Below are 144179 nucleotides of genomic sequence, written 5' to 3' on the forward strand. Positions count from 1 at the left end.
TCCATAGCCTCTTTGCAATCGAATTTCACCATGAACCAGCCGTTCACCAGCGTAGCAGTCGAGAAATTGTTCGCGGGAGTATGCGACCACTGGCTCTCGGCCCACTGCTTTAGGAAATTACCAGAAATATATCTACCTCTCACTCTGCCCACGAGAGTGCTCTCCGCCACATCCAGCGCCTCCTCAGCCTGAACGTCCATGCCAAGGACCAAATTTGAGACCTTTTTTTATTTCCACGATTTTGTCTTCTTCCTTTTTTCCCCTACCTTCGCTGCCTCTCTAGATGATACTCGTTCCTCTGAGGTAGGGTTTGGAATTCTTGTATCCCCGGTTTTTCCGCTTCCATCTTTCTCAGCTCTCTGATCCTGATGATCGATTAGGGTTTCGACCAAACCTTCCACCGGGCTCCCTACTTCTCTCGAAACTGGATGGAATCCTTCGATTACCTTCCCTATATCGGAAGGGTTGTTAGAAGCCCTCGGAGGGTTAAAATCCCCGGTACCAGCTAAACCCTCTACCTCCTTTGAAAATCTCTGCAAGGGTTCATTTGGAAACAGGGTTTTGAGAAACGCCGGCTGATTGCTTCCTTCCCCCAAATCTTTCCCTGCACTCTGAACTCCTCCAACAGTCCTCCATACCCCTTTTAAATTTGGAAAGTTTATAATGTCCTCCAAGCCTCCCGACGAAGTGAAAATTTTTGACGGGGAGATAGGCTTATAGCTTTGCACTTCGTCATTCTTGATTTTGGACAGACCTGGCCATGCATGAGGGTTTGTCGCTTCCAAGCCCCTTCCTCCGACACTGTTTGCTTCTAGCGTGCCTCTGCCTCCGCGATCACTAGTTGTGTATACCTTTTGACACGAATTTTTTCCCCTTTTTTAATGTTTTTTTTTTTGTGAAGCAAATTTCTATTATCTAAAAAAGCTAGAGTGTACAACCAAGATCACATCTTTTCAGTTAGTCTCTCACATGGGAGAATTGAACATCGCCAAAAAAATATTCTCCTTAACGAGGACATAAACAAATGAGAGAACATAGTTGCAAAATTTTACAAGTTGAAGTTGAGACACGATCCTAACTGGTCATATACATAGGGAACAAAACAAAGGATAACAACAAGCATTTTCATTTCACAATCTTACCATGGGGTCCGAATCCGAGCCTGCCACTAGGATGGGATCTAGTGGGCCACATGGTCTGAATCCGAGCCTGCCACTGGGATGGGATCTAGTGGGCCACATGGGGGTCTCCTTGTTGATGGGGGAATGCCTAAGTGGTGCTTAATCCATTCCATCCTCTGGTCAAGATTTTGAAGGTATTTGTGCAGATGCTCCAGTGATTGAAGAATGTTCAGATGTAATTCACGGCAGTAAAAAATAATCCTTAACATAAATTTCATTTTCTAGTTCAAATCCACCATTTGCATGTATTGATTGAACCAACCCCTCATATGACCAGTGTCCAGTATCCATACTGGCCATTCAATCAAAACCTTGGTGTCTGAGAGGGAGGTCCTATGAGATGAGCCCTCCCCTTTCGCCTAGGTGATTTCTTTTTTAATATGGTTTGGGGCTAATTCCTGATATCGAGAAGCAAACCCCTGTATGCAGTGGTGCATCCAAGTGCTTTCTCAGTGTGGTATCTCCTAGTAGTAAGTAGTTCCAAACCCAACATAAGACTTTTGTCTCCCCATGACTAACCAACCTACAAATTTTTCGAAAGTGAACAATAAATTCACCCAATTAGTTATACTACAAAGATGAATAGAACTTCCCCATCGATGCGGGATCATGGGCGTGCAAAGGCTACAACAAGAAACACCAAAACTAGAGATGTCTATTATCTAAAATAGGTGATTAATCTCCCCAATTCACCTCCTTCTCCATGAATTAACCCTATACTTGCACACAATCTTATAGGGGAACCTTAACAAGTACTAGGTAGATATCCGATTTAGTTATGAAGAAAGATTAAAAAAAACTCCCTTCTTGTAAACCATAACAAAGACAACACCACAGTCTCCCCACCTCCTTTGAAAGAAACAACCAGTCAATCAGAGATTTAACAGACCTAAGGTAGAGTCATAATTATCATAACACAACAACACAAGGACAAAGAAAATACAAGGTCTCTAATTGAGATTGATGTGTACCACTAGAATTAACAATTAAAGCCACTCGTCCCCAACAATGAACCCAACTCCAGAATAAATAATTACAAGCATAAGCGCTTAGGCACCTTGTAACTGTTGAAAATTGGGTAGATCAGAATGTATTTCCAAGATGAGAACGTGAAAAATGGATTGTGTGATTCCTACTACAACAATTGATGTTAATTCGATTAAACAATTTAATTGATGTGTGCGACGACAAAATATCAAATTAAATACACTGCAACCTACACAAATAAAAACCGCGGAAACTAAATACAACTCAAGAGAGAAATAAACATCACACACATCTACACATATATTTTTTGACAAATGTCCCTGGAAAAACCTAGTATGGGAAAACCGGTGCAACAACTGAGGGTCTGTATTATTAAGGAATAATAATCTAAGTACAAACATAACTTGACATGTGGCAACTCATATCTATCGCAAGAGCATAAAACAAATTTAGGCTATCTAAAATCACTAAACTTTTTCCTAAATCTGATTTGGATGCATCATTTTTATTATTATTATTATTATTATTTTGGAGTAAATAAGATAAGGGTAGGCAATGGCCAACCCATCTATTGGATGGAAGAACAATATAACGATAATGATCATTTTATTGAAAAATTTAAATTTCAATCACTTTATTTCTTGTTTGTTAGTTTGTGCGAGCCTTGAGATGATTGCATGACTAACTTGTGACTTGTTTAACTAAAACCCAAGGGCATCTAAGCTGTCAAAATCCCTTGGGGATTGCAATTGGCGTAGGCTGCACCAACACTTAACATGGATGGATTTTCACCCATAGAGTTTTGAACTGATGACCTTTACACCATTGAGTGCCTTAACATAACACCCTGTCACCGTCTGCTCTATGTCTTATGGGAAAAACAATAAAATTAAAGAATACATTCGTTTAATATTATTTCTATATATAAAAAATTAATTTCACATCAATGATTGATCACTAGTTGTGTATACCTTTTGACGCGAATTTTTTTCCCCTTTTTTAATGTTTTTTTTTTGTGATGCAAATTTCTATTATCTGAAAAGGCTAGAGTGTACAACCAAGATCACATCTTTTCAGTTAGTCTCTCACATGGGAGAACTGAACATAGCCAAAAAATATTCTCCTTAATGAGGACATAGACAAATGAGAGAACATAGTTACAAAATTTTACAAGTTGAAGTTGAGACACGACCCTAACTGATCATATACATCGGGAACAAAACAAAGGATAACAACAGGCATTGTCATTTCACCGTCCTGCCATGGGGTCTGAATCTGAGCCTACCACTAGGATGGGATCTAGTGGGCCACATGGGGTCCGAATCCGAGCCTGCCACTGGGATGGGATCTAGTGGGCCACATGGGGGTCTCCTTGTTGATGAGGGAATGCCTAAGTGGCGCTCAATCCATTCCATCCTCTGGTCAAGATTTTGAAGGTATTTATTTAGATGCTTCAATGATTGAAGAATGTTCAAACGTAATTCATGGCAGTAAAAAATATTCCTTAACATAAATTTCATTTCTAGTGCAAATCCACCATTTGCATGTATTGATAGAACCAACCCCTCGTATGACCAGTGTCTAGTATCCATACTGCCCATTCAATCAGAACCTCGGTGTCTAAGAGGGAGGTCTTATGAGATGAGCCCTCCCCTTTTGTCTAGGTGATTTCATTTTTAATATGGTATGGGGTTAATTCCTGATATCGAGAACCAAACCCCTCTATGCAGTGTTGCATCCAAGTGTTTTGTCAGTGTGGTATCTCCTAGTAGTAAGCAGTCCAAACCCAACACGAACCTTTTGTCTCGCCATGCCTAACCAACCTACAAATTTTCCGAATGTGAACCATAACTTCACACAATTAGTTACACTACAAAGATGAATAGAACTTCCCCATTGATGCAGGATCATGGGCGCGCAAAGGCTACAACAAGAAACACCAAAACTAGAGATGTCTATTGTCTGAAATAGGGGATTAATCTCCCCAATTCACCTCCTTTTCCATGAATTAACCCTATACTTGCAAACATTTTTATATGGAACCTTAACAACTACCAGGTAGATATCTAATTCAGTCTCGAAGAAAGATTAAAAAAAACTCCCCTCTTGTAATACCACAACAAAGACAACACCACAGTCTCCCCACCTCCTTTGAAAGAAACAACCTGTCAACCAGAGATTTAACGGACCCAAGGTAGAGTCATAATTATCATAACACAACATGACAAGGACAAAGAAAATACAAGGTCTCTAATTGAGATTGGCGTGTACCTCTAGAATTAACAATTAAAGCCACTTGTCCCCAACAATGATCTGAACTCCATAACAAATAATTACAAGCATAAGCCCTTAGGCACCTTGTAATTGTTGAAAGTTGGGTAGATCAAAATGTATTTCCTAGACGAGAATGTGAAAAATCGATTGTCTGATTCCTACTATAATAATTGATGTTAATTCTTCTAATTGTTAATTCGATTAAACAATTTACTTGTTGTGTGCTACGACAAAATATCGAATTAGATACACTACAACCTACACAAATAAAAACCGCAGAAACTAAATACAACACAGGAGAGAAATAAACATCACACACATCTACACATTGAGCCACATAGGTGACTGCCATTGGGATTGGATCTAGTGGGCCACATAGGAAACTGAGATTGGGATGGGATCTAGTGGGCCACATGGGGTCTAAATGATCCGAACTTAAATAGGAACGCAACAAATTACAGAGATAACCATAAACATAGATATGCAATGGAAATAATACTTCATTTCATTAATGTAAAATACTGAAATATGCTTACAAACAGTAATGGAAATAAACCAGCTAGGGCGATGGCAGCTTATCTCAAAGCAGAGATGTGGTGGCTACATGCCTCTGAACTGTCTTACAATGAGGCTCAAGGGCCTTTTTATTATTGAACAATAAGAGAAAACCCTAAACAACCAAAACCCTAACCCGAGGAGATGTAACACCAAGAGTTTGTGGGCCCCGTTGGGGTGAGTTGGACAGCCAACTTCCCGGGGTCGCGAATCGGTCATATTATCTCCGTTTGACGCGCATGATAGCCCATTGGAAAGATCTCTTCGAGGACTATGACGGAAAAGACAATTTTTTGAAAGAAAATTCGTTGGAGGTAGATTTCCCAAAAACATCATTTAGGGCCTCAAAACGGCTCTGGACGTTTAGGACTCGAAAAACTACTAAAAATAGTAAACTATGCTATAATTAAGGAAACTGAAAAACTGAAAGAAGCGCGGGTAGGGCTCCAAGTGGAATTAGTGGGTGGCCACCAATATCCACCTGGATCACTAAATCCAAGCCTGCCACTGTGATGGGATGTAGTGGGCCACATGGGGATCTCCTTGTTGATGGGGGAATGCCTAAGTGGCGCTCAATCCATTCCATCCTCTGGTCAAGATTTTGAAGGTATCTGTGTAGATGCTCCAATGATTGAAGAATGTTCATACGTAATTCATGGCAGTAAAAAATAAACGTTAAAATAAATTTCATTTTCTAGTGCAAATCCGCCATTTGCATGTATTTATTGAACCAACCCCTCATATGACCAGTGTCCAGTATCCATACTACCCATTCAATCAAAACCTTGGTGTCTGAGATGGAGGTCCTATGAGATGAGCCCTCCCCTTTCGCTTAGGTGATTTCCTTTTTAATATGGTATGGGGTTAATTCCTGATATCGAGAAGCAAACCCCTCTATGCAGTGGTGCATCCAAGTGTTTTCTCAATGTGGTATCTCCTAGTAGTAAGCAGGCCCAAACCCAACACAGGGCTTTTGTCTCGCCATGCCTAACCAAAATACAAATCTTTCGAAAGTGAACCATAACTTCACCCAATTAGTTATACTACAAAGATGAATAGAACTTCCCCATCGATGCGGGATCATGGGCGTGCAACGGCTACAACAAGAAACACCAAAACTAGAGATGTCTATTGTCTGAAACAGGGGATTAATCTCCCCAATTCAGCGCCTTCTCCATGAATTAGCCCTATACTTGCACACAATCTTATAGGGGAACCTTAGCAACTACCACGTAGATATCTAATTCAGTCTCAAAGAAAGATTAAAAAAAAACTCCCCTCTTGTAATACCACAACAAAGACAACACCATAGTCTCCCCAGCGGCTTTGAAAGAAACAACCTCTCAACCAGAGATTTAACGGACCCAAGGTAGAGTCATAATTATCATAACATAACACCACAAGGACAAAGAAAATACAAGGTCTCTAATTGAGATTGACATGTACCACTAGAATTAACAATTAAAGCCACTCGTCCCCAACAATGATCCCAACTCTAGAACAAATAATTACAAGCATAAGCCCTTAGGCACCTTGTAACTGTTGAAAATTTGGTAGATCGGAATGTATTTCAAGACGAGAGTGTGAAAAATCGGTTGTCTGATTCCTACTACAAAAATTGGTGTTAATTCTTCTAATTGTTAATTCAATTAAACAATTTACTTGCTGTGTGCTATGACAAAATATCGAATTAGTTACACTGCAACCTACACAAATAAAAACCGTAAAAACTAAATATAACACATGAGAGAAATAAGCATCACACACATCTACACTGTTATTTTTTGACAAATGTCCCCGGAAAAACCAAGTGTGGGAAAGCCGATGCAACAATTGAGGGTTTGTATTATTAAGCAATAGCAATATCAATACAAACATAACTTGACATGTGACAACTCATATCTATTGCAAGAGCATAAAACAAATTTAGGCTATCTGAAATCACTAAACTTTTCCCTAAATCTGATTTGGATGCATCATTTTGTTGTTGTTATTATTATTATTATTTTGGAGTAAGTAAGATAAGGGTAGGCAATGGCCAACCCATCCATTGGATGGAAGAACAATCTAACCATAATGATCATTTTATTGAAAAATTTAAATTTCAATCACTTTATTTCTTGTTTGTTAGTTTGTGTGAGCCTTGAGATGATTGCACGACTAACTTGTGACTTGGGTAACTGCAACCCAAGGGCATCTAAGCTGTCAAAATCCCTTGGAGAGTGCACTTGGCCTGGGCTGCACCAACCCTTAACATGGATGGATTTTCACCCGTAGAGTTTTGAACTAATGACCTTTACACCATGGAGTGCCTTAACATAACACCCTGTCGCCGTATGCTCTACATCGTGTGGGAAAAACAATAAAATTAAAGAATACATTCGTTTAATATTATTTTTATATATAAAAAATTAATTTCATATCAATGATTGATCACTAGTTGTGTATACCTTTGACGCAATTTTTCCACTTTTTTAATGTTTTCTTTTTTTGTGAAGCAAATTTCTATTATCTGAAAAAGCTAGGGTGTACAACCAAGATCACATCTTTTCAGTTAGTCTCTCACATGGGAGAATTGAACATAGCCAAAGAAATATTCTCCTTGATGAGGACATAGACAAATGAGAGAACATAGTTACAAAATTTTACAATTTGAAGTTGAGACACAAGCCTAGCTGATCATATACATAGGGAACTAAAGCAAAGGATAACAACAAGCATTTTCATTTCAACATCCTGCTATGGGGTCTGAATTCGAGCCTGCCACTAGGATGGGATCTAGTGGGTCACATGGGGTCCGAATCCGAGCCTGCCACTGGGATGGGATCTATTGGGCCACATGGGGATCTCCTTATTGATGAGGGAATGCCTAAGTGGTGCTCAATCCATTCCATCCTCTAGTCAAGATTTTGAAGGTATCTGTGCAGATGCTCCAATGATTGAAGAATGTTAAGACGTAGTTCATGGCAGTAAAAAATAAACCTTAACATAAATTTCATTTTCTAGTGCAAATCGACCATTTGCATGTATTGATTGAACCAACCCCTCGTATGACCAGTGTCCAATATCCATACTGGCCATTCAATCAAAACCTTGGTGTCTCTGAGGGAGGTCCTATGAGATGAGCCCTCCCCTTTCGCCTGGGTGATTTCTTTTTTAATATGGTCTCGGGTTATTTCCTGATATCGAGAAGCAAACCCCTCTATGCAGTGGTGCATCCAAGTGTTTTCTCAATGTGGTATCTCCTAGTAGTAAGCAATCCCAAACCCAACACGAACCTTTTGTCTCGCCATGCCTAACCAACCTACAAATCTTCCGAAAGTGAACCATAACCTCACCCAATTAGTTATACTACAAAGATGAATAAAACTTCCCCATCGATGCGGGATCATGGGCGTGCAAAGGCTACAACAAGAAACACCAAAACTAGAGATGTCTATTGTCTGAAATAGGGGATTAATCTCCCCAATTCACCTCCTTCTCCATGAATTAACCCTATACTCGCACACAGTCTTACAGGGGAACCTTAACAACTACCAGGTAGATATCCAATTCAGTCTCAAAGAAAGATTAAAAAAAAACTCCCCTCTTGTAATACCACAGCAAAGACAACACCACAGTCTCCCCGCCTCCTTTGAAAGAAACAACCTGTCAATCAGAGATTTAACAAACCCTATGTAGAGTCATAATTATCATAACACAACACCACAAGGACAAAGAAAATACAGGGTCTCTAATTGAGATTGGCGTGTACCACTAGAATTAACAATTAAAGCCACTCGTCCCCAACAATGAACCCAACTCCAAAACAAATAATTACAACCATAAGCCCTTAGGCACCTTGTAACTGTTGAAAATTGGGTAGATCATAATGTATTTCCAAGACGAGAATGTGAAAAATCAGTTGCCTGATTCCTACTACAACAATTGATGTTAATTCGATTAAACAATTTACTTGATGTGTGCTACGACAAAATATCGAATTAAACACATTGCAACCTACACAAATAAAAACCGGAAACTAAATACAACACAAGAGAGAAATAAACATCACACACATCTACACAGTGATTTTTGGACGAATGTCCCCGAAAAACCCAGTGTGGGAATACTAGTGCAACAGATGAGGGTTTGTATTATTAAGCAATAGTAATATGAGTACAAATCTATGGATGTTTGAGAACTAGCAATCCATGCAAAGAAAATAACTAACAAACGTCTAGTGAGAAAATTCTCATTTCCACCAGCGATCTGACACTCACCATAGCTCGAGATGAGCTGCCCCTTGTTGCCTTTGCGTCAACTTGTTGGGACCAATGTCTCTCTCTTCTATTGCTGATAAGCTGTTGCTCTTGGAAATCGATCTTCTGGCTCTCTGAGCTCCCATTCCGACTCTTTCCTCTGAAACTCAACTTCTCCTTAGCAAATACGAATCTCCCTCTGAAGCTCTGCGCTGCGTCTCTACACTGCATTAACCTCTCTGTGGAGTACATTGTCTCTCTGTTATGCACTCCCCGGATCAGGATAACTTCCTCTCCTCTACTATGCCTACCCCTCTCTCACTGCAAGAAATCTCCTCGATCGATTCTCTAGTAACTGTTGCATTGCCCTCTCTGAGAAATTCAATCTCTTGATCTCTCTCTGATGTGTTTTCCAAATGCCCATCGAGCATCCTCTTATAATCCCCCAATTAAGAACCAATGAGCCAGATTAGATTCTAATCAATGGCTCAGATCATTTTGGCTTGATCCTCGTCTTCTTATAGAAGTTTCACCCGCAGTTTGATTAATGCCCTTTAATTATTTTAATTTCCTAAGTTTAGACTTAGTCACCCATTAAAAATAATTCAATATTTTTATAAAATTGTCTAGGGGTGGAATTTCCCAAAACAATTTTTGGGTATTGTGGGATGCATGTGTCCTAGCCTCCCTGCAAATTTTGAGGCTAAGAGCACATCTGATGCTACTAGAAATCGACACTCCCTCTTAGCGAGGAATGTGCTCTAGTAATGCAACCTACTAAAGCATCACCGAGACTATGTAAAATCTCCCTCTATGCTGTTGATGTCTGACATCGCTACCCACCAACTACTGCGCAAACGCTGCATTTGTACTGCTATTGACACTCCCACTGCTAACACTGCATCTGTATTGCAACCCTCGCAACTTCTGCATCTATGTTGTTGCTGCATCAATAACGGAAAAGCATAAAAAATACTGAACAAGTTTCAACATGATGCATCTGTTGTTGGAGTTTTGGCTGTTGCTAGTCTCTGCGCTGATCCTCTTAAGCTCCTGCATTGCTGCCAACTTTGCTCTGCGTTGCTAAGTCTCTGGCGCTCCTAGCCACTGCAACTGTCACTCCGATAGACACTGGTGCATCCTGCTGCTTCTGATCTGGGCTCCCGTAGCAAGGTATTGATCTAAGAGGTGGACTCCCCAAGGATCATGCCTATCTACAGTTCTTTCGAACTACAGTTCTAGATCACCCCACCTCTCCCTTGGAGGTATCTTGGTAATCATGACAAACTCCTCCTCAGGGATCCAATTCTAACTTCCAGGGAACGAACTTATAGTTCTAACAGCTGGTAACGGGTCGAGTGACTAGTAACGGGTTAAGCTTCTTCTTGAGATGACACTATGTAGTGTAGTGATCAAGTTCACCAAACCAGAAGCACTTGATCTTCAAAACATCTTTCTTCTTCTTCCGTTGCTCCTTCTGCCCCTTAAATGCAAGGATTGCATTCTCTTCCATCTCCTTTGGCTTCGTCCCACTTCCGCTGCTGCTACTATCAAGTTTTCACTTGACTAAGTCTCTCCTCATCTCTTCCTGCTAAAGAGCGGCCCACATCCCTTCCCAATCCGACAATCTCTCTTTGCCCCAGATACTCTAGACAAACACTTGCCATTCTTCTGAGATTGAGTTCAGGGCCAGCCTCACCATCTTGGTAGGTTGAGGCATTGACCCCACAACTGCCAATAAGTCTCGGATCTCTTGAAGCTTCGTTAGGAATAGATCAATGTGTTCCTCCTTCTGCATATGTGTGGATCTCATCTTCTACTCCAAGTACATCTTCTGCTGCTCGAAAGATCCTTTGTATAGCATGGCAATGCTTCCCACATCTGTCGGGCAGTATCCTTGCCGACAATGTGACATACTATGTGATCTCTCACTCCATCGTGGATCGATCATTTGGCCTTGTACTTCTTGAGCGGAGCTAGATCTGCGGGTGCAAATACCACACTATCGACATAGGTTTTGAGATCATGCTCATCTAGAAGGCATGAGATCCTTGCCTTCCAGATCACATAGTTGGATGCACCCTCCAACTGATCCTGCTCTCACAACCCATGAGCTGCCATTTCTGCCAGTAAAATGTCGAACAACCTCCTCTCTCCTCTACGTTGATGCTAGGCTGGCCTACGCACTCCGTGCTGGAGTTGGTATATCCGATCCTCTATACAGTTGCTCAGCAATTAAAAATCAAATTCCTTGAGGAAGAAATTCCCTTAAGTGTGTCTTCTTCTCCCCCACTAACGCTATTCTGCCAGCAACTGGTGCAAAATATCTACATCTGAGCTGAAGATCTGCTCTGCAAGAAAAAATACGCTGCTCACTTTTGCCTCTGGAAAGCTTCGATCTAGAGATCGAATTTCTCTATTGACTCACTTAAAGAAATCAAATTCTCCTCAAAACTTCGACCTCCTTGGTCCACGATCTGTGCTGCCTCTGGGGTTTTGAATTACTGCCTCTATAGTAATGTTGAACTCCTCTTCCTTTTTGCTTCCGAGCTCTTCTGCCCATAATCTGTGCTTTGATACAATGCGAAAAATTGGTTACTCGATTCCCACTGCAAAAACTGATGTTAATTCTTCTAATTGTTAATTTGATTAAACAATTTACTCGCTATGTGCTATGACAAATATCGAATTAAATACACTACAACCTACACAAATAAAAACTGCGGAAACTAAATACAACACAAGAGAGAAACAATCATCACATACATATACACAGTTATTTTTGGACAAACGTCCCTGGAAAAACCCAATTGGGAAAACCAGTGCAACAACTGAGGGTTTGTATTATTAAGCAGTAGTAATCTGAGTACAAATCTATGGATGTTCCAGAACTAGCAATCCATGCAGAGAAAATAATTGACAAACATCTAGTGAAAAAATGCTCACTTCCACCGGTGATTCGACACTGACCTTAGCTCAAGATGAGTTGCCCCTTGTTGCCTTTGCGTTAACCTAGGCAGTTATGCGTTAGCCTGCTGGGACCAACATCTCTCTCTCCTGCTACTGATCAGCTACTACTTTGGGAAATCGATCTTCTGGCTCTTTGACTCCTGCCTCAGAAACTCGACCTCTCCTCAGCAAATACAGATCTCCCTCTGAAGCTCTGCGCTTCCTCTCTGCACTGCATTAGCCTCTCTGTGGAGTATGCTGTCTCTCTGCTATGCACTTCCCGGATCAAGAAAACTTCCTCCGGTCTACTATCCCTGCCCCTCTCTCACTGCAAGAAATCTCCTCGATCGATTCTCTAGCAACTGCGGCGCTGCCCTCTCTGAGAAATTCGATCTCTTGATCTCTCTTTGATGTGTTTTCCAAATGCCCATCAAGCCTCCTCTTATAATCCTCTAGTTGAGAATTAATGACCCAGATTAGATTAATTAATGGCTCAAATCATTTTGGCTTGATCCTCATCTTCTTCTAGAAGTTTCACCCACAATTTGATTAATACCCTTTAATTATTTTAATTTCCTAAGTTTAGACTTAAGCTCCCATTAAAAATAATTAATTATTTTAATAAAACTGTCTTCGAGTGGAATTTCCCAAAACTATTTATGGGTTTTGTGGAATGCATGTGCCCTAGCCTCCTTGCAAATTTTGAGGTAAGAGCACATCCGATGCTACCAAAAATCAACAGAGAAAACCACCAAAAGGGAGTTGGTTATGCAAGTTACTTAAGTGGTTGGGATTTTAACCCAAAGTAGTGGGCTTGAGATCCAAGTTAATTAATTGTTTAATCTAATTTTTTGTTGAGTGGTAAAATAAGGGTTTATTGAGGGACAAGGAAAACACCCAAGATCACTCACAAAAAAGTAGAAATAGAGACCAATGGAGAGGCCCAAAGGCACATTGTGCAAGTGATCATTCATGATAGTTATTCATGAGTGAGGGGATACCTGTTCGAGATAGCTAATGCAAGCAAGGTAGTGGAAGGTTAGTGCATGTATGGTAGACCTAGGGTCAAAGTCCTAAGAAGAAGCCAAGTTTGTTCTAGGTGATCATGACTCAAGAAAAGACCCATCGAGGACTGTTAGGGGTGGTTACTTGAAACAAGAAGTTCTATTTGCAAGAAGAAAGTCAAATCTCAGTGTTGGAGGGTCAAATTTGCAAAAAGAAATTATGATCTGTGATATGAAAAAGCAGATCTAGCAGATCGAGAGGAGCTGAAGCAATGATTGCAAAGGGATTGGTTGCAAAGGATTACAAATAATCCAAGGGCCGTGAGCTAAAGGATAGCTCAAGTATGCATTTGTCTCACTAGGTAGATTGAATATCTAAAGGATCATATCTCAAGCCTTGTATTTTCAATTAAAGGATAGATTGTACATTGTTTGTTGCATTAGAGATCTGAAGGGCCATGATCCTTGGGAGCTGTATTGTTTTATTGTTAATGGATCAATAAGGGGACTGATTTGGGCCAATCTTATTCTATATTGTTATTGATTTCTGTTGTTTGATTCCACTGTGATAAATTGCTAGTGAAGGGTCCAAGTGTGTTTATGTACTAGATTAGTCATAAACGAGATCTAGGGCCCATGAAAAATTAACAGGAACCTCGGTAATATGCTTATGAGCAGAGTATATCCTATGAGAATTTAAAAGGAAATAACAAACATAATCACTGTTAGAAAATAGAAACTGAGGTTAAAACCACTTTACTTTAGCTACAAGACGAGTCCAATTCCACCAAAGATACGAGTAAGGGAGAGAGGAAACTACCAAATGCTGGAATTGAAGCTATTAGTTCCTATCCCGCCCAAATTCCTCTCAAGTGCACCTACATATTACCTAATTGGATTAAATAAAAGCAATACTGATACACCTTTATAATTTACCTTGCGTTCGTTGAGACCTTTAAGACTTGAAGTTAACTGCTACCACTATAATGAGTGTAGAGTGGAACTCCACAATTATCCTTTGAGCTCTACCAGTTTGTAGAGCCCACAATTTCACCACCCCTGCTACTAGGAACACTCTTAGCTGGACAACGTTGTCCCCTTCTCTGCCTAGTCTTACCACTCTACCGACGACCTGAAGCTGCTCAGAAACAGAGGCCACCTCGACTTGACATCCCTTCGCTCGCCTCCGGTGCTCTTGTCCCTGCGCATCAATCTCTCTGAATACCCTAGAGTAAATCCATATGCTTGAAATCAAAATCTTCATGTGCTCCACACGTTTGGTCATCTTGGCCAACTCGCTTACCACTTCTTGATGACATTTCCTTTGCATTGACGAGTGCATATTAATTGCCCCCCCCGTATGCCATTTATTCTCACCGAGGACGGGATGCCATGTCCCTTAGCCCATTTTCCAAGTGGGGTGGTGGCATCCCACCCCCCTTTCATCCTCGAACATCACCCCATATGGGAAACTTTTGTCGTGAATTAATAAGTAACTATAACTATATTTTCTAAGGAGTCTCACATTAGTAGTTTAAGTGGTTGGGAGTACCTCAACTAGCTTGGTTCAATTCAAAGGACATGTTTAATCCATTGTGATAAGACTTGAAGAGTAAGCACTCCTTGCTATATACTCCACTTCAATAGAGTTGTCCACCACCCCCCTTTCATCCTCGAACATCACCCCATATGGGAAACTTTTGTCATGAATTAATAAGTAACTATAACTATATTTTCTAAGTAGTCTCACATTAGTAGTTTAAGTGGTTGGGAGTACCTCAACTAGCTTGGTTCAATTCAAAGGACATGTTTAATCCATTGTGATAAGACTTAAGAGTAAGCACTCCTTGCTATATACTCCACTTCAATAGAGTTGGGACTTCTAGATTTTTACTTAAAAGTAAGTTATTAATATATTTGATTTGCGAAGGGTTAGATATACTCTTTGATGTTATAGTAGTAACCAAAGACTAAAACTCACCCAAATTAATCTAACAAATTACCACTTACCATAATAAAAATATATATTATTATCAATATAATATATATAATTAAATTTAGGCATATACTCATTCACTATATCCTCTGTCGAATACATTTCTATGCATTTACCACGGTTGAGGTTTAGTGCTAACAGAGTAGGGTTTGTTGCCATTTTACACGAGTTTTTGGATTATATTTCGGTATGGACTTCCTTGTATGTCCTAGTCTCGAGACCGCGCAAGTGCAAGATTGAATTAGAACCATGTCCCAAGTTCGGGGCAAGAGTGCATCTTCCAAGCTCCCTCGAAAGCGTTTTTACAGAGCCCGAGCTCACAGCAACCCATTGAGCGATTCGCACTTTCCAGTCCCAGTGAGTCCAGCGGAGTTCGACTACTCAGAGCATTTCCCTGCATATTTCGACAGAACCCCGGCCCCAAACTCTAATGACAAAGATAACGAGGAAATCGAAGGTCCTCCATCAAAAACAGGAAAATCAAACGATTCAACGAAGGATGCAGAGGATGCCAGTTCGAAATCTGCGGAGCGCTCGGAGATTTCTATTGCTTTTGAAGATTCAACGGAGGCGACAGAGGCTAACGGTTTAAAACACGACATTTCTACGAAAATGCGCTTTGCAGACATCGGCTGCGGTTTCGGCGGGCTCCTAGTTAAGCTTTCAACGATGTTTCCCTCGAAATTAATGATAGGCATGGAGCTCCGTGACAAGGTAAGCGAATACGTTAAAGAACGGATTTTAGCCCTAAGAAAAGCTCACCCTGGGCAATATCAGAACATATCTGTGGTCAGAACAAATTCTATGAAATTTCTTCCGAATTATTTTGAGAAAGGAGAACTGGAGAAAATGTTCTTTCTGTTCCCTGATCCGCACTTTAAAGAAAAGAATCACCGCCGCAGGGTTATCAGCGTCCCGTTGCTCGCAGAGTACGCGTATGCGATGGCGGTGGGAGGGATTCTTTACACTGTAACTGATGTTGAAGAACTCGGCGATTGGATGAAAGGTTGCTTGGATGCGCATCCTCTATTTGAGAAAGTTCCAGAAGAAGAGGTGAAGAATGATCCTGTCGTGAATCTCTTGACGACCGCGACGGAGGAAGGGCAGAAGGTTGCTAGAAACGAAGGCCAGACGTTTATGGCTATATACAGGCGCATCGCTTGTAATGAAGGTGCTTAAATTTCCCCTTAAATTAATCTAGTTTCGGTCATTACCGGACATTAATATAATTTATTTAATGCAATTTCATTTTCTTTCAGAGCAGCAGGGTTTAGGTTCAAGTTTTTATGTTGCGCAAGCATATTAGTTCAGTTGTACGTTCTTTGACATGGCAGAATTTGTAGATTGAATATGGACGTCATTTAGACTTATAGTGCAATCAAATCATGGTTTCTACAGTTTTATTTGATTTTGTTTGATCCTCTCTCTCGTAAATGCAAATGGCCGCATATGCATTGTAGATGTATGGCTTCAGGTTCAAGGATTTTTTTGGGCAAGCGTACTAGTTCAATTTTATGTTATTTGAACAGCGTCAGCTGTGGGATTTCTGAATTTATACATTGTATAATGGACTCTGTTTGGATTTATTGTTCACGCTAATTTGGGTTTCTACGGTTTTGTTTTGTTTTATTTTATGCAATGTTCTTCAGGTGGCTGCAGCACCGCAATGGGTGGATTTTCTCTGACTAAATTCTAACGCAGTGTTACCAGACTCTTCGAGCCAGAGTCATTTACCAAATTTGAATTTTCTCTGAACCGATTTATTCTGGCAATGTTCTAAAGCAGTGTTATCAGACTCTTCGGAGCTGGAGTTAACTTCCAAGTTTAACTCGGCACTACGTCGTACTTGAACGCACAGAAAAACAATATATAACCATTCTTTTTGCCTTTTCTTTTCTGACATGATTTCACAGTAGACGACGAGCACAATTGTCTAGAATCCATGCGTGTTTTGAAATGAGTTTTAATTGAAAATTTTGCATCATGTGGGCATATTAATTGAAAATTTTAACCTTAATGGGGACGATAACAATTTCCTTGTAACTACTAGAGCTAGACACAATTGACAAATTATAAACTTTTATACCAGTGGAAAACATTTATTTCCACTGAAATTTAGTGTTTATTTATTTATGAATCCCCCAAGGTCAAGTCAACTCTCATGCTATGGCCTTATAGAGTCACTTTTTGATTTCCTTGTAACTACTAGAGCTAGACACAATTGACAAATTATAAACTTTTATACCAGTGGAAAACATTTATTTCCACTGAAATTTAGTGTTTATTTATTTATGAATCCCCCAAGGTCAAGTCAACTCTCATGCTATGGCCTTATAGAGTCACTTTTTGACTTTAGTCTGATAACTTTGGTCCAAGGGGTATCTATTCCACTAAGCTTGCTTGGAACTTGCTTCCAGCCTTTTCCCTGTCAACATTCATGAGTCACCCGTATGAGTGGGGTAGTATACAGTGATAATGGAATCCTGCTGGAGAACTACCTTTACCAATAGCCAGTTGGCATATATAATTAACTCTAGAATTTCCATACTTAACTGCGATGATCGCTTAACCGCTTAACCACTTATCAACTTACGAGAGCATGCTGGCCACTCTTTCGAGGAATTGAACCCTGTTGGGGGCTATAACACTACCCCTCTTTCACCAACCTGGTTGTCTTCAGGGCCATGGTTTGAAAATCATTCATGTGTTTCTTCTTCAAGTTGAATTTTCACTTTAATCTCTATGTTTATGCATTGTGTTGATAATTGATTATGTGATGAGATTTTATTTAAAGTGAAAAGAATTTAATCTTAAGAAATACTGATTCATCCTCCTCTCTCAATGTTTTCAATATTAGTATCAAAGCAGGCTTCTTTGAGAACAGTGGAACAGCTGGAAGAAGATTTTACAGGGGCCATGGATATTCGAGAAGGCTCAATCAAAATTCCTTTGTTTGATGGAACAAGTTTTGCTTTTTGGAAGATAAGAATGAAAGCCCACTTGATGTCTATTGGTGTTGAAGTTTGGTAGTCTGTTTTTTGTGTTGATGATTGATTATGTGATAAGATTTTATTTAAAGTGAAAATAGTTTAATCTAAGAAATACTCATTCACCACCCGCCCCCCCTCCTTTTTGCAACAATTGGTATCAGAGCAGGCTTTTTCAAGAACAATCTAACAGCTGGAAGAAGATTTTACAGGGGCTATGGCCAGTCGAGAAGGCTCAATCAAAATTCTTTTGTTTAATGGAACAAATTTTGCTTTTTGGAAGATAAGAATGAAAACCCACTTGATGTTTCTTGGTGCCGAAGTTTGGCAGTTTGTTTTAGATGGATATAAGGTTCCATCTTCTCCTCTAGCTAATCAAGACAGAAAAAAGGCTTATGTATCCAATGCAAAAGCTATGAACTCCATTTTTGTCAAATTCATAATTTGTTAAAGTTATGTAGTGTGAATTAGCTAAAGAGATGTGGGACAAGCTTCTAAGCAACTATGAAGGAGATGGCAAAGTAAAGAAGGCAAAGCTTTAGACCTTCTGGAGACCATTTGAAAGCCTGAAAATGAATGATGAAGATGATGTTGCTGCTTATTTTTTTTTGAGTAGATGAAGTAGTTAATTCTCTCAAAGGACTCGGTGAAACAATTGAAGAAAGAACAATTGTTCAAATTTTTTGGAGGTCCCTCCCTTTGCGTTTTGATGCCAAAGTCTTTGCCATAGAAGAATCAAAGAATTTGGAGAATCTGAAAGTGGACAAGCTTCAGGGAATTTTCATTGCATATGTAATGAGGACGAGAAATTCATCACATAGGGAAGCAACATTTAAAGCATCTAAGAAGTCTAGAACATGCAAGTCCGGTGATTGCTCTAGTGGTGAATCTGATACAGAAATGGCACAACTAGTAACAAAAACGAAAGAAAAGATCTAGATTGAAAGGTGAGTTGCCTCTAATATGTTTTAATTGTGGAAAGATGGGACATTTTGTTGCTAAGTGCCATTTCAGGGAAGATAGTGATGACGAGGAAGAACCCATAAAAGGGTCTTCAAAAGAGAATCTTTGAAAAAGAAGAATCTATAGTCCAAAGAGGATAATGATATTTTTTCAAAGAAGAATATGACTTCGATGATGTCAAATGTAAGATCCTATTTTTAGCCACAAATGAAGAATCCAACATAGACAAATCAGAGGAGCAAAAAGAAAAAGTAAAAGAAGAAGGTGTTGAAGGCATAGTGGATCTTGAAGTAGAACTCATCAATGCATTAGAAGAGATTGATAACCTCAGGAAGAAGAACAAAAGACTATCCAAGGAAATCAGCTTCATCAAGATTGAAAAAGAAGAAGCAAAAAGAGTGGAAGAAGTGTTGAATAATCAGCTAAAAGAAAAGAAAGAAAATTTTGACAAGCTTGAATTAAGGAAAGAGCTAGATCAACTCAGCAAAAACATGAAAAGCTCTCAAACCTTGAATGCTATTCTTAGCAGTCAAAGATCATCGCATGACAAGAACAGTCTTCGTTATATGGGTGAGGCTTCATATAAATAACATGCAAATCCCAAGTCACTAGGAAAGAAAGTTGAAGAAAAGCCTGAAAGCTCCAATCTCAGTAAGAGCAAGGATAGAATTAGGGATGAGTTTGGAAACATTGCTACACCAAAAAGTTATGCTGATGCTCTCAAGAAGTCCATTCACAATGTAGGTAGCAATATGATAAGGGACAAGGACCAACAATCTTCTCCAAAGCAAATCAACTCTAGAAGAATTGTTCCATTAAGGCAATCATACACAACTGGGTATCAAACTATTTTACTTGGTCATTGCTTTTTATGTAAAAAATTTGGACGTCAATCAAGAGAGTGTAAAGCTTATAATGATTGTTAGGGAGGTTCTCAATAAACCTATAGTAATAAGTTTGTAGACAACAAAATCAAAGATATTGATGGCTTTAATAACATAAATCATAATTCATTTGCTCCATTATCCAAGTATAGTATAGAGTGTTACAGATGCAACAATTTTGGGCATATGACATGAGATTGTCCTACAAAATCAAGAGAAGGGTTGTGGAGGAAAAATGCAGGAAGAACCACCAATAGAAAAATGCAGACATGTTATGTATGCTCGAAACAATCAAAGTTAGTTGTATGTTGATAGCGGATGCTCTAGACACATGATCGAAGATCGAAAGAAATTTATTACTCTAAAAAAGGAAAAAGGAGGAAATGTGTCTTTTGGAGACAATGAATCTACAAGAATCGTTGGAATATGTACCACAAGCCTTGACAATGGTAGGGCTAAAGCATAAAATGGTTGTACGTTGAAGGACTCAAACATAACCTTTTAAGTGACAGCCAGATGTGCGATCAAGGTTATGTCTCATTTTTTGTGCTAAAGAATGTGAAATAAGGAAGACTAATTCAGGAATAATAGTGGGAAAATCTATAAGGACTCTAGGCAATGTATATATTCTTTATGAAATTCAAGGAAGAAACGCTGCATTGGATAGGCATATGAGAGTTGATTATGGCATAAAAGACCAGGATGCTTGAGCTTTGACAGTTTGGTAAAAATCAACAGAACACAAGCAATGTGAGATATGCCTAGAATATCCAAACCAACAAGCGTCATCTACAAATATTGCCAACATGGGAAACAAACAAGGGTGAGCTTCAGATCAAGCGAGAGCTCGACATCAAGACCACTAGAGCTTGTTCACACAGATCTATGTGGACCAACAAGAACACCAACTCTGCAAGGTGAAAGGTACTTTATGTTGTATATTGATGACTATACTAGAATGATATGCATTACATTTCTTAAACAAAAATCAGAAGCACTAGATATCTTCAAGTCGGTCAAGGCCTTAGTAAGAAATGAAAGCGATCTTAGAATCAAATGTTTAAGAGGAGGTGAAATTACCTCAAATCACTTTAATGAATTCTATGAGAAATGTGGAAACAAGAGACAACTTTTAGTCACAAGAACTGCACAACACAACGGAATCATAGAAAGAAAGAACAAATCGGTGCAAGAAACAACGAGAACAATGTTCCTAGAAGCCAAATTACAAGATAAGTTTTGGAAAGAAGTAGTTGTCGCAACAATTTACATTGTGAACAGAGCACAACTCGAAGTTAACAACAACAAGACACTGTATGAGCTAAGGAAAGGCGGGCCCACTTCAGTTAAGTATTTCAGAATTTTTGGAAGCAAATGTTACATGAAGATAAATGATGATAAGTTGGGCAAGTTTGATTCTAGAGTAGATGAGGGAATATTCCTTGGATACTCAACAAGAGGCAAAGCTAACAACGCTACAATAAAAGACGACATAAAGTTGTGGAATGTATTAATTTAAGAATAGACGAAGCTGAGCTAGAGAAGAAGTAGAACAAACAAATGAGAATTCAGAAGATATCATCTACGTGGACCAAGAAGAGTTACTAGAAGGGAAGGACAATAAAAGGAAGAACTGTCTCCATCCAAGATAGCTTTTAAATTTGTACAAAAACATCACCCAGAGAACCAAATTATTGGAGATGTTGATGTAGGTATACAAACCAGAGAAGAATGACCATTTCACCAGGAAAAGTCAATTTTGCGTTGCTATCCAAAAGAGAGCCAAAGGACTTTGCACAAGCTAGTAAGAACCAACATTAGGTGTGTGCCACGATCGAAAGATAAAAACTTAATTGGGACTAAATGGGTGTTGAAAAACAAAATGAACGAAGATGGACATATTATCATAAGTAAGACAAGACTTGTGTGTAAGGGCTATGCACAAATTGAAGGAATTGACTTCGAAGAAACTTTTGCTCCAGTTGTCAGATTAGAAGCAATAAGAATGTTTTTGGCATTTGTGTGTTTTAAAGGCTTCAAAGTTTATCAGATGGATGTTAAATCAACCTTTCTAAATGGAGATTTAAAGGAAGAAGTATACATTGAACAACTATAAGGTTTTGATTTGTTCGAAAATAAAGATTATGTGTGCAGATTGAAGAAAACTCTCTATAGGTTAAAACAAGCAACAAGAGCTTGATTTGTTCGAAAATAAAGACTATGTGTGCAAATTGAACATAGCTCTCTATGGGTTAAAACAAGCAACAAGAGCTTGGTAGGCCAGGCTGGATCACTATCTTCAACAACAAGGTTTTGAAAGAGGGGTTGTTGACAACAATCTCTACATCAAGATGAAAGAGGACAACTTATTATTTACACTTGTATATGTTGGAAGCAATAAATGATGATATGAGTCATGGATTTGCTTAGGAAATGTCAAAGGAATTTGAAATGTCAATGGTTGGGGAATTTGAAGGAATATTCATTGCTCAAACCAAATACCTCAAGGAGATGCTCAAGCCGTTTATAATGAAAGAATGTGCACGAGTTAGTACCCTTGTGATTACTGGATGCAAGTTAAGTAAGGATGATGAATATCCCGAAGTCAATTCAACTCTTTATAGGCCTTTGATTGGGAGTCTACTATACTTGACAACTTCAAGACCAAATAATATGTATGTAGTAGGAATGGTTGCAAGATTTTTGCAGCACTAAAGGAATCACATATGCTAGTAGTAAAGAGAATATTTGGATTCTTAAAAGGGCACATTCAATTTTTGGCTTTGGTATCCTAAGAGTAGTGCGTACACGAATGTTGATTAGGTAGGTAGCATTGTTGACAGAAAAAGCACCAACGAGATTACATATTTTCCTAGGAGATTGCCTTGTCTTGGTCAAGCAAAAGAGTAATCATCAATTTCTCTTTCTACAAATGAAGCTGATACATAGCAACAACAAATTGTTGTACCCAAGTTCTTTGGATGAAACAAACTCCGTAGGACATCAAAGTGGAATATGATCAAGTAATTGTCATTTTTTGCAATAACACTAGTGTAGTCAATTTCTTAAGAAATATTGTTATGCATTGAAAAATGAAGCACATTCTAATCAAGTATCATTTCCTTAGAGAACGCCAAGTAGAATGTCAAGATGGAATATACTGGCACCAAAGATTAGGTTGTTGGCGTCTTTACACAACCTTTGCCCAGAGAAACCTTTGGATATCTCAGGTAGAAGTTGGGAGTGATCTCTCCTTTATTTCAGCAAAGAAAGCACAAACTTAGGGGGAGCACCCTTTGTTATTGGTGTCAAAGTGGGAGAGAATGCTGAGAGGGAGAGCAAGTAATAAGAAGTATGGAGAGAATACACACAAGGGGAGCAACTATTGAAAGAAACAAATATCAAAGTATTGCCTTCAATAACAAAGGTGGAAATTGTTGAAAATGGTTGTTATTGATGTCAAAGCCTATCTAAATGAAAGAGAAAGATACATAGTCAAATAACGTATTTCGATACCTTTCCAACGATATATGGCACACCTTCTAACTCATCACGGTTGAGGAGAAATGATTTTTTGAATATTCATTATACATTCTGCTAGTTGCACAAGTTGGTCTAGCTAGTGGGCAAGTTAGCCCTACCATAAACCCCAAAAGCTTTATAAATAGGCATGAGAAGGAGAATTTTTAGCCACCCTTGAAGTGAATTCGATCCTGTTTTAGTGAGAAGGAGGAGTAGATTTGAGGTTCGTACCTCATGAACTAGCCTAGCTGAGTTGGAGAAGTCTTTTGTGAAGTATTTGCTGTGCTGTAGGAGGGTTTTTGGCACATTTTTTGAAGGTTTTTTTCTTTTGTATACTCTTTGGTTTTGGTTTTGGTTTGAAGGAGGTCGTGTTCTGGCGTGGAGGAGGCAGATTTCTGATTTAGTGGGGGTCGAGTTTTGTTTTGTTGGAGGCCAAGCTCGGTTTGAGGCCATTTTTTGTTGAGGCCGAGTTATGTTGAAGAGGTTGAGTCCTGTTGAAGGCCAAGTTCTGATTTGTTGGACAATGTTTTGTTGGAGGCCGAACTCAGTGTCGATGCCAAGATCTAGACTAGTTTGGGTGCCAGTTGCCAAGAGGGTAGACCTTCTTTTGAACAATTTCTAAGCCTAAATATTTCCGTAAGTTGGTGTTTACTGAGGATTGGTGTCCTCATCTTTTTGATAGGTTGGAACCTGCAATCTTTTGTAAGTGGGTGCTTGCAAAGGATTGGCGTTCTCACAAGTGGTTGTAATAAATTGAAGACTGTTTGAAAAGCATTCAAGTGTTTCTTCTTCAAGTTTGGATTTTCACTTTAATCTCTATGTTTATGTATTGTGTTGATGATTGATTATGTGATGAGATTTTATTTAAAGTGAACAGAATTTAACTTAAGAAATATTGATTCACCCCCCTCTCAGTATTTCCATAAAAAATAAAAAATTATAATTCATAATGAATTCGAAAATTAAATTTGAAAATTTTTAACCTGTTGTGCTTCTTGGTGTGTATTTTTTAAATACACTCTAGTTGCACTTGCATTTGGAGGAGCTACATGTTTGGATGAGCATTTGAATGACAAGCTTTTGGAGATTGGGTACTTTGGCACCATAGCTTGTCCACCAAGCATTTGTAACAAATAAGAGAAATATAAGAAAAACATTGAATTTTGAAAGTTGAAGCAAAGTATAAAGAAACAATGAAATTTGAAATGAACTAAGCTTACCTGGGATTTTGGTCTTCCTATCTTGGATAGCCATGTCAAAGCTAAATGTGCCACTTGACATCCTATATATCTCCATTTCTTTAGGAATCTCCGTACGTTCTTGCCAAGATGGTACCATCTTCTGAACACAAGTGAAAAATCCATCCATAACCTTAGCATGTTCTATATATCTCCATTTCTTTAGGAATCTCCGCACGTTCTTGCCAAGATGGTACCATCTTCTGAACACAAGTGAGGAATCCATCCATCACCTTAGCATCAAATCTAAAACCATAAGAGTAAGAAAATGCAGGGTTGAGGTAAATCCCTATAGCATGAATGGGGCATTGGAGTGTATTGTTCCATTGCTCATCAATTACTCTCTATATCAATTGTTGTTTCTAAAACTCCTCATCCCATGTTCCCTCATAATAAGTATGGGTGGCTTCTTTGGCCTTATCCATGGTCTCATACAAGTATCCCATTGTGGGTTTGTCTCCATCGACCAATCGAAGAACCTTTACGAAAAGTATGGTAATTACTAATGGCACAAACCTCCTTCACTCCTGCCCAAAAGTTCTCATGATATGAAACTAGCTTGCATATGGCCTCTCCCTTCAATTTGCGGCTAAAAGATAAAGTACATCACTCCTTTGAAAGAAACATTCTTTTCACATCCCACATAAAAGTCAAGAGAGGTTGAAGAGATATGAAGTTAGTGGCAAACTGTGTAATTGTGGGATGCACCAAATCTTTGTTATTGGTGAATCTTCTCTATTGGAAATACTGCCCGGGGGGGGGGGGGTGAAAGAGTATTTCTTTTCAATTGTTACTTTTATTAGTTAGATCACTTATGTTTAGAACACAAAATGAACAATAGAAGTAAATGCTTTTATTAATATTATCTTTATAATGAATCAAGTACAATATGGGTAGGGCTCCAACCCTAGATGAAGACATCGATCTTCAATCTCCCATGCTCCAACCTGTATTTGCCAAGCACCGACTTGGGCTCCAACCTTGTCAATTTTGAGGCACCAACCTCAAGGGCTCCAACCCCGGTTCAGGCTCTGACTTGGTTTCTTGAGGACTCCTATCCTTTAGGGCTCAAACCCTATCCTCCAAGGCACCAACCTTGTCTTTTTCGAGGCTCCAACCTCTTGGGCTCCAACCCTTGCTTTACTTCGTCAAGTTATATTTAGTTGTACTTCACGGCTCCCAATGTCTTCTTCACCGAGCCCTGACAATCTTCAACAATGCCTTCACTTAGTCTCCACGTCACTTCATCAATGATAACCTTGTCTTATCATGAAAGTGTTACCTCTACTTTTCATGATACCCAAACAAGATCTCCAAGATCACCTCATCATAGCTTCAGTGCATCATGATCTCCAAGGGTGTCTCCAAGACTTCAATTAATGCTTGGTGATGCCTCAAGATGTCTTCAATCAGTTGTCCCAAGAAATGTCTTCAATAGTTTTCTCAAGTTTGCATCTATCAACAAGTCTTCCCAAAATCTACACACTGGATTTCAAGAGACCTCCAACAATACTATAGATGCTCCAAGATTCTTAAGTCATTAATGCTCTTAAGAAGTTGTTTCAACAAGACTTCAAGGATCCTTCAATAAAATATTTTCAATAAACCTTCAAGATACTTCATTAGAGCTACTCCATGGACCTCATCAAACAATGCTGCAATTCTGTTACAACAGTTATAATAAGGTTTATTCAATACTTCACCAAGACTTCTCTCTACTGTAACTCTGCTCCAAAGGTGTCACAAGCTATCTTAATAATCTTCCTTTAATGGATCATAAAACACTATCCTCAAAACTCCCAAAACATTGTCACTAGGCTGCTCCAAAGGATGCCTAATAGAGTGCTCACAAGAGATGCCAAATTCCCAACCAAGTGCCACAGGTTTGAATTATTAAGTGCCACAGCTCACAGGTCCAAGCTGGTAGGAGTCTACCCACAAGAAAAGCACAAGTCCGATCCAAAGTTTCCACAAGTCTAAGCACAACAGATGTCACAGGTCCTAGTACTTAAGCCACAGGTCCTGAAGTCTTGAGCACAGGTTCGAACTTTAATGTTTCTATCACAGATCCGAGCTCTCCACTTGTCAATAAACGAGTTCACACAGGTCTGAGGAGTAAGGAACTGTTTTGAGGTCTTGTAACCCTTATCCAAGCTGCTGGAGACAGTCTACACGCCTTCTTTAAGTCTGAGGCACTGTAATCTGTGCTTGCCACAACAGGTCCGAGACTGTAATTAATAAGTCTTAGCTGCAATTCTCCACAGATCCTAAGGTGTTTACTTCTCTTCACACAGTCAAGTATCGAACTGCTATCTGATCACTGTTCAGCCTTCAAAAAAAATCTGAGTTAGGTCTGTGTGAGGTCTTTCACATCTACAAGTGACTATACATTTAGCTAGAATGATAACCCAACAGCCCAAACAGAAATGACTATGCCCTCCTCGGCCTTTTTGTCTTGCTGTTCTGTATTTCTGAAGTAATTTTCACCAAGATGTTCACCAAATTTTCTTGGTTAAATGAATAGTCTGAACCTCCTTTTTATATGATTTTGACGTTAGGATGAATGGATGTGCCTTTCTCGAGATAGGCCAACATGAATGTCTAAGTGTAAGTTGGCTCAATATCTGAAATATACATATATTTTTTTTTTAATTTGAAAATTCGATATCTCACTAACTACTAGGAGTTTCGGGACAAACATTAGAAAGGGAAAAATATACTCTATAAGATGGTATAGGTCTCATTGTGGAAAGATGCCTCCAAGGTGTCAAAAAATATTTTTCTTTGTGACTGCGCTTGAATTTTTAGTGCAAAAGGTGATTAAGACAGCAAGGGCTTCTTCTTTGTCATTAACCATATGCAGCATTCATCAATTTGTTAGAGCAAGGGCTAGATTATCACAAGGAGAGCTTCTTCATCAGAGTCACTATGAGCATTAATAAGGACTTCTTCATCAAGAGTAAGGACATGATCATGACTTCTAGGGCTTCTTCATCAAGAGCAAGGGTACAAGAGGTGTCTTCATGGTTAGTTCAAGGACATCTAGGACATTATGAAAAATAAGCATCTAGGACAAGACTTCTACACATCATAATGGCATCAATAAGAGCTTGACATCTTCATTAATGGCATCTTTATAAAACAAGAAGGACTTGTCATCATGAGCAAGGGCATCATCATAATATGCATGAGGTTATGATATCACAAGAATATTTGCCATCCCAATAGTACCATATTGACATCAATGACAACCTTGATTAACATTCTCATCAAACTAAGCATAGATGCATGACTATATATAAATTTTGTTATGCTCTTGGATGATTCAATAATATCCTTGACATATGGAATTTTCCTTATATCCTTTAACATCAAATGAATACAATGTGCAACACAAGGTGTCAATAACAAGTTAGGATACCTCTCCAAAGCAACTTACCAACAACAACATAATTTGTAATGTTGTCCCTTATGACTTGGACAACATTTTGTGGACCTACCTCTTGAATGAATAGGTCTAACAACTCACATAATAATTGTGCATCTTTAATATGTGCAGATGCATCAAAAGATTTCGTAAACATTGTTCCCTTGGGACAATTAACCAAGAAGCTAAGAAGGGTCCTACCCTTTGTAGAAATCCATGAAAATTCTACTCTGCTTGAATGAACAAATTTGAGCTTAACTTGTAGCCTTAGACACCGAATTTTCTCTACTTATTTTGCAGCGGAATAAGAACAAAAATAAATTAATCACACAATAATCAAGACGCACAAAATTTCTATGGAACCCAACTGGGAAAACCCTTTGCTTGTTTGAGAACTTAATTGATAGAAAAAAATTGAGCAACAAATCTCTTACAATACAACTTGTTTCAATAGAAACCAATTTGGTTTTCTCTGCTTGAACTAAGCTGAAACACTCCTTGCAAGACCCTTGATCTGCTTCCCTTATTCTTTGCGCACTTCTAGAGCCCTATTTCCTAGCGCATTCCACCTCAATCTATGCGCACAGGCTGCTCCTATTAACTAGGAATTACCTCCTAATTCCTAGAACAATTCCCAAGGGAAAATAGCCTCTACCAATTTGTGCACAAGCTTCTCTTGCACACTCTTCCTCTCACAAGCTCACACACACACAAACCTGTGCTCTCTATTGCCTTGTCTCACCAACTCGTGCTCACAAAACAATGATCAATTCTGTGCCTTTGTCCTCCTTGTAAGCTTTTCGAATAGGCTAAATTTGGGGAGTTTTATTGCTGGAAATCAAACTAGTGATTGATGAGTTAACCGAGTCTAATTGACTCATGTAACTTGTGCTGCCTCAAATTAGAACTCGAGACTCACGCATATCAATTTCCAAAACTAACACGCACTAGGAGACAACAACTGAGCCTCCCATTCCAGTGCATCAGTCGAGACTCAAACTACTTCATGGATTGTCCTAACTTATAGGTACTCATCCTAAATTTTAGGTACTCGTCCTAACTTTTAGGAACTCGTGCATGCTAAGGAAAATTGATTCTTGGTTCTTTGACTAAGGCACAAGTCAAAGAAGGACCTTTCTTATTACATTTTCAACACTCCCTCTTAGCGAGGAAGGTGCTTCTGGAAGAACCTCGTCCACTTGGATCTATCTCCAGTACTACCACGTTCTCTGTTGCTGTAGTTGTTCCCTATGAACTAGAAGACTTCCCTACTTTCCTCTGCGGACCCTGGTCTGAAGACCTGTTCTTTCCCACCATGTTTTGTGAGTCCATCACTTCAATCATAAGTGTCATGTACCCTGTGTACCTCTGTGATTGCTTCCTTTGGCTGGAAGTGACACTGGAAGATTCAACTCTCTTCTGATTTCTCTTAACCAAATCCTTTGCCCACTTGGCTCAAACTCTCCCTATGTTTTGTGAGTCCATCACTTCAATCATAAGTGTCATGTACCCTGTGTACCTCTGTGATTGCTTCCTTTGGCTGGAAGTGACACTGGAAGATTCAACTCTCTTCTGATTTCTCTTAACCAAATCCTTTGCCCACTTGGCTCAAACTCTCCCTATGTTGGGAGCCTTTGATTGAGTCGCTACCTCCACTCGCCTTAGGCAGTGCTCCTCATGATCCTGCTGGTCAACCCAACTGCCAACTAACTTAGACTGACACTGAGATATTGGCTGAGACTCCATCTTGAGAGTTCTATCCTGCTGTCACTCAACCATCACTTCTTTATTATAAGAACTCCTTGCCTTGTTGCTCAATGTCGTGCCTATCTCTACCTGCAACTTGTAGAGATTCTTCACCCTCACACCTATTTGCTTCTTACATCCAGAAGCTAAGTGTTGGAGGTACTCCTTACTCTACTGAAGATGATATCATATCCCTTGTCCTCAAGGGTAGCTACCGAAACAAGATTCTGCCTCAATCTTGGAACATAGAGAACATCTCTGAGATGAAGAGGATTACTTGACTCCCTCTGAAAACTGACAACACCAACTCTTCTATCTGCACACTGACCATCATTTCCTAGCTCAATCTGAAACTGCATGCCCTTCTCCTTCAGGTGGCTGAAACTCTTCTTGTTCCTGTTCATGTGGAAGGATGCTCCTGAATTAATATACAATAAATTGCTATCTGCTAAGCTTGCCATGCAAGCAATCAATGAGAAATTTTTCTCGAACTGGCCAGAAAATGCATCTACCTCGGCTGATGCAGCTACATGATCCTTGATGGACTCCTCCTTCTGCTTAGGACACTTGGTGGCATAGTGTCCAAACTCATAGCAATGGAAGGACTTGATCTTGCTTAGATCCTTCTTCTTGTCCTTCTGACTGGGCTCGACCTCTCCTTGGCCCTTCTTGCCCTTGGCCTTGCCTGCCAGGACAAGGTTCTCCTCATCCACTGTTGTAACTGATCTACAATCTCTAGTTCCTCTCCGGATCTCTTCCTGAACGCAGTCAGTTCAAAACCTCTCCCAATTGGGAAAATTCTCTCTCCCACTAACATCTTGTAATCCCTGCCAAGACTTATGAAGTCCAAGTAAGGAAAAACTCACAAGGTCATGATTAGATACAATCATGCCCACACTACCCAGTTCATCTCGTACTTGAGTGAACCTTGACAAATATGTGACGATGGGCTCATCCTTGTTGATCCATATACTCAACTTCTCCTTAAGAGCAAGCTTCCTGGTATCACTTGTTCTCAGATATAGTTTTAAGATGGCATTGAACATCTCATATGCTATCTTCTTCTCTTGGATATGAGGTACTATATGATCTCTGAACCCTTCTAGAATAATCCTCCTTGCCTTGATATCATTCTTATTATGCTGGGCCAATTGCTGGGGATCTTGAGGTGGCGCTATCGCCTGATAAACTCTCCCACCCCATTATCTTCTAGCACTATCATGATTCTTCCTTTCCATGAAACGAAGTTAGATGTTCCCTCTAAACAATGATTTGATCTCAATCCTTGGTACACCATTCTGCCTACTTAGAGAGCTCTCTGACACTTGCCCATCAACAGTCTTGTAGTCCTTCACTAGATGTTGTACTTTAGGGCTCAATAAGGCAACTACTACAATCCTCAAATCTGTTCTTAAGCTGCCAAAAATTTTGTCCCAAACCACCTAGCAATAATCATCAAACATGGAAGAACAACAACATACCTTTCGACGTTACTTTTTGTCCTCATACTACCCATGACTTGTGCACACCTGCTGAAGTTTTGGCCCTCTGGTTAGGGCTTATTGGTAGTCCATGTCAGAGTCCTTGTCTGTGGTCAAAACCTCCCTAAAACCTTGTGGCCATCCTCCCTTTACAAGCCTCCTTCATCCACTGACCTAAAGGATTGTTCCAATCACTTGTTAGGCCTTTCGACCCTTCAAGATTGAAACTACAGGGATTTAACCCTCCTTCTAAGGCACACAGAAAATCTTGGTCTGTGTAAACAGATAAATCCTCCGACAATAATTGCACAAATCTGCCCTCAAGCTCAACCATCCACTGCCCATACTCTGCTTATAACAAATCACAAAAAGACACAGTAAACTCGGCTCCTCCTAACTTGATAAGTGATAAGGCTCCTAGAGGCCGCAACTGCTTCATAAGTTCTTCTCCTATGATGCTTGCACTCAACTTGTGCTGGTCTTTGTTCTGTTCCCATGCTTTGATACCATGTAGAAAATCCATGAAAATTCTGCTTGTGAGTGAACAAATCTGAACCTAACTTTATAACCCAAGACACATAATTTTCTCTACTTATTTTGTAGTGGAATATGAATAGAAATAAATACAGTCACACAATAATCAAGATAAAAAATTTCTAGGGAACCCAACTGGGAAAACCCTCTGCTTGTTTGAGAACTTTATTGGTAGAAAAAAATGAGCAATAGATCTCTTACAATACAACTTGTTTTTTTTTTTATAAAGGAAATAGGTATATTATATTGATGCAACTGGAAAACAAGCCAACACCTTTACATTCTGATATACACCCATGTCTTCATTGTGCCAGAAAACTACACAAAAAGTCCTTCTACCTGGCCAATTTCTTACTATACTCTTAACAATGTTTATTTTAAGGAGTCTCTAGAAGACTCCATTATACAAAACATACTTGCAATTCATGTGTAACCATTACTAATATCCACTACTATCTTGCCTATTTTTAGAAGGTCTTGCTTGTCTTGGTTGAGTTGACTCCTTTTGAGGGGGCGAGTCCTCGTGCATTGGATGGTCCATAGTCTTCACCTGATGGTGAAGCCCTTCTCGTTCTTCCTCAGCCGACTTGTCCACGACGCCAAAGACCTCTTTTAGAATGCCCAGGGTTGCTTTCTTTGCAGTAAGCTCTATATTGTCAAATTTGAAGGCCAAACTGTCCACTGACAATTGCAGTTGGTCAGCAACGATTGTTAACAATTCCAATTGATCACAAATCTGGGCAAATTGGGAGCAAGAGTCCATGGGAGCCTTATCCCTCGACTCGGCAATGAAAGCCAAACCCCGCAGATGATCCTCCATAGCTGCCCCACACTAGGACTGGCCTGAACGATCCATCCTATGAATATTACCAAAATCACACTTGAACGTGAAATCCAGGATCATCACTAGCCATTTATAAACCACCTCTCCCATACCACTTCTATCTCCTTTCCTCTGCGCCATTCAATTCCAACTGCTTTGTTCTGCACTCCCCTAACGAGAATTGCCATCTTTGGATTGCCTTGGTTATACTCGAGCTCATACAAATTTAAGTCTTCCCGGACTTGTTGCATGCTACCCTTCTCGGCTGTAGCACTATATGGAATTTTGGACAGCCATATCCTCCACCTAACATGGAGCATGGGGCTTGCATTCTTGGAATCACAGCGGGAGGGAAGTCGAATTAAACAGGTCAGTCGCCAGTTCCAACCTTCCATTAAGCTATTCCATATGGGTTAAAATTGTCAACTAGGGCCAAACTCCACCTTGGACAACTCATATGATGGAGATGATCTTTTTATTGGATTCCTCTTTCCGAGAGGTCTAAGCTTGATCTAAAGATCATCTCATTCTGACAAGCAGAAATGGAATTGTGAATTTATTTCTTCTTTGGACGAATTTTCAAGGTCGGCTCCAGTCAAATGTAGGCTCATGAAGCCCAACAAATGTGTCTATTCACCCTCAACGTTGTGTATAAAAATGAGAGACCTTTTCCTCATTTGGACACCATCACTTAACACATCTTTCTCTCTCCTCTCCTCATTGGTTCGTACATCAAAGGAGCGATGCTTCTTCTTCTCACGTTGACTTGGGTTGACCGAAAATTACAGGTAGAAAATCGCTGCATTGTTTTGGGCTATTTGCAGGGACGTTGACCGAGGGTCAAATCACCTCCTTTGACTGTGATTTTCAAGCAGATAATCTGATCTTCTGACGTTGCATCTTCTGGCATGAAAACCGAGGAATTTGGAGTAGGTTGACCTGCGTTGACCGCATTGTTGACTCTATGTTGACCAAGTTTGACCCAAAATTTAAGGATTCTTTTGGTTTTGACCGAGCTCATTTGGAGGGGATTTTCTGCTGGTTTGACCAGCGTTGACTTTGTGGTTAGGGCATCTTGTTGACTGTTGTTTGGCTGGACTGAATTGACAATGATTGGGCAAGTAAATTTTGTATGATGTACTCTTTCTCTGTGTTGAACTTTTGAAGAATAATTAGAAGATTTGATCAAAGGGTTTTCCCCACATTGGGGGTTTTTCCTCACATTTGCCAAATATTGTGTCCTCTTGTCTGGGCTTGTCTTCTGCTTATTGTTTATGTTCTATCTGCATTTACTATTAATGTTTATGTGATTGCTAATTTGGAAATAGATATTGGGCTAATAAGAAAAAATTGAAGTAAATTGCTCTAAAGCAGAGAACATGCCACTATTATCTAAAATTAACATGGTATCAGAGCTAAGGTGAAGACAAAGCCCAAGCAAGAGTGAGAAAAGCAATCACTGAGATTTGTTGGACAAGGACAAGATTCAATGGCCTCCTCATCTTACTTCAAATCTGATGACAAGCTCAATGATAAGTCTGATTATCATGCATGGAAGATCTCTCTTGACTTGACTTTGGAAGAGCATGATGCTATGGACTATGTGTAGGGAAAGATTGTTGAACCTCCTTCAAATGCACCGGCTGCCACTAAGACAAAGTACAAGAAAGGTGAGGTCAAGGCCAAGAAGGGATTCTATTCACAAACATTTAGTTGCTTACATCTCCGATCTGGGCACATCTAAAGAGATGTATGACAAGTTGGTTAGCATGTTTAAAGCTAGCAATGCAAACCAAGTCTTCTTTCTCAAGAACAAGTTGAAGGACATAAAGAAGGGAAGAGGAGAAGATATCCAATCCTACTTCACTAGTATTACCGAAATAAAAAATGATCTTCTGTCTATTGGAGAAGTTATAGTTAACATGGAGCTCACTCTCATTGCCCTTGGAGGTCTCCCTCGTGAATGGGATGTGTTCAACACTACTATCCTCAACAATGACAAGATTCCAGGTTTTGATGAATTATTGACTAGATGTACTCAAGAAGAGACAAGGATGATGGAGAGAGACATGCCTTCAAATAGGAATGATCCTACTGCATTCTCCGCTCATGCTAAAAAGAAGAACAATGCAGGTTCAAAGAAGCAAGGTCAAGGAAGACAGGGATTCAAAGATGGAAGAAAGGGAAGATGCTTCAATTGTAACAGGTTTGGCCACTATGCTAGGGAGTGTCCTAATAAAAGGGATACACCTTGGGATGATGATAACAACAACAACTGCAACAATTTCAGGGGCAACAACAATCAAAGGAATGGCAGGTTCAACAACAAAGGAAAAAGGAATGCTCCTGCTACTCAATATGGAAATGGTCGGCCTCCCAAAAGATCAAGAAACTCCAGGTATGATGAATCTAATGTTGTAGATAACAAGCAAAAATAATTTTATCTTATATCTACCCTCTCTACTGCCTCTCCTCTGGATACCTTGGATAATTGGTTGATTGATAGTGGTGCCTCAAGGCACTTCACTGGGTATAAGGAAGCTCTTTCAAATTTGATAGAAAATGATACAAATTTGGAAATCATTCTTGGAGACAATGCCACTTATCCCGTGAAAGGGACTAGGAATGTTACTCTTCAATTGAATCAAGGTAACATCATTCATCTACAAGATGTACTATATGTACCCGATCTAAAGAAGAACCTGGTATCTATCTCGGCGATGGAGGACAAAGGATTCAAGGTGGCATTCATTGATGGAAAGGTACGTGTTTGGAAAAGAAATTTCAAAGAAGCATTCACTCTTGGATTCAGGGTTGACAACCTATATCAAGTTGGAGGAAGTCCACTAGGAGCTATGTCTTGCGACACATCTCTTCAATCCGAATTATGGCATCGAAGGTTTGCTCATCTTCATTATAAGGCTCTACTCGATGCAAGGAAGATGGTGACAGGTATGCCTGAATTTAAAGTAGAACATGAAGGTGTTTGTCAGGGTTGTGCTGAAGGAAAACATACAAGGGGACCATTCCCCTCAAGTGATAGCAAGATTACTGACATTTTGCAATTGGTTCATTTTGATCTATCTGGTATGTTGCCCGTGACATCCTTAGGAGGATATTTGTATTATGCTATTTTTGTGGATGACTTCTCTCACAAAGATTGGATTTATTTCTTGAAGAAGAAGGATGAAGTGTTCAAATGGTTTCGCTCTTTCAAAGCCTTGGTTGAAAATCAAACAGGGAAGAAGATCAAAATATTGAGGACAGATAATGGAATCTAATATGAATCAAATGAGTTCAATGACTATTGTAGAGAAGCTGGCATTAAGAGGAAGAATACTACCGCATATACTCCCGAGAAAAATGGTGTTGCTGAAAGGATGAATTGTTCCATTATAGAAGCCACTCATGCCATGTTTCATGATCAAGGCCTTTTGAAGTTCCTATGGGGAGAAGCTGCCAACACTGCCATGTATGTTCAAAATAGATGCCCTCATCAAGCATTGGACTCCAAAACTCCCGAAGAAGTTTTCACCGGTAAGAAACCTGTTGATTCTCATTTTAAAATTTTTGGTAGCCTCGTGTATTTTCATGTGCCGAAAGAAAAGAGTAGCAAATTTGATGCATCTGGGAAGAGTGGAACATTTGTGGGCTATAGTGAAACTTCAAAGGCATATAAAATCTATGTGCTTGGTCAAAGAGAAGTGGAAATAAGTCATGATGTCACCTTCGATGAAGATGCCGCCCTTGGGAAGGTTAGAGACCTTATTCCAAGGAAGGACAAAGAAGAAGATATAGGAAATCATGAAGAACCGAAGGATGAGTTGATGCCCGATGTTGAAGGACTGATGGATCCCATTGATCCACCTCCTCATGAGCCCTCCTCAAAAAGGAAACCCTCATGGCTCAGGGACACTCTTGAAGATGTCGAGTGACATATTGCACCAAAGGGGACATTTCGTGAAAGTAAGAAGCCGAGTAGGTACCAAGGGTACTTAGTTGCCATGAGCACCATTGTTCAAACTGAGCCTTGCACATTCGAAGAAGCTGTGAGGCACCAAGTTTGGAAGGATGCTATGAACGAAGAGTATGAGTTGATTATGAAGAATGATGTTTGGGATGTGGTCCCTAGACCCAAGGACAAATATGTTGTCACCTCGAAATGGCTCTACAAGATCAAGCATGGAGCTGATGGAAGTACTGGAAAGTTCAAGGCTAGGTTTGTTGCTCGATGCTTCTCTTAAAAGGAAGGTGTGGACTATGATGAGATATTTGCACCAATTGCTTGATATACCACCATTCGTTTGATCATTGCCCTTGCTGCTTCTCAAGGATGGAATTTACATCAGATGGATGTCAAGACCGCCTTCTTGCATGGTTCACTTAAGGAGGAAGTCTATGTAGAACAACTCGAGGGGTTCGAAGTTCAAGATCGAAAGGCACATGTATGTAGGTTGAAGAAAGCCCTCTATGGGTTGAAGCAAGCTCCCCGGGCTTGGTATGAGAGGATCGACAACTATTTGATGATGCTCGGTTTTACAAGAAGTGAAGCTGATCCAAACCTTTACTTCAAGGTTGAAAATGATAGACCTCTCATCTTGGTACTTTATGTGGACGATCTCTTTCTAACAGGTGCAGACCCTCTTATTTATCAATGTAAGAGGGAGTTGGCTTCGAAATTTGAGATGGACCTAGGATTGATGCACTACTTCCTAGGCTTGGAGGTCTGGCAAAAGCCAAGTGAGATTTTTCTTTCTCAAGGAAAATACATTGTGAAACTACTTGAAAGATTTGGGATGGTGGATTGTATGTCCGAGACTAATTCGATGGAACTCAACTTCAAGAAGCTATGCAAAAGTGCTGTTGGGCCTGATTTGGGAAATCTTTCTGAGTATTGTCAACTCGTGGGTGCCCTGATGTTCTTGGTGAAATCCTGTCCGGACACATGCTTTGCAGTGAATACATTAAGTCAATTTATTTTCGAGCCTCATCACATACATTGGATTGCTGCCAAGAATCTCTTGAGATATCTCCGGGGCACAATCACCTAAGGGTTGAGATCCATTGCCGGGAATTTGAGGCTCCATGGTTATTCTAATGCTGACTAGGCTGGCAGTGTGGTGGATCGTAAGAGCACATCAGGATGTTGCTTCTCACTAGGTTCTACTTCGATATCCTGGATGAGTAGGAAGTAGAAATCAGTTGCTTTGAGCACTGTCGAGGCCAAATAAATTGCTGCTAGTATGGCCTCTTGTGAAGTTGTTTGGTTGAGGAAGCTCTTTAGTGAGCTGTTTGGGCATGTGCTGGATACCACCGCGATCTACTGCAACAACCAAAGTGGTATTCGTCTTTCTAAGAATCCTGTCTTTCATGACCGCTCCAAGCATATTGATATTAGGTAACACTTTATTCAGGATATGGTACAACGGGGAGCAATGAGGCTCCATCACATTGGGACTGATGAACAGGTCACATATATTCTTACAAAGCCCTCGGGGAAGGTCAAATTCTTAACCTTCCGTGAATGATTTGGAGTCGTGGAAAGACCCTCTTATGAGGGTCCCGTTTGAGTTGGATATTGAGCTTTAGGAGCTCGAGGGGGCTGGGGTACTTTTTGGAGCTATGAGCGACCATAGGGTGAGTTGTTCACCTTCCCCTAATGGTGTGCTGTGTGCAGGGTGAGTGGTTCACCTTCCCCTAGTGGTGCGTTGTGTACAAGGTGAGTGGTGATACCCCATGATGGTTGATATATGCATATGATGAGTGGTTCACCTTCCTTTGTGATACCCCATGATGGTTGATATATGCATAGGATGAGTGTTTCACCCTCTCCTATGGCATATGAGCAGGATGAGTGGTTCACCTTCTCCTGCCAATACATCCTACCCATGCACTTCGGGGCTCATGGGAAGTACCTCTCATTTGACTAATGAGTTGGGAAATGAGGATAGGGACCATATCACTACTGATGGACACATTGTGTACTGCCGTACTCCCATGCTAGGATGTTTGATATTGATCTAGGATCAATTGAGATTGACTTTAGATCAGTGGAGAGTGGCAAGGTCTTGTGACTCACTCTCGATCATTTCTTCTTCATTATTTCTTCATGGTTTAGCAGAGTAGAGCAGAGTAGGGATGACAAAGATGGTACAGATTGACAGATGGTTTGGTAGGTGGATTTCTCCCTAGTTGAGAGGGAGTGTTAAAATTGGCAACTAGGGCCAAACTCCACCTTGGATAGCTCATATGATGGAGATGATATTTTTATTGGATTCCTCTTTCTGAGAGGTGCAAGATTGATCTAAAGATCATCTCATTCTAACAAGCAGAAATGGAACTATGAATTTATTTCTTCTATGGACAAATTGTCAAGGTCGGCTCTAGTCAAATGTAGGCTTATGAAGCCTAGCATATGTGTCTCTTTACCCTCAACGTTGTGTATAAATAGGAGAGAGATTTTCCTCATTTGGACACCATCACTCAACACATATTTCTCTCTCCTCTCCTTATTGGTTTGTACAACAAAGGAGCAACTCTTCTTATTCTCACGTTGACTTGGGTTGACCGAAAATTACAGGTAGAAAATCGCAGAATTGTTTTGGGCTATTTCTAGGGACGTTGACCAGTGTTGACCGAGGGTCAAATCACCTCCTTTGACTATGATTTTCAGGCAGATAATCCGATCTTTTGAGGTCACATCTTTTGGCATGAAAACGGAGGAATTTGGAGCAAGTTGACCTGCGTTGACCGCATTGTCGACTCTACTGTTTCTCGAGTCAAGGCTTATTCCTGTCAAAAGTAGAAAGGTTTGGTGGGCTTAGGCTTCTGTCTTATGGCTCTCGCCCTTGGCGTAAGACTGGCTCTGGATTGACTCATGCATCTAGTTCCTCAACTTCACTCGATTTGCCTGTGCTCCTCACATGATGAATCGACGTATGTAAGCTTTGTCATTGCATCCAGTGTTATAGGAACCAACCCTCCCTGTGTTCTGTCTAGGTAAGCCCTGTCCTGGTAACATTGAAGTCAGCGTTGACCAAGTTTGACCGAGAATTTCAGGACTGTTTTGGGTTGATTTTCGCTGTCTTTGGAGGCGGAGTTGATTGGGTTTGACTGAGCTCATTTGGAGGAGATTTTCTGTTGGTTTGACCAGCGTTGAATTTCTGGTTAGGGCATCTCGTTGGCTGCTACTTGGCTGGACTATTTTGATAGTGATTAGGCAAGTAAATTTTGTATGATGTACTCTCTCTGCTGAACTTTGGAAGAATAATAAGAAGATTTGATCAAAGGTTTCCCCAGCATCCGCCAAATATTGTGTCCTCTTGTCTTGGCTTGTCTTCTGCTTATTGTTTATGTTCTATTTGCATTTAGTATCAATGTTTATGTGATTGCTAATTTGGAAATTGATATTGGGCTAATACAAAAAATTGAAGTAAATTGCTGTAAAGCATAGAACATACCATTATTATCTAAAATTAACAATATGCGAACCATCATCTCCCTGCCAAGCCTTACTTTGAGGACGCTTGTTCTCCAATTGCTGATGGGAGGGCGGTATTAAATCCCCATTTAAATTTTTTCCTTGTTTCATGGAATATCTACTATAGATGGGGAACCATAATCCATTATTTATGCACCTTGATTGAGGGTTGCACCCTTGTTAGCCAATGAATCTGCCTCTTTTTGTGTTGCTTCTTTATGTAATAAAACTCAATTTTCAAACTTTTGGGATTGCCTCTGGAGTTTGATAATCATTGGAGAAAGATCATTTTCTGAAGAGTCGTTTGCTTTGATAATTTGTTGGATTACCAACATGGAATCCTCGTAAACTGCCAAATGCGAGATCTTTTTAGCAATTGCCACCTCTAAACCTTGCTAAAGAGCGAGAGTCTCTGCTTGGTTATTGGTAGCTCTGCCTAATCCCCAAGTAATTTGTGTCTCAATTTCTTCCTTTGGGCTAAATATTACCCCTCCCGCTCCAGCCTCCCCTTCTTATAATACAACTTGTTTCAATAGAAACCAATCTAGTTTTCTTTGCTTGAACTAAGTTGAAACACTCCTTGCAAGACCCCTCATCTGCTTCTCTTATTCTTTGCGCACTTTTGGAGCCCTATTTCCTAGCACATTCGACCTCAATCTATGCGCATAGGCTGCTCTTATTAATTAGGAATTACCTCCTAATTCCTAGCGCAATTCCCAAGAGAAAATAACCTCTACCAATTTGTGTAGAAAGTTCTCTTACACACTCTTCCTCTCACAAGCTCACACACACACAAACTTGTGCTCTCTATTGCCTTGCCTTCCCAACTCATGCTCACAAAACAATGATCAATTTTGTGTCTTCGTCCTCCTTATAACCTTTTTGTATAGGCTAAATTTGGCAAGTTTTATTTCTGGAAATTGAACTAGTGTTTGATGAGTTAACTGAGTCTAACTGACTCATGTAATTCATGTTGCCTCAATTTAGAACTTGAGACTCACACATGTCAATTTCCAAAACTAACTCGTACTAGGAGACAACAATTGAGTCTTCCACTCTAGCGCATCAGTCGAACTGCTTCATGAACTGTCATAACTTATAGGAATTTGTCCTAAATATTAAGAACTTGTGCATGCTAACGAAAACCGCTTCTTGGTCTCTTTGACTGAGGCACAAGTAAAAGGACCTTTCTCGCTACTATTTTCAACACCCTTTTGATCAATATAATGATCTGGCTTATTGTGTATCCTTTGTGACCCCATGATGCTTCAGACTCCTCCAATCTAGTGGTGTGATCGACCTTCTCATTTTGAATAATAGATCCTCTCAAGTTTCAACTCATGATAGAAAGGGGCTTTGTACCTTGGGCCAACAATAGCAACAACATCAAACATAGGCTGGTAGAATGGATTGTTCTTGGCAATGCTAAGAGAAATGTCATTCCATAGAAAACACCTACCCACTAGCTTGTTAGCTTCTTCCTTCTCCCTTCTTTTATGCACTAGGTGTGGTTCTAGGAACAAAAAGTGATGAGGTAGATTAGGGGCTGGCCATTGTGAAAGGTGATGCTGAAGAATCACTCTCACTTCTCCCCACTCCTCCCCTTGCAACTTGACTTGTCACAATTGCCTTGTTCTGTTTGGTTGCCTCCTTATCTTGCAGTGCTTTGATGGCAATACAAATGATTACTTGCATTTGGGCAAACTCATATATCATGTCCCAAAATTTGTGCAAGGTGGAATTCCATTTGGGAGATTCCCCCTGTCATATGCTTCCCACGTAACTTGCAATTCAAATTTTGTCTATTGAACCCCCGTTTGGGTGCCATATTTTCACTCAGGGTCCAAATTTCTTAGCATTTTTAGTCTTCAATGTAATGATTGAACCTAGGGCACAAAAAAAATTGAACAAGTAAAAGTAAACATTTTAAAAATCAAAACACAAAAAAATTGCATTAAAAAGCAAATCTAAAATTTACACGAGTGGTAGAACTACTACAGTCCAAAAAAAATCAAGGAAAAGGAAGGAAAATTGATAGGCATGCAAACCCTATAAAAAATTTGTAAAAATAAAGAATAACCGTGTATATATCTGCAAATTGCCAAATACACCAGTGGCTGTGGGAAGTTGGCAACTGGTTGGGAAATTGTCTCCACTCAATAAATCAATAATGGCAAAAAAACACTATCGTCCTAGCATAATGATGAAAAACAAACGGGTAAATGAAACCCCAAGAAAAATATGAAAATAACAAAAGAAAAGGGCAGAAATTGATGCCCATACCTGTAAGTGTGCCCACGATTGCAGGAAATTGATCCCCACTCAAAAAAATCACGGTGATGGCCAAAAGAAATGGTGTTCTCCTCCTCCTTGGCTCAAGGACCCCTCTTCTCCTCCTCCTCTGTTCTCCAAATGCCGCTTGCTCTTTGTAAAATGAGGAAAAAAAAAGTGAAAAATTGACCTAAATGATATAGTTTTAAAAACTGGAACTGGGTTTCAAACCGACTGTTTACCTAATAGTGATTCGAACCGGATCAAACCGGATTCAGTAAACCATAATTGGAAAAAATACATAAAAGAATTAATTTTAATGAAAAAATATTATACTTTTTATTTTTATTTTTATTTATTTATTATTTTTTTTCCTCGGTACTAATCACATCAAGAAATATTTGCTAATGCGTTTCGAACCAACCACTGTGGTTCATCATCGGGACAAGATGAAGAATTAGATCACGGCAACGGGTTAAATAGAGAGACAAACCATTCCAACGACTATAAGGAAACGATTACTTTTAACTGGGTCAAAAAATAGGTGAAGAATTAATTTTTCATAATTTAAATTAAGTCAAACATATATATCTATTAATACTATTTTCTTTTGACTAAACTAAGAAAAATTAATCTTCAAATTGTAATATATATATATATATATATATATATATATATAGATTCAAAATTAACTTTTGACTAGACTAAGAATTAGGAGAAAATTAATTTTCTTTTATGATTTAATATATATATATATATATTTTGAATCTATGATTATAATTTATATATTTATATATATATATTTATTCATTTATATTACAGTTTGAAGATTATTTTTTCTTAGTTTAGTCAAAAGAAAAATAATATTAATATTTAGTTATATATGTCTGACTTAATTTAAATTATGAAAAATTAATTCTTTACCTATTTTTTGACCCAGTCAAAAGTAGCCATTTCCTTATAGCTGTTTCTTTATAGCCGTTGGAATGGTCTGTCTATCTATTTAACCCACTGCCACGATCTAATTCTTCATCTTGTCCTGATGATGAACCACACTGGTTGGTTCGAAACGCGTCGGCAAATATTTTTTGATGTGATTAGTACCAATTCTTTATTTTTATTTTTATAATCTAGATATTGATCACAAAAGCCTAAACTCGGAAAAAAACATTTTTAAGATTACAAACCGTGATTCCAAACCATTAGAGATAAAATATGGAAAGTCTTCTCATCTGTATACCATGCAAGGTTGCACATATCAAAATGGCACTGAGTGCAATACATATCAATGATATCATTGACAAAATACATAACCAATGAGGCTTTAAATGGCCTCTAGAGTCCCAAAACAATGCTACAACGAGGCTCTAAATGGCCTCCTGAGTCCAAAAACAATGCTACAACTCAAGCTACTAGGCCACTAGCCTACTACAAATCACTGATCAACATGATCACTCATCAAACTCATCACCACTACTACACATGGGATCATCACCAGGAGCTACATAAACATCATCTAGCTCAGAGTTTGAGGACTCCTCAAACTCCTCTCCAGCCTCAATAGTAGTACTAGTAGTAGCATGAGCAACATCACTAGGCCTAGCAGAACTAGAAGCATGAGTTCGCCGAGCTGCACGACTATTGCTTCCCTCACAAGTCACCATGTGCCATGCTTGGTCTTGTTGGTTCACTTCCTTCAGCTCTTGGTTCAACTACCAGATCTGCATTGGGATCAACACCCCCAACTCTACTAGACAACTCCAAACTAGCTCCAAGATGACAAAGAACCTCCAAACTTGTTGTTGTTGCTCCAAAACTCAATGTTGTTGTAGAACTGTCCAAGCTCTCATATGCACACAAACACTAGAAATCAAATGTGTGAGGCAAATAGGAGCTTAGGCATCCTTTTTATAAGCTTAGGGGGCCAGATTTAGAATGGAATCTACCATGGTTTGCTAAAAACCACCTCCAAAAACCACCTGGGAGTTCCATCAACATGCCGAACCATGTGGCTTTCTAGCCGACCAGTTTTTTACAAAAATCGGCTGGTCAGGTACAAAACCGGCCGATTTGGTATCCATTTGGTTCTGACTAACCAACCAATCAGATTTGTTGGGCCGGTTTGATATCTAGAGAGCTAACCAACTGGTTTGACCGATTTTCGGTTTGACTGGACCGGTTTTTAAAACTAGGCCTAAATCGCCCCTTGTGCAAATTTTTCACGATGTTTCTGAAAAATTGTGATTTTTTTGGGTGTCAAAATTCAGTGATTTTTTCCTGCTGAAAAAGTTATCATGATGAAAACATTGCGATTCTTCACGATTCAGTGTGCTAAGCTGTGCCTTCGGCTGTACACTTCTGGTATTACAAATGAAACTTCTATTCTAAATGCAGATACATGACCAGGGTATTTTAGCAAACTCAAGGGATCACCTACTGATGTGAATGTGTTAAGAATCTGTAGTTTTAACAAATGAAGTCAGCTGAATGCTGGCAAAACTCCCATCATATGCCCTTCTGCATCTATAGATACTAGATAGTGTCAACAAATGAACTCAGCTGAATGCTGGCAGTGCCTTCTGTTGTACACTTGTGATATTTTATATGAAACTTCTATTCTAAATGCAGATACATGACCAGGTTATTTTAGCAAACTCAAGGGATCACCTACTGATGTGAATGTGTTAAGAATCTGTAGTTTTAACAAATGAAGTCAGCTGAATGCTGGCAAAACTCCCATCATATGCCCTTCTGCATCTATAGATAGTCAAGTTACCATAATGGACTTGCCGATACAAAAGTTCAGGTCACTTGTTCATTTTGCCTCTGGAGTGTATGCAGTTATTGACATGGAGTTCTGTTTCAAGTGAAACTTGCTGACTTAAACACCATACAACACTAAGAAGTGCCACTGTTCCCAGATTAGGTAAAAATGTAGACAGGTTTGGATATCCGGGTTATTGCATAGTACCTTAGCCGTTTTCCAATTAATGTAATTATGTAAGTTAACAGAATGAGCAAGTTTATCCATGCAGATCATTGCCAAATAAATTGAACAAGGTATAACATTTTTTTGGCCAAAAGAAGAAATGGCATCTAAAAGAAATAAAAAAATTGAATTGAAGGCAATTTTATGTATACTGTCTATAGGAATATAGCAAATATGTTGTGTTGGGTGGATGGCTCAACTTATTGTTCAACTGGACAGTAAGTTTTTCAATGCCGATACTAGAACCAGAAAACAAAACAACCAGAAGGTAAAGACATGACTATAGGCATATATCTTGGCATTGGCTTACACTATTTGCTAGACTGGGATTTTGTTTTGCTATTGAAACTTGATGAATAAACAAAATTTGTATCAACTACCTACCATTTTAGTATCTTTTATACTTATTTTTTTGTAATTAGAGGAATCTGCAACGGGGCCAGTCTCGTTCTTGTGTGACATGGGGTCGATTCCAACTGCTACCATTATAACCTCTAGGTGAACCACACCACCCCCAGCATGTGGCCCACAGATAAACTCGGGGGATTTGAACTTGGAACCTCTTGGAAGATAATACTTCATTTTCACGGCCATTACCAATTGAGCTGCTCGGGGCTAGTATCTTTTATACTTATTATTTTTTTTTAACAAAAACTAGAAAAATTTATTATAAGATAACAACTCTGACCAAAGTGATCAGGGACAAGTGCAGTGAAAGAGACAACCAGTGTCCTGCCTCTGAGGGGAGATTAAGCAAAGTATTCTTCTTCCTACTAGACCATAAAAGTCCCAATGTGACCAAAACCAATGTTTTAAAAACCGGAACGGGTGACCGGACCGGTCCACCTCATGAACCGGTTGAACCGGGGCTGGTCAGGTCTAAACGAACTGGTTTAAAAAAAAATACATTAAATAATTATTTTTAAATGAAAAAAACTATTTTTAAGATTTGAAACCATGATTCCAAGCCAATAGAAACAAATATGCAAGGTTTTCTCATCTATATACCATGTAAAGGTGAATATATCAAAATGGCATCGAGTGCAATACATATTCGCAACAAAATACATAATCAATGAGGCTCTAAATGACCTCTAGAGTCCGAAAACAATGCTCTAAGCTATGGGGTCACTGAACTACTACAAGTCTACATATCAGTGATCAACACCATGATCACTCCTCATCATGATCAAACTCATCACCACTACTAGACAAGAGATCATCAACATGAGCTACACAAATAATATGGCTCTGAGTTTGAGGACTCCTAAACTCCTCTACAACTTTAGTAGTAGTAGCAAAAATAGACATCAAAACTACAAATCACTGATCAACATGGTCACTCATGAAACTCTTCGTTGATTCAACGCTATTAGAAATACATAAACATCATCAACAAGAGATACATAAACATCATCTAGCTCAAAGTTTTCAGACTTGGATTGCTCAAACTTATAACATGATAGAAATTGAAAAGGTTTAACATGCCTAACCAATGATTCTGTTTTGAGTGAAGAGTTCATGTCCTCAACCTTATAATGTGGTAGAGAAAGATTAGCATGCCTAACCAGTGGTTTTCCTTTGAGTGAAGGGTGCATTCTTGTTAAGGGCATGGTAGAGGAGTTCAACAACCAATACCACTAACATCAACAAAGTTCAACAATCAATGCCACCACGATCAAGGTTTTTAAAGGGCTTCATGCTCTTGATCAAATGCCAATCTCATACCCTCACGCATGATAGAATCAAATGGAAACATTGCAAACCCAAAAACCATGAAATCCTGAAAACTGTTAACTCTGCTGAATTTTGAGTGAAATCTAAAATTCTAGTCTCTCCATATGAAATCCAATGAGGTCGAAACCACTCTCAAACATCCTGAGTCATTTTCATCCTTTTACTTTAAGAATTTAACATTACCATTAATTGCCAACATTGTTAGGGTTGAGATATGTCAGGAAAATGAGAGGGTAGGCATGTTTTTCTTGGAGGGACTATTTTTGGGGGAAAACAACCCCAAAATTCCCTCAAAACAGCTTCAAAACTCACAAAAATGCATTCTGTGGGGTTTATAGTTGCCTTGGAAAAATACCGGCCAGTTACATCCTAAACCGGCCAGTTAGGACCGGTTTGTCCACTTTTTTCGCGAAATGGAGGGTCAAACCGGGTTTTTCTGCCGGTTTGACCCGGTGAGCTAGCTAACCGGCCGGTTTGACCGGTTATTGGTTCAGAGTGGCCGATTTTTAAAACACTGATCAAAACACGTGTCTATGGAATGTCTTGATAATGCTCATGTCCATAAATTATTAATTGCCCCAATTTTTTATATGTGCCAAGATTGGCTTGTGTCTCCATCTTTTTGTTGTTGGCACGTAGGACATTGAATCATGCAGCGATTCAAAATGTCCTTTGAGGGTCCTAATTCGAAAGAGAACGTGAACCATCTTATTGTTCTTTGGAGTTTTACCATGAATCATATGCCTGATGATAATTATGGAATCCCCAAATACCAACAACTTTGATGTGCCAATGACAAACCTTGGAGCAGGGCGTATGCTTTTGCCTGGAAGTTTTCATGTGGCCAAGGCTGCATGCAAAACTATGTTCTAGGCTTTCTCTGGGCAAGAAATAAGGCCCCTCGCACCTGCCATCCTTTTTGTATCTTTTATTTTTTAACATGCTATGCTTTATATTTCAGTGGTTCTATATGCTGTTTCATACAAGCTGATTTTTATATGTATGTTTTGTTACTTCATTTCACCCAATAGTGGTATTTTTCCTTCCATGAAACAGTGGATGTTGAAATGGTGTGGGATTTGCCATATGTGACATGGTATACCACCTCTTGAAAGGTGATGGGTGCTCAATACCTCCATTTAAGGAAGCATCTTTGAGAGTTTCCAGTGTCCATTTATGATCTGTTATCCAAGGCACCAGTTTCTGAAAGTAAACCCACAGCATCCTCACACATTACCCTTTGGAAGTTATCAGTTGCTGCCTCAAAATAAATTGATCATTCCAAGCGCTTCACCCATCCAAGTCATCCTCATTTTGATATATATATATATATATATATATATAGACCGATGAAGGGAATATGGTGGCTGTGAGCTGCATCTTTTTCACCTTTAGATTGTCCTATATTATGTAATATTTCAACAAGGCCATTTTTCACCTCTTAAATTTTTGTGAGAAAAACTGATTGGTAGACCTACAAGCACTTTCTAGAGCTAATTATTAGAAGTGGAAATGCTTGAAGGCACTATAAATTGCGTAGTTACAAAACTTGGCTTCGTGGAAAATTTATCTGTTAATTTTCTAGTGTTCTATGCTTTGTAAAATCACTTATTCCAATTCTTCTTAAATTAGCAATCACTTTTCAAATAAATTCAATCTTCCAATTAAAGTAAGCACTTGTAGAGAAAACAGTAATTCAAATACAATAGAAGACAACCAAGAACATTTTTTTTTTTCAGGAAAAAAGCTGTATATATTGAATTATATAAGTCAAAAAATTTCGGTACATACTGAGATTTGAGTATATAGACAGACCAGCTGAGACATTTCAGCGAGATAGCAACATAGAGAGATACAAAAAAATACTGGACAAAACTGTTTTTGGAATCCCATAAATATTCTAAGACAGTAGAAAAAGTAGAGAGATAGTTCCTTTTGACAGGAAATTCAGATTGGAGGCAAAAACAAAAAAGAACATACCAGATGTATCGACACTATATGCCGGGCATTTTGAAGGGATGTGGGCAGTATGTAATGAAATCCACAGAAATGCTCAGGTGCCACATACCTGGAGAGGATTGCAAACCTTTTTTAGAAAGTTCATCTGCCTCCAAATTTTGCAGGCGCTTGATGTGTGTTATAGGGAAGCGAGATGGATTCCAGAGAACAGCAATTCTGTTCATCTATCCCATAAGAGAGTCACTATTTATAGAAAGTTTTCCAGTAACATGCTCTATAATGACTTTAGAGTCCTCATAAATCTGTATTGAGCTAATTCCCAAAAAGGTGCAGAAGATGAGAAGTCCATGGAGGGCCATTGCCTCAGCTCGGTTGTTCGTTCCCAGTGCACCATTCCAGTAGATATAGTAATGCAGATCCTTTGCTATGTGTATATATACTCCGCAGCCACATACGCCGTTCTTTGATGCACCATCGAAGTGTGCCCGAGGAATGGAGAGATTGTTTGATGCTGTAATATGCTGATATTTTGGATGGGGATGAGAAACCGGAAGGATAGTTGAATAAAAAGGAATAATTTTATCATATATGAGTCCAAAGTCCTCCCTTCCATTTTCAATTTTTTTTTTGTTTCTCCATTTCCAGACAAACCAGAAAACTAAAAGTGGAATAAATCTCCATTCGATTTTCTGGGAGCTCCACCATTTAAAGGCATCCGTTATGGAGGGGGGAGAGAAGACAGCAAAGCCGAAATGAGACGCCAGCCGGTTCCAAAGATTCCAGGTGATATGACATTTTAGAAACATATGATAATTGTCTTCTGTATCAGCAAAACAAATAGAACAAATCGCTGGCCCTTGCCAGTTTCTTTTTTGCGAATTAGTCCAAGTGAGGTTTCTATCATGAAAAACTAGGCATGCAAATAATGTGATCTTGAGAGGAACACCAGTTTTCCAGAAGGTCACGGGGAAAATTCCACGGGAGGCATCCATGTGATTTTCTATCATGGAGAGATAAATATCTTTTACCAGAACATTTGACTTTCCATCCTTTATCTGTAGGACAATGCTATCATTCTCTTCTGATTTGAAAAAACCCGCAAGTTTCATGTCCCAAATTATCTTATTCCATATATCAGTTAGAGAAGCATCCAGCCCCAACTCAATTGCTGATTTCCAAGTAGGAATGGATCCCTGCCATCCATGTATTAACTGTGCCCAATAGAACAAGCCTTTCTGATGAAGGAACGTGAGGAGTTGTTGAGGGAAAGGGGAGTCTGTCTGTACTCTCGAAGATAGGATCGAAACCAATTAATATGCTATTGCCAGATTGTAATTTCCATATCAGTCTCTTCAAGAAGAATTGAGATTCCTTTTTAAAACTTCTCCATATGGCCGATCCTTGGTTTCTTCCAAAACATCTGATCCTGTACCAATATGAAATGTCTTTGTTCCCGAGATACTTTGCTATCATTGCAGTGCTCCAAAGATTGTTCCCAAAGACAGCTCTCCACAAAGATTTGACAAGAAGGGCCATACCGAAACATCGAAGGTGCATGATGCCCCACCCCCCCCCCCCCCCATTTTCTTTGGGAGGGTTAAGTTTTTTAGATTTGTGAGATGATATTTTCTCTTTTCTTTATTCCCTCCTCAGATAAAACTGGCCATCAAACTGTTTAATCTGTTTATGATTGCTGAAGGTAAATAATATAATTGAGCCCAATAGACTGATAATTGAGTAAGCACAGCTTGGGAAAGGATCAATCTGCCCGCCAAAGATAGGCATCTATATTCCCATCCCGAAATCAGCTTATAAAATTTATTGGTGATCCATGTCTAGTCGGATATGGAATATGCCAAGGGCTTAAGATTGAAACCAAGATATTTCATACCCTCCTTTATAGGAACAGCCTGAATCCTGAACAACTGAGAAATGTATTCCATATCATTCAAATCGACATTTCCATAATGAAAAAAAGATTTTCCTTCATTTATGCATAAACCTGTTGCTTTTTGGAAGGAGCCTAAAAGCTCGTGCAGAATGTTCCAATATTGTCGACAGAGCATAGCAAAGAGAAGGATATCGTCTACGAAAAGGTTATGAGAAATAAGGCATCCCCTGGAAACATCAAGCGGGCCAATGCTCCCCATGTCCATAGCTTTTTTTAGGTGAAGACTTAGAGTATCCATAACCAATATGAATAACAAGGGAGACAGGGAGCAGCCTTGTCGAAGCCCTCTTTCAGCCGAGAAGAAAGTAGTTGGGCTTCCATTAATGAGAATGGCAAAGTTCACACCTTCCACGCATGCCATTATCCATCTAGTACATAGTTCGTTTAGTTCGATCTTTATGAGAAGACATCTCAAGTAGCTCCAATCTATGCAATTGTAGGCTTTCCTGAGATCTATTTTAAGGATGGCTGCTGCTAGCTTTTTTGTGTGCATGGAGTGTAGGGCTTCTTGAGCTATAGCAACCACGTCTATAATATCCCTGCCATTCAGAAAACCATGTTGTTCTTTTGAGATATATCTAGAAAGCTTTCCACGGATTCTTTCAGCAATTAATTTTGAGATGATTTTGTATAAAGTGTTGCATAAAGATATAGGTCTGTAATCAGCAAAATATTGGGAGTCCCTTTTTTTTGGGATCAAAGCTATGTAGGTAGAAGTAAAGATATGATTAATCTTGCCCTTTTTCCTTGTTTCTTCCACCATTCCTAAAATTTCATCTTTCATCATGTCAAAGAAATAGATGAAAATATCAATGGTCCAACTGTCAGGACCAGGGCACTTGTCTTTTTTGAAGGACTTCAAGACAGTTAATAATTCATCCTCCGTTACAGCTGCAAAAATTCTTTCGTTATCTTCTTCATCAAACATCACAGGAAAAAGTTCAATACCCCACTTGATGTCGGATATCTCTCTGGTGTCCTCCTTTTTATATGCCGATTTAAAATGCTTTACTGCTTCTTTGGATATGTCCTGTGAGTGCATAGTACTGCCATCCTCGCATTTGATGTTCCATATAGCATTAGTAGCTCTCCTTTTGTTTGCGAAACGGTGGAAAAACTTCGTGTTTTTGTCACCTTCCATAAGCCAAGTTGCACGACTGTTTAAGCGCCAAGTCCTTTCTTCAATGCATAGCAGCTGCTGTTTTTTTTTTCTCTAGTTCCCACAATCGAGCCCGCATGCTTCATGATAGGGGGAGGGATGACATACTTTTTGCTATGCATTCTTGTTCATTTTTGGTTTCTTGTAATTCCCGACGATTGGATTGTTTTTTTTGATACTGCCATTCTTTGACTTTTGTCCTGAGATGATTCATCTTATCAATCAATTTTTCCGACAGGGAGCTCCTAGAATTTACGTCGATGGCATGCCACAATTCGCGGATCATGTTATTGAAGGCTTCATCCTCAAGCCATGTTCTATTGAATTTGAAGGGATAGCTCGTCCCCGGTTGCTGTTCATTTAATTTAAGAGAAATCGGATGGTGATCCGAAATAAAAACAGGGAGTATGAAGGAGCTCGGGGTCCCATATTTTTCAATCAGATTTTCATGCATAATAAACCTGTCCAATCTTTTTGCTATGTAAGCTTCTCCCGACCTTCCGTTGTCCCAAGTTGGAGATATAGATTTTGGGCACACATCAACAAGGTTATATTGTAACATTGCCTCTCGAATATTCTCACCAATCAAGTCAACCTTTTTCCCCCTGCCCCAAACCTCATCAGGTCCCATGGTACAGTTAACATCACTTGCTATGATAAGCGACTCGATCTCCATAATGCCTGATGAAAGGAAACCATTCCAGTATGTTGCTCTCTCTTTATAGGGAGCATATACATTCAAAATGTGGAAACATTCTGCACAACCCCTCTGTTTTGCAATAACCAGAATTCCTCCTAGGCATCGGAAAGTGGATGCAGAAATCCATTTCGGGTCCCATAATACTGCCAAGCCTCCCGAGAGGCCAGTCGCTTCAGTAGCTGCCATATACCAGGTTGGCAGCATGCGCCTAAAAAAAGAGATAGAGTCCTGTCTATCGTGCATGGTCTCCTGAATTAAGATCATCCTGTAAGAGGAAGACATAAATAAATCTTTTAGAGCAAGAAATTTCGGGTCAGCTCCAAGACCCCTTATATTGAAAGAAAGAATGTTCATCATCTTGCATTCTTTTCGGGCAAGCATGCTCTAAGAGGCCCGAGTTTAGGAAGATTCACAATAGGGATGTCAACCAAGGAGGAATCCATGAAGTTTAAGTTTGAAATGCCCTTTCTCCCCCTGAAATGCCTACTTCCCCTGTTGTTTTTTCGGCGGACAGTGATATTATTCGCCGAATTGGGGCTTATGGTGGGGGAGGTTGGCATTCGAGGTTTATCAATGGTAAGAGGCATCAGATGAAGAGACTCCCTCTGTAAGAGCAAATCCAGATCATTGTCCAGTGAGTTTGTCGGGGATGGGATAGGAGATGGCGGGGGAGAAGTCGAGATCAAGGGGGCCTTCCCTTTAGAGGATTTCTGGGAAATGATCGAGGAATGGTGAGCGATGAAAGGTGGGGATAGAATATGAGGAGCGTGGCCCGAGCGGGAGGGAGAAGAAGAGGACGACGGGATATTGATAAAATTTAAATTTTCCTTCGGGATGGGGGGAGGCGATAAGATGGGGATATCCGAAGTCGGTTCAGGGGGCGGCGGATGAGAGTAGATGACGTTTACATCTGAGGAGGATAAAAGCCCCATCGAATTCGATCTCTGTATGTGAAAGGAGGAAGATTTATGAGTCCTGGGGGATAAGAAAGGCCGAAAGAAGGACTCCCCCGGCTGGAACGGGGAGGAGGAAACATGGCGAGGAAGGGTCGGGGAAATCTTTGCAATAGGGGAATGCATGTTAAAAGAAAGCATTTCTTCATCATCGGATCCAATCTGTGAAACCTTTTCCCGGTATTCCTGGACCACCCTGTGGTTCTTTTGTCTCATCTTTTCCTTTGTCTGCCGCGGACAATTATGCTTGAGGTGTCCCGTTTTATGACAGAGGGAGCACCTGAAGGGGACTCCCCAGTAGTCGAGTCTTTGGCAGGTCGATAAAGTTCCCCAGGACAAATCAAGGTGCTCCGGAAAGCCCCCCCTATAATCTTTCTCTACCAGGATCCAGGCGACCCTTTTATCTTTTGCACCCAGGCACCCAGGGTCGACGAAGACGAACTTCTCGATAGCATTTCCAATACTTGTTAAAGATTCTCTATTCCACAGTTCAATCGGGAGAGCTGGTAACTTCACCCAGATGTAATTGTTTTGGGGGGTATTCCTAAGCGGATCAAAGCCTATATACCATCTATGGAGAGCGAGAAAGCTCCGTCCATATACCCACGGAAGTTTCCAAACAGTATAGAGGTCCTTCACTTTCAAAAAATGAAAGCTGTACCAGTCTTTCATTAAACGGACAATGGTAGGGGTATACCCAATGAGAGACCGCCATTTTGTACCCAGCCATTTTCTAACCTGGGCGTTGTTCATTTCGGGAAAATGCCATTTCCCGATAAGGGCACGGGACTGCAAACTTTCTATACGGTCCTTCAGCTTGATCCCGTCTAAACAGACTGCGGCCGGGGATGGAGTGATCTTGGCAGGACGCTGGTTTGTTTTCCGGCGGGAGACAGAGGGGGAAGCAGTATCCTGATCGGGAACCTGTAGAGAACTCTGGAGGTGGTCTGCCAGCTTGGAATGCCAGCAGGACGACTTGATCGTTCCAAAATGAATAGCTTCTGCCTCCATGGCAGCTTTAACCAAATCAGTTGAGTCAGACTCCGCGTGGAGCAAGTCCATCACATCAGCTAGTGGGAAACCTCCAATTCACCAGGAAAACCGGATAAGGAGTAAATGAAACATCAGGGAAAAGGACAGATATTTCAAAAAGTCTAGATTTTCAAGCCGCCTCGGGATACAGTCGACATCCCAAAGTACAACTCATCCAAAACGAGGGGATAAAAAGTCTGACAACAAATCCAGGAGAATATAGAAAGTAGAAAGGATATGAGAAACAGGCCAAAAATAGTCAAAAGGAAGGAGTTGCTGGCAGTACTATAGTGTACGAGAGGTTCTAGAGACATAAAAACCCAATTAAGGAAAACACCTAACTAGGCCGAGAGTAGGAAGGAAGGACGAGGAAGGAGTTAAGACAGGAACAGGAGTTGCCCCAAAACCGTCAAGCCGGAAAAAGGCCGGAAAAACCAGTTCGGCGACACAAAGAAAACAGTCGACAATGAAGGAGATGATGTAAAAACTACGAGGTTCCCTCTGGGCAAATGAAACAACAACAGTAGACCTCAAAAATGCACCACCAAGGTCCAATGTTTAATCGACAATCAGAACAAGGCTTAGAAATAGAAACAAAATTCCAGAAATAGCTCATAGGACTGCATGTCCATTTAGAAAAGAACGACCAGTTCATGGAAGATAATAGAAATCTGTAACTAATATAAACATGGAGAGTCATTCCAAAAACTATATTATATCGTCAGAGCTTATGAAGGTTGAAATCCCGCTTATCCCTTATGCCAAGACATGATAACTCCATATAAAGGAAACGAAAAACAAGAAATAAACGATCATTTAACTTCCTGTAAGCTCCGAAAGTTCTGAGAATTTTTCATCTACATATCTAGCATCCATCTGTCAATAATCTAGGAGTTCAAAACAGGAAAAAAACTGACCTTTATCGAGCCGAAACCGAGGGAAGTGAGCTGTGGAAGAGCCAGCGAAAGCCAAACCAAAAGGCTTTGAAACAGATGAGATATCACCAGAGAGAAAACAGAAGCTAAAGGGTTCCAGTATAGAGTATAGTATCGGAGGAAAAGAGAAACGGGAAAAAAAACCTTGCCACAGGGCATAGGTATGTTAAAGCTGGGCAAAAGAAACTGTCTTAGGCGATGAAAAACATGCTTTATTGGAAATTACAAGTGAGATGGGCCAGTCGCAGGTTCGTCATGCATGGCACCACGTTCAGAAATGGAGTAAGGAGAAAGGTGAAAAACGTGGCGAAGAAAAAAGAATGGAAGCCTATAGATATAACAAGTTATCGTATCACACTTGAAATAGGATTAAAACGTCTTATAGGCGTGGCACCTGGCATCTTGAGGGGAGAGATCATCTTTGGTTGGTCGCCAAACTCGCGTTCTTCCACTCGACTCGACTCGGCCTCAAAGAGAGACACAAGATTTGGTCAAAGACGAGGGAAAAACCCCACAAGGGAGAAAACCTTTTCATAATTCTTCTGTTAGATTGTCATCAAATGTTTAGCAGAGAGATGCAATGTTCCAAATCAACGAGTCAAAGGTCAACAACTTTGACTATTCAATTCAACTAACCAGTATCTAATAAAAGATGGTCCCAAAAGTCAAATCTGATCCAAAGTCAATGTCTGTAATTTTTGGTCAAAGTCAACAGCCCTAACTAGTCCAAAAGTCAACAGTCCTCCAAACAATTTGTTCAAAGCAGCATCAAATTTGGCAATGCAAAATTGGTCAACCCCAATCAAAACAGTCAACAAAATCTTCATAGAAATTGGTCAAAGTCAACCTTTGACCAGTGGAAACCTGAGCTGCAGAACTTCAGTCAATGCTGGTCAAACTTGCTCAGAGAAATTCAGTCAACCTTCCAGTCAACTTAGCCTCTCAAGTAGATCAACATTTTGGTCAAATAGAGTCAAAATCTCTATGATCAATGCTGGTCAACCTGTCCCCAACTAGAAGTCAATGCACCAAAACAGAGTTTCCTCTCTCCTCCTCGCATGTGTGAACTCAGACCCTACAATTTCAGACTTGTACAAACCAATCAGATCAAGAGAGAAGATGTGATGTGAGGTGATGTCCTCCAAGTGATGTGACATGACGTGCATTTATATGAGACCCAGGCTGACTTGTACTTTTGTGCACATGTGGGTTTCTCCTTAAAAATTATATTTTTCCTTGACTAAATTAAATTCTTCCAAGGGCTAGTAGGGCTCTTTCGTGATGAGGAAGACTGTCCAAGGGAGGAATTTGTCCCTGAGCTGCCAAATTAACATTATCTAAGTCACAGAGTAAAGTTTGAAAACTTGGTCAATAAATATTTTTCTTTCATGTCATTTGAGAAAATTTTGAACTCAGGAAAAACACTTGGTTGACTTGCAAGTAATCATGGGTCAAACTCACTGCTGGCAAATTAGACCTGCTGGCAGCAAGCTTGACTTGCTGGTGGATGAAAATTGACCTGGTAGTCTAGGTCAAACCTTATAAGTTTTGTTATACTGATAAAGTGCATATGAAGATCTTTTGCATGATATACTGTAGACTCCTTGTGAGAATTGAACCCTTGTTGATTTGTTGAAAGGAATTGCACTCAGTTTCTAGTCAAAATTTATTGATTCATACAGTTTTTCACATGCTTCAACTTACTTTCCGTTTTAAACGGGGTTCATTGGCTATTCTTTCAACCAACCCTTTTTTGGTCTGGCTGTTAGTTTTCTCTCCATGGCTTGAATTTTGTTCAGCAGGCTGTTGAAGTTTAGATTGGTCTCCTGTTGTATATAGCAAGGTTGATATGATGTGATGTTAAGCTTTCTAGCTTGAATTCTTGCACAATCACGTTGTGAGCTCAATGGGAATGTTTTCCTACTCTGGTATTTAAAATAAATGATTGTCATAAAGGTTTTGATGTTCTCTGCCCTTTGGACAACTTCGATCTCATTTGTTTGGCCTTCCCTTAATGAAGTGAAATGAAATTTGAGATTAGCTTGGTGTGTGTTTTCAGTTCTTGGTTTTCCACAATAATTGTGGACTCAATGCTCTTCTGTATGCTTCTTATTCTTTGGAGGATGGTACTTTGATTTTGATTTCAAGCTCACAAAGGCTAAGGCTCAAATGTATCTCAATGCTTATTAGGGACTGGTTGTCCCATCATGACTTGGGAGGTCCACAACAAGCCACCTTTTAGAAGTGCATAGTAAAAGCACCATGAAAATGATAAGCGATTCTTGTTGAGAGGGAAATGTTTATGAACTTGCATGCAATAGTTTCCTTCTACCTCTTATGTGAAATAATAGGAGCCATTTGGAAAAACTCGTGTATGGTGTGTTTTTGATTGACTAGTGGGGAGGTATTAACCCCAATCTGCATTAGCATGAGACACATGCCATGACTAGTGGAAAATTATTAACCCCAATTTTTCATGAACATGAGACACATTCCTTGACTAGTGGAGAGTTATTAACCCCAATTTTTCATGAACATGAGACAAATACCATTATTGACGTAGGGAGAGATTTGAACTTTACATCTTTCCATGTAAGAACAAGGCTTATGCTAAATAAAATAATTGTAAATAATAAATTTAGCAACAACTAATATCACAATTTTGAAATATTAATTATTTAAAGTTTATGAATTAATAAGATTTTTGGGATATTTATCAAATATAATTTATTCTAATCCTTGGTGTGCAAAGAGTACATATGAAATCAGAGACAACATATTGAATCCTAATGATATTTACCCTTGATATACTCTCGAGTTACTCTTGATTTACTCTTGATATATCCTCTTGATTCACAATGGTTGCTAGCCAGGGCCACGATGTTGTTGGCACTAACTTGGTGTCTTGTTTGTAGACTTCCTTGTCTTCCTATTGTAGAGTTGGCATAGATTTGCTAGCTAGCGGATAGCCAGTAGCAGATCCGGCAGTTGTATAGTTTCCAGCCGGAGATCCAGCAGCACCAGTTTCAAAGCCAGTCGATGACCGACCGAGTCTTACCATCATGATAGCTCCCTGATATGACCTTTGGTGGCTCTGTGCATTTTCTACTTGCTGCTATACCCAATGGCAATAAAACCAAGTCTTAATCCATAAACTTTGCAATGCCACATCATAGTTTCAAGTGATACCATCACATTTGTCACTAATTGGTGCATCCAACTATGATGCAATGTATGAGGATGCCATTATGGTAACACATGAACCAAACATTGTGGTAATTTGTGAGCCTAATTCAAAGCTTCATTTCTTTTCCTTAGATACCAACACTCTATGTTCTCCTTGCTTGGCATTTTCTTTGACCTCTTGTGCTACATTTCCTTTTATGTCTTACTTTGCATTTTCTTCAACGCTTGCGTTGTGTTTTTGTTTGTTTTCTTGATCTGCATTTGTTAAAATTGGCAACTAGGGCCAAACTCCATGTGGGTCATCTTATTTATGACAACTGATATTTTTCTTGGATCCCTCTCATAGAGAGGTGTAGGATTGATCTAAAGATCATCTGATTCCAATAAGTATTCATGTAGTTGTGTGTTATAAGACAATTCGTCAAGGTTGGCCAACAACCAAATAAACCCCACATGTGCTCAACGTTTTAGTATAAAAAAAGATGATTTGAGAGTCATTTCACACACACTTCTATCTTGATTTCTCTCCACTTGTCTTGGGTTATAGTCGAAGAGAAATCTAGGAGTGGAAGCCCTAAACATTGTCCTAAGGAAACCCTAAATGCTGTCCTAAAGGCAACCCTAAACGCTGTTCTAAGGTAGCCCTAAACACTGTCCTAAAGGCAACCCTAATGTAGTCCTAGAAAGGAGCCCTAACGCTATCCTAAACATACCTATGGTGCCTTAGTCGCAGGCATAGGGTGCCATAGACGTAGGACCACTGCGGCTGAAAAGGAGGACTATTTTAAGGCCTAAAACAAGGCACTGAGCTGCTGGAAGGAGGCCGAGGGTAGGCCGAGTTGAAGAAGGGTTGTTTGGGGCAGCGAAAAGGTGGGCTGTAGGTGACAGTGTGGGACTCTGGTAGGCCGCAGTCCTAACCACCTCAAAACATGGACAACATGGAGAGTTTGAGGGCTCAAACATGCCCATGACAACAATGCTAGTAAATGGGACAACTGGGCTACATGGTGCTGCTAAGACACATGGGGCAACAACAAGGTATGGCAAGGCTAAGGGGACAACAACGAGGTATTGCATGACTGTTAGGGACAACAACTACAACTATATGTCTAGGCAACTGTGGCAAGGGACAACTGCATAGTAAATGGGACAACAAAGGAATGCTAAGGCAAACATGGGACAACAACAAGCATGGACACCATGGCAAGCATGGATAGCATGGGAAGCATGGTGCTGCAAGCACATGAGACAAGCTGTATGTCAACATGGTTCAACATACCACATGGGACAACAGTGTGGTAACATGATGCAGCTATGGCACATGGGATAACTGTGGCAGCATGGTGCAACAATGGCAAATGGGACAATTGTGGCAGCATGGTGCAACAATGGCACATGGGACAACAATGCAACATAAGGTACAATAGTATGATGTGTACAACATGGTCATGAGGTCCAACATTGTGATGATGGGTGCAACACGGTGAGGTGCATCATGATGACGAGATGCAACACAATGCTAGGTTAAGGAGTCACCTTGGAGAATCAGTTGAAGCAACGTGTTTTCAATTGATCTCATGTATCATCTTCTTAGAGATGATCTATGCTCTTATCTAGATAAGTCAAAGTGTTGGCTTCTGTTGTAAATGTATTATCTCTCTCTGTCTCTCTCTACTGAACTATTGAAGAACATATAAGAAGAATTAATCAAGGATTTCCCCACATTGGGGTTTGTCCCTGCCTAGTGCCACATCTTGTGTCCTCTTGTCTTGGCTTGTCTTCTGCGATTTATGTTTATGTTCTATCTGCAGTTTACTTTAATGCCGATGTGATTGCTTATCTGGAAAAGATATTGAGCTAACTGTGAAAATTGAAATAAATTGCTCTAAGCATAGAACATACCTAAAATTAACAACATTTCCTTTCTACTCTTACCTCACCATCGTGCCACGCTGGCATTCTTCGTCGACTCTATTTATCCTTGTTGCAGATTGATTTTGATTATTCCCTAGTGCTCTTGTGACTTTTGACTTTATGCCCTTGTGAGGCAAGGATTGTAAAATAATGGAGAGATCCATCAAATTACATGCAATGAAGTGAAGGTGCACAACACAAAGAATGAACATAGAGCGTTTCTTTTGCCCACTTTAGGTTTTCTTGGCCCTTCTTTTGAAAACCTTCTAGTAATGTTTGAACTTGCATTTGACGCTTGACCATGGATTCACCAACTTACACCAACTCAACATTCAACATTTGATAATAAGAAACCAACTAAGGTATTTGGGTCATAAAATTGAATGATTATTATTATTTTTGTTTGCAAGCTCGATTTGATTGAAAATCTTCAATTTTATTATTACTATTATTTTTAATACATGCCAGCATGGTCATGTTGATTCTTAAAACGAGGCATATTTTGGTCATGTTTAGTTTTTAAAGGAAAATCTTGAAATCTTTTAAATCTTTTTATGTTCCATCTAGGATATGTTATGTTTGAATAGTTTTTGTGATGCAAACAATATTTTTTGTTATTTCAAAACCCATAATTTCATGAAAATGATGCTTTTTTGTAAGTGAAAACCCAAATTTGTATGTTTTCTAAAGTAATTCATGTCATGAGATGTGGTATCTGAAAGTAAATGACCCGATTGAATATCATTGTGACGTAGAAGTGATTCATTTGAATACCATCATGACATAGTTGCCTAGACCCGTGGATCATAATGAGATCACAATTGCCAAGAGCGACAGTCTCAAGAAACAAGCGATAGATGCAGATGCCATAAATATGGATGAAAGGTTTGATTTTCTTTCCACTATCCCTATATCTCTTCCTGTGCCTTGGTAATGAGTAATGATAATTGTGGTCTTGAAAGTTATTTTCTCAAATCATTGCTAAGAAATGGGTTGAAGAGGGTTAGAGTTGATTTTTTGCAAAATTAGGTAGGTGGCTGGCTTGATTGGTATCATCCCTTTCGAGTGTATGCAATCATACTAAGAGAGTGTGTGAAGTGATCGATTTGTTGATTCCTAGTGAAGGAGCTATGGCATGCCTAGCTTGTGTGGAGGCCCCATTTGAGAGTTTGATTTTTGCTTGATTTACATATGCCTCTTGAATGATCAATCTTCTTTGACATGACGATATTCAATTGGGTTGCTTTTGTGTCATGGTAATTTTGATTGGGTCGCTTACAAATGATGCCATGTCCCATGATATGAATTATAGAAAAAAGACACTATTGGGTTTTCACTTGAAATCAAACACCATTTGCACAAGATTATGGGTTTTGAGGTAATAGAAAATATTGTTTGCATCTAAAAAACCATTAAGATAAAACTTGGGTTAATTAAACAAGATTTGAAAGGTTTCATGTTTTTTTTTTAAAAACTGAACTTTCACAACATGTGTTTTGTTATAATGTTGGCAAGATTACGATGAAATATTATAGAAAAATGAAAAACATGCAAGTTTTAATTAAAAACAAATGAAGTGGGCTAATTTCATTGACGAATGCCTTTCTTGATTTCTTTTCATTGAAAGTGAAATGTTGAGTAGGGTATAAGGTGGCCGATTAATGCAATGTCAAATTGTAGTTCGAATAGGTGTCTCTGCATAGGCCTTATGTCCATGCATGTAGAAGATACCTTTGTACTCAGATATCTGAAGTTATAACTTTGGAAATTAATGTTTCTTTTTTGACTAGATAAAAAGAAAGTGATAAGATCAAATTTTGGCCTTTGATATTTTCTTTGAAGATTTCAAGGATGAAATATGGTTATGAGAGAAATTATAAATCATTGGAATGAGTGGGTGAAGGACACGATTTGGAGATCAGATCGAGTGAGAGAGAAGAGGCATGATTTGGGTGAGAAGAAGGAAGGTTGAGCCACTGAGGAGAAGAGACCAAGTTCCCAGAGAGAGAGGGGTCGTGTTCAAGCTGACGTTTGCTAAAGAAAGGAGTTGTGCCCAAGCTGAGTTCACAGGAGAGAGAGGTCAAGTTCTTCTCTGGAGGAGAGGTTGTGTCGTGGGCCTAGTTCGTTGAATAGAAAGGGGTCGCCTGTGTAGAGGGAGAGGTCGTTTGCTGGGCTTTATTGTGTAGAGGAGAGGGGTTGTTTTCTAGAGATGTTCTTGTCTGTAAATTATCTAGAACTATTGTTGTAATATTTTCTTGATTTATTCTTTGAAGCTTTATAAAATCCTTCTTTGCTGTTTTTCCCCCCATTGGGGTTTCCTGGGTAAAAGCTCTGTAAAAGTTTATGTGCTTGGATTTCTTGTTTCTGTTGTGCATAATTTGTTAGAAGCTCAACTATGTTAATTGTGTGTAGATTTCAAATCTAATTTTTTCTAAGTTTTTAGTAAATATAAATTTTTGGTTTTAAAAATTTACTAGCACATTAATTGTTTGGTTGGGCTTAAAGAAACTAACATGGTATCAGAGCCAAGCCTTTGAAAGAAATTCAAGCATTGCACAGGTTCAAGCTCAAAGGGGTTTGTGGTATTTCTAGGGTTTTCAACAAACAATTATTCAAGGGTTTGATTTACCATGGCAACCAGTGTCAGGTATGAAGACAGGTTAGAAGGAGCCTCAAACTATCTTTAGTGGAAAGTTTGGATCACAACTGTTCTCAAGGAGAACAAGTTGTGGAGCTTTGCTAACTCCACAGTGGTTGTGCTAGTGTCATATCCTATTGCCCTAGATCCCCATGAGGTGAAAGAAATAGGGGCATAGAGGATCATATTGGATGGGGTGAAAGATCATTTGATTCCCCATTTGTCTGAGAAAAATACTACCAAAGAGATGTGGGATGCACTCATGCCAATTTACTAGAGTAACAACCAGAATTGGAAGATGGTGCTAATGGATAAGCTCTATGGCACTAAGATGTCCAAGGGAGAGAACGTGGCTTCCTACCTTACCAGGTTCATGCAATTAAGAGATGAGATCACAGTTGCAGGGGAGATTGTCCCTGATTCTGAACTAGTGTGTATAACCCTGAATGGATTTACAAAGTAGTAGGATGTATTTGTAAAATGCATCGTGAGATGGGAGCATCTTTCCACTTGGGAAAAGTTGTGGGGTGATTTCACATAGGAGGAGATTTGAGAAGGGTCTCAATGTGGAGACTAAAGAAGGGTGAGGAGGAAGAGAACTTGGTCCTAACCTCTAAGGGCAAGGGAAAGGCCAATAAAGGCATCATTGAAGGAGCTACTTTAAAGGTCAATAAAAAGAAGTTCGATGCTATCAATGTGAAATGCTTTGCTTGCCACTAGCTAGGGCATTTTGTGACCCAATGTCCTAACAAGAAAAAAGGCAAACAAAAGAAACATGTCATTGCTACAACTGAGATGGACGAGTTTGCAGCTAGATTTGAGGATGAGTTCTCACTCATTGATATCTCTCTTGTTCAATGGCCACCAATGTGTGGTACATTGATAGTGCCACTTTATGTCGCATGACTAGAGTGCGAGACTACTTGACCAGTATGGAGCACAATTTGGACTTCCATATTGAGCTTGGTGACAATGCCAAGTACATGCCAATGGGTAGTGGAACTATTAAGTTTTAGAGAGAGTCCAGGAAGCCTCTATTGGTGAAGGATGCGTTGTACGTTCCAGGCTTGATGAAGGATCTGGTTTTTGTTTTAGCCTTGGAGGACAAGGGTTAAGTGGTGATTTTTTGAGATGGAAAGGTGTATATTTGTCCCAAGGGTTATAGCTACCGCATAACAAAGGTGCTTGGAGTGAGAAGGAACACACTGTGTCGATGTCAGTTCCAACCAACCAAAGCGCTAGTGAGCAACAATCGTGACTTGGGGGAGCTGTGGCATAGGAGAATGGAACACTTACACCATGGAGCACTCAAATTGCTTAGGGAGGTTGTGATCGGGCTCCTTGATTTGAATACATATCAGCGTGACATGTGTAAGGGGTGTGCCATGGGAAAGTACACCAAGATTGTGTTTCTTAAGCAGCGACAACATGTCTAAGGAGATCTTTACCATTCTAGGAAAAATTGGATCTATTTTATGAAGACCAAGGACGAGGTCTTCAGTCGGTTCCAAGAGTTTAAAGCTCTTCTGAAGAACCAAATGGGGAGAAAGATCAAGGTCCTTAGATCTGACAATGGAGGTGAGTACAACTCGAATGCCTTCAAGGAGTTTTGTGCATAAGAGGGAGCTGATAATTCCACATAGTAGAATGGAGTATCTGAGAGGAAGTATAGAGCCATTGTTGGGGTAGTAAAAGCAAAGTTGCATCATCAGTATATGCATATGTTCTTATGGGCCGAAGTGTGTAACACAACAATTTATTTACAAAACAAGAGTCCACACAAGGTGTTGGGGAGGATGACCCTTGAAGAGGCATTCATGGGGAAGAAAATAAAGGTTGGGCATCTTTGTATTTTTGGGTGCTTGATCTATTGCCACGTTCCATCAGAGAAGAGGACGAAGCTTGAGCTCACTGTGGAGAAGGGTATCTTTATAGGATACAACGAGAACTCAAAGGCTTACAAAGTCTACATTCTTGCACCCAATAAGACAGTGGTGTAGAGGGATGTGAAATTGGAGGACCGAGCTTTTAGAAAGTCTTGTGGCTTAGTACCGTTTGTCACTGAGGTTTAGGAGGAAGAAGCACCAAAGGAAGAAGGGACACACCATTACATATTGCAAGATCCCAGAATTGTGTGTAGGACGAACAACATGAGCATGAGGAGGAGCAAGATGCTCCATTTACTTAGGTTGAGACTTCTAGGAAGAAGAGGTCGAAATGGGTAGAGCATACCTTAAGGGAAGCTCATGAACAAGTGGATGCTTTAAGGACTTAAGTCAGAGAGAGCAAACCACCACAAAGGTTTTCCAGTTACATAGCTCTTATGAGTGAGTTGATTGAGGTTGAGCCTTCCAATTTTCATGTGGCATTTGAGCAATAGGTGTGGAGGGATGCCATGGTGGAAGAATATTCTTCCATAATGAAGAATGATGTATGGGAGGTTGTGCCACAACCTGAAGGGAAATTAATGGTGGGATCTATAAAATCAATACATTACTGATGGCAACATTGAGAAGTTCAAAGCCCGATTTGTGGCTAAGGGGTTCTTGTTGAAAATAGCAACAAGAAATGCTAAAAATAGCATTACTATAGATAGCATTTCAAGATATATTCCAATTTTAACTTGTCCTTGAATTAAAATTCGAATTTAGTCTCACGAGCTGTTTGAAAAATAATTAATTAATTCATCTTGAGTTAATTAGTTGGAGAAATTCAAACATGAAGTCTTTGTGAAGTCATGCAACAATTATCCCTTTGATTGAGGAAGTTATCCTTTAATTAAGGAGATAAGGATGAGTTGTAATTAGTTAGCTCAGTTAATTGAGTTAAGTCCAGTTAAATTAGTTCCAAACAGTTTGTGGAACTAATTGTGAGTTCAGTCAATTAATGCATGCATGCATGCAACTAGTGTTCTCCAGATAACTGAATATTCTCTCATAAATAACTCATGCATGTCAGTTCAGACAAAGACCTAGTTGAGATTAAAGGCAGGGACAATGTACTATCAGTTGCAAGAATATTCCCAAGAGGAAATCTCTTGCATGCAGAAAGAATTCATTCCTTGAGCATTGCGCAGTTTCTACAGAGGTCAGAGCAGTGTGTGAGGTGCACATAGGTTACAGCTGGAGGACCCAGGGAAAACTGCGCGAGGAAATAGGAGGATTGGAGGACAGAGGAGCAGGCATATGTGTTGTCTATTTTGTCTATGAGTAGCAGTGAGGGATTGTACTGAGCTCAAACATGTGTTTGCATAGGCCTTGTGTTCAGAGATGTATATGATATCTTAATAATTACTTATTTCAACAATGTTTTTTTTTTGAGTTTAAACTTAAGAAAAACATGATAATTAATTTAATTAGTTATTATTGGCTTTGTAACTCATATTTATAATGTTTATAACTTTGGAAATTAGTATTTCTTTTTTGAATAGATCAAAAGAAAGTGATAACATCCAATTTTGGCCCCTGATATTTTCTTTGAATATCTCAAAGAGGAAATATGGTTACGAGAGATTATAAATTTGTTGGAATGAGTGGGTGAGGGACACGATTTGGAGATCACATTGAGTGACATAGAAGAGGGTTGAATTGGGTGAGAAGAAGGAAGGTCGAGTGGCTAAGGAGAAGGGACCGAGTTCATAGAGAGAGAGAGAGGGGGGTTGTGTCGAGTTCGCATGAGCGAGAGGTTGAGTCTTTAGGGCCTAGTTTTTTGTTGGAGGAGAGGCCGCGTCACAGGTGGAGTTCACTGAAGAGAAAGGGGCCATATGCTGTAGAGGGAGAGGCCGTTCGCTGGGCCGTATTGTGCAAAGGAGAGGGTCCATTTTCTAGGGTTGTTCTTAGCTGTAAATTCTCTGCAATTGTTGTTGTAATATTTTCTTGTTTTATTCCTTGAAGCCTAATAAAATCCCTCTTCGTTAGTTTTCCCTCACAATTGGATTTTCTAGGGTAAAAGCAGTGTAAAAGTTTATGTGGTTGGATTTCTTGTTTTCAGTGTGCATAATTTGTGTGAAGCTCAATTGTGTTGATTGTGAGTAGATTTTAGATATAATTTTTTCTCCAAGTTTTCAGTAAAAATAAGTTTCTAGGTATAAAAATTTATTGACACATTAATCGTTTGGTTGGGCTCAGAGAAACTAACATAAATGTCATTGGGGGGAAATGTTGAGCATGCATCGGAAGAAATTTAGAACATGGTTCTAAAGGAAATGTTGAGTAGTCGTCTAAGGAAATGCTCTCTATTGTGTGCCTTCATTTCAATGTTCGCGATTTCATGAATCCATCCCTTGCTTTACAAGGTCGTCTTCATGAGATGTAAAAGTAAAAGCAATGGAGCGTTAAGATGTTGCAAGAATTGATGAGCAAAGGGTTTTCCATTGAGAAGGGTGAGCTATGAACTTAATAGCTTGAAGGAAATATAGAGTGACGATGATAGAGATGGGTGCTAGCAAGGTGCACTAGCTAGGTAGGAGGTTGGAGGAAATGTGGAATAAGAGAGGATTGAAAGAAACACAAAGTAGGGGATAAAGGAAATGTAGAGTAGAGGGGTTGAAGAAAACATAGAGTAGGGCACAAGGAAATGTTTTGTAGGAAGTTGAAGTAGATTCTGCACAAGCCACTAAAGCAAATGTTGGGTATCAAGGATGTAGACCATTGGCATATGTGGAAAAAGTGTTAAGTTTTGAATTAGGTTCATGAATTGCCATGTTGTCAAGGTCATGAATTACCATGATGGTGCCATTGCTTGTTGCATCTTTGTAGGATGTCGGACTAGGCGACAAATTACTTAGAATGACAATGCATGGTTGGTAGAATTTATGGGTAGAGACATGGTTGTATCATTGATGAAGAAATTAGGACTTTGACAAATCTACACTACAGTGGGAAGACATGGAAGGAGTCAATTGGTGAGATGCTAACTTGGCATAATAGGCCTTGCTAGAGCTCATCATGAATTACAAGTATATTTCTAGAATAAATATAGCGTTAAGTATACAATGTGTACAATTTCTTGTACAAATCAAACTATAATGAACCATCTAAATTGTAGTTGGAATGAATATTCACATGGCAGTGAGTTGGTTTGAGGGAGCCAATATAGTCTCCAAGGCATCTCTTCTGATATATTTTGGGAAGTGGTATTTGATTGGGTTGCTTACGCTAGATACCATGTCTTACATGCTTTGTGGCGAGATGTACCAGAGGTTGAAGAGATCAAAGGTGTGCATGTCCTTGCTTTTTCCTAAGCCTTCTAGAATGTGTTCCAATAAAGTTCCTTAAGCACAAGTGGATTTACCTAGTCTCAACATTATCCCTTTTCATAATCCTTAAAGGTTGTGATTGACAAGTTGAAATATTCCCAAATGTTTTATTATTGATGTGCACCTTGTTTCCAATTTAAACTTTGTTTTTTCGCGTTTTGTTACAATACAATGATGAATAACCTTGTCAAACTCCGCAACTGCCCATGGGACCTAGTTTCCAATTTAAACATTGTTTTTTCACATTTTGTAACAATATAATGATTAGTAAATTTGTCAAACTCATCAATTGCCCATTGCTTAGTGCGTTCTTATTTGATGTTATTGTTTCCCTCTTTATCACTTTTGCCAATTGGTGTGGTGTTGCACTCACCTTCAAGAAGTGTTGCAAAGCACAATGATAAATTTGGCAGAATAGATTTCCATCTTTTAACATAATAATTAGGATTTAAGTTGGAAACTGAGCTCCCCGCATTATTATAAAAAAATCTACAATGCAAATGAAATTGAATTTTATGAAAATCCTTATGCACTTGAACATTAACACTCACGAACCCTGAACTGCACTTTAGAGAAGAAACTTTTTGTTTTAGATTGAGAAGAGAACTTGAATGTAAGATATCTTCCTAGAAAAAGCTCAAATTTCTCACCGGTGAATTTTGACTTTTACTGGGTCTAGTATTGGATGAATTTTGTCAAATAGTTGAAATGTGTCTAGTTGAAAGTATCTTTCTTTGATATTTCACTTCAAATAACAAGTACAATGCCAAGTAACTATAAACATGCCTCAAACCAACAATAATAATTTTATTTTGAACTTAGAAATCACATAGGTAGCCATTAACTACTCATCGACTATATATATTAGCCTCCCAGAATTACGATGAAAGCTCAGAAATATATATTTCACACTCAGGCAATTTAATATCTTGTGGACAAAGAATACTAGTGTAGTTTAAGATGAACCCGATTTTGTACTTCAACGAGATACCCTTCAGAATACCAACTCGAATGATGAATGACAATCTCCAAAATAAGAGGGTTGTCTCATGAGATGAACTTAGAATAGAGAACTTGACCCAACTTCCGTAATTCAACAAACAAGCACCACTTTCTCCATATCTGAGATAAATCTCGTGCCCAACAGAGTATACAAGCAGTGGACTTGACCCAACATGTAATATAGGGACTCAACCTTAAGCTTCAACAAGTTTCGATCTCCTTTAATGAATGAACTCACACCCTTTTGGACATTAACTCTTGGCTGTGACTTGACCCTTGTATATGATGATATCGATCCCTTTTTGGCAACAAGATTTAGCCTCAATGAATGTTTATAGCACAACCCCCATAGAGAATAAAACTTAACATGTAAACAACCAGTAATTGAAGGAAATAAAGGGAATTTGACCCGGTCATTAAATGAAGAGAACTCGTCCCTCCAGGATAACTGATTCAACCTTTCCAACAATATAGAACTTAGCCTTGTAGCATAGATGGACCCAACCCTTTAGCAATGATGCTCAGCCCCAACACTAGTGAACTTGTTCTTCTTATGGCTCTAATTTGGGCTTGGACACTTGATAACCTTTTGGGTATTCTCAACCTGTCAAAGATATATGAAAAATTGTAAAGTAGAAGATAAAATCAACTGATAAAACCTTTTACCTGCATTATCTTCTGCAAGTATTTTTCTTCCTAGTAGCACAATGGTGAAATCTGAGTGATTCGACTCTCTCAACCAACTAGGGTGTATCGTTTCAACACCGAAGCCAGCAATAACAGTTAGGGTTTCTCAAATTCTCAGCTATTCTAAAAAAGCTCTCCAAAATTCCATTGTTTTATCTCAAATGACAAATGATAGAATGAAAAAAGAGTCTTCTCTTTTCCTTTTTTTTTTTATAACTTAGTGTCCATTTTCGCTGACTTTTTACCTTTATAATTTTATAAAATGACTAGGAAATTTTCACTTTAAAAATTAAGCTTGATTTTTCATTAGCTTAGGATATAACTCATTCTTTTATCTATTTAATATTTACAATGGTTTTTCTAGGCAAATCACGTTCCTTTGGTTAAATTCCCCCCACCTTAGCTTACAGGAACTTATTAGGCTAGTGGAGCCCCGTCTTATGCCTCCTAAGCGGTTGGGGACATTACATTGAACTTTATTCTATTATAGGAAAAAATTCCATTTGAAAAATAGTAGGCACAAATCGTTCTAAATAAGTACGCTTGCCAAACCATCACAAGAAGTAGATCCAATGTGAAGGATGATATCTACTACCAAGCCATGCTAGAATCTTGTTTAGATAGCATTTTTTTTTGATGCAACATTATTTTATTTAAAGATAAAGAACCATCTTTTAAAAATTGCTTCTAATTGCACATTAAATCCCTTTCAAACATATTTTTGATCTAAGAACTCACTTAGACATCAAAATGAAGATCCATAGAATGTGAGTTGCTTATTGTGGATACTTAATCTCCACTAAAATATCAAGAGCAAGATCCATTCTAATTTTAAAGCACTGGTTTAAGCATTGGTTGGAAGGATTATGATATTAATAATATACAATTGGAGTCATTTAATTTGGTAGTTTAGTTTTTTAATTTTATCTTTATGTAAGATCAAGGTTTTTAATCAAATAGAATAATAGTTTTTACTATGAATCGGGTCAATTTAGTGTTAAATTGATTGTAAAATTTATAAAGGTATCATTTTATCATGCAACGAATTTAGATTAAATCGACTTTCTATGATTTAGATAGATTTAGAATTGCGTAGCTGTATTGATTTCAATGATAATATAACCCAAAAAGATAAGATCCACTGATAATATGAAAATGAAAATGATTCAAGTTAATATGTTGCATTTATTTTAAGTGAAATGATTTAAACATTAACAATGTAAACCAATTTCTTTCAAGTGAAATTATTTGAATAATAACAATGTAAACCAATTTCAAAACACTTTGGTAGTTTAGTTTTTTAACTTTATCTCTATGTAAGATCAAGGTTTTTTTTTATCAAATAGAATTTTTAATAGTTTTTACTGGGAATTGGGTCAATTTAGTGTTAAATTGATTGTAAAATTTATAAAGGCATCATTTTATCATACAATGAATTTAGATTAAATCGACTTTCTATGATTTGGATAGATTTAGAATTGCGTAGTTGTATTGATTTCAGTGATAATATAACCCAAAATGATAAGAGGCATTGATAATATGAAAATGAAAAATGATTCAAGTTAATTTGGTGCATTTATTTTAAGTGAAATGATTTAAACAATAACAATGTAAACCAATTTCTTTTAAGTGAAATGATTTGAACAATAACAATGTTGCGAAAGAGAAAAATGATTCAAGGAATTAGTTGAATAATATATATATATAAAATATTTTGGTGCGTTTATTTTAAGAAATGAAATGATATTTTATGGTCCACGAGACTAAAAATAGTCTATGAGACCATTAGTTCCCTATTTGTCGCTTTTTGCAATTCAATCTTTTTTTGATTCAAATTGATGATGAGCTGGCCCAACCTTCCAACAATCCCCTCGCTAAAAAAAACAATGCCAAGGAATTGACGCTGACATGTTCTCATAACTTTCTATGATGTCTTTGAGTGCATCACATTCCAAAATGAAATGTTTTTCCGATTCCATAGCCTCGGACGTGTAAAATGTACACACCCGTTCTTCCCAAGCTTCTTTATGCCTTTTCCACCATCCTATTTCACACCGAAGTTGATGTGAGTTAGTCCTTAGCCCTCCACGAAATGCTGGCTCCAATGAACTCTTTTTGTTGTAGATCACACGTAGGGTTGAATTCCTCAATGTAATATTTCTTCTTTCTACCCAACTCTTTTCCCCATACCTTTTTACGAAACTTCTCTATAACAAAATCCTTTATCTCTTTTCTATTTGTGGGACAAACATTGAGGTAGACATTCCATTTTTGCATCCATGTGTAGTTTTGTTTCATCCATGTTTTCTTTCTTTCACTGATGCCTTCATTGAAGATAACATTAGGCCATCTACCTACTCTCATTTGCTCAATTCTTTTTAGATATCTTATGAGCCACACCATGGCAATTGCTTCAATAGGAGTCGCCCTTGTTTCACTCAACATTATCTCATAAGGTACTGAACTTTTTATTTTGAACTTGCTCATGATCAAATGTTTTTGGATTTTCTCAATTTGTTTCCACTTTGAGACGGGAGTGCTGCTAGCCCACAGTTCACATCCATATAGCATCACTGGACAAACTCGGAGTCCAAAAAGCACTTTAATTGTTTTCCAATCCCATAACTCTGCTTCTCTACATTTGTTTTGAAGAGCATATAATGCTTTGCACCCTCCTAAAATTCTCCTTTCTGGAGTCCTCCCAATTGAGTTTTTTGTTGAAATCAATCCCAAGATACTTGTACTCATTTACTTCTTCAAGAATGTTGTCTTCAAAGAAGAAAGTATGCTGGCTCTGCTTCCTTTAATTAGAGAAAATCATTATTTTGGTCTTGCTAGTATTGACTTGCATCCCCACTGCTCTACAAAAATGCTCAAGGTCATATAAGTGCATTTGCAATCCATTGGCCGATTTAGATATCAATACAATATCATGAGCATATAAAAAAAGCTTTATCACAAAATCCCCCAACCGAACACCATCTCCACCTCCACCTCGCAGATTCAGCCACTCTACCAATTTATCAATATATAGACCAAAAAGAGTAGGGGATAGAGGGCAACCTTGCTTGACTCCAATGTCACTTCTAAAGCTTTTTGAAATACCTGCTGAGGTTCTTATTGTGACTTTCACTTCTTCATAAAGTCTATGGACAACGGCTCTATAATGCACAAGAATTTGAAGTTTTTCCATTCCACGCCACAACTTATCCCTAGGGACTGTCTCAAATGTTTTTTTGAAGTCAACAAAGCAGCGAAATACTTCTTTTTTGTCTTCCCAAACCTTTTCAACAATGTGTCTCAACGTGAAACCATGATCCACTGTAGAATGTTTTGGCCTAAAACCTGCTTGTCCTCTTGACCTCTTTTCTTTTACTTCTGCCCATTTACTAGTTCTGTTTTCTACGATGCTACTGAAAAGCTTTGCAAACAAAGGATTGATCATAATTTTTCTATAGTTGGATGGATTATTAATGTCTCCACTTTTAAAAAGGGGTATTGCTAGGCTAGTTGTCTAGTCTCTTAGGAATCTTTGCTGAATGATGTTGAATATTTCCATGATGTGCAGTGCAAGAGCGTTCATTCCCCATTTTAGATACTCTGCTTGAAGTTCAACGAAGTCCTTTGCCTTTCATGTTCCTTGCATATTCAAACCATTGATTCGCTGTAATATTATTTTCAATTTGCTTCTTCCTTGGTTGCAGTGCTTGCCAGAAAAGCTTTGTATTATTCTTGCTTAAATATATTAACTCTTCTCTCCTTGTTTGCATGAACTCATCTTTTTTCCCTTTTAGTATTTGCTTATATAACTTTACATTCATCTTCTCCTTTCTTGCCTTTTGCCATTTTGCATTCGTCGTCAAACCATGCATTTACAAGAAAACAATTTGATTCTGATATCCTATTTTTTGCTCTTTTGCACTTTTCAAGTGCACTTTGAATTATATTTGTTAACTCATTACTGTTGAAGCTTTTGAAACAAGTTTTCTCCTTCTGAATAATCTCTCTAACGTTGTCTTGAAGATAAGAGAAATGATGCATTTATGTAAGAGAGTTACTCTGGTGCATTTATTGTAAGAGAACTAATGTAAACCAGTTCCAAAACACTATTATAATGTTGCGAAAGTGATTTACATTTAATAGTTGAAACCCACCCATTTCAAAACACTATTATAATGTTGCGAAAGGGATTTACAGTGATAAGTTGAAAACCACCTATTTGTTTGATTGAGTCTGATTTCTTTGTTGAATCTAGAGTTATGCAATACTTACAATGGCATTGTTTCATCTGCACAAAATTTGGATCGGATTGAACTTGATTATACTTGAATTTTCTACCAAATTCTTGTAAAATTTATGATAGGAAAAATGATATTAAAAAAGAAGAAGATTAATTTACATATTGACTGTATATATTACAAATGGAAATGTGCGGTTGGAAATAACAAAAGTGCATTGATTACAAAGTTAATGTTCATTAAAACAGAACATTATATTCAACAAATTTATTGACAATGAACACGCTGTATTTGCTCATTTATGTACTTTGGATTACAACATGCTCATTTCTATATTTTGGATTATTATATTCAACAAATTTATTGACAATGAACATGCTGTATTTGCTCATTTCTATACTTTGGATTCTTAATCCAAATAATTGTCAACACAATCCTCAAAAGATGATGTCCATTAAAAAAACATTATATTCAACATATTTATTGACACTGAACATGGTGTATTTGCTCTATTTCTATACTTTGGATTTTGGATTCATAATCGAAATAAATGTGAACACGATCTTTAAAAGATAATGTCTATTAAAATATAACATATATATTCAACAAATTTATTTACAATGACCTTGCTTTGACGCATTGTTTTAGGTGTATATATGTGAACCTTGTGCATAGAAAACTAATGGTTAAGAGCATGTGTTTCCTCTTAAGAGGTCACAGATTCAAAACCATAGGGGTAGAGTATGTATGCTTTCGTAGACTTGGCAGTCAAATTGTTGAGCGAAGGAGGGTCCTTTCTCCCACAAACAAGGAGGTCACATACGCTAATTTGGTGTTTGGCTTGGCCGTGACTTTGAAATTGGATAATAATAATAAATTATTTTGATTCAATATGATGACAATGTACCCACAAACAAGGATGTCTCTCGTGCTAATTTGGTGTTTGGCTTGGCCGTGACCTTAAAATTGGATAATAATAATAAATTATTTTGATTCAATATGATGACAATGTACGTGTCTTAGACACTATTTAATGTAAATGTTTAATAACCTATTGTAAAATTTGACATTAATAATTTTAATTAATATGAATATTCAAAAGTAATAATTATGTTCTTTTATATATATATATATATGTTAAAGTCAATCTCTCTATATATATATTTATTTATATTTGTTATTAAATTTAATTAGAATTTTTATTCACGATGTTATGGTGATGTCAATTTGAAATCAAAATATGTATGTTTTGAAAAAGTTGAGCGATGTTATATTCAAGTTAATTAAATTTTTTGGTAACAATGTTGTGTTAGGTTGAAGTTAATTAGGAAATAAATTGTATATAAAAAATTAGATTATATATGTTTGAAGATGTTAAGTTAGATTTATTGGAATTTTTTTTCTTTAATTAGAATAATTAAAGTGGATAAAGACACAAAATTGATTCAACCATAGGATTCGAGGTAATTATAATAGTCTACTTAACGTTCAATGTGAACTCAACATGTCACTAATGGGAATTGAACCTTGGTGAGGGAGAAAAACATCCCCTCAGCTACTTGAGCTAGAACTACAATTGAGAAAAGTGGAAGAAATATATGAAAGTTCCACTGTAAAAAAAAAGGAAGAGTTATAGAGTGATATATTGCTACATTAGTAAATATATTTATGCATTGACTTACACACTACATAAATGACAAGTATTATGTATAAAATAATGCAAGAGGGAAAGATAACAATGATTTGATAATTTACTTCATTAGTAAGTTTAATTAAGTATTTTTTTTTTTTTTTTTTGTAAATTTTGCTAGTCTAATGATTAGTGAAAGTGGTACATCATATACATCCATACTAGTTAATTTAATTGACGTGGTCTGCACTTGGGGAAACAAGACTAAGTGGTAAAAAATGTATAATTTTGGTAAAAAAAAGGACATAAAAACAACATTGTCTAAATCATAGTCTGTGAATGATACCAACATCAGAGCTTCTGAAAAAGTTACAAGACTAGATTTATAAAAAATGTAACCAGACTATCTGTAAACTAGATAAACATGAGATATATGGAAACCCAAAAAGAGACATTTTGTTGAAACTGTAAACCATGGTATCAATTAAGTGGAGGTGGAAAACATCTATTAGAACTGCTCGTGCCTGGGGATGTTGGGCCTTTGTCCCAAGAAAGCATGGCTTCAATTTGGGCAAGCTGAAGGGCCATGTCATGATGCTCATTAATGGATGTCTCTTGGCGCTTTGTTTGGATGTCATCTTGCTGTAAAGAAATTTCTGGTTTTGCTTTGTTTCTCTTCAATAATACTTTGTCGAGGAGAGCTTTACTATGCCAATATAACTCCACAATGCAGGATTGGCTTTGCCTCCTACGAGTGTGCCTCAGGTAAGGAAACAACTCAACCATGGAAGCCAAAATGTTTGCATCAATAAGCTCTTCATGTTTGCCATAGCTTTTGTTGCAGTGTGTTCCAATTCTAGCTAGATAGGATTAGGGATCTGTGAATGATATCAACGGGTAGCAATGTGGGCATGGTAACAACCCATCACATTACCTTCAACATGGCTAGAGGAGCCTTTGTGACTATTAGCTTGTTGTTTAGGTATAATAATAAAAACAAATGAGGTAGTGTATCAATTTGCTAAGGGACTATGCTTGTGTGTAAAGTGCTTAAGTAAAGGAAGGAGTGGGGGTGAATGTATCGGTGTAGTAAACCAGGAGGTTCATAGTTGCTTGGTCGGGATGACTCAGGGGTGAAACCAAAGGACAGGACGAGGCAACATGCCAACAATAAACACATCGCCCTTAATTTCAAAGTTGGGCCCCTGCTAAGACAACTGAAATATGGAATGACTCACAACCACCACACCCATAGTAAAGTAAAAATAAACCATATAATGTGACATAATGCAATAACCCCAATTTCAAAGCCAAGCCTCCACCAAGACGAATGAAGAATAAAACTACCAACAACCTTTGCAACCATAGGGAAAGTGAACCATAGCATGTGTCGTCGGGGATAGAGAGAATCTAGGGAATAAAATCCCTGGGTCCAAATGCATAAATGTGGAGAGGTCTAGGTGAGGCAGACAAACTTACCGCCTGCTTCTGTAAGTGATGCCAATCGAACCGAGTGAATTCTATCATCACCATGCCTACGAGAAATCTGAGCTTGAGTGACGATTGGTATACCAGTTGCACAAAATACCACCTTATATCTATTTTTGAACTTGCCTTGCGTTCTAGGTGAAACATTGACAACAGAGGAAATGAGGGTGGCCAAGTTTGGAGGCCTTGGTTCACCCCTGAAGGGAAATATGGAAACAACAAATGGAAATAGAAACAACACGATGTGAGGCAAGGTTGAAGGAAAAGTCTCCAAGATGGAGCAGGTTGAATGGTGCAGAGATCAAATGGAGGGGGATGAAATTCCTTATCCATGGAAAAATCTCGAATTGACGACTTGCACAATGAATGTGGTATCATGAGTTCAACAACATGTGTTTTCATCGTGTAAAGTGTATGCATTTGGGGGATGGGACGACCTTGCTTCCCCCTCTGTTGAGCGAGACCACTGTGTGTTGTCCCATCACTCTTATTACCTTGGTTTATCACCCCTTCTGGGGAAGCTTACTTATGTATATACTTGCAAAAAGTATATGTAAATGGTAATGATTTTATATAAAACAATGTAGATGTGAGTGATAATTCTTACTAAATTTTGTCAATTACATGAAATTTGGGGTTAAAATAAGTTAAATAAGAAAGCCATGCCTGTTGAGTTGGAAAATCAATCACAAATAGACTTTGAAAGAATTGAGCTGAAAGTAATTGTTTTGTTGAACTTATAAAAGTCTAGTATAATTATGTGGTGTGTTCTTATCTAATAATATTTCTTTGAGCACTATCCCTAGTATATCTCCCATACCATCACTATATTTAACCTCCTATATTATCACTATATTTAACCAGAAGAAGGGTTAATAGGTTAGTCAATCTCCATTTATTTATATTTAATTAAAGGGAAGGTGCACAACCAACACTGTCATGGTCAGTGAATACTAATATATCTTACATCACTATATAAAACCATTGACTAAGGATGAAGCTCATTGTTTGTTTATTTAGCAATGCATCACTATATGACTTTATGCCTGAGTCAACCAAAATCTTGTATAAAATCTCTTTGAAGCCAATGAATCTTGTATAAAATCTTTCTTTGAAGCCAATGAATCTTGTATAAAATCTTTTTTTGAAGCCAATGTTAATATATTACTTGAGAGCTCTTACATAGTTGGCATCAATATTATACAAATTGAAAACGTTGCTCTCTAGCACTCGATCGCCTAAACTTACTCAACATAGGTAATCTCCACTAAAGATACGAATGAGAAGCATAATACATATGGCTAAGTAAAGAATGCATTCCATTCACCATATCATGATATGATATGGCCAAGTAAAGAATACACCATATCTTTTAATTTATTAACTTATTTTAAATTAATTAATATTTATGTATAAACATTTAAAGAGTATCATAAATATCTTCAAAATATAAAGTAATTTGTATTATTAATATATTTGTTATTTATTATATAGCAATTTATTTATTTTGTAATTCTATTATATAACAACAATTATATTTATATGATTTTTTGTTTTAGTTTTATTTTGGTGAGAAGTTTTTTTTTTAATAAGGTTATTTCTATATTAATACAAAAATATTTTACACCGAGTCCATGACCTCGTAGAGCTAGGCCAAAATTGCGGCATGATTACAAGCAAAGCAAATCTGTGTGCCAAAATCCAGTAGAGTATTGCCCTCAAGAACTGTAGAGAGCCTGTTCATGAGTAAAGCAAAAATACAGAAAGCCCCATAGTTGTACTTGGAGTTGAGAATTAAACCAGAGCTATACGACAACCAAAACTTGGAATTGAGAATTAAACCGGAGCTATATGACAACCCAGACAGTAAAGCTAGACTTGGTAGCTGTGACCAGCTACACGACAACCCATAACTGAAAACAGAGGTAACTGTGACTACGACCAAAATTGGAAACTGAAGGTTGGCAGAATGCCCCTTGTGTATGAAAAACTGGCAGTATGAGCTAATGCATTTGTCAACATATCTAGGATAGTGATGAGTGAACCTTCTAGAGCTGGCAGAAGTCCAAGAAAACCAAAAAGAACCAACCTGCTTAAGCATCAGGAGAGGGATCAGGCGGCTCCTCGGTGATGTGGCATCCATACTTGTAATCATCGTCGTCATCAGAGGAGCCCGCCTGATTCTTCATGCTTTGAGAAGCTTTGCCTTTACCAGAGCCTGAAGCTTTGCTCTGATCGAGGTTTGTTTGGATGGGGCCTGGTTTGTCTTCCGCCGGCCTGTCCGAAGTCGCTCTGAGGGAACCAGCCCCTTGACCTGAATTGAGCTCGCTAAGCTCAATGGTGACCGTGGCCATAAAGGAAGAAGTGCCATGACTGCAGGGAAAACGTAACTGAGCGGCGTTGGTCATGGATTGGAAGGAGCTCGGTGCTGTTATCTGTAATCCTCTGCCCCTACCCCGTCCACTCCGAGTAGCAGGGTACCTATCTGAGCGAAGGTCTGGGCAGGAGGTTGAAGAGTCTGTTGTGGAGGAGGCGGCCTGGCGCCCAATTTGCCCGCGAGAGTTGCCCCTTCTGCAACTCATCCGTTGTTGCAGTTTCGGCATAGCTGGAGGGGCAGAATGATCCTGGCTTTTAGGAAGACGAAGGAAGCAGTGAAGGAAAAAAACTGACTTGGCTTCAGTGCTCAGGGCAGCAAGCGGGTGGTGAGCATAAGAGTAGGGGAAACAGAGGATGGCTTGAGGGCAAAGCCAGAAGCTCCTCCAGCGAGCCGAAGCCTGGTTTACTCCTAAGAGAGGCCGAGAACAAGCCACTGCAATTGCAATGGAGGAGGAGACAAAGCGGAGAGGATAAATGCGAATATGGCGAGTTGATAGCGCCATGATCAAGAAATTAATCGGTGTGAATGGATGTACTGGCATCATTAAAGTCTCATTAAGCTGGAGCAGAGGAGGAGTTATGACCAGAGCCGCGAGAGGATGTGTGGCGGTGAAGATCAACCACGCGCCCATCCAAACCGCTGGCCATGTGCCTATGTTGCCGTCAGACACCCAGATCCGGGAATGTGAGAAGTATTTTTATGTTCTACAGAAGAAATAATATAATTTAGTCATCAAAATATTACTTAGATAACAAGGCTCTAAGCCATAACAAGAAATATTTGTTATGAATTCAACATATTAATTCATTATTATTAGATGGCTATGAAATAGTAGTATTGGTAGTCATTAATTTGTAGTATAGCTATATAATTATACTCATTAAATTTATGGTCTATGGGGTGTAGAATAGATGGTGATGGGGTGTACTGTTAAGTCATTCCGTGATGTGAAAGTTATTGGTTTGAAACTTTGTGGGTAAAAACACAACGATGTTAAGGGATGGTGTGACCTAGGCTAGGTGCGATCCCTTGATGATTTTGGCGGCTTAGATGCCCTTGGGTTGTGGTTTCTCAAGCCACAAGTTAACCCTGTAGTCATCTGACGACTTAGACAACTTAACAAAAATAATACTTATTAATTTATGGGAAAAAGGTTTGAGCATGTGCAATGAGTGTTCGAGGTTGAGAGGCTAAGGGCCTTGCTCCTCAGTTGAATAGGCATTTTGATCTCTCCTCTTTTTATTCAGGCGTTCGTCCGACCCCTTTTCAACCATCTCTTTGATGGCAAATGGAGTTAGATTTGGTGGACTATTCGCTAGATTTGTTGGAAGGTGTGAATATTTGGTCATTTCCTTCCTCAACACAGGTTCAAACTCCCAAAAAATATTGACATTCTTGTCACATCAATGTCCTATGAATTCTTTTAGAGTGGGCTCTCTCTCTTCGAGGGTGGGCATGAGGGCGTGATGTAAAGATGAACATGATGGAGTTACTGATTCAAAAGAAGACATGTTAGAAGAAAGTTTTAATCTTAAAAGAAAACTTGATCTTGCTTTGAAAAATATTACTAATCTTAAAGATAAGTTGCATGCATATGATAACAGGGATCATATTAAATCAATAAATGCTGCAGTTGAATCTAAACAATAGTGTGAGGGGCTTGAAGCAGGGATTCTCTCTAAAAGTAGGTCTTGAGAAGTCAAACAAGTGAAATGAAGAATTACTTCAAGCATTTGAAGAACAAGAGAATGGGTTGAAGGAAGAAATTATCAACTTAAAGGAGCAAATGGAAGAAGGAAGAAGGTTGAAGAAGGAATGAGAAAGCAATATCTTGAAAAGGAAAAGCAATACCAAATAATGGAGGTTGAGGTAAACATTCTAAAAGGTAAATTAAAAGAAAATGATAAACATTTGAGATTTCAAGATAGTACTAAGATTTTGGATAACATTCTTAGTAGTCAAAGGTCTCCTTCCATTAAATCTGGTCTTGGTTTTCATGAAACTATTAAAGGAGAATCTAGTTCACAAGCTAGTGCAAGGAATCTAAAGGGTAACAATGCAAAACCTGAAGTGCTCAATAAAGAGATAAGAAGTCAACCTGATCAACAAACAAGGAAAGTAAATCTTCAAAGGAAATCATCTGCTCCTAACTATAGAAGTGTTAATCAATTCTCTCCTCTGATCAATAATGTTGAATGCTTTATATGTCATAATTATGGACATGTTGCAACCAATTGCAGAAGCAGATTGTTTCAAGAAAGGAGTCATCTCACAAGAAGTACATAAGCTCCCAGGTACTTAGGTTTCTTCAAGGGATATTGTTTTACTTGCAACATATTTGGTCACAAAGCTATTGATTGCAATAAAAGGAATATGAAACAGAAATATTATGATTCCTTTGCTCTCTTTTCTGGTCATATAAGATGTTATGTTTGTAACAAGTTTGGGCATGTAGAAAAATAATGTAGGAACAAATCAATGAATCTCCATAGACAACATGACAAGCAATCATATAAGAAGAAGTACATAAGCTCCCAGGGACTTAGGTTTCTTCAAGGGATATTGTTTTATTTGCAACATATTTGGTCACAAAGCTATTGATTGCAATAAAAGGAATATGAAACAAAAATATTATGATTCTTCTGCTCTCCTTACAGGTCATATAAGATGTTATGTTTGAACAAGTTTGGGCATGTAGAAAAATAATGCAGGAACAAATCAATGAATCTTCATAGACAACATGACAAGCAATCATATAAGAATATTGATAGACTTAAAAATGTTGAATCCTCCAACATTTCTCATAATAAGCAGAAAGAAGAACAAATAAGGCGTGGTCTTGTTCTCTGCTCGTTTAAAGATGAAGATGAAGATGAATAGTATATAGATAATGGATGCTCTCATCACATGATTGGAGATAAGAGCAAGATGGAGTCTCTCAGGAAAAACCAAAATGGTAAGGTTATTCTTGGAAATAGTGTTCCTACAAAAGTTCTGGGAAAAGGTAGAGCTAGAATGAATAAATATAGAAGAATAGCTCATACTTTATTAGTTGAAAGGCTAAAGTAAAATATTCCAAGTGTAGGTCAAATGGCAGATAAAGGAAATGTAATTGTGTTTACATCAACCAAATGCAGGGTCGGAGCAAGAGGATATAGAAATTCAGACAAATTATACGTGTTTAAAGAGACAAATTCTCGCAGAAATGAGGAGGATAGTTCCTCTTCTTCAGACAGTAAAAGAAGATGGTCTATATTCTAGTACATTGGCTGCAGAAGTGATGTGAGGTACATGACCTCATAAAGAGAAGGTGATGATTATTAGATCCTCAGAATTAATGATGTATGATCTCAGGGGGAGCTATACATATGTATACTTTGATGATGATTCTCATGTTGTTCATGTTACTTATATTACTGACAGTGCACCTAATGTAATAACAATGAAAATGAACATACAGTATAGGCTCGGGGGGAGCTGTGGTTATAAAAACTCAACATTTTACTTGATGTACATAGATCTTATGAAGAAAAGTCGTGTATATATGTGAGTTTTGATCTAAACAATCACATATGTTTATCTGAGATGAAGAAACAATGGCATAAAATCAGGGAGAAGTTCTAATATGATTCATTTAGTTATTATTTGGCTTTTTGGTTTTGATAATGGTTAGTTACACTATATTGATGTTCAAATACTACTTCGAAGGTTGGTATTGGCTTATGATGGTTATGAGTTGTTACAATATGACATTGCTGCTTTGGTTCTTTTGATGGGTTTCCTAATTAATGAAGCTGGATATGGTCATACCTAATAGTGAATAGTTGACACAGGTCCAGGGGGGGCATTTTCTATGCTTCTAATAATGCATTGTTGGCTTTATGATTTCGTGAGCATTTCTAGTTGCATAATGGTGTTCATAAAAAGTATATATAATTGGTGACGCTGCTAAAGACACATATGTTGCTAAAGTTTTGTTATACTCCTTAAGGTGCACTTAGTAAAGTTGATTCTACATAATACACTTGTTGAAGAGGACGTGCATACTATGGTTAATGACTCACTCAGTATTGGTTGACATTTATATGTTGTTGTCATTTTGTGTTATATGATGCACAAGGTTCATATTGTGAAGTTATGGATGATACTTACATGTTGCTTGAGTTGCATGTACATGATATGCTAAATCTAGTATGTTGCTTGAAAGCATGTTGATCTTGATGATGTGAGATCAAGGAGATGGGATACTAACAGAGATTGATTGCACAATCTCATGCTATGATTAGTTAATGATGATGAATTCTTACATATTTCTATCTCTATGTCATGGGATATCAATAAATTGTAGATAGGAATCTTATGGATGATCACTTGAGTTGCCTATAGTGTGATGGTTCTTCTTGATACACCTGATTGATGTTGAAGGTTCTCCTTATCTTTGATAGATGCCTATGATGACATCATGATCCAAGAAAATGGTATCGCTGCCTATGAGGAAAAGGCAGGATACATGAAGATAAGAGGATAGTTATTGATATACGATTGCTACAATAGCTGGGTGATGCTTGAAGACATTGCATATTTAGTCACATATTAATGATGTTGAAGGTTGATGTTACATTTGCCTATATTACTTTATGATACATGAAAATATATGTTGTTGTACTATAAAGATCTATATGTCTTTGATGTACATGGGTTGAGGCTCCTACCAAAGGGAAAGAGAGTTGACTTTGATGAGGTCAAGGGAATGAGTTGATAATGTAGTGCCCCGCTTTTGTTGACTGACAGTGATATGAGATCAACATTTATTTAGCCCTAAGGCCTACACTTTATTATTTGAGGACCTCAAGTTGAGGATCCGGACACATGACTTTATTATTATTGGTTGTGATATTAGTGGTTGTGATGCTTATGTATGATCTCCATTGATTTTATGATGAAGATAACATTAATGGTTATGCATGTTCTCTATTGATATTATGATGATTGTGGCATAAATGGTTATGTTTGTTATCCATTTGATGTTATGATGTTGATAGCTTTGATGGATATGTATGCTTCTATTGATGTTATGATGATGATAACCATGATGGATGTGTCCCCTATGTTACCTACTTGCATTAGTTCTGGTTCACAATGAACAATGATGTGAATGACCAGGTGATGGTAATGATGCTATTATGACAATGATTAACACTGAGAAACCTTGTTACTAATTATTATTGAGTATGGTAGGAAACCACCAGAGGCACTCGCACATGACGAGTTGATGACACCTGCTTTGATGAAAATTTATATTATTTTATCTTTGAAATTCTAAGTTGATTTTGAAACCTGCTATATATGTTTATCTATATTTTGATGATATGTTAATGGTTGCAGGCACAGATTAGTTGCTTGGCCAAATGACTCACATATGGGTGATGGGGTTGTAAAATAGAGGAATGTATTCGCTGGTAGAGGAGAGCACTCTTTGGCTCAAGAGTCCCTTCTCTAAAGTCCTCTACCTCACCAAACTCACTATAGCTTGTAGTCACTTAATCTAACATAATCCCATCCATCCAACAATAGGGTAAAGAAAAGGTCCTTTATTCCATGGCTTGCCCCTTCTTTTATAGGAGTCCTCATATGTGACACTTGGAATTTCATGCATAATTAATTATTTTTGATAATTCAATAGTTTGATTAGTCACCCACCCATGTGTCACTCTCTTATCAAAGATCCCCAAAATTATTTACTTAAATTTTAATTTAAAAATAATATTTTTCCTCACCTCAACAAGATTCCTATTTCTCTTAGTTGTCTCTTAATTTCCCTTTTTACTCCTTAATTTGTGTTCATTATTAAAGTCAATTAATGAGTCAAGATTTGATCCCCTATCTACTCCCTAATTTAACTCAAGTTATCTCGTAGATGGATATTCTTATGTTGGTTGTTGCCACATGTAGGTTATCTACATTTCTCTAAAATTTAATTTGTTAATCTTATTTTAATTCACCATCCTCTTTTCTTAATTAGGTTTAACTATTTTAGGATTAATCTTTATCCTTACATTTATGTCCCTCTTTCCCATTTTTACCTATTTAAACTACATAATCTACCTAATATTTTTCAACGTGGGGAGAGTAGAGTTTTTAAGATAAAATATTTTGTTTCTGCCTATGATCCTCTTAACCCAAGTTTTATTCTTGATTTAATTACCTTGGTTTCTAACATCATTTACCCTTGATGTAAATTTACCTAGTTTTCATTTCTTGATTATATTTATTAATTAATTTATTTTTAATGATTCCAAGGGTGCCAAGTTTGGTCGTGCCTTTCAAGAACTTCCCTTGAAGTTCCTAGGGTGGCATGCCTAACAATTTATTTGTGATGCCAAGGGTGCCAAGTTTAGTCGTGCCCTTCAAGAACTTCCCTTGAAGTTCCAAGGGTGTCACGCCTAACAATTTATTTGTGATGCCAAGGGTGCCAAGTTTGGTCGTGCCCTTCAAGAACTTCCCTTGAAGTTCCAAGGGTGCCATGCCAGTTGCCCTTCAAGCATTTAGTGGCTATGATGGGAAAGTATAGGTGCAACAACAGAGACCAGTATCATCTCTTATGTTGTCTGCTATAGTGAGACTAATGGTGTCAGGGATTAAGGAATCTACCTTGATGCGCGCCCCCCAGTAAAATCCTCATGAGCGAACCAACTTTGGGACCTGCCCTCATGACATCGTGATCTTCAAGGCGAAGGTGTTTCAACCTTTCTAGCCCAAGTCACGGCGGGAGTGCTAGTGGGTGAGATCAGGGACACTGTCCCATCCCTCCCATGTAGTTCCATCCAATTGTACAACCCCATCACCCATATGTGAGTCATTTGGCCAAGCAACTAATCTGTGCTTGCAACCATTAACATATCATCAGAATATAGATAAACATATATAGCAGGTTTCAAAATCGACTTAGAATTTCAAAGATAAAATAATATAAATTTTCATCAAACCAGGTGTCGTCAACTCGTCATGTGCGAGTGCGTTTGGTGGTTTCATGCCATACTCAATAATTATCAGTAACAATGTTTTTTAGTGTTAGTTATTGTCATAATAGCATCATTACCATCATCTGGTCATTCACATCATTGTTCATTGTGAACAAGAACTAATGCAAGTAGGTAACATAGGGGACACATCCATCATGGCTATCATCATCATAACATCAATGGAAGCATACATATCCATCAAAGCTATCAACATCATAACATCAAATAGATAACAAACATAACCATTTATGCCACAATCATCATAATATCAATAGAGAACATGCATAACCATTAATGCTATCTTCATCATAATATCAATGGAGATCATACATAAACATCACAACCACTAATATCACAACCAATAATAATAGAGTCATGTGTCCAGATCCTCAATCTGAGGTCCTCAAATAATAAAGTGTGGGCCTTAGGGCTAAATAAATGTTAATCTCATATCACTGTTAGTCAATTAGAGCGGGACGCTACATACACCCCCTCTTAATGATAGACTTCATCTCAAAGTCCTTGGAATAGGTAAGGAAAATGATGACGCATCTCCTCGGCGTCCTCCCAAGTAGCTGAACTAGGACTATAATTGTCCCACTGGACCTTAACTTGGTCTACTAACCATCATCTAATCTGCAAAGTTCGCTGGTCTAGTATGCGAACTGGTTCAGCCATTACTGTTGGTCCAGTATGCGCACTGGTTCAGCCATTACTGTTCCCTTGACCAAAACTTGCAAATGATCAAAGTCAATAACATGCGAAGTATCTGAAATATAATGACGCAAAACCTAAATATGAAACACCTCATGCATACACACTAAATATGGAGGTAAGGCAAACCTATATGCCACCGGTCCTTTCTTTTCTAAGATTTCAAAAGGTCCCACAAACCGTGGGGACAATTTTTTCTCCCTTTTTGAATTTTGTAGAGCTTTTAGCCTTTTTTTTTTTTTTTTTTTAATTTTTATTTTTGGGGGCCTTTCTCTCAGGAATACCCTATCTCCCACTTCATAACTTCGGCTTACCCGATGAGCATTAGCATAGCTCTTTTGTCGGTCTTGTGCTTCTTTTAGCCTTCCTCTAATCATAGTTATTTGTTTTTCCATCTCTTGCACCACTTTTGGTCCTATTAATACTCAGTCCTCTAGTCGGTCCCAACTGAGAGGTGTTTTGCAAGGTCTTTCGTATAAGAACTCAAATGGCACCATCTTGATGGAACTCTGATAACTATTATTGTAAGCAAATTCCACGAGGTGTAAAAACTCCTCCCATCTCTTTTGTTGGTCCGTCACATACCTCCGAAGCATGTCTTCGAGGATTTGATTAGTCCTTTCTATGTCTGCCCATTCGTCTCAGGGTGAAAAGTAGTGTTGAAGTTCAACTGGGTTTCCAAGGCTTCTTGGGAACTTGTCCAAAACCTTCCTGTAAACACAGATCCCCTATCAGATATGATCTTCCTAAGCACTCCATGCAATCTCATAATCTCATCAATAAAAACTCTAGCTATTTCTGATGCCTTATATGTAGTCTTAACTGGTATGAAAATGGGCGCTCTTGGTCAACGTGTCCACCACTACAAATATGGAATCATGTCTTCTTGAGGTCATTGGTAGTCCCATAATGATGTCCATTGATATAACTTCACATTTATATTTTGGTATCTCATGGGGTTGCAATAATTCTGTTGGATGTCCGTGTTCAACTTTTACTTGCTGACACTCTAAGCATCTTGCTTCCAAGTTTATGATGTCCTTCATCCATTTCCAAAAGAAGAGTGGTTTTAGGTCAGCACTGATCTTCTTAACACCAGGGTGTGCCATGTATACTGCCCGATGTGTTTCATTCAAGATTAACTGGCGTATATCTTCATTCGGTGGTACATATATCTTTCCCCGAAATCGTGGTAGCCCATCATTATCAAGGGAGTATTCTTCATATTTTGGGACCCTCATTTCATAAATTGTTAGGCGTGGCACCCTTGGAACTTCAAGGGAAGTTCTTGAAGGGCACGACCAAACTTGGCACCCTTGGCATCACAAATAAATTGTTAGGCGTGGCACCCTTGGAACTTCAAGGGAAGTTCTTGAAGGGAACGACCAAACTTGGCACCCTTGGAATCATTAAAAATAAATAAATATAATCAAGAAATGAAAACTAGGTAAATTTACATCAAGGGTAAATGATGTTGGAAACCGAGGTAATTAAATCAAGAATAAAACTTGGGTTAAGAGGATCATAGGAAGAAATAAAATATTTTATCTTAAAAACTCTACGCTCCCCATGTTGGAAATTATTAGGTAGATTATGTAGTTTAATCAGGTAAAAAGGGGAAAGAGAGATGTAAATGTGAGGATAAAGATTAATCCTAAAATAGTTAAACCTAATTAAGAGAAGAGGATGGTGAATTAAAATAAGATTAATAAATTAAATTTTAGAGAAATGTAGAGAACCTCCATGTGGCAACAACCAACATAAGAATATCCATCTAAGAGATAACTTGAGTTAAATTAGGGAGTAGATAGGGGATCAAATCTTGACTCATTAATTGACTTTAGTAATGAACACAAATTAAGGAGTAAAAAGGGGGATCAAGAAACAACTAGGAGAAGTAATAAGAATCTTGTTGAGGCGAGGAAAAATATTATTTTTAAATTAAAATTTAAGTAAATAATTTTGAAGATCCTTGATGAAAGAGTGACACATGGGTGGGTGAATAATCAAACTATTGAATTATAAAAAATAATTAATTATACATGAAATTCCAAGTGTCACCTATGAGGACTCCTATAAAAGAAGGGGCAAGCCATGGGAGAAGGGACCTTTTCTTTACCCTATTGTTGAATGGATGTGACTATGTTAGATTAAGTGACTATGAGCTATAGTGAGTTTGGTGAGGTAGAGGAATTTAGAGAGGGGACTCTTGAGCCAAGGAGTGCTCTCCTCTACCAGCTAAGGAGTGCTCTCTTCTACCAGCTAATACATTCCTCTATTGTACAACCCCATTACACCTTGGGGGTCCGCGGGGAAGGAGAGTACCCACGGAGTAGGCTGGGAGGTCAACCGGTGGGTCATTGCATTCAGATCAAGCACATCGACATTCACACTCGGAGGCGATCGACAACAAAAGAAGACAAGTAGCGGCAAGTAAAGTTTGAATCTCGTCTTTTGATGAATGGTACCTGTGTTGTACTATATTTTTTATGACTTCTTTATGGTTTTATTTAAATGTATGTAAATTAGATGGTATGTTAAATGAAGTGAAATTCAGGAAAGTTTTATATAATGCTTATTAATTTCTGGGTTCCAAATGCTATTTTCCTTATGGTTGTATTTTTAGCATTTAAAAAAAATAAAAAAAAATTATAGGGTTAGTTCCTACAGATAACAGATCTCTACAAACAATCTTACGCTGTTGCTATAATTTGGTAATGTTGCATACTTGGTCACAAGTTGATGATATTGAAGCTACATTGCCTTATCTTGCATATCGATGATGAGGATGTGCATGTTGTTGCTCATATTACTGCTATCTATGTTACAAGATCCTATGATGACTATTATGGTCTTGCTACCGCATGGTTAAGGTTCTTGCCTTTGCTTTTGATCATAAATGTCATATATGTCTCTTGATGTAAAGGTCATGTAAAGACCCATGATGTAATAATTGTAATAATCAGTCACATTTGGACTATTAGGGTTAAGTCAATTATGTATGTAATCTCGTTTGAGGCATTTGATGTTATATTGAATAAAATATGTAACCCCACTATGTTGGGTGATTAATGTAAGCATGAGTCCTTGGTGATAGGAAATGTCATACATGGTTAAGTCATAGAATCATGTATTTCATTGAAAATCTTCCAAAAGATTCAACATACACTGAGGGGGAGCATGGTCAGTGTTCATATTCAACAGATTAGACCTACAATGATCCTCTCTATAAAGGGAGAAAAAAGTCTCCGTTCAACATTGATCAACACTTTTCCCTTGATGTCAAAGGAGAAGAGTAGCTTGGTGTATGGAGTAGAATGCTTGGAGAGAAGCTTGCTATATCTACAAATGTGTTTATAGGTATCTACATGTAGTGGTGACCAAACACCAAAGTGGTTTCCATTAAGTCCAAAGGGGTAGATTGTTGACATTATGACTAATGTGTTGTCCTTGATGGAAATCTACTTGATAAATATGTCAACATGATGGTTATGCAGATGCTACATGTGAGATGGATAAATAAATATCAATTTAGAGACAAGAAGATGATAAAGGTGAAGTTTACAAAGGTATACGCGGGTCATGTGAAGATTAGCCGCATACATACGCAGGTATGATGAAGAGAAGTCGCGCACAGTTTTTGCATTATGGTATTATGAATATCAGGGGTCTTTACCATGGTATTGACCCATAGTAATGAGCGCAACAACAAAGATTTGATCCCGTCAAAGAATACCATTGAGATTACTAAGAGATTGACCTAAGGTATTCGTTAAGGCCTAAGCTATATAAGGAGATGGAGATCAAAGTGTTAGCATGTTCATGTGATGAATTATTTATGAATAACGTGATTTGAAATAGGTGTGCACTACGTAGCATGGAGATGGATCATATCTAATAAATATGAAATGACCACATACTGGATAATCTGTTTAAGGTTTGACAGATCTGTGATGATGATATTACGATGTGTGTCTATAACAACTTGTATGCCGAGATTTGGGTTTGATAGATGTTGTGTTGAGCAACAAGGGTATGATTTTGTGATTGCAAATTTGTACGATGGTTTTCCATTGAGAAGTCACGTACATAGGTGGATCGTCTTTTGACTAGTCGCGTATTGTTAAAATTGGCAAATAGGGCCAAACTCCACATGGGTCATCTTATTTATGACAAGTGATATTTTTATTACATTCATCTCTTGGAGAGGTAGGATTGATCTAAAGATCATCCGATTCTGACAAGTACAAATGAAGTTATGAATTTATTTTGATTATGGTCAAATTGTCAATGTCGGCCAACAAACTCATGTAGTCTTAGAAGCCCAATAGTCATGTGTATTCATGCTCAACGTTTGCCTCTAAATACATGATGCCTCCTCCTCATTTGGACACACTTCACTCACTCATCTTCTCTCTCCTACTTTGACTAGATGCGAAAATCAGAAGCTGCTCTCCACATGTGCGAAGGGAAGGAAGGGTTTTTTTTGTTTCAGCATTGATCAGGTTTGACTGAAAATTTCAGAGGCTGTTTTCAATGCGTTGACCAATGTTGACTTGTTTTTGGTGCGATTTTGGGTGGAGGAATTCTATCCAAGTAGCCCATAGATCTGGGCACAAGAATCGAGGCAATCTGACCTCTTGTTTGGCCAGAGTTTACTATACTAGGGTTGGCTGTAGGGTTGACTTTTGTTGACCACTTTTGACGACTTTTTTCAAACTGTTTTGGGCTAATCAGACTTGCTGTTGGAGGCCGAAGTTGACTAGGTTTTGACCGAGATGAATTGAGGAAGAAATTCGCCCTGTTCACCAATGTTGAATTTTCTGGTTAGGGCTATTTAGTTGCTGTTATAAATTATCAGAATTTGTAAATTGTACTCTCTCTCTCCGCTGAACTATTGAGGACTAAAAGAAGATTTGATCAAGGGTTCCGCACATTGGGGTTTGTCCTTGGTTGGTGCCACATCTTGTGTCCTCTTGTCTTCGCTTTTCTTCTACTATTTATGTTTATGTTCTATGAGCATTTTACTTACATGTTTATGTGATTGCTAAACTGAAATTGATATTGGGCTCATAAAGAAATTAAAGTAAAATTGCTCTAAAGCATAGAACATACCATTGTTGCCTAAAATTAACATGGTATCAGAGCTGAGGTGAAGACAAAGCTAAAGCAAGAATAAAAGAGTAATCACCAAAGATAGTTGGACAAGGACAAAATACTCAATGGGTTCCTCATCCTACTTCCCGGTTGAAGGCAAGCTCCATGATAAATCTGACTATCATGTATGAAGATGTCTCTTGATTTGACCTTGGAAGAGAAGGAAGTGATGGATTATGTGCAGGGTAAAATCCCCGAGTCTCCTCCTACGAAGACCAAGCACAACAAGGCTGAAGTCAAAGTGAAGAAGATTATTAGGGATTCCATTGACAAGCATTTGGTGGCCTATATGTCCGAATTGAAAACCTCCAAGGAGATACATGATAGGTTGGTCGACATGTTCAAGGTTAGTAATGCTAATCAAATTCTCTTTCTCAAGAATAAGTTGAAGGATATTAAGAAGGGAAAGGATGAGGACATTCAATCTTATTTCTTGAGGATTACTGAGATCAAGAATGATCTACTCTCGATTGGAGAATTCATTCATGACAGGGAACTTACTCTCACCACCCTTGGAGGACTCCTACCTGAGTGGTATGTTTAGAACCACTATACTTAGCAATGCTCGAATTCCAGGGTTTGAAGAATTGATGTTGAGATGCATTCAAGAATAAACAAGAACGGTGGAGTAATAAAAACCTTCTAATAGAAGCAGCCCCACTGCATTCTCAATTTATGCTAAAAGGAGGAATAATGTAGGGTCTAAATGTCATTTCCATGGAAAGCCTAAATCTAAGGGAGGAAGGAAGGGAAAGTGCTTTGTTTGTAATAAGTCCGACCACTATGCAAGGGAGTGTCCTAATAAAAGGGATACACCTCGAGATGATGACAATCATAACAACTCCAAGGGAAACTTCAACAACAACAACAATGATCAAAGGAATGGCAAGTCCAATAGCAAAGGAAAAAGGAATGCGGGACTTCATGGAAATGGCCGACCCTCCAAGAAATCAAGGAACGCCATGTATGATGAATCCGATGTTGTTAACAATAAGCAAAAAGAGTACTATCTTATATTGGCCCTCTCCACTGCCTCTCCTCCGGACACTTTGGGAAATTGGTTGATTAATAGTTGTGCCTCAAGGCACTTCATCGGATACAAGGAAACCCTCTCTAATCTGATAGAAAATGAGACAAATTAGGAGATCATCCTTGGAGACGATGCCACCTATTCCGTGAAGGGAGTAGGGAATGTTACCCTCCAATTGAATCAAGGTAACACTATTCATTTGCAAGAAGTACTATATGTACTCGATCTCAAGAAGTACTTGGTGTCCATTTCAGTAATGGAAGATAGAGGATTCAAGGTGGCTTTATCGATAGAAAGGTACATGTTTGGAAAAGAAATTTCAAGGATGCTTTTACTCTTGGGTTCAGGGTTGACAATTTGTATCAAGTTAGAGGAAGTGCATTGGAAGTCGTGTCATGCGGCACATTGTTATGTGTAATTTTGCATCTACGGATAAACACAATTTCCCTAAGTGGGTAGCTACACCTAGAACAACAGATTTAAAGCACTTAACCTTTTTCTATAGAAGATAAATAAGACAAGGGACCTACTTGTTATCTTTCGCTTTCCCTTTGTCTCCTTTGTTTGGCTCCCATCGTTCCTTCTTGAACTTAATCCGCTTGACAAGTATCTGGAATCATAAACAGAGGACAAAAACCAATCAAAACAAGAGATCTATCTTCTATAAGCAAATGGAATCGAAAACATTTACACATATAATCATCATACATAGAGACAAGAATATGGGAAAAGGTGTAAATAGCTTTATTAAGTAGAAGGAAAAATTACAACCATGAAGTCCGATCCATTGTCACTCTTCCAGCTTGGGTTTCAACCAACATCACATCAAAAGCACAACACTTAAACAACATAACAATACTTGCTTACAATCTCAAACCTCACACCAACAATATCTACTTACAAATTCTTAAAGTTTAGCCCCTGATCACTTCAATGAGTGCTCAATTTATAGGAAAATGATGGTGGTTTGGTCATAAATGAGGGTATTGAATGGCCTTCTAAACTTAGAGTTAGTTTCCATGGAGGAAGGGATGAGAGCATAGGAGGTTACTTAAATCATTCACTATCCAATTTCGAGCTCATAGGAGATGATAAGTGTGGGAATATTCTAGATGTCTCCAGAAGATAAGAATATTTCCAGAACCCTATGATGATTTCGCTCAATCTCGCCCAACGTAGGTCAAAGTGGGGCTAAGTGCTCTGGAAAGCACCCTGACATGGGCCTACCTGCATTGAAGCGCACTTACCTCTGACTAAGGCTGCGCTGGTCCGTCAAGGAGGCATTTTTGGAGGGCTTCAGGCCAATAAATTCTCAGGGAAGGAGGCACTCAAATTGATGACTTGTTTAGGGCATGTAGCAACTAAATTAGGGTTTGATGAGCCCTAAAAGTACTGATCTAAATGATGGGAGTGATGTGCCCAAATGGATCTGTAACAACTGCCCCCTAAAGCATGAAGTCGAAAATGTTAATGTCGAGTGATATGCTTTACGATGTGATGAGGAGGTTTCGAAGTGGATGGTGACCTGCATCAATTACAATACATAATATCATGATATTTTGATTTTTTCTCATGAATTGCTGAGGGAAGGCATACCCATGCTCAGTATATAAACTTTCATTATAAGTACATAGATAGTCATCTACAGATATAGACCCATGATCAGATGACCATCAATGTAAAGCCATTGTACAGATGATTTGGTACATTTCCTGAAATCGTAGCCCGGATGGATGAAACTAGATATGGGGTCTTCGATCTCATTTAATCATTCGCTCAAGTATGAGTCTAACCATGTGAATATTTGATCTGAAGTCTAACATGGGAAGACACCATTTGATTACCAACCAATGATGTAAGCCGTTAATAGACGTGAGAGAAATCATCGATAATGATAATGATCCTCAAGGTACTATAGTACATTCTGCATGGTGTGAATGGATGTTTTGATGTCGAACACCATACAATGTCTTTCGGTTGAAGGTCAGTGATGTCAACCTATTTCTGGAAGCGAGAGACCTGCCATTGATGTATGCAAGTCTCAAGGTACTGGAAGGGTGTTTCTAAGTCAATTTCTTGGATAATGTGTTGATGTCGACAAGAAGTAACTTGTCGGAGGAGGGCCTTGATTTATTCCACATCAACGACACGAAACGAGTAATGATTTTGGAGACGGAATGTGACTGATGACACAAGGTTCAGGAATGGCGGTCATGAAAATGAAGGTTTATGAGAATTGCAAAGGATGAATTTTAACTGAGTGACTTCTCTTGAACATGTCGACGACACTGAATGGATTGGCAGCATAGACCCAAAACCAAAGTAATGGATGGTATGATAAACCAAGGTATGATGACCATCAAGCAGATAACCCAACCCAAATAGTCATAGTGATGAAGTGAAAGTGTCATGTTCAAGAACGACCTGCTGCCATAAAGTGGTTTACGCCTTTTCCCATTTTCCCCAGTCATTGTTGACCAATACCTCTTTATTTTTATCAAGCTTGAGGAAGATAACATATGCTTGTTGTATAATTCCACCCTTCGGGTGAATCCATCACTATGTGATGTTTTAATGAGTCTAGCGAAAGTGAAACTTGGTCTTGTCATGATGGATACGTTTGTCACTATTTGATGTTTTAATGAGTCTAACGACAATGATAACTCGGTCCTTTTCATGTTTAGAAAGTTTGAAAAGGGACAAAAAGAAAACTCCACAAGTTCTTTTTCGTAAATTTGTCTCCCAAGTCTGAAAAAGCATAAAACAATATAAGAGAATCTATTGACCATGTTCGATCAACGTATTCCTTTTCGTAAATAATCTATCTCGGTCCAGAAAAGGGTTAAACTTATATTGAGTAGATGTTGTTTCCAATCCGTTAACAAGCTAAAAAGGACAAGCGCTTGACAATCTTTTCATATTTAGAGAGTCTGAAAAGAGCTTAAAGAGGAATCCAAGGGCGTTCCTTTTTCGACGTTTAACGGAGCTCAAAAAAGAGATACAAGTATGCTCTATGGTCAAAGTACAATTCACGATCGTGCACATCAAATTCTGTAAGTCAGCTGTAAATCTGTCCAAAGCAACACTAAACGGATTAAACATACCTGTTTCATTGGTAAAAATAGGTAAATTCTAAAGTTTACTCATTAAATGATCATGAAATAAACATAAAAACAAGAATTTACCATGTTATTTTCACCATTTGATATTTACCATTCAGTTTGTGCTCTAACCCTGTTTTTTACCTCAATCTTCAGTAGTTGACTGTGAGGGATTCTGCGGATCATTTTTCGTACTGTCTGGACCAGGTAGGAGATTTACCCCTCCTCTTTCTTTTCATTTCATTATTTTACAGTTTCATGCAAGTTTTTAGGGTTTTTAGGGCCCCTAGGTTTAGAAAAATTCGCCCTGGGATCAGCGCAGGCTTCCATGTCGAAAAATGCTTTGGGGAGCACCTAGACAGAAGGCTAGCTACACTGCAGTGCACTGTCTCCTTGCATGGGTTGCGGTGGGCGAGTTTCAAAAACTTGTTTCACCAATTTGGCCCAAAATTTCTCTAGTTTTTTTCATGAAAATGATCCTAACTAAGCTTATGGTTTGATTTCAGGCTTTCATCGGATCATAATGTTTATTACTTGGCAAGAAAGAGAGCATGAAGAACAGGACACGGTTGCACTAAATAATCCGGGTACAGTTGAGGCCGTCAAAAACTGTGGGTTGTTCAAATACTCCAGGTTGTCCGGAATGAGGCAACAATCAAAACTTTTGCAGTTCCTAGTTCATGCATGGGATCTGACGGATCAGGCTTTTCACATAAAGGACAAAGTGGTCCGTATTATGATCAATGATGTTTATTTTTATTACAGTGTTGTCGAGACGTGGTGTCCCCATATCTCTTTCAGGTTCCTCCTGTGGAGGGGAATTAGTGAGGGACTATGTTCTATAATTCTGTCAGCCAGGTACATAGCCTAGCAAGGATAGAAAGATAATCATAAAAGATATTCATGATTTGCCTTTGAGAACAATCCATTTCACCATCGCAAAGTTGGTAGGCAGTGTGACACTCCATTTGGCTAACATATCATACATGCAGTATGCACTTGAGTGTATTGAGCCAACTTTATTCAACTGGTGTGAGGCAATACTTTCTTCACTAAAAGAGCAGCTAACAAAGGTAAAGAGTGGTAAGACCAAGAATTTTAGTTATGGATCGCTCTTAATTTCTTTTAACTTAGAGAGAATTCCATTGATGCAACCTCAGCATGTAACACTGGGTGTAGCTGGTCCTAGAGATCCACGAATGCAGAGGTGGGTTGAATTGATGGCTAGACATGCTGGTCAGTCATCAATTACATTTTCTACTGGATTCTTCAGTTGGCTCGATCGACAACACATTGTCATCGAGGAGCATCCATATGCAGGGATTGGTTTTCGTGGAGATCCAGAGTTGAATTTACTAGTGGGCGCTCAATGGGGTGCTATAGGTAAATTGTTTTTTGACCAAATGTTTTTTGATTTTTACGTTTCTACATGTTTTTGTGTTTTGATGTTTCCAAGACTAAACTAAAATAATTCTCATGCATGCAGATGTTGGTACTGTTCGACCTATGAGACACCAGCAGGAGGCAGTTGGACTAGAGCGGAGAAATGTTGGGAGAGCAGTTCTCCAGGGTTTGGATTTGGTCGAGACACTGGCAGAGTTGCGGGATCATGTAGAGGGATTAACCCTTGGTATTCCGGATGTCTGGATCGAGGAGTAACCTATGAGGCTGTAGCGCTATACTATTGGTGTTCCTGGCCGTTGGATGCGGCTCTTGCACATGATAGCTCATGCCGTGACTTGTTATCATGAGCATCACTAGGTCTAGTTAGGATGATTTTTGCATGCATTTTGAGTTTTTAGGTCAGATGACCAAACATGTCTTGGATACAAATTTTGTAAAAACTTTTAAAACATCTATCTATTTTTACTTTCAGAGTTTTTATATATGGTTATATGCAATCATATTCAACTAATGATGTGAATTGAAAATTTACTTTTACATGTGGCGCAAATCTCTGTTTAACACATAGTTTGGTAATGAATTAGTTAATGTGTTAAAGTTTATGGAAATATGTTGATATTGAATGTACTCAAAATATCTTTCCAAAATGCGAACTCTAAGGAACATACGAAGAATTGTTGGGTATCGACGGTATAAACGTTTGTTAGTTGTAGTATGACAAGTTGTGAGTCCAACCTGATGATGATTCGGCGAATGCCAAGTGAAATGGCATCAGAGAGAAGTTCGATCAACGCGCTATACTCAATGATATTGTTCGTAGAACGACCGATAGAAATCCCTTGAAAACTCACTAACTCGCCACTTGGAGCGAAAATGGCCCATGCTGCTGAAGATAAGTTCTGAGTACTACGACTAACACCATCGGCGTAACCAACAAATGGTTCCAAAGATTTCGACATCTGCAAAAAATGCAAAGTGGATTACTTAACCGCATAAAACTTTAAAAGACACACTGACACACACACATGCAATTAAAGCATATATGCAATTATTTTACTACACTAAATTAAGTATAGTAACGTTTAAGGTACAACCCGTTTCGGGGCTGTGACAATGGAATTCCATCATAATCCACCAACTCGTAGGCACCTTTTGCCAAAATACGCTTGACAATGTAAGGGCCCATCTATAGTGGTTCAAATTTTCCTGCTCCAAGTTTATCAGCTTCATGATCATAAAGCAAAACCAGGTCTCCTTCTGAAAAAATGCGAGGCTTGACATTTCTATTGTATTGCGCCTTGATTCGTTTCTTATCTACTTCGTTAGCCAATGCGGCTTCACGACGGGTTTCATCTAGATGGATGAGTTCTAAGAAAAACGCTTCTTCATCAGAAGTGTCGGGTAATAGGTTAATCATGAGTTTAAGAGATGCAATTTCACATTATATCGACAAGATTGCCTCCAGACCATACACCAATTGAAAGGGTGTGAATCCAGTTGCATTTATCACCGAGGTTCAATATGCCCACAAGGTAGAGTACAGGATTAAATGCCAGTTTCGTTTATGAACCCCTATCATTATTTGAAGCATTCACTTCAGGACTTTGTTGGTGGCCTCAACCTATCCATTAGCTTGCAGATAATAAGGAGTAGAATTATCATGTGAAAGTCCTAACTTGGCAATTAACTCACTCATCATGTGATTGCGAAAATGCGCTCCATGATCTGTAACTATAGCCTGTGGTACACAAAATCGCGCAAACACGTGGTTGAAAAAGGAAAGTGCAGCTGTCTCATCACTGTTGTTTAATGTTGGCATCGGCTCGGCCCATTTTGTGAAATAGTCAATGACGACTATAATATAGCCATGCCCCTCGACCGAAGTTGGGTTACATGTCATGAAGTCAATGCCCCATTTTGCGAATGGTCCAACAATGACGACAAGATGCAATGGTGTAGGTGGTAATCTAGCTTTACAGTGATAAATATGGTATGCATGACAACTTCTGACGGAAATAATGCAATATTTGAATATGGAAGGCCAGAAGTAACCAACACAGAGAATTCTCTGTGCGGTATCATAACCAAATAAGTGTCCACCATAAGCACCTGAATGGGAATCATTCAAAACTTTCTCGGCTTCCTCATTAGTGAGGCACTTTCGTAAAATCGTATCAATACCACGACAGTAAAGAGTGTTGCCAACGATCAGATAATCTTTGGCTTGGTATCAGATACGTCACTGTTGCAAGCGAGAGGTATCAGGCCAGAAAGTTTGGGTCTGGAGATAAATCAGTATATCTCCATACCATGGGTCAGATGACGAAATCAAGAACAAAGACTCATCCAGAATTGATGGTTCTGAAGTTGAATCAATGGTATTCGAGGGAAGGTCGCAAAGAAGCTCGACGAAAACAAGAGATTTCTTTGATTTGGATTTGATGAATTCCAAATCAAATTCCTGCAAAATGACAATCCATTTTGAGTATTTTCCCCCCAGCAATTGACGTGACAAAATATATGTCATAGGGTTGCAATCCGAAATGACAGTGGTCTTTCGGAGCAGGATATAGTGGCAAAATCTCTGTACAGCTTGAATAGCAGCCAGAGCTAACTTTTCAATGTAAGAGTACTTAACTTCTGTATCATTGAGATTGCGGCTCAAATAATATATCGAATGTTCAATCCCATCTTCTTCTTGGACTAAAACCATTCCAATGGTTGTATCTACAGCGGCGAGATACAAGAAGTAGTCGTTTTTATAATTCGGGGAAGACATTAATGAGGCTCTAATCAAGGTATTTTTAAGAGCATCAAAGGAATCTTGCGCAACCTGATCCCAATGGAAGGGTATCCCCTTTTTCATAGATGAGTAAATCCTTTAGCCATTTCAACATAATTGGGAATGAACCTCCTCAGAAAGTTAGCCTTCCCTTGGAGTCTCTGTAACTGAAGCAAATTTGAAGGTGGAGGCAAGTCAAGAATTGCTTGAACCTTAAGTGGGTCGAATTCCTTCCTTAGACACTACAAATCCAAGCAAATGACTAGGACCAACACAAAACACAGATTTGTGTGGATTAAGTCGTATTTTGTAGTGTCGACATCGTAGAAATATAGCTCTCAAATGCTGCGGGTGATCAGTTGGCTTTCGTGAATGAGCAGGTAAATCGCCAAGGTATGATTGAACAATATGTTTGATGTCACCGAAGGCATAATTCATCATCCTCTGAAATGTTGCCCCTTCGTTCTTCAAACCAAAGGGGAGTTTGCTGTAAGCGAATGTGCCCCATGGACAAATAAAAGCAGTTTTAGATTGGTCCTCTGGGCTGATATTGATCTGATTATAGCCAGAAAAACCATCCATGAATGAGAATATTTCACATCCGGCACATTCATCAATAATCTGGTCGATAAAGGGAGTAGGATAATTGTCTTTTAGATAAGCCTGATTAACATCCCTGTAATCGATGCACACTCATATTGTCCCTTGTTTCTTCATGATAGGAACAATATTGGAAACCTGATCAGTAAGAGGAACAGGGTAAATGAAACCCGCATGCAAAAGTTTTTCAACTTCTGTTTTAATGGCAACAACCTTCTTTGGATGAAAAAGACGGAGGCGCTGTCGCACTGGTTTGACATCATGATACATTTTGATTTCATGTTCAACTATACTAGAGTCGATTCCTGGCATCTCCTCATATGACCGTGCAAATATATCTCAGAATTCACGAAAGAGAGCACGGTAAATATCAAGTTCTTATGGAGAACAAGATTTGCCAACATGAATGTTTTCTACAATGTTAGGTTTGGTCGAAATATTGATAGAAATTTTTTCTTCGATATTTGACACGTTTCGCTCAGAATCTACTGTATCTATGAAAATAGAATTCGAAAGGAAATCAACAGCTAAAGGATGAGTAAGTTCATTTGAAAAATATTCTATGTGATCTAGAAGATGGGAACGATGATGATAATCTTCCCATGGTTCTTCTTTCATCATCATTGATTGGACGATTCTTTCATCAGTAGAAAATATATGTGAAAAAGGATCGGAGGAAGTACCATATTCTAATGAACGATCTACCCATATAATTGGTGAAGATGGATTTGGGTTTGTCGCACAATCCAAAAAGATTGATTGTTATGCAAGCTCAATAGGGCTTAGCGGCATGATTTCAATATTACTATCAACTCCAGAAATATTGGTAATCTTCCTTAGTCAGATGAAGTGGAAGATATCATGTTTCAAGTCTCAACTTTTGCCACTTCCGCCAAGTTTGATGGTGATGGTAGTGAAAAAGTACCCATTAGAGAAGGATCTTTAAAGAGACCTACATCAATGTTTTGAAGAGATAATGGGGGTCCGTGTACCAATGGAATGCTTCCAGTAGCCTGTGAACTAGAGGCGAAGAAGGTGAGTTGGTTGATAACTGTGATTCTGCCCTTATGAGGGAATGCAATCGTACGAAAATATGTAGAAACCACAACAACCATAGCATAAACCCATGGTCTTCCTAGCAAAATGTTGTAGTCAAGGGGTCTGTCAACAACCTCAACTTCAACAGTTACTGTTTTGCCTCCTAGTTTGATTTGCAGATTACTCAATATTCCACAAGGCGTATATGTGCGACCGTCAAAAGCTTTTAACGTTGTTGGTGAACGTGACAAAGGCGGTGAGCCAAGTGTTTTCCAGCAATTCATAGACATAATACAAGTAGATGCCCCTCGTCAATAATGGTTCGGTGAATAAGTTTATTCAAGGCATTTACTTGAATCAGGAATGCTAATTGCGCTGGTAACTGTGGCATATAACCTGCATGGTTGAAAACCACAAGATTGGAATCAGTTGGATCGATTCCACCAATTGCTGACAACAAAGCTTGCTTTTGGGAGGGACAATTTTGAAGCACCTCGAGCGTTGACATAGCAGAAGGTGACTGAGCCAAATCTTCTACTATGTTATAATTCTGTGTAGCTCGAGCTCGAGGGTTAAATGTCAATTTATGTACAACTCCCTTAGGTGGTTTTATTGTTAACTCTGGTGCAATAGGTGGTGGAATAGGATCAGACGAAGTCGAAGTCAAAGAGTTAGGTTGATCAGCCTGGTTATTCGACGATGATGGTTGATTTCCATAATCTTTACTTCGTGTTGACACCAAAACTTCAATTTTAGGCTTAGAGGCAGATAACATAAGCACTTGGGAAGTGGAAGCCTGGCCTGCAACAACCATATTTGTCTCTGGATTTGGAAAAGGATCAGTCAATACCGCGGATGTATTAGAAGTTTTCAGAAGCTTTGAGACTTTAGAGCGGTGAGGACAATCTTGCGTAAAATGCTCATCGTTACAGATCAAACATGGGTAACGAGATTTCCTAGCCGAAGGAGAGGAATCAAATGATTTCTCTTGAGGGGAATTATTTTGTTTCTTCTTGCTTCCTGGTTGCTTTTCATTCTTGCCTTTGTCAGATGACACGACATTGATTTCGGAAGCAAAAAAGTGCATTTGTAGTTTGATTAGAAATGGCAAGTGTTTGACCAGATGGTCTACCTGCCATTTGTGTGCTCGAAAAACCAATCACACCATCACTAGCATGAGAGTCCTTACTCGATGGTGGTGGAGGAACAATGAAAGTTGGTCAGGGTGCATTTGGGATCTTGTCATAGAGTGTGCCAGCTTGTGTATAAATCAAGCCCAAATATTGGGCACGATCAATTACTTGCTCTTTAGTGACAACTCCACCTTTCGCTACATCCTCAGTGATAGATGGCAACAAGGATTTTATAAACCACTCAGCCAAAAGCTAAAGAGGAACATAAGTTTTAACCATTCGACGATGATGATGCCACTCATGAATATGATCAGAGATATGAGTAGCAATAGTTTGTTTAAAGTTGGTTAATAGTTCCGTTCTAGTCTCATATTGTATGGGTAACTGGAAGTGGGTTAAAACCGTGGTAGCTAAGGTAGTGATGTTACCAAAAGAAGCTCATGGTAACTCAATGTACCACTTCGCAGCCGAACCAGTAAGCATTCTCTAGAAAAGACTTAGTCTAACTAAATCATGGCATGCAAAGTCATGACATGGTTAGAGGGGTCTTCTCCAGGGTTTCCATTGAATTTCGGAATATCATAAGGTAATTTATGAGGAATCACAGGCCACCACGGTGCATAAAGAATTGGGTCATTGGTGAGCTGGTTTAGATCTGGTAATTCAAGTGTCGCAACGAAAGGAAACTGTCTATTGAGGTCAGGTTGAGCATATCCAGGGTAAGATGGGATTGCCTGGGAAATAGGCCTTTGCATACCAGCATAAGGCATCTGCTGCTGGTAACCTTGATAAGGGTAAGTTTGTTGAGAAAATCCGACATAAGGTTGTTGTTGAGCACCAAGATACATTAGCTGTTGTCCAAACCCAACATAGGCTTGCTGACCAAGTCCAGGTTCAGGTTGGTATTGCTAGAATTGCTGCTATTGATATTGGGGTTGCCAAGGCTGTTGAAGCAATTGTTGTTGTTGTTGATACAATGATTGTTGATTTAACAATTGTTGCCCACCAATGTAAGCTTGACTAGGTTGTGAATACACTAAACTAGTGTAAGTTTGAGTCATTCCAGTAAAAGGTAAACTAGCATGAGGTTGTTGGACTCCAAGTACAAGGGGTTGTTGTAAAACTGCCTGAGAAGGCTGAATCTGTAAACCTGAAACTTGGGGGTCTGAGGTTGAAGGACCAACTTGCACAAGTTGAGATACAACAATATGAGTTTGTGACTGCGGTAAAGCTGTAACAGAAGGCGTTGTAGGTATGGATGAGACATATTGCATAGGTTGTGATGGATACACAAGCCTAGGTTGAACAGGCATTGTTGGCTGCCACTGATAGACAGTCATTCCAGGCTAACCTAAAGACGACGGCATACCGACATATGGTTTCCCCCCAGAAAATGGAGGATAAGGAGATTGTGCATATTGTTCTCCGTATGGGGGTAGTCTAGTGTAAAGCGGATACATAGGACAGTAACCAGATGAACCAACTTGATATGAACTTGATGGGTCTAGCTCTTCGGTATCCATTAATGAAGAACCAGATAAAATTCTAGTAGAGGACATTGGTGACGACCAAGGGCTAGAAGCAACACTTGAGTGGGTTCCCGATAAGGATTGGTAACTCGATGGGACAGACATAACACCATACAAGTGTGACTCAGTGTCATAGTAAACATCGAAGAGGTTGCGACAGAAGATTCTGCCGTAGCTGTAACAGATGGTACAGTCTGGGATGTTGACTCTGCCATAGTTAAATGTCCAAATAAATTTCCTAATGAATCAACGGTTGTCTGAAAGTAATCAAGATCAAAAGGAGTAGTAAAATGAGGAGTATAAGGATACATATAAAGTCCAGTTCCAAAATGGAATGGCATTCTGGGTGATTCTACCTTAGGTTCCTCTTATATCAAAATCAAACCAGGTGGAAGAATTTCGCCATCAGGTCCATAATAGATTTCTAGTATTTGTTCATGAGATAAAGAGGGAGTCTCAAAAGTTACGGATATCTGAGGATGTACCAGTCGATCTTCTTCCGGTAAGGTAACCACTTCTGATTGTTCAACCTCAAGATCTAAATGTTCTGGTAAAATAACAAGTTCAGGTTGAGCTTCTTGAACAACTTCTGGTTCAGAAGTAACTTCTGATTGAACAATAATAGGTTCAGGATTAACTTCTTGTTGAACAGATTCAGGTTCAGAAGTAATTTCTTATTGAACAACTTCAGGTTGAGAATCAACTTGTTGTTGAAAAACTTGGGTTACCGTTTCACTAGATTTAGTTCTAGTTTCCTCAAGTAATTGTGGAGATTCCACTTCAGTAACAAATGTACTAGTAACTGTATGAGTAACTGGGGTCAAAGTACTCACTGGTAATTCAGATGAAGAACCAAAAGTTTGTGAAGTACTAGATCTAGTCAAACGAGACCGCTTCGACCGGATGGGTGTAGCTTCGGGTGGTAAAGGCAGTTTACTCATTGCTCTCCGCGAACGACGGGGTGAGGGTTGATTTTCCTCCACGATTGTTGGTTGATTTTATTACAAAAATAAATAAACAAAAAGGGGTAAGCTAGGCAAAAAGGTTTACGAAGCAAATGTGAATTGTAGAATACCTCATGACTAGCCGAGAAGTACGGGCAGAAAATCTCCCCGAATGTCGTGTTTGGTGTATCACAGTGTACAAGGCGGCCGTCTCAGTTACCTAAAGATGGATAGCAACCTAGTGTTGTCCTCCCATATATACCTGAAAGTACGTGGAGGCCCAATCGTATTAGCGTTGTTTAATGCGAAACCGCACAGTGAGAGCATTCCTTTATACTTTACGTACTGTAACACTGCCCTATATACCCGAAGGTACGTGGATGAGCTATGATATACTCACGTACGTGGAATGAGGTATCACACTCGGAATGTATCGCATACAAGTTAGCGACAACTGCTATGTTTTACGACGCCGAAACACGTCTCTAGCCTAGAACCTCTAAATGTTTTGCGTTAGGTGACAATGCTCCATTAGGTTAATTGATGTTAATTTTAAGTTGATCTTGATTAAGAATTTGCCTTTCAAGGTTCACCATGTGATGTATTTGAAATTCCTAGAATGAAACTAATATGATAAACATGCTTTTCATTCAATTTTGACAATGAAAACCTTAGCTAGTAGGGATAGAGCAATCAAATTCTTGTAATCAAAGAACAAAGAACACATCTAATGCAATTTCCCTAAACTATTCCTATGAGCACACACAAAATCTTTCAATGCACAATGTGAGTTTTTATTTTCAGCTCCTTTAATGTTGTGATGAACAAAAATAAGCAAATGCACATACAATCAATCAATCTTTTTGCAAGAACGAAGACTTTACAAAAGTTCTGTTTCGAAAGAAATGAATACTTTTACGACACTTTCTTTTGAACAAAGATTAATTGACTATAAACTAACTTTGACAATGAATTGATAGTGATAAAGAAATCATTTAAGAAACACTAAACAATCAAGGCCAAAGTAGGGCTAGCAAAGGAAACACAAATTGATTTCAGAGAGATAATCATCATTGATCATTCAGCAAGCAGAAACATAAGGCAATTTGGGAAAAATCAAGTCAAAGGAGGGATTTTTGACCTAAGGAGGATCAACGCAGCCTTGAGTGGGAGACAGTGCACTTCAGAGCACTGTCCTCAAGCTAGGGGTGCTCTGCAGTGCTCTGTCTCTTGACCAGACCTGCGCTGGTGCCAGAGAGGCCATCCTAGGGGCTTGCAAGCACAATTTTTACCAAAAAACACTTCAAAAAAGGCTGAAATAAGATCAATGGAAGCAAGTAAAGTCTACTAGGGTGTAGTAGGATGAAGGTAAACTACTCGGAATGATGATTGTTACCCAGTGGAGTCGCCAATTTGTTATGTGAAATTTTGCATCTACGGATAAACACAATTTCCCTAGGTGGGTAGCTACACCTAGAACAACAGATTTAAAGCGCTTAACCTTTTTCTATAGAAGATAAATAAGACAAGGGACCTACTTGTTATCTTTCGCTTTCCCTTTGTCTCCTTTGTTTGGCTCCCGTCGCTCCTTCTCGAACTTAATCCGCTCGACAAGTACCTGCAATCATAAACAGAGGACAAAAACCAATCAAAGCAAGAGATCTATCTACTATAAACAAATGGAATCGAAAGCATTTACACATATAATCGTCATACATAAAGACAAGGATATGGGAAAAGGTGTAAACAAATTTATTAAGTGGAAGGAAGAATTACAACCATGAAGTCCGATCCATTGTCACTCTTCCAGCTTGGGTTCCAACCAACATCACATCAAAAGCACAACACTTTAGCAGCATAACAATACTTGCTTACAATCTCAAACCTCACACCAACAATATCTCCTTACAAATTCTCAAAGTCCAGTCCCTGATCACTTAGATGAATGCTCAATTTATAGGAAAATGATGGTGGTTTGGTCATAAATGAGGGTATTGAATGGCCTTCCAAACTTAGAGTTAGTTTCCATGGAGGAAGGGATGAGAGGATAAGAGGGATAGAGTTAGTTTCCTTATCCAATTTCGAGCTCATAGGGGATGATAAGTGTGGGAATCTTTTAGATGGCTCCAGAAGATAAGAATATTCCCAGAACCCTATGATGATTTCGCTCAATCTCACCCAATGTAGGTCAAAGTGCGCCTAAGTTATCTAGAAAACACCTTGATATGGGCCTACCTACACTGAAGCGCACTTACCCCTGATCAAGGCTGCGCTGGTCCCTCAAGGAGGCATTTCTGGAGGGCTTCAGGCCAAGAAACTCTCAAGGAATTAGGCACTCAAATTGATGACTTGTCTAGGGCATGTAGCAACTGAATTAGGGTTTGATGAGCCCTAAAAGTACTGATTTGAATGATGGGAGTGATGTGCCCAAATGGATCTGTAACACACATCTCTACAATCTTAACTATGGCACCAGAGGTTCACCCATCTTCAGTATAAGGCCCTACCCGATGTGAGACAGATGGTGACAGGTATGCCCGAGTTCAAAGTAGAGCATGAAGGTGTATGTCCGAGATGTGTCGAAGGAAAACTTACAAGGGGACCATTCCCCTCAAGTAATAGCAAGACCACAGACATATTGCAATTGGTCCACTCCGACATATCTGGTATGATGCCCGTCAACTCCTTGGGAGGATACTTATATTATCTCACCTTTGTGGATGATTATTCTTGCAAGACCTGGATCTACTTCTTGAAGAAGAAGGATGAAGTGTTGTCCTGATTTCGACATTTCAAAGCCTTTATCGAAAACCAATCGGGGAAGAAAATCAAGATATTGAGGACTAATAATGGGACTGAGTATGAATCTAATGAATTCGAATATTATTGCAGAGAAGGTGGCATTAAGAGGGAGACTACAATGCCATACACTCCCGAGCAGAATGGTGTGGCTAAAAGAAAGGATCGCTCTATTGTAGAAGCTGTCTGTGCCATGCTTCATGATCAAGGCCTTTCGAAGTTTCTATGGGGTGAAGCTACAAATACCTTCGTGTATGTTCAAAACGGGTGCCCTCATCTAGAATTGGACTCCAAGAATCCTGAAGAAATGTTCACTGGTAAGAAATCCGATGTCTCTCATTTTTGAATTTTTGGAAGCCTCATATATTTTCATGTGCCAAAAGAGAAAAGAAGTAGACTGGGTGGATCTGGGAAGAAATGAATCTTTGCGGGCTATAATGAAAATTTTAAGGGATATAGAATTTATGTGGCTGGTCAAAAGGAAGTTGAGATAAGTCATGATGTCACCTTCGACAAAGATATGACCCTCAGGAAGATCAACAACCTTTCTATCCTAAGGAAGGACAAAGAAGCTGACAAAGGAAATCAGGGTGAAAAAGAGGATTAAACGATGCATGATATTGATGAGCCTGTGGATCCTATTGATCCACTCCCTCATGAGCCTTCCTCCTCCAAGAGGAGAGCCTCATGGATTAGGGAGACTCTCGAAGATGCTCAGAGGCACATTTCACCAAAGGGGACTTTCCGTGAAAGCAAGAAGCCGTACAGGTACCCAGGATATCTGACCACCATGAGCATTATCATTCAAAATGAGCCTTCATCATTCGAAGAAGTTGTGATGCAACAAGTATGGAAGGATGCTATGAATGAAGAATATGAGTCAATTATGAAGAATGATGTCTGGGATGTGGTCCCTAGACCCCAACACAAATCGTTTTTCACTTATAAGTGGCTCTACAAAATCAAGCGTGGAGCTGATGGAAGTGCAGAAAAGTTCAAGGATTGCTTTTTTGCTCAAGGCTTCTCTCAAAAGGAAGGTGTAGATTATGATGAGATATTTTCACCTGTTGCCTGATACACCACCATTCACTCGATCATAGTCCATGATGCCTTGCAAGGATGGAACCTACATTAGATGGATGTCAAGACAACCTTCTTGCATGGTTCAATCAAAGAGGAAGTCTATGTGGAACAACCTGAGGGGTTTGAAGTTCATTATCGAGAATCTCATGTATGCAAGTTGAAGAAATCTCTCTATGGATTGAAGCAAGCACCCCGGGCTTGGTATGAGAGGATTGATAACTATATGATGAAGCTGGGATTCACTAGAAGTGAAGTCGATCCGAACCTTTACTTTAAGGTTGAAAATGATAAACCTCTCATTTTGGTGTTTTATGTGGATGACCTCTTCCTGACAAGTGTAGAACCTCTCATTCACAAATGTACGACGGAGTTGGATTCTGAATTTGAGATGAAGGACTTAGGGCCGATGCACTATTTCCTAGGGTTGGAGGTCTGGCAAAAGCTAGGTGAAATTTTCCTCTCTCAAGGAAAATACGTTGTGAAGATATTGGAAAGATTTGGGATGATGGACTGCAAGCCCGTGACTACCCGATGGAACTTAACTTTAATAAGTTATGTGGTAGTGCTGCTAGACCTGAATTGGGAAATGATTTTGAGTATTGTCAACTCATAGGAGCACTGATGTTATTGGTGAACTCCGTCCGGACATATGTTTTTCAGTTAACAAATTGAGCCAATACATGGTTAAGCCTCATCATATACATTGCGTTGCTCCCAAGAATCTTCTGAGATATCTTCAGGGCACAATCACTTATGGACTGAGATACACTGCCAGAAATGTTGGGCTGCATGGTTATTCTAATGCTGATTGGGTTGGCAATGTGGTAGATCACAAGAGCACTTATGGATTCTGTTTTTCTTTGGGTTTTGCTTTGATATCCTGGATGAGTAGGAAGCAGAAATCGGTTGCCTTGAGCACCGTCGAGGTCGAATACATAGCTATTAGTATGGCCTATTGTGAAGGTGTTTGGTTGAGGAAGCTCTTAGTGAGTTGTTTGGACATGTGATGGATACCACCGTGATCTTCTACAATAACCAGAGTGGGATCCAATTATCAAAGAATCCTCTGTTTCATGATTGCTCCAATCATAGAGATGTCAGGTACCACTTTATCTTGGATATGGTACAACGAGGAGAAATAAGGCTCCATCACATTGGGACTGATGAGCAGGTTGCCGATATTTTGACAAGGCCCCTGGGGAAGGTCAAATTCTTGGCCTTCCAAGAACGACTTGGATTCGTGGAGAGATCCTCTTATGAAGGTCCTGTATGAGATGGATTTTGAGCTCTGGGAGCTCTCAGGGGCTTGGGGTACTTGGAGCGGTGAGAAACCATAGGATGAGTGTTTCAACCTTCCCCTAGTGGTTTTTTGTGTACTAGGTGAGTGGTTCATCCTTCCCATGTGATACCCTTGGGTGACATGTGAGCAGGACGAGTGGTTTATATTTCCTGTCGAGACATCCTACCCATATAGTCCGGGACTCATGGGAAGTACCTGTCATCTGACCAATGAGTAGGGAAATGAGGATAGGGACCATAATACTACGGATGGACGCATCATGTACTACTGTACTCCCTATGCTAGGATGTCTAATATTGATCTAGGATCAGTGGGAACTGACTTCGGGTCAGTAAGAGTGGTATGAGACACTCTCTTTTGATTGGGACTAACTTCGGGTCAATAGACAATGGTATGATACATTCTCTATCACTTATTCTTCTTCATAGTTCAACAGAGAAGAACAAAGCAGTGCATGGATGGAAGAGATGGTACAAATTGGCAGATGGATTAGCAGGTGGAGTTATCCCTAGTTGAGAGGGAGTGTTATAATTAGAAACTAGGGCAAAACTCCACATGGGTCATCTTATTTATGACAACTGATATTTTTATTAGATTCATCTCTCGGAGAGGTGTAGGCTTGATCTAAAGATCATCCGATTCTGACATGTACAACTGAAGTTATGAATTTATTTTGATTATGGTCAAATTGTCAAGGTCGACCATCAAACTCATGTAGGCTCAGAAGCCCAACAATCACGTCTATTCATCCTCAACGTTTTCCTATAAACACATGATGCCTCCTCCTCATTTGGACACTCTTCTCTCACTCATCTTCTCTCTCCTTCTTGGATTGGGTGTGAAAATCAAACGCTGCTCTCCACATGTGCGAAGGGAAGGAAGGGTTTTTCTGTTTCGACGTTGACCAGGTTTCATTGAAAATTTCAGAGGTTGTTTTGATTGAGTTGACCAAGCGTTGACTTGTTTTTGGTGCAATTTTGGGTGGAGGAATTCTATCCTAGCAGGCCACAAATATGGGCACAAGAATCGAGGCAATCTGACGTCTTGTTTGGCCAACGTTGACTGCACTAGGGTTGGCCACAAGGTTGACTTTTGTTGACCAATTTTGATTGGAATTTTTTCAGACTGTTTTGCGCCGATTAGAATTGCTATTGGAGGCTGAAGTTGATTGGGTTTTGACTGAGCTGAATTGAGGAAGAAATTTGCCCTGTTGACCAACGTTGAATTTTCTGGTTAGGGCTCTTTTGCTGCTGTTATAAATTATCAGAATTTGTAAATTGTACTATCTCTCTTTGCTAAAATATTGAGGACTAAAAGAAGATTTGATCAAGGGTTTCCCCACATTGGGGTTTGTACCTGGATGGGGCCTCATCTTGTGTCCTCTTGTCTTCTATTGTTTATGTTTATGTTCTATGAGCATTTTGCTTACATGTTTATGTGATTGCTAAACTGAAATTGATATTGGGCTCATAAAGAAATTGAAGTAAAATTGCTTTAAAACATAGAACATACCATTGTTTCCTAAAATTAACACGTATATATTCTGCAGTATGGAAAGATCTATATGTAGGTGAGGTGAATGATAAACACATGCATATACAGAAGTTCTTTATGAGAGTTGCGTACATATGCTAGGGTTTTGCAGTGTGAGTTGTTAATGATGTTTGATTAGTTCTGTTTTGTTTGCTCCTTCCCGTCGAGGAATTCTCTCTTATGATAATCCTTGTTTGAAAGTTCTGGTTGGGTTGAACTGTTTATGGATTGATATGTTGACTAGAGATGATGCTACTGTGTGATGGTCTGTATTTGTTTCAGTGATCTGTGATGGGTTCAGTATGTGATTCACTGTAACAATGATTTAGACTCAGTTGTTCAGTATTTTAAGATATGTACGCATGTTCTCTTAAGTAGAAGCGCGTACATACGCGGGTATGACTCAAAACAATAGCGTATATATTTTGACATATGGTTGATCAGGGTTTTTAGTAGCAATAGTTGGTTTCTATGATGGGTAGCAACGTTTGGCTTATTGATGAGTAGATGTTTATTTATATGATCTATCCTAGTTTAGTTTGATCTAATTGTATTGATTGATTAAGATTCAATGATTGCCTTGATTATTTAGTTGGTTCAATGATTCAGTGATTGGTTTCAAAATTGTTATTTGGTATTAGACTTAAATGATGGTAGTGGGTTCAGTTTGAAAATATGATGAAAAGTGACCTGTAGGTTTGATGTTGTGAGTTAGGTGGATCCAATATGAAATATTATGAAACGTGGTCCATAGAGGTGCTGAGGGTTGGAGTCTTCAGTAAGGGAGATAAAGATTCCTTCCAATGGTAGCTGATAAATCTGATTAGGGGGTTGGCGCTCCCTTCCAGTGGGTGCCGATAAACGAGATCTGGGGGTTGGAGCTCCCTTCCAGTGGGTGCCGATAAACGAGATCTGGGGGTTGGAGCTCCCTTCCAGTGGGTGCTGGAGAATGAGAGAAGGTTGTAGCCTTCTGCGGGTGGATGCATGCATACTGGTATGAGTCTGCGCCAATACAAGATTGTAAGATGTTTTCCTTTATAATAAAATATGAAGACAGAGACGAAAATAGTGGTGGTTTTCTCCCACATTGGGTTTCCACCTAAAAATCTTGGTGCCCTCATGTTATGTGTTGCTTATGTGTGATGGTTTATTATGTTATTACTGCTCATGGTTACAGTTTAATTAAAGGTTATTGAAATAATGATACACTGGTTAAAGTAGAACAAGTGATGAAATATATGAAAAGTTAGTTAACTAGATATACACGGTTTTCCTTCATCATAGTCGCGTACATACGTTGGTTTACTTAATGACAGTAGCGTACAAAAATTTGAATAAGAAATTGAAAGTTTTAAGTGAGTATTTAAAATACTAATTCACCCCCACCCCTTTCAGTATTTTTCCCAACAATTGGTATCAAAGTAGGTCACTTTAGTTGAAGCTTAACCGCTTGGAGTGGATCAAGGATGATGAGAAAGAAGAAGGTAGCTTGAAGGAAGGAGTCAGAAAAACTATATATTAGACGCAGTAACAATTACAAATGTCAACAAATACTCAGTTTTTGGAGCACCCCACTTTCTGTTGAAAAGTGTAACTAGATTCGGTCTTCATAATGACATGTAATTATGATTTTATGTAATGAGATGTAAATATGAAAAATGAAATTATTATATTGACTTGCTTCATGGGTTTCATGAGCAAGGGATTTTGTTTCTGAGTTAAGACTCCCATTGACAGTCTTTAGGATCTTTTTATTATCTAGTCGCAAAAAGTGAAAGTCATTGTCATGTAATGAAGTCATGTTACACTTTGTAAAAGGTCATATTGTCTATGTAAAAGTATCCTCCAAGAATTTGTCACCTAACCTCTTCAAGTAAGCCTACAAATGTTGAAGAAACTGCTAGAACAAGTCGACCTACAAATGTTGAAGAAACTGCTAGAACAAGTCGGCCTACCTCTAGGTGTGAAGTCAACCTAAAGATGCAGTTAAGAGATGTATAAATAGAGGAACTCAACCTCCATTATAAGCAAGAAGTTCGATCTGATTTCCGTCTAAGAGAAGTGTGAAGTACGGTATAGAAGAAGTGCAAAGAAGAGCTAGTGAAAGGGTTTCTCTCTAGGGTTACCAAAGTCACTATTCTAGGGCAACGAAGAAGGATCTTCTGGGGCAGCGAAGAAAGATATTCTAGGGTAGCGAAGAAGGATATTCTTGGGCAACAAAGAAGGATCTTCTGGGGCAGCGAAAAAGGGATATTTTGGGGCAGCGAAGAAGGAATCTTCTGTGTAATCAAAGTAGAGGCCGAGATTCACTAGATAAGACCTAGAGATCGAGATTCTCTAGGGAGGTTGTGAAGAAGCAATGGAAGAGATAGAGACCGAGTTTCTCTAGAAGAAGCCGAGAAGGAGCAGTTCTAGATCAAGAAGAAAGGAGAAGGAAGAGGCATAGCATCAAGGTTGGTGACAAGGTTCTTGAGAGGATACGGAGTCAAGGGTCTGTGTCAAGGTCTTGGTACTTAGCAATTGAAGATCTAGAAGAAGAATTTTGATCGGGTTTTCCTCTCAAGAAGCGAGAGGTTTTGGTCGTGGATGGAGAAGCCTACATACTGTGTCACTTGTATTTTATTATGAATTTTTGGTATTTGTCTTGATGAAAGAACACATTAATAAGCTAATGAAAAAAAGACTATAAGATAAGAAGTAAAAATGCATCACAAGAAATTATCAAGCAGATAAATTGTTAACTTTGAATGCCCTAGGTTTCTCAACACTTTCTGTTGATCAAGAATGAATAAGACAGTAATGAATTATCAAGTATGGGTTTTTTTTCTAATTGTAATAATGATGATAGTGAAGATGACAGTGAATCAACTGAACTTGCACTCATGGGTAAAAGTGAAAGTAAGCATTCTAAAGAGAAAACAGATTAAAAAATGATGGCCCTAGAAGCAGAAGAACAAGGCAAGTTAGAAACAATGGACAATGAAGGTGTACATATGCTAAGCAATGATAATTATCAACAATGGAAATAAAATATGAAGTCTAATCTAATGAACCTTGATGTTTGGTATTTAGTATGCAATGACTTCACCAAAATTCCTCCATCATATGAAGAAGTGCAAAAGAATAGTAAGACATTAAGTGACATCATTAATAGTACACCTAATTCAACATTAAATAAGGTTATGCATTATGCAACTGCAAATGAAGTATGGGATAAGCTAAATGCAACCCATGAAGAAAAACCAAAGCAAGGTTGTTCATCAATAGAACTATCAGGTAATCTTATTTCTAACACTATTTCAAAAGATGAACATAATAGAGTTATTGATTCAGAAGAAGACAGGTTAGAAGAAATTTTTAATCTTAGAAGAAAACTTGATCTTGCTTTGAAAAAGATTATTAATCTTAAAGATAAGTTTAAGAGATATGATAACAGGGATAATAATAAATCAGTAAATACTGCAGTTGAATCTAAACAATATTGTAAAGGCCTTGAAGCAAAGATTGTCTCTCTAAAAGCAAATCTTGAGAAGTCAAACAAGCAAAATGAAGAACAAATTCAGGTTTTTGAAGAACAAGAAAATGGTCTGAAGGAAGAAATTTTATCAACTTAAAAAAGAAAATGGAAGAAGGAAGAAAGGTTGAAGAAAGAATGAGAAAGCAGTATCTTGAAAAGGAAAAGCAATACCAAAGAATGGAGGTTGAGGTAAACATTCTAAAAGGGAAACTAGAAGAAAATGATAAACATTTGAGATTTCAAGATAGTACTAAGATTTTGGATAACATTCTTAGTTTTCAAAGGTATCATTCCATTAAATCTGGTCTTGGTTTTCATGAAACTATTAAAAGAGAATTTAGTTCACAAGCTAGTGCAAGGAATATAAAGGGTAACAATGCAAAACCTGAAGTGCTCAATAAAGAGATAAGAAGTCAACTTGATCAACAAACAAGGAAAGTAAATTTTCAAAGCAAATCATTTGCTCATAACTATATAAGTGCTAATCGATTCTCTCATCTGATCAATAATGTTGAATGCTTTATATGTCATTTTTATGTACATTTTGCAACCAGTTGCAGAAGCATATTGTTTCAAGCAAGGAGTCATCTCACAAAAAGTACATCAACTCCCAGGTACTCAAATTTCTTCAACGTATATTGTTTTACTTGCAACATATTTGGTCACAAAGCTATTAATTGCAATAAAAGGAATATGAAACATAAATATTATGATTCCTCTGCCCTCTTTTCTTGTCAAATAAGATGTTATGCTTGGAACAAGTTTGGGCATATAGAAAAAGAATGCAGTAACAAATCGATGAGTCTTCATAGACAACATGACAAGTAATCAGATAAGAATATTGATAGAACATAATCTTTTCTGGTCTTGATGATGAACCACATTGGTTGGTTCCAAGCGCATCAGCTAAATGGTTGTTATGTGATTTCTACCGAAAGATTTTAAGTAATATTGATGGACTTGAAAATGATGAATCCTCCAATATTTCACATAATAAGCAGAAAGAAGAAGAACATATAAGGTGTGGTCTAGCTCTCTTCTCGTTTGAAGATGAAGATTAATGGTACTGACAACGAATACTCTCATCACATGATTGGAGATAAGAGTAATACATATTCTCTCAGGAAAAACCAAGATGGTAAGGTTATTCTTGGAAATAATGCTCCAACAATAGTTCTGGGAACAGGGAGAGTCATAATTAGTAAACATAGAAGAGCAGTTGATACTTTATTAATTTAAGGGCTAAAGCAAAATATTCTTAGTGTAGGTCAAATGGCGGATAAAGGAAAAGTAATTGTGTTTTAATCAACCAAATGCAAGGTCATAACAAGAGGATATAAAATATAGACATAGTATACGTGTTTAAAGGGATAAGTTCTCGACGAAACGAGGAGGATAGTTCCTCTTATTCAGACTTAGAATAAAATAATATGGTCTCTATTGCAGTACATTGACTACAAAAGTGATGTGAGGTACATGACCTCATAAAAAGCAGGTGATGATTATCAGATCCTCAGAATTAGTGATATATGATCTCACAAGGAGCTATACATATGTATACTTTGATGATGATTCCCATGTTGTTCATGTTTCTTATATTACTGACAAATGCACCTGATGTAGTAACAGTGAATAGGAACATACAATACAGGCTCAGGGGGAGATGTGGTTATAAAGACTCAACATTTTACTTGTGCACGGATCTTATGAAGGATAGTCCCGTATATACGCAAGTTTTGATCTAAACAATCATGTATGTTTATCTGAGATGAAGAAACAATGGGATAGACTCAGGGAGAAGTTCTGATATGTTTCAATTAGTCATTATTTGACTTTCTGGTTTTGAAAATGGTTGGTTACAGTCTATTGATGCTCATATACTACTTAGAAGTGGTATTGTCTTATGATGGTTATGAGTTGTTACAATATGAATATTTTCTTTGGTTCTTTTGATGGTTTTACTGATTAATAAAGATGGATATGGTCAAACCTAACATTGAATAGTTGGCACAGGTTCATGGAGAGCATTTCTATGCTTCTAATAGTGCATTGTTGGCATTATGATTTCTTGAGCATTCCTAGTTGCATAATGGTGTTCATAAAAAATATATATCATTGGTGATGTTGCTAAAGACACATATGTTGCTGAAGTTTTGATATACTGCTTAAGTTGCACTTAGTAAAGTTGATTCTACATAATACACTTGATGAAGAGGATGTGCATGCTATGGTTAATGACTCACTCACTATTGGTTGACATTTATATGCTGCTGTCATTATGTCTTATATGATGCACAAGGTGCATATGGTGAAGTTATGGATGATACCTACATGTTGCTTGAGCTGCATAGTTGTTATAATGCTGCTGATCAGATTTATGATTCTCTTTTCTTGCACACCTGGTAATGATGCATGTACATGATATGTTACACATGGTATGTTGCTTGAAATCATGTTGATATTGATGATATGAGATCAAGGAGATGGGATACTAACAGAGCTTGATTGTACAATCTCATGCTATGATTGGTTGATGATGATGAATTCTTACATATTGCTATCTCTATGTCATGGGATATCAATAAATTGTAGATAGGAATCTTATGGATGATCACTTGAGTTGCCTATGGTGTGATGATTCTTCTTGATACACTTGATTGATGTTGAAGGTTCTCCTTATATTTGATAGATGCATATGATGACATCATGATCCAAGAGAATGGTATTGCTGCCTATGAGGAAAAGGTAGGATACATGAAGATAAGAGGATGGTTATTGATATATTACTACTACAATTTTTGGGTGATGCTCGAAAACATTGTGTATTTAGTCACATATTGTAGATGTTGAAGGTTGATGTTACATTGCCCTATCTTACTTTATGATGCATGAAAATATATGTTGTTGTGCTACAAAATATCTATATGTCTTTGATGTACGTGGATTGAGGCTCCTCCTACAAAGGGAAAGATCAAGTTGACCTTGATGAGGTCAAGGGGATGAGTTGATAATAGATCTCTACGGAACAATCTTATGTTGTTGCTACAATTTGGTAATGCTGCATACTTGGTCACAAGTTGATGATATTGAAGCTACATTGTCTTATCTTTCATATTGATGATGAGGATGTGCATGTTGCTATTCATATTACTACTATCTATGTTGCAAGATCCTATGATGACTATTATGGTCTTGCTACCGCATGGTTGAGGTCCTTGTCTTTGGTTTTGGTCATAAATGTCATATTTGTCTCTTGATGTAAAGGTCATGTAAAGACCCATGATGTAATAATTGTAATAATTAGTCATGTTTGGAATATTGGGGTTAACTCAATTATGTATGTAATCCCATTTTGGGCATTTGATGTAATATTGAATCAAATATTTAACTACACTGTGTTGGGTGATTGATGTAAGCATGACTCTTTGGTGATAGGAAATGTCATACTTGGTTAAGTCATAGAATCATGTACTTCATTGAAAATATTCCAAAAGATTCAACATATGCTCAGGGGGAGCATGGTTAGTGTTCATATTCAACATATCAAACCTATAATGATCCTCTCTATAAAGTGAGAAAGAAGACTTCATTCAGCATTGGTCAACCCTTTGCGCTTGATGTCAAAGGGAGAGAGTAGCTTGGTGTCTGGAGAAGAATGCTTGGAGAGAAGCTTGGTATATATACAAATGTGTTTACAGGTATCTATAGGTAGTGGTGACCAAACACCAAAATGGTTGCCATCAAGTCCAAAGGGGGAGATTGTTGGCATTATGACTAATCTGTTGCCTTTGATGACAACCTACTTGATAAATATGTCAACATGCTGGTTATGCAAAGTGACAGAGAGACTGAACAATTGTTTGTTGGGTTGTGTTATATTCTTTCCACGACTAGCCCACGTAGTTAACCGGGGGGTTGGAGGGAGGATGGAGCCCCCCTTTCATTGCGCCGACTGTGTAGCGGGGGGGTCATAGGGGGTTTGAGGGGTGCAGGTAACCCCACTCTATGGGGTCCGGGGCAACACCCCAGAAATTTTGGTTTTGGAACTTATGTTAGGTTGGGCGGACCCACCTATGGTTTCGTGCATGATTTTTGCACATGTTTTTGGACACGATGGTTTTGGACGCGATGGTTTTTGGTCCATGGTATTGGATGTTTCAGCATGTATAAATATGTATTATAACATTGAAATGAAAATAATGAAAAAATCAAGCTGGTAGTCTCGGTTTTAGGATCCAGGGGAAAATCTCAGTGTATATGTGTTTAATGTGTTATGCTCTCACATTGTTTATTTTATGTGTTTTAGAATTCGTATGCAGGTAATTTTTGTATGGGGTTAAAACCTACATTTGGTATCAGAGCTGTTTTGGCTTCAAGGGGATGCCTTTGTTGCTAAGGGGTTTCGCTCAGGCTTGTGGTAAACCTTGTTCAGTGGGAGATCTGCGAGATCGATTCTGGTGGTGAAAGAAGATGGCGAGCAATGGAAAGATAGAGATCGAGAAATTTAATGGTCAGAGTTTTGAGTTGTGGAAACTCAAGATGGAGGATCTATTGGTGGATAAAGATCAGTGGATTGCGGTAGATCCGGGTATCAAACCAACGAGAATGTCCGATGAAGAATGGAAGAAGTTGGATCGAAAGGCAAAGAGCACAATACAATTGTGTGTCTGAGATTCAATATTGCTGAATGTATCAGGGGAAGCAACGACGAAGGCTTTGTGGGACAAGTTAGGGACTTTATACCAATCTAAGTCTCTGGTGAATAAACTGTTCCTATGGAAAAAGATGTATAACATGAGGATGAAAGATGGAGACTCAGTGACAGAGCATCTAAATGCATTTAATACTGTGGTAAGTCAGTCAGCATCTGTTGATATTAAAATTTCAGATGAAGATAAGTGCATCAATTTGTTGTGTTCTCTACTAGATTCGTGGGATAGTCTGGTTATTGCAATAGGTAGCAATGCAACTGCCTTGTAGTTTGATGAAATAGTCTCATCCTTGCTGATGGAGGAGATGAGATAGAAAAATATGGAGAGCCAGAATGGTGATGCCTTGTCTGTACGAGGACGGTCCCAGAACAGAAACAAAAATAAGTCATCGAGTGGGAGATCTAAATCTCCAGGAAAACCTGTAAAGGTGGTGTGCTGGAAATGCGGAAAGCAAGGGCACTACAAAAGGGATTGTAAATCTAAAGCTCCTGATAAAGGAAAGGTATCTAATGATGCTCCTTCTGCAGAGGCGAAAACCACCTCAGATGAAGGTGGGGATGTGTACTTAGCTTCTTCAAGTACACATGTAGATCATGAGGCATGGTTGATTGATTCAGGTGCATCCTTTCACTTCAGTCCCCATAGAGAGTGGTTCTGTGAGTATGAGAAACACGATGGTGGTGATGTCTTCTTAGGGGATGATAGGAAGGCTAGAATCGTTGGTCGTGGAAAAGTAAAGTGGAAGTTGCAAGGTGGAAGGGTTAGAACACTTTTGGATGTTCTGCATATTCCTGCATTGGCCAAAAATTTGATTTTTGTAAGCAAGTTGGATGATGCTGGTGTAAAAACAGTGTTTGAGAAGGATACTTGCAAGATGGTTCGGGGAGCACTAGTATTGATGCGGGGAGTTCGGATTGGAACTCTCTACAAGCTGCAAGGTAGCACAGTTTTTGATGGGTGCAACAGTTTTGTGGTTCCTGTAAGTGGAGCAAAAAATCTAGTGGTCTCTGGAGAGAAGGCCATGCTGTGGCATCAAAGGCTTGGACATATTGGAGAGAAGGGCCTTCGAATACTTCATGGTAAAGGTATGGTAGAAGGTATGAGTAATAACCCTCTGGATTTTGATTCATGTGAAAATTGTGTATATGGGAAGCAAAATCAGGTGTGTTTCCCTTCTGGTGGTAAGAGGGTGAAACATATATTAGAGCTTGTGCATAGTGATGTGTTTGGACCTATGAAGGTTCCATCACTGTGTAAGTTTGTGTACTATGTATCATTTATAGCTGACTTCTCAAGGAATACATGGATATATTTCCTTAAGAAGAAATCTGAAGTCTTTAACAGCTTTAAAGAATTCAAGGCTTTGGTGGAAAACCAGATAGAGAAGAAGATAAAGGTGCTGAGGAAAGATAACGGTGGAGAGTTTTACAGTAAGGAATTTGAAGAATTCTGTAAGAAGTGTGGTATAACACGGTAGAAGACTACTCCATATACACCTCAGCAAAATGGAGTTGCAGAAAGAATGAACAAGATGTTGAAGGAAAGGGCAAGAAGCATGTTCAGTGGTGCGGGGTTAGGACAGGAATTCTGGGCAGAGGCGGTGGAGACAGCATGTTATCTGGTCAACAGATCACCTTCATCAACGTTGGAGGTTAAAACTCCACAAGAGGTATGGACTGGTAAGAAACCCTCTCTTTCACATATGAGGGTATTTGGATGTGATGCATATGTACATGTTCCAATGGAGAAACGAATCAAGTTGGATAGTAAATCTAAAAAGTGCATCTTTATTGGGTATAAGGATGGTTTAAAGGGTTATAAGCTTTGGAACCCAGTAACAAGGAAGGTTATATACAGCCAAGATGTGGTGTTCAGAGAGGTGAAAGATGTTAATAAACATGAAGTCCAACGAAAGGAATCTGAGAAGATAAAGTTTGAGCTAAAAGAGGAAGAATCAGACTCTACAACAGATGAGAAATTAGAAGATGAAGAGCCACAAACTCCAGGTGTGAGAAGATCAGTTCGAGAAAGAAGACACCCAAAAAGGTATAGTCCATCTGCTTTCTGTTCAATTTTTTCTTTATCTATTACTGATGATGATCCCAGAACTGTGAAGGAAGAAGTAGATTCAGAGGATGGAAAACTCTAGAAATAGGCCAGGGTTGATGAAATGGCATCTTTGCACAAAAATGAGGCTTGGGATCTAGTGGAGTTGCCGGTTAGAAGGAAACCCATTGGCAACAAATGGGTGTTCAAGAAGAAGACAAATGTAGAAGGAAAGGTGGAGAAATACAAAGCTCGGTTGGTAGCAAAAGGTTATTCCCAGGTGCCGGGAATAGATTTTGGTGATATTTTTTCTCCTGTTGGCAAGGTAACTTCTATTAGATTATTTTTATCTGTTGTTGCTGCTTTTGATTTTGAGGTAGAACAGATAGATGTGAAGACAACATTTCTTCACGGGGATCTGAAAGAGGAAATTTACATGAAGCAACCTGAAGGCTTTGTGGTGAAGGGTAAGAAGGAACTGGTATGCAAGTTAAAGAAGTCTCTGTGTGGGTTAAAACAATCACCAAGGATGTGGTATCCGAAATTTGATACATTTATACGGGGAATCGGCTTCACCAGAACCAATGTAGATCACTGTATGTATTTTAAATTAACTGGTGACCGTGTTATTTATTTGGTCTTGTATGTGGATGATATGTTGCTGGTTGGAAATGACAAAGAAATTATCAAGGATTTGAAGACCCAATTTTCCTCCAAATTCGACATGAAAGATCTTGGTGCTGTAAACTATATTTTGGGCATGGAAATTAAAAGAGATCGGGCAAAGAGGAAGCTCTGGTTAAACCAGAGGAAGTATGTCGAGACAATATTGCAGAGATTTAATATGCAAGATAGTAAACCAGTGAAGGTTCCTATTCCTGTAGGTGTAAAGTTATTTGTCGAACAGTGTCCCAAGGCACAAGAAGAGGAAGAGGACATGTCCCGTGTTCCATATGCAAGTGCAGTCGGTAGCCTGATGTATGCAATGGTCTATACTAGACCAGACATTGCACATGCAGTGGGAGTATTGAGCAGGTTTATGTCAAAACTAGGAAAGGAGCATTGGACAACAGTGAAGTGGGTTTTCAGGTATTTGCGTGGCACTAGTGATTATGGTTTGTGCTACCAAGGAAGACCAGGATTGGATAGAGTGTTAGATATTCGTGGCTTTGTTGATGCAGACTGGGCTGGGGATCTGGATTAGAGAAGATCTACAAGTGGGTATGTGTTTAACTTATTTGGAGGTGCAGTCAGTTGGATGAGTAAGAAACAATCTATAGTGGCACTATCAACTACAGAGGCAGAATACATGGCAACCAGTCATGTAAGCAAGGAAGCAGTTTGGTTGCAGAGATTGTGTTCAAGTATGGGGTTAGTATAGGGAGCCTGTAGTATACCTAGGGGGGATAATATGGGGTACAAAGGGAGGTACCCAATGGAATAATAATGGGATGAGAAATAGTAATAAATAAGGTGGTTAACCCATATCATGTAAAGGACCACAAGTAATTAGCAATAATGTAATAAGCCCATGGTATTAGATAGATGGTATTGAGGGAACCATAGTAATGACCCATGGTATTGTATGTATGAGGCCTATATAGAGGCTCGAGACTCCACATTGAGAGATGTGAGGAATTATTGTATGAACATGCATATGGCTTGTGGAGTGTTCTCCTTCCTTAAGGAGTGAATGTATGGTGTTTCCCTACCTTAAGGGTTTGATTAATAAAGTGAAACATTTCTATCTATTTCTATTTTGTTATTTCTTGGGTATATTTGCATTGTCTTATATTTTCAGATTAGATTTATAACAAGTGGAATCATAGCACTTTCTTGGGCAAAGTGAAGATTTTTTTTTTTTGGCAGGAATTTTGTTTGGGGCGACGAGTTTGTAGATTAGATCTATATGTTTTGGTGAAAAATCTACAAAATCTAATTGTAGATCTGAGTTTTTTGCGAAAAATACCCAATTTGAAAAAAACAATTAGCCGAATCAGAGTCCGGATGAGGGAGATACCACTGATTTAAAATCAAATCTTTTTTCAGTAGGGTTGTAGACATTTTTTGGGATGGCAAGTTTTTGGAGTAGATTTGTATGTTCTGGTGAAAAATATGCAGAATCTAATTGCAGATCTGGATTGCTTGTGAAAAATACCCAAGTTCAAAAAAAAAAATCAGTCAAATCGGAGTCCGAATGAGGGAGATATCACTGATTTAAAATCAGCTTCTTCTTCTTCTTCTTTTTTTTTCACAGCGGGACAGTTGCAGCGCGGATTTGAAATTCCAGTGCCTAGATCGATTTTATATCACATGGGAAGATGCAAAATGGTTGTTCCATTTCTGAAAATAGGTCATAATAGGGATTCTGAGCAATATTGACGGAATTGTGGCCATTTCAGCGTTTAGCCAAGTAAGTGAATTTTTTCCAAAACTTCATGGCTTCTAGCAAGGAATTTTTTACAGGGAATGATAAGGGTCCTACTATTGAAGAATTTATAGAATATCACAAATCTCGACGCAAACAATTTTGGACAAGTCGCCTGCTATTTAATCTAAAAGATGAGGTTGCTAAATGGTGGCACTCACTTGACAATTCAGTGGTGCGACTTCCTCATGAAAAACTAGAAGAACTTCTTATAGAAAAATGGTCTCATGCTAGAAAACAAGATAAGGAGAAACATGTGGGATTATCTCCTACTGGTATATCCTTATTGCAGGTTCATGGATTGATTCAGAAGGAAAATATCATTGTATCTATAAATCCTAGTTGCAAGAAAAATCTCATAAATGTCAATTTGGCAAAAAAATTGCAAGTGCCAGCAAAACACATTGAAAACACACAGGTTAATGATGAGGATGTGCAAGGTTATAAAGATTTGAAGCTTTCGATAGATAAGTATGTGTTGCATTGTGATTTTTACACTTCAGATATGGATAACATGGATGTTGTTTTAGGATATCCTTGGATGGAATCTGTGGGTATTGTCAATATTAATGTGCAAAAGAAATTCCTGAAGCTCTGGTATAAAAAGAAGAAAATTACATTGCAGGATATTTTCATTAAGACCCAAGCATAGACTATGGAGGCAGAAGCACAAAGCTCTAATGACACTTACACATCAGATGATGAGCCTTTGATGATCGACAATCAAACACAAACAGAGGTTGAAGCAAAAAAGGTTACAGGTACTGATACATTAGATGAGGACTTAGTGGTTGAAGTAATATTGGAATATTAGAAACAACAACAGACACCACAACATGTACCAGATACCACTTAGGCTCCACTGTTGGTTAAAACTTCAGCATATCATTACCCATATCACCCCGCAAGAAAACAACCAACAAGATGACAATGAATTAGCCACAAGGAAAACAACCCCCACATGATAGATAGAGAGGAGCGACGATCCACCTACTACACATCAACACAGAAGAGCCGCCACGGTCAACTTCCATCTCAAGCGAGCGAGGCACCAGCTGGATCGAGGGTTCACCTTTCTCTTGGATGGCTAGATGCACGTGCATGGTACCAGTGGACTACTCTTTTGAGTAGATCTTATTATTTGTGTTCTTCCCATGTTTCAAGGATGAAACATGTTAAGGGGGGTGGAATGTAGTATACCTAGGGGGGATAATATGGGGTACAAAGGGAGGTACCCAATGGAATAATAATGGGATGGGAAATAATAATAAATAAGGTGGTTAACCCATATCATGCAAGGGACCACAAGTAGTTAGCAATAATGTAATAAGCCCATGGTATTAGATAGATGGTATTGAGCGAACCATAGTAATGACCCATGGTATTGCATGTATGAGGCCTATATAGAGGCTAGAGACTCCACATTGAGAGATGTGAAGGATTATTGTATGAACATGCATATGGTTTGTGGAGTGTTCTCCTTCCTTAAGGAGTGAATGTATGGTGTTGTCCTACCTTAAGGGTTTGATTAATAAAGTGAAGCGTTTTTATCTATTTCTATCTTGTTATTTCTTGGGTATATTTGCATTATCTTATATTTTCAGATCAGATCTATAACAGAGCTATAAAGATAGATTGTGACAGCTAAAGTGCAATTTTCTTGGCAAAGAACCCTGCATATCATTCAAAGACAAAGCACATTGATGTTCAGTATCACTTTGTGAGGGATATGATAGAATAAAAAAAGGTGTTGCTGGTAAAGGTGGACAGTTTGAAGAATATTACAGATGCATTGACAAAATCTGTGAGCTTTGAGAAGTTCTATTAGTGTAGAGAAACAATGGGTGTTGCAGGGCTAGATAAATGACTAAGCTCTCTTGTGGCCCCCTGTGGAAAGAAAACAACAAGTGGGAGAATGTTGGGTTGTGTTATATTCTTTCCATGACTAGCCCACGTACTTAATCGGGGGGTTAGTGGGGGGGTGGAGCCCCCCTCTTCGTTGCGCCGATTGCGTAGCGGCCGGGGGGGGGGGGGGGGGGGTCACAAGGGGTTTGAGGGGTGCAGTAACCCCACTCTATGGGGTCTGGGGCAGTGCCCCGGAAAATTTTGGTTTTGGAACCTATGTTAGGTTAGGCGGACCCACCTATGGTTTTGTGCATGATTTCACACATGTTTTTGGACGCGACGGTTTTTAGTCCATGGTTTTGGATGTGATGGTTTTCGGTCCATGGTATTGGATGCTTCAACATGTATAAACATGTATTATAACATTGAAAGGAACATAATGAAAAATCAAGCTGGTAGTCCCGGTTTTGGGATCCAGGGGAAAATATCTATGTATATGTGTTTTATGTGTTATGCTCTCGCATTGTTTATTTATGTGTTTTAGAATTCGTATGCAAGTAATTTCTGTATGGGGTTAAAACCTACAATGTTATCCTTGATGGAAACCTACTTGATAAATATGTCAACATGATGGTTATGTAGATGCTACATGTGAGATGGAAAAAGGAATATTAGTTCAAAGACAAAAATATGATAAAGGTGAAGTTTAGGAAAGTATACGCGGGTCCTGTGAAGATAAGCCGCGTACATACACAAGTATGATGAAGAGAAGTCACGTACAATTTCTACACTATGGTATTATGAATATAAGGGGTCTTTACCATGGTATTGACCCATAGTAATGAACGCAACAACATATATTTGAGCCCATCATAGAATACCATTGACATTACTATGGGATTGGACTAAGGTATTGGCTAAGAATTAAGCTATATAAGGAGATGAAGATCAAAGTGTTAGTATGTGCATGTGATGGATTATTTATGAATAACTTGATCTGAAATAGGTGTGCACCAGGGAGCATGGAGATGGATCAGATCTAATAGATTTGAAATGACTACATATTGGATAATCTGTTTAGGGTTTGATAGATCTATGATCATGATATTATGATGTGTGTCTATAACAATTTGTATGCCAAGTTTTGGGTTTGACAAATTATGTGTTGTGCAACGAGCTTATGATTCAATGATTACGGATATGTATGCTGGTTTTCCATTGAGAAGTCACGTAGATATGTGAATCTTCTTCTGACTAGTCACGTACATTAAGGGAATTTTGAGGTCTAAAATGGGCCTCCTAAGTAAAATGTACAACCAAAATAAACTGTATAAGAACCAATAGGATTCAAGATGATGATGTCAACCATGGGGGACGATTCACCATTTTTGGAGTAAAAAAGTAAAAAGACTAAAAAATAATAAAATATTAAAACTGTTTTTTCAACTCTTATTTTCAACTTATCTCCCTAATGTGTTACTCAAATTTTGAGCGGGGGTACTCGTTGGATGTAAAATTTAATTCCTCATCCAAGGAGTACCCATGTTGCATACTTTTAATGGACCTTGCTACACGAAAAATGAGAAATACATGAAAAAACGTGATTGCAATCAAAATTTTCATGTATTTCTCATTTTTCATGTAGTAGGGTCCATTGAAAGTATGCAACATGGATATACCTTGGATGAAGAATCAAATTCTGCATCCAATGAGTGTTGCTGTTTGAAATTTCAGTAAAACCATAGGGAAATAAGTTTAAAATACAAATATATTTTTTAATTTTTTATTTTTCGCTCTAAAATTTGATGATGTAATCTAATTTTATTTTATTATATCCACTATTATTTTCTAATTTCCTTAGGAGGCCCATTTTAGACCTCAAAAATCCCCTAATATATATTCTGCAGTATGGACAAATCTGTACGCAGGTGTGGTGAATGATAAGCGCGTACATACGCGGAAGTGTTTTATAAGAGTCATGTACATCTGCTAGGATTTTGAAGTATTCGTTGTTATTGATGTTTGATCAGTTCTGTTATGTTTGCTCCTGTTTGTCGATGAATTCTCTCTTATGATAATCTGTGTTTGACAGTTCTAGTTAGGTTGAATTGTTTATGGAATGATATGTTGACTAGAGATGATGCTACTATGTGATGATCTTGTTGGCTAGTTGAATTGTTTATGAATTAAACATTCAAGTACCACATTAATTGTCAACCAGGGAAAGTCTTTTTATTCCAAAGGCTACTGCGTACTGTATGTACTTAAAGTCTAAAAGCATTGAAAAGCTGTAGTATACGTAATTTTTAAGCTACGTCATTACAGTACTTGTTAAAATAAAAGCAATTAATTAAAACTACAAATCTGGAAAGCGAAATGATGGATGCTCTGTTGGCAGAGGATCAGGACCCTATCCTCCAGATGGGGACGTTCAGCACCTGCCTCTGTAATCAGATTACTAATGCACACTGCACTCTCATTCACCGGTGAGAAACAAACTCAAGTGATTAATGAAACAGAGTACTAGCAAAACAGAGAATACCAGAGGTAATGCTATAAAATCCAAGCAGAGTACCAGAAAGAAACGATTGCACACTTACACACTTGACAAGAAAGTAAATGGGTGAATCTTGTGAGGAAGGTGGGCCCAGTCCCTCTCACAAGATTCCCCAGGAAAATGAAGACTGGATTAAGTGCTCAAAATAGTTTTATATTCATCTGCCAAAAAGATTTGAATACAATAAAGTTCAGACTTGCTGATGTTCTCAAGATCTCTTCTTACAGACTGACCATAGACACTCACTCATCCCCTTTTCATGTAGATGTCTCCTCTTTATAGAGGAGACATCTATTACAATAAAGTATTACAGCCCATTCAGTTAACCCATCTTATAAAAAATAAGCAATTCAGAACGCTGTTACAACAGTATGATAATATGTTCCTTCTTGAGTTCTGGCTGTTACACAGCTGGTAACTGACCGTCTTCTCGGGATCTTCACGTTCCTTTGCCATTTCCCCATGCTGTTCCTGATTTAGGCCATGCTGACTGTGTTCTTCTTGCTTTAGACCTCCGCTTGATTATGCCACGTCAGGGTTCTTTAAATAGTTGCCATCTGTTATTCGCGACTGTTACAAAATAGCTTGCTTTAGGTGATTGCTGTTGCTGACTGTAGCAACTACGGAGTTGCTGCTTCTGGTGTTGCAACAACTGCGTAATTGCTGTTTCTGGTGTTACAGCAACTGCGTAGTTGCTGTTTCTGGTGTTACAACAACTATACATTATAATTCCTGCAAGCTTAAGGCAATTACTTAACAGTTTAGTCAGCGTTTCCAAGGATAAATATAAAGATATTCACGAATATGCAATGAAAATTAAACATAGATATGCGGGAGGTTACTTCGTACCTTGGGGTCATTATGTCATTATAAAATAAAAGCTTTCAACTTATGACTGCAAAAGGATAATAATACGGCAAAAAGATAAGGTCAAAAATAGGTCAATTCTGAGTCCCAACATCCCCCCCAACTGAAGAGATTGCATGTCCCCATGCAATGGCTACTCTGAGTCTGAGTCGGAGAACTGGGACGAACAATGCAGATTACTAAGACAATAGCTGTAGGGAGTAACATCAAACTTCTTTCTGAAACCACAAACAGTTTGTATATGCTTCCATGCTGCCGCTTCTTCTCTGTTAGAAAGTCCAAACTGGCCCTTATACTGATCACCAGACAACCATAAAAGTGGGAATTTAAATTTATAACCCATCCAATTTTCAGCACAACGCTGCATGCATTCAACATACTGAGGTACCCTTGAAAGTGCTACCTGCAGATTTGATGGGTTATACGGGTGATATTCCTGCCTCTCTGCGGGGCAGTTTTCCCAAAACAGTTTATTTGCTTTAACAGCCAAGGATTCTTTGGTTTTTACATAATGCTGATAGTCTGTTAGGACCTCTGTTTGCAGTTTCCTGACATGATCCTTCATATCATGGTCGCTTACCATTTTTAAGTGTTGTGAAATGAAAGTGGCAGCGTTCTGTGGTTCAGCTCGAATCCACAGAAGACAATTCTGTTCGTTATGGTGGGCTGAAACAAAGGCATTCTGCCAGGTAAGTTGATTAGCCAAAAAGGAGATGAAGGCTCTCAGTTGTATGTCACCAACTACAGGTATCATGTTCATGTTCCTTTCTTCAGACACGGCCTCATTATGGAGGTATAGTTCACATAGCAGGTTTTGATCGTTTTTGGATGCCACTGCAAAGGTCTGCATAAACTGCTCTGCTGTGACTACTTGATGAGACCTCCCCTCTTTGACAGCCTTCAGCTGTATAAATGCAAGTCTTTCCCTCAAAAATGTAGCATAGTTAGAAGAGGGTTTCCTTGTGGCAAGCATTCTTTGACATAATTCAAACATCTGGGACATTCTGTCTTTCAGTTCCTTGATTTCTCTATACTGGGCCCTACACTGTTCCAGTGCTTCCCAGTTCTTATAAGCATGATCAAACCAGGTCCCCTTTTGTTGTTCGAATGCTTTGCCTTGAGACTGCTGATATTCTCTCCACCACTTACCTTTTAATTCCTGAAAACCCTTTGTTTCTATACATGCATCACTAACAGTGGGGAGCTCTGTTTGGATACAGGCATCCACCAGGATCATCTGCTCTGTTGGAGTGGGCTGGGATGATCCAACATCTCTCTCTTCATCTCTGACTAGAGTTTCTTCCTCCTGTTGTACTAATCCATTTTGCTCCAAGGTGATTTTGGTGGACCGGGGTGAATCTGTCCCTTTTTCTTCAACTTCTCCTTGCTCCTTGGTAGTTTGACTGAGGCTGGGCGAATTCAATTCTTCTTTATTCCCTTCTGAAACTATTTGTTCTTCCTCCATAATAATCTGGGTAGGCCGTGATGAGTCTGTATCTTTTTCTTCTTCTTCTAGCTCCTTGGCAACTTGAATAGGGCTAGGTGAGTCCAGTTTTTCTTCATTTTCTCCTGAAACTATTTCTTCTTCCATAATAATCTGGGTAAGCCGGGGTGAGTCTGTACCTTTTTCCTCATTTTCTTCTATGTCTTCTTCTCGTTCCATAACACTTTCAGTGTTTCCTTCTTCATTTCCTGGTTCTTGTGTAGCTTCTTCTTGCATAGCTGATTGGGTAGGCCGGGGTGAATCCTTGTTCTCCTCTTTCTTTTCTTCCTGCATAGTGTCAGCAAGCTCCTCTGTTTGTTCCTGTGCAGTCTCTGAAGAACTTACTGGTTCTTGTGTGTTAGTAAGCTCTTGGTCTTGTGCAGTTTCAGGTGAACTTACTGGTTCTTGTGTGTCAGTGAGTCCTTGATCTTGTGCAGTTTCAGGTGAACTTACTGGTTCTTGTGTGTCAGTAAGTCCTTGATCTTGGTCCTGCATCTTCTCTAGAGAGCCTGTTGGTTCTTGTGTAGCAACAGGTCTGTCTGTCTGCACTTCTTGTGAAGATCCTGTTGGTTCTTGTGTAACAACAGGTCTCTCTGTCTGCACTTCCTCTGAAGATCCTGTTGGTTCTTGTGTAGCAACAGGTCTCTCTGTCTGCACTTCTTCTAAAGGACCTGTTGGTTCTTGTGTGTCAACAGGTTTGTCTGCCTGCATTTCTTCTAAAGGACCTGTTGGTTCTTGTGTGTCAACAGGTTTTTCTATCTCAGCAGAGGATTGTGGGATTTCTATTTCTGTATCAGCAGGCTCCTTTGTTTCATCTACAGCAGCGGAGGCTTCCTCCCTTAGTTCTTGTACTACCTTATATCCTGCCTGAGTATAAATTTCACCACAATTTGTACACATATATTCGTTATCTTTACTTTTCTCTGCTGCAGACGCTACTCTTGCTAAAACATGCAGGCTGAATTCTTTCTGATATGCTTCCTGACCCTTATTATCTCTTCCTGATAGTCCTGAATCTGAGATTTCAGAAACTCAATTTCTTCTTGTAGGGCGGGTATAGTAGGCTGATCCTGTGGTACAGTAGATTCCAGTGGAGGCAGAGGTTGTTCTTCGTCAATTTGATCAGTATTACCCACAAGTGGTTCTTGTGTATCACCTGAGGTAGTGGCTGTTTCATGTGTTGCAGCCACTTGGTCACTATCACTCTGGGTGTCGGCAGCTGGTTCTTGTGTATCAACTGTCTTAAGATATGATGTCATGAAGCTATGAACGCTCTGCATCTCAGCCTCTGTGGGTGAGGGAGAGGAGTTTCGAGGAGTGGCTGGAGTGCGGGTTCTTAAAGCGATGGGTGGTGAACTGGAGGAATTAGGGGATTCAACTACTACCGATTTTCGTTTTGGTAGAGAAGCAGGGAATTGAGGCGTTTTTCTCTTCCTGCTGGCTTTTAAGGTAGGGACAGTAGTCGGGGTAGTAGGTGCTTTGGTTGAAACCCTAGTTCTTCTTCTTTTTGCTGGGGTTTTCTTTTCCTGCTGCATTTTTCGTTTAAGCTGAGTAATTGGGATATTATCGTCGGAATCATCAGTAGAAATACTGAGTATGGGAGCAGAAGGATTGGTTCTTTTGGGAGATGTGGTTAATTCCGCTGCTGCTTGTTCATTCTCAGTAACATGCAGGGGTGTTTGCTGGGGTTGTTCGGGAATATGCTCTGTTTGCTGAGGGTTTTCCAAAGGGATTTGTTCAGGCATGTCGTCCGTTTGCTGAGGAAGCTCTTGGTCTTGCTGAGGTGTGTCCTCAGCTTGACGAAGAGTTTCCTCTTCTTGATGAGGACCTTCATGCTCAGGTTGTGGAATTCCTTCCTCCAGATGGGGATTAATGGGGGGTGGAGGGATGTTTAGAGCGAGAGCTCTGTTAATCAGCAATTGGGCTAAGCGATGATGTTTTAGGGAGAGAACTGGATGCTTCGCTTTCATAGCATATCGTGACATATTTTTGAGACAACCCAGCAAATAATATGGCATGTTCAATAATTGACCATTTCTTAAGTGATTTAACAGGACGAAGTCGTGCTGGTAAATTACCTGGTAACGACCTTCGCACGTCAGATATTGCTTGATGAATTCAGCGACTTTTGGCCATGGTTGAGGTAACGATCGCAGTGCTACACCTCTGCCCTTGGTTTCTACTTCCTCGCCCGGTCAGAGAAAGTCTTGCTGTGCATTCAGAATCAGGTGCTTTCTGCTGAACCACCGTGTGCCATTGGCTGGTAGTCCGGTGACTTCAGCTATGATTTCTTCCGTGACTGGAACTTGAATTCCTTGGACGACAGAGAATCCTTGTGTCAAATTGCATGCGAATTCCAAGACTTGCTGCTCGTCAAAGTCCGGAAGTCTCCTGAAATACTCTATCCATCCAGCTTGCAAGAAAATTTGGTAAATTTCCGGAAAGAGTTCCAGGACTGCTGTCGTGCCAGGTTCATGAGTAATGAGGGTTCCTCCCATGGCTGTTGTCTCGGTGAATCTTCAGAATTCAGAGCCGAGCTACCGATTTCAACTCAGAGTATACATCGCAAATGGTAACATGCCGTGGCTTTTACATACGACCAGGAGAATTAAGGGTGGCGGTGGTTGGCGTGGTTTGTCATTATGAGAATTGCTTTGGTAATCCCCCCCCTTCCTACGTGTAAATGATATGATTGGGAATGCAATCATTTGATGGACCTATCAACCTTTTTCCGCATTATCTATTATTTAATGCTCATTCATAAACGTGCGTACCTTCGTACTTTACCTTTTTGATCGCTGCGTCAAAAAGTCTTTTCTTGTCTTCTGTCAAATTATAATAATTACCGCGGATCTGAAAGCACGAGAATATGGGTGATTTGTAATGGTAATGACGAGAAGTGATAGTAAGGTGCTGTAATCATCACGAGAGGTGGTATATTTTATCAGGATTTGCTCGTGAGGGAATTTTGCTGGGAAGGATATTTCGTGACCGGGAAGCAATATCGTGGCACCGGGACTGGTGTTGCAGCAACAGAAAATTACTGTTGGGGCAACAGGGATTGGGGAAAGATGTTTGTGAAAACGGGGAATGTACTGGAGTAATGGAACTAGTGTTGCAGCAACAGGGATGGTGTTGCAGCAACAAGGATAGTGTTGCGGCAACGAGAAATGGTGTTGCAGCAACAGGGGTGGTGTTGCAGCAACGGGGGTGGTGTTGCAGCAACGGGGAATGGTGTTGCAGCAACGGGAAGTGGTGTTGCAGCAACGGGAAGTGGTGTTGCAGCAACGGAAAGTGGTGTTGCAGCAACAGGAGGTGGTGTCCACACAGTAATTCCTTTTGAGACTTTTGTTCTCAGCCATTTCCCAATGCTAACACCTGCAAAATACTGAAATGTAATATCGCAATCCTTGGCAGGATTTATTAGTTTCTAAAAAAAAAAATGTCTAATCCTAAAAATTACATAAATAATAGAAATTCAAGTGCTTTGAGGGACAGCAAGTTCCCCTGGAAAAGAATACTGTTTTATTGCCATGCAAGTGGCTTTAAAGTCCTCTTTGGAAACCGGCCGCTGATATAACCGAAGTCGGTAGCCATTCACTAACAGTGGTGTTCTGCTTCCATCAATTGTTAAAAGTCTAACCGTTCCATTTGGGAAAACAGTATCCACTTCATACGTCCCTAACCATTTTGTTCTCAGCTTCCCTTGAAAGTTCTCGAAACGTGAATCATAAAGTAGAGCCCAGTTACCTTTTTGGAACTGCTTTTGCTTGATGGTTCTGTCATGCCATCTGCTCCTTTGTTGCTGTATCATAGTTGTTTGATGGACGGCATCCAGTCTTTTCTCATCCAGTTCCTGCAACTACTGCAACCTGGCTGTCTGTGCATCAGTTAAGTCAAGGTTAACAGCTAAGGCAGTTCTTAAGGTTTTAATTTCAAACTCTACAGGAAAAATAACATTCTTTCCAAAAACTAATTCATAGGGTGAAAATCCTGTTGTGTTTCTCCAAGTGGTTCTGTAGGCCCAAAGAGCCTCGGGCAAGCGCTGAAACCAGTCCCTTCTATTCTCCTTTATCGTTTTTGTTAAGATAGCTTCTATGACCTTGTTGGTACTTTCCACCTGCCCATTTGCTTGGGGGTGGTATGGTGTGGTCATCTTATGCTTGATATGATATTTTTGGAGCGTATCTTTGAAACCATGAGAATTGAAAGGAGGTCCTCCATCAGTGACTAATTCTCTGGGTAGTCCAAATCTAACAAAGATTTCCTCAAATAAGAATGTTAGTACTGCTTCTTCATTAGCTTTAATGAGTGATTTGGCCTCTACCCATTTAGTCATGTAATCTGTGCATACTAAAATATAAACTCTTTGATAAGATGGAGGATTAATGGGACCTACGAAATCTAATGCCCATTTCTCAAAGGGTTCGAGAGTTACCTGGGGATTGAGTGGCATTTCATCCCTATGGTTGGGCTGGCCCATTCTTTGATAGCTGTCACAAGCCTTCACATATTTTCTAGCATCTTTAAAGAGTGATGGCCAGTAATAACCCATTCTAAGTACCTTGTGAGCTGTTCTTTTATCTGCAAAATGTCCCCCACAAGGGCCATCGTGACAAGCTTTCAATACATCATAAATCTCGTCTTCCCCAACGCATCTCCTGATTTCTTGATCTATTCCTGTATGGAACAGACACCCGCTTATCCAGCTGTACCTAGCACTTTGCTGGATGATCTTCCTTCTTTCCCTGTGTGATAGGTGTGATGGTAATTTTCCTGCAACTAGATAATTGGCAATGTCTGCATACCAAGGTGAGTGAGCAGATACTGCAAATAGATACTCATCAGGAAAAGAATCATCTACTGGAACATTTTCATCAGTTTTTAAATGAGAAAGAAAATCAGCAACTACATTTTCTTTTCCTGGCCTATCTACAATTGTGATATCAAATTCCTGTAATAGTAATAACCACCTGGTGACTCGAGCATTTGTAATTGATTTATTCATTAAATACTTGATGGCCGAGTGGTCGGTATGCACAAAGGTAGTATAGCCAGTAATATAATGCCGAAATTTATTAATAGCATAAATAACTGCTAAAAATTCTTTCTCAGTTACTGTATAATTTAGCTCAGCTGGTGTCATGTTTTTGCTGATGAAATAGATAGCATAGGGGAGATTATTTTCTTCCTGACCCAGGACAGCTCCAATTGCCGTATCTGAGGCATCAGAGGAAATATGAAAGGGTAATGCCCAATCAGGTCCTCTCAAAATAGGAGCTGCGGACAACTGATGCTTAAGTTTATTGAATGCATTCTCACAGTCATCAGTCCACTTGAATTCAACGTTTTTCATTAATAATACAAACAGAGGAGAAGCTATTTTAGAAAAATCCTTAATAAATCTTCTGTAATATCCGGCATGTCCTAGAAAACTTCTCACCTCAGTTTGTGTTTTGGGGATAGGAAGGTTCTGAATCACCTGAATCTTAGCTGGGTCGACTTGAATTCCTAAAAATGAAATGAAATGACCTAATACAATACCCTGATTCATCATCATATGGCACTTTTCAGTGCTTAAAGCAAGGTGTGCTTCTATGCACCGCTTAAGTACTTTTTCAAGGTTTTGCAGAGCATCTTCAAAGGTCACTCCATAAGGAGTAAAGTCGTCCATGAATATCTCTAATGAATCATTTAACATATCAGAAAAGATTCCTATCACCGCTCTTTGGAATGTCGCTGGAGCGTTACACAACCCAAATGGAAGTACTCTGTAAGCAAAGGTTCCCCATGGGCTGGTAAATGTGGTTTTGTCCTGATCCTGGGGTGCAATCCTAATTTGGTTGTATCCACTAAACCCATCCAAGAATGAGAATAATTTCTTACCTGCTAAATTATCCAATACTTGATCAATAAAAGGTAAAGGGAAATGATCTTTCTGGGTTGCTTTATTTAATGATCTATAGTCTACACATACTCGCCATTTCCCATTCTTCTTTGGTACAATTACGAGTGGAGAAACCCACTCACTGTCAGATATTGGATATATAAATCTTGCATTTAAAAGTTTTTGGAGTTCCTCCTTCACAATTTCCCTAAGGTTAGGGTTCATTCTTCGCTGGGGTTGACAGACTGGCCGCGATCCCTCCTTAATATAAATACGGTGAGTACATAATTCAGGGGAGATCCCTTTCATGTCTGTGTAGTCCCATGCAAATGCCTCTTTATTTGCTTGGAGTAACTTTATTAATTTCTGTTTTTCATCATCAGTCAAATCAGGATTTATATTCAGCGTTTTACCAGGTTCAATTTCAACTGTTGTGCTCTTGGAAGGGTTGCCTAATGCTGTCTGGCATAAGTTTTCATCTTTCATATTCTGCTGGGATTCAGGTTCTAGGATTGCAGCGAAGTGGTTAAATGTTTCTGGATTAACCGAAGAGGGTTCAGAAATAAAACTGCTAATTAGTTCATCTTCGGTGGAGTCTTTAAAAGTCAAAGCTTGTCCAATAGTTAATATCGGTTGGGTTTCCTCATCCTCATAGTCTACCCATACAGAATTGTCACTATTAATCATGGGAGTGGCATGAGGATAGAGGGTTAGCTGTTTAGTTTCTTGTCCATTGGAGATGGTCATTGATCCAGATCTACAGCTGATGAAAGCATCTGCTGTAGCCAACCAAGGTCTCCCTAGAATCAACGGATGACCCCCCAACTTTGTTTTAGTTTGTAACACCACAAAGTCAACCGGGTAGTTCCAGGATTCTACAGAGATTATAAGGTCTTCAATGACCCCTTCAGGTTTAATCGTAGAACGGTCAGCTAATTCTAAGATAGTTGGAGTTTCCCTGATAAAGTTTTTTAGCTGGAGCAATTGAGCTGTTTCGAGTGTCATGATATTTATCGCAGCTCCTAAGTCTACTAAGACTTTAGAGATAAAGGTTTTTCCGACCTGGACTGTTACTGTAGGGTGACCAGGGTCACCATACTTTACAGGATAATCTTTTTCAGTCGTTAAGGCAGTTAATTCCCCCATCACATGAACTGTGAGGGGATCTTTAGCCTTCATTCCAGGTTTTTTTATACAAATGTCTCTAATAGTTCTAGCATATATAGGAACATCCCTTAGTGCTTGCAATAATGGGATTTTGACATACAAGTTCTGAAGCTCTCCTAAAAGTTTGAAGGTAGGTTGTTCAGGTGTTTTAGTGAGAGTCAGCCTTTCAGGGAATGGCGGATCTATTGTTTGATCATTATTGTTAGGTGCTGATTCTGCTATTTCAGCACTATGGTTAGCTGGTTTCTCTTTTCTAGCCTCTTCTTTGTCAGAGTCCGTGATATCATCTATAATAGGTTCGACTATTCTCCCTGAGCGGAGGTGAATATCATTACATTGCAGGGGAGAGATAGGCTGATTTTGAATGTCAATAACTTGCAGGGCTTTATTATTATTTGGATTGGGGTTAGGTTGTACAGGCAGCTGTGGTCTCATTGCCTGGTTATTCGGAGGATTATTAGATGGTAAGGAAAGGGATTGTTGTTGTTGAGGAAAAGGTATCTGTTGGGCTGCCCAGTTTGGATTCCATTGATTAAAGTATGGTTGCTGGGGAGCCCAAGGATTCCATATAGTAGGGTCAGGAAAAGGAAGATTTGGTTGCTGCATAAGTGGAAAGTTCATTGAATTGAAGGGTGGGTACTGCATTTGATTCATGGGTGGGTAAAAAGGAGGATTATTATTCCAACGATTGAATGTTGTATTAGAGCTCATACCTTGTCTTTGCGGCCATTGCCTCCTCTGTGTCATCAGGTACACTGCTTCAGCTTCTTCTTCAGTTGTCTGCAGTGCTGCTTTGATTCCAGGCAGAGAGGGGCATTGCTGTGTTTCATGATCCTTCTCGCAGATTGTGCATATAGGTATCTTATCCAGTGGGCATTCTCTGAGTGGATGTTTTTCTCTGCATTTTGAACAAAAAATTGCCAGAGCAGCTTCTGCTTCTGCCCGTTTCTTCTTAACCTGCAGAGCATCAATTTGTGAAGCAAAAGAACTTAGAATTTCAGTTTTAAATTCTTCTAATAAGTTACCTATCTCAGCTCTTGTTGCTCCTCCACTGGCTGACTTCTGAACTCTTGAATACACATTATCTCTGCTTTTTGGTCTACCTGCCGCTCCCCTTGAACACCTCATGCAGAGGTTAATAATTTCATCAAAGGGTTCTTTGGAAATGTCCCCTTTCCCAAGCATGTTCAACACGTCCAGGCAGTCATCTCTTACCCCTTTCAGCAGTATGGTCTTCAAAATATCTTTACTCATATTAGGATGATCAGACCGCTGCAGATTATACTGTAATCTTTCCACGAAATCTTCCAAATTCTCGTCCTCTTTCTGGACCATTTTAAACAATTCTTCCTTCCTTTCTCTTGTCTGGCAGTAGTATTGATACTTGGCCAGAAATCCCTCTTTCATCTGGTCCCAGGAGGTGATTGCCTGAGTTCCTAAGCTCATAAACCACCTCAACGCATTCCCTTTTAGTGTTGCTGGAAACAATTTCAGCTTCTAATTAGGGCTTATGTAATCATAGCTTCTACACAGTATGTCGAATTCAAAGAGGAATTCGTCCGGGTCTTCGGAGGATAACCCATGAAAATTAGGTAATGCCGAGAGTGGGATGTTTTTCATGGGGGTTGTTCCCCTCGGGAGCTCCCCAATAGGGAATTCCAGGGTAGAGAGCGAGTTTTCCCCTCTCCCTTCTGTTCTGTTATCCTCCATTGGTCTTTTTCCTGAATCACTTGCTTTATCTTCTGTGTCTTCTGTTTCTTCAGGTTCTTCTACCGGTTCCTCAGTGTATTCTGGTGCTTCCAGCTTCCTTTCAGGTCCTATTACTTCCTCCGTCTGTTGGTCTGTTTGTGAGGAGTATTGGATCTGAGGTCTCCGGGAACTCGTCCTCTGTGATGTTTCGGCCTTAGAGATGATTTCGTCGATGTAAGTCTTCCTTCCTCCCTTGCCGCCTGTAAAATTAGGTTTCTTGCGTCCTCTCATACACCTGTTATTTTCACAAAGAAACCATTAATGCTTTTAGAATTCTTTAGTTGCCTTCCCCGGCAACGGCGCCAAAATGTTGGCTAGTTGAATTGTTTATGAATTAAACATTCAAGTACCACATTAATTGTCAACCAGGGAAAGTCTTTTTATTCCAAAGGCTACTGCGTACTGTATGTACTTAAAGTCTAAAAGCATTGAAAAGCTGTAGTATACGTAATTCTTAAGCTACGTCATTACAGTACTTGTTAAAATAAAAGCAATTAATTAAAACTACAAATCTGGAAAGCGAAATGATGGATGCTCTGTTGGCAGAGGATCAGGACCCTATCCTCCAGATGGGGACGTTCAACACCTGCCTCTGTAATCAGATTACTAATGCACATTGCACTCTCATTCACCGGTGAGAAACAAACTCAAGTGATTAATGAAACAGAGTACTAGCAAAACAGAGAATACCAGAGGTAATGCTATAAAATCCAAGCAGAGTACCAGAAAGAAACGATTGCACACTTACACACTTGACAAGAAAGTAAATGGGTGAATCTTGTGAGGAAGGTGGGCCCAGTCCCTCTCACAAGATTCCCCAGGAAAACGAAGACTGGATTAAGTGCTCAAAACAGTTTTATATTCATCTGCCAAAAAGATTTGAATACAATAAAGTTCAGACTTGCTGATGTTCTCAAGATCTCTTCTTACAGACTGACCATAGACACTCACTCATCCCCTTTTCATGTAGATGTCTCCTCTTTATAGAGGAGACATCTATTACAATAAAGTATTACAGCCCATTCAGTTAACCCATCTTATCAAAAATAAGCAATTCAAAACGCTGTTACAACAGTATGATAATATGTTCCTTCTTGAGTTCTGGCTGTTACACAGCTGGTAACTGACTTCGACCGTCTTCTCGGGATCTTCACGTTCCTTTGCCATTTCCCCATGCTGTTCCTGATTTAGGCCATGCTGACTGTGTTCTTCTTGCTTTAGACCTCCACTTGATTATGCCACGTCAGGGTTCTTTAAATAGTTGCCATCTGTTATTCGCATCTGTTACAAAATAGCTTGCTTTAGGTGATTGCTGTTGCTGACTGTAGCAACTACGGAGTTGCTGCTTCTGGTGTTGCAACAACTGCGTAGTTGCTGTTTCTGGTGTTACAGCAACTGCGTAGTTGCTGTTTCTGGTGTTACAGCAACTATACATTATAATTCCTGCAAGCTTAAGGCAATTACTTGACAGTTTAGTCAGCGTTTCCAAGGATAAATATAAAGATATTCACGAATATGCAATGAACAATTAAACATAGATATGCGGGAGGTTACTTCGTACCTTGGGGTCATTATGTCATTATAAAATAAAAGCTTTCAACTTATGACTGCAAAAGGATAATAATACGGCAAAAAGATGAGGTCAAAAATAGGTCAATTCTGAGTCCCAACAGATCTGTATTTGGTTCACTGATATGTGATGGGTTCAGTGTTTGATTCAGTGATTGATCAATGTGACAATTATTTAGACTTAGTTGTTTAGTATTTTAATATATGTACGCAAGTCCTCTTAAGGAGAAGCATGTACATACGCGGGTATGACTCAAAACAATAGCGTATATATTCAAACATATGGTTGATCAGGGTTTGCAATAGCAATAATTGGTTTCTGTGATGGGTAACAATGTTTGGCTTATTGATGAGTAGATGTTCATTGATATGATATATCCTATTTTAGTTTGATCTAATTGTATTGATTGATTAAGATTCAATGATTTATTTGATGATTTAGTTGGTTCAATGATTGAGTGATTCGATACAGTGATTGGTTTGAAAATTGTTATTTTTTATTGGGCTTAAATGATGGTAGTGGGTCCAGTTTGAAAATATGATGAAAAGTGCCCTATAGGTTTAATGTTGTGGGTCAAGCTCTAATATGAAATATTATGAAATGTGGTCCACAGATGCATTGAGGGTTGGAGCCTTCAATGAGCTTCCTTCCAGTGGTAGCTGGTAAATCTGATCAGGGGGTTGGAGCTTCCTTCTAGTGGGTGTTGGAGAACAAGAGAAGGTTGTAGCCTTCTGCAAGTGGGCGCTTGCGTACTGGTATGAGTCTTCACCAATACAACATTGCAATATGTTTTCCTTCATAATAAAA

At 38.8% G+C, this 144179-nt stretch overlaps 1 protein-coding gene across 6 annotated transcripts; it reads left to right on the forward strand.

Moving 5' to 3' along the window:
• The first annotated feature begins 15284 nt into the window (after nucleotides 1-15284).
• LOC149225609 (tRNA (guanine-N-7) methyltransferase) lies at nucleotides 15285-84933 on the forward strand. 6 transcript variants are annotated; one of them, XM_089377200.1, is made up of 2 exons: nucleotides 15285-16358; nucleotides 84821-84933. In XM_089377200.1, the coding sequence occupies exons 1-2, from the start codon at nucleotides 15437-15439 to the stop codon at nucleotides 84901-84903; spliced, it is 1005 nt and encodes a 334-aa protein (XP_089233326.1). In that variant the 5' UTR covers nucleotides 15285-15436; the 3' UTR covers nucleotides 84904-84933. The 6 variants fall into 6 exon arrangements, with proteins under 6 accessions (XP_089233326.1, XP_089233328.1, XP_089233329.1 ...); XM_089377202.1 differs by lacking the exon at nucleotides 84821-84933 and adding an exon at nucleotides 48326-48480; XM_089377203.1 differs by lacking the exon at nucleotides 84821-84933 and adding an exon at nucleotides 16837-17082.
• The last annotated feature ends 59246 nt before the right edge of the window (nucleotides 84934-144179 follow it).

This window comes from Pinus tabuliformis, chromosome J, assembly GCF_031772625.1.
Source record: "Pinus tabuliformis cultivar Carrire ecotype Pingquan chromosome J, CPIR1, whole genome shotgun sequence".
Lineage (NCBI taxonomy): Eukaryota > Viridiplantae > Streptophyta > Pinopsida > Pinales > Pinaceae > Pinus > Pinus tabuliformis.

Bases quoted from the DNA above. Each gene is read 5' to 3' on its own strand.
- LOC149225609 (XM_089377200.1), top strand. From the start codon at position 15,437: ATGTCCCAAGTTCGGGGCAAGAGTGCATCTTCCAAGCTCCCTCGAAAG. The intron at 16,359-84,820 runs GTGCTTAAATTT...TATCTTTGATAG, and splicing joins GCGCATCGCTTGTAATGAAG to ATGCCTATGATGACATCATG.